The sequence below is a fragment of the Hemitrygon akajei genome, chromosome 27, assembly GCF_048418815.1.
Source record: "Hemitrygon akajei chromosome 27, sHemAka1.3, whole genome shotgun sequence".
In the NCBI taxonomy this organism is placed as follows: Eukaryota; Metazoa; Chordata; class Chondrichthyes; order Myliobatiformes; family Dasyatidae; genus Hemitrygon; species Hemitrygon akajei.
In genome coordinates, this window is record NC_133150.1 from 53193478 (window position 1) to 53337656 (window position 144179).

The window sequence follows — 144179 nt, forward strand, 5'->3', positions numbered from 1 at the left end:
GTGAAAACTGAAGAATCACTTACTTTTGATTTTATTTATTAATTGGAGTACAATGAAATGCAGTACAACAAAGGAAATCTTTCACATTTTATAAACTTTTTCTCTGTCTTTATTATAAATACATTGTACATAAGCACTTTCCAGATTAATTTTGTATCCAGATGAATGATACATCTTAATCCTCATTAGATCCTCCAAGTGTTCCACTTCGGGTCTGTTTCTGGATTTCTATTTAATTGAATTCATAAGACTGAATGCACATTTGCAATCAGCACTAGAAACTTGAAATGTTCCAATGATGTCAACAAGAATTGATCATTCTTCAAATTCTTCATTTCTACACACGTAGGTTAACATTCTGGTCACTGAATTATAGGAAAGATGTCAACAAAATAGAGAGAGTACAGAAAAGATTTACTTGAACGTTACCTGGGTTTCAGCACCTAAGTTACAGGAAAAGGTTGAACAAGTTAGGTCTTTATTCTTTGGAGCATAGAAAGTTGAGGGGGGACTTGATAGAGGTATTTAAAATTATGAGAGGGATAGATAGATAGAGTTGATGTGGATAGGCTTTTTCCATGGAGAGTAGGGGAGATTCAAACAAGAGGACATGAGTTGAGAGTTAGACAGACAGACAGACATACTTTATTGATCCTGAGGGAAATTGAGTTTCGTTACAGCCGCACCACCAAGAATAGTGAAGAAATATTGAAATATAAAACCATAAATAATTAAATAATAATAAATTAATCATGCCAAGTGGAAAAATAAGTCCAGGACCAGCCTATTGGCTCAGGGTGTCTGACACTCTGAGGGAGGAGTTGTAAAGTTTGATGGCCACAGGTAGGAATGACTTCCTATGACACTTAGTGTTACATCTCAGTGGAATGAGTCTCTGGCTGAACGAACTCCTGTGCCTAACCAATACATTATGGAGTGGATGGGAGTCGTTGTCCAAGATGGCATGCAACTTGGACAACATCCTCTTTTCAGACACCACTGTCAGAGAGTCCAGTTCCACCCCAACATCACTGGCCTTATGAATGAGTTTGTTGATTCTGTTGGTGTCTGCTACCCTCAGCCTGCTGCCCCAGCACACAATAGCAAACATGATAGCACTGGCCACCACAGACTCATAGAACATCCTTAGCATTATCCGACAGATGTTAAAGGACCTCAGTCTCCTCAGGAAATAGAAATGGCTCTGACTCTTCTTGTATACAGCCTCAGTGTTCTTTGACCAGTCCAGTTTATTGTCAATTCCTATCCCCAGGTATTTGTAATCCTCCACCATGTCCACACTGACCCCTTGGATGGAAACAGGGGTCACCAGTGCCTTAGCCCTCCTCAGGTCCACCACCACTCCTTAGGGGGCAAAAGTTTAAGGGTAATACGAGGGGGAATTTCTTTACTCAGAGAGTAGTAGCTGTGTGGAATGAGCTTCCAGTAGAAGTGGTAGAGACAGGTTCAGTATTGTCATTTAAAGTAAAATTGGATAGGTATATGGACAGGAAAGGAATGGAGGGTTATGGGCTGAGTGCGGGTCAGTGAGACTAGGTGAGAGTAAGCATTCGGCACGGACTAGAAGGGCTGAGATGGCCTGTTTCTGTGCTGCAATTGTTATATGGTTATATATCAGTGAACATTTTAATTACATAGTTAAATCAGCCTTAACTTTCTCAGAAACAACAATTTGAAATCACAATATTGCTGAAATATTTATGAGGCAACACTTTCATTGTATATTAAAAGAAAATTATAGCTGTGTGGTAACAAATGCTATGTGTGTGGCGGTATTTCAGTTACTGCATAGCCGCCCACCAGTACTACTTAGATGGAACATTGGTTCAAGCAACTACCATCCTTGGTGTGATAAACTTGCCTCACAGAGCTCCTTTAACTGTTTTCCCCTCTCACTTTAAAAATCTGTGTCCTCCAGTACTTGAGATTTGACTTCCTGCAATACATTACCTCATACCTGACTGGATTAAATTGCAGCTGCCACTGCTCTGCCCAACCTTCCAGCTGATGTAATCCTACTTTATTCTTAGGTAACCATCATCACTGTCTATGGTCTACCAATTTTTGTGCCATCTTCTCAGACCGCTCCTACACTCTCACCCAAATTATTTATCTACATATTACAGCCAGCATAGTGGTTAATGTGATGCTGTTACAGCTCGGGGCATTTTGGAATTTGAAGTTCAATTCTGATGGAGTTCTGTAAGGAGTCTCTGTACGTCCTCCCTGTGGTATGAGTGTGTTCTCTCTGGGTGCTCCAGTTTCATCCCACAATCCAAAGATGTACTGGGTAGGTGAATTGGTCATTGTAACTTATCCCATAGTTATGTTAGGGTTAATTGGGGGTTGTGAGGTGGTGTGGCTTGAGGGGCCGGAAAGGCCTACTCTGTGCTGTTATGCTAAATAAACAAGGATCCCAGTACCCATCTCTTGAATACAGAAATTGTTATAGACTTCCAGGACTACCCTATTGATCTGCAAGCGATTGCAGATGCTGAAACCTGGAATAAATCTTTTATGATGTTGGACAAAGTCATAAGGTTAGGCACCATCTATGGAGGGAAATGGTTATTTGATGTTTCAGGTCAAGACTGTCCACCCAGACTCCGGTGCTGAGTTCCCCCAGTGCTTTGTGGGATGTGAAACACCTGCCACGATTAGTCAGGGCATAGAGTAGAAGAGGATAGGTTTTGATTTGACTCTGTAGAAGATTGGTTCAGCCACCCACAGAGTCCTGCACACAGTTCTGGTCACCACACTGGAGAGATTGCAGAGAAATTTCACCAGGATGTTGATTGAATCCAATCATTTCCATGCTGAGGAGATTGGGCTTATTATCCCTGGAGGGGACTGACTGGGGACCTGATACCGAATTATGAATGACATACAGAGTGGACAGTGAAACACTTTCCCCATGACAGATTTCCAGAATCTGAGTGCAAAGGTTAAAGGTGAGGAGCATGAGTGTTCTTGTAATCTAAGTGTTATTGTTGATACAACTCTCACAGCATTTAAGATGAGCACTTGAATCACCAAGGTATGAGGCAAGTGTCCATCAATTGGCTTTGACTGGAAGGATTAGCATGAACATGGTGGGCCTTTTTCTGTGCAGTATGATTCTTGATGTCTGTTCACGTACAATAAAAGTAAAATACCAGAACAGGGGTTTAGGCGCAGAGAGAAGCTCCCTCCATGCCGTCCATCACCATGGACTGATATAGTCATTGTTTTCCTGGGTTAGACCAACGAGGGAGCACAACTCTTGTCAGCTTTGTCCAGGAACTTATCTCCTGTTGATGTCTCAGATGTTCTTCATTTTCTGTTCTCTAGCCTCCAGGATTCCCATGTTCTTGATCATGATACTGTGCCTCATCTGTGTGATTCTCTGCATAACTACTGTCATCTGTAAATTCTGCAGAAAATGCCAGAGCGTTGCCCTTTCAGGTATGATGTACCCTTTGTCACAAATAATGTGTGTCCTACTTCATGCAACACTCCCTCAATGCTCCCACATTCCCTCTTCCCATGTGCTCCCAACCAGCTGCCTGAAATTCCTATCAGAATGCTGCTCCTACGAGGGACCGCTTCCATTCTTTCACCGCCCTCTGAATCCACACAGACCTTACCACCTTACACTGACTGCCTCTGGTTCTCCTCACGAACAGAACCTCCCCACTACATCCCACTCTTTACTCAGGTTATTTCTCCACTGGAGCGCTCCCTCCCCTTCAGCCACCTCATCTCTCTTACCGTTTTTCCCCCCCCAAGATACAACCTGGGTGCTCTTAGGCCCAGTCATTCCCTCCTTTCCAGCTCTATCCCCCTTCTCTACAGCCTTGTGGGGTGACTTCCAGCGATGTCAGAGTCCACCTTTGATACCGATAATTTCTCAACTCCACTTCAACTCATCTCCTCTCAGGAAAAAATGGCCTCCCTATTCCTGCTTCCAAGATGAACTGTGTTCAATGCAACTGTGTATGGGTAGCCCTGCACTGGCACCAGTGTAATATAAAAGCCAGAACTTCAAGGTTGCTCCTAATGTGGTTTATCCCGAGGGGAGATGAAGCAGACTGGGATTGTCCTCCTTGGAGTTTATAAGAACTAGAGGTGTTCTCCCTGAAAAGTCCATACTCCTTACAGAATGGGTGTGAGGTGGTGTTTTCCTTGGCTGGGTGTCTCAAACCAGGGGGCAGTCGCAAAATGTTCTGGGGTCAGTAACTGGTATAGCACTGGGCAAACATAGTTTTAAATTCTGCCGATTGCAGTTGTTCACATTCTCAGACCACTATCTCTGATTTTTTGCTGACAATTCTCATTCCAGACAGGAGTCAGGAGAGCAGACGTGATGGATCAAAGGTCTTCAATGACTACGTGAGTCTCACCATATAGTTCCAAGAATTGTGGAGGGGCACAGGGGACAAAGAGGGTTTTGGAGATGTCATGGTATGTACAGAAATAGGGATGTAGGGGCCAGGGGGTGTGACATATGCAAAAAGGCATTGCGGGGTAGGGGGAGAAGATCAGGGGCCGGGGGCAGGGCAGATGCCAAAAGGCACTGCAGGGTGTGGGGGGAGTAAGATCTAATGTTGGAGTTCAATGGACCTTGGGAACAGGATGACTGTTAGCTGGGACGGGATCTGGTAATGAGCCATGGGGGAGAGCAAATCAGACTGAATGTGAGAAGATGGATGGTAATGGTGAATTTGGGCAGGGATCAGAGATCACGTGGTGAAGGTGCTGTGGATGGGGGGGCAACACAACTGACAAGCTGGGGTTCACAGTGAGGAGTTGGTGGGGGTTACAACAGTACCAGAAATAGGGTATGTATCTTCATTGACAGGTGAACATTGGCCTGGAGGACAAGGTTAACACAGTCTACTCCACCGTTCAGAATAGCAGTTCATGAGCAGATCCCAGCATCCTTGGAGCACATTACACCCTCTCCAAACAACTCCTCAGCTTATTCCCTTCCCACACCCCACACCTGCAGCAGTGAGCAGGATTCATCACTCCCGAAGGAGAAGAGGAACCACACTTCCCACATCACCTCCATAGGGACAAAGGGAAGGCACAAACCCTGCATCAGGGTTGAAAATACTTGGCTTTCAAGCTGCCATGCCACTGATTCAGCATGGTGCACGCGGAACTGATCAAGCATCTGCTTTGTCCTGAACGGTGCTGATCTTCAAAAGTTGTTGGACAATACAGACAAGTGGAGAGTGTTCTATCATACTCCTGACTTGGAAATAGTGGAAAGGAAAGGCCTTGAATGTCAGGAGGTGAGTCACTCCCCACATGATCCCCAATCTCTGGTGGAAAAAGAGATTGCCAGCTCTCACTGATGAACATATGGACTGAAGCTTTCCCGATGTCCTGTATTTTCATCCCTGCTGAGCCATCCATCAATAACTCAAACCCTGGAGACATTCCCACTCAGCATATGCAAGTTTTCCCTAAATAAAATCAGTTAGAATTTGAGAATCATGGTAAACCTCTGAACTGGAAAAGGTCTGTAGATGAAGTCATCTTAGGGGGAATATGATAAACGGTCTTCAGTTTTTTTGTGATCTGGATGTCATCAGCTGAGAAGGTGGTCAGCTGCCTTCCTGGCCCACCGCAGTCTTTCTGGTGAGGAAGCTTCCAGTGCTATTGGTGAGGAGTTTCAGGAATTAGATCCAGTGTTGCTCAAGGACCTGTGCTAGGATGGTGAGGAGTATGAAGGGGAACCCACAAGTGGTGGTGCACCCCTGCTCTTGCTGCCCTTGTCCTTGGAAGTAAAGTTGGGATTAACCTGGGCAAGTAACTGCACTGCTTTTGCTAAGATGATGGATTTGGCAAGCAGTGAGACAGAATATACACATGGTGGTGTGGGGTGGGAAGGAATGTGTGAGAGGGTGGCTGGGGGAGGACCACCATGAGTGGAAATCAAGAGTGGGAAGTGAGTGAGGAAGGCAGTGAAGGATAGAGGGAATAAGTGGGAGAGTAAGGTTGGGTGAGGGTTAAGAACTTAGGAGAGGAAAAGAGCCAATGTAAAGATTAGGGAGTGCCCAGAAGAGGGCAAGAGAGACTAAGTAATAAGAGAGCAACAAAACCTGCTGGAAGAACCCAGTAGGTTGAGCAGCATCTGTGGTAGGGGAAGTAACTGTTATGTTTCAGGTTAAAACCTGATGCAGGATCTCCATCCAAAACATTAGCATTTCATTCCCACCCACCGAATGCTGTTTGACCTGTTGAGTTCCTCCAGTGGATTGCTTGTTACACAGTTTCTTACGTCCACAGACTCATCTCGAGAAATGAGGGATGCAGTGTGCTGCTGCCATCAGTCCCACCATCTCCACATCCCCTGGTCTCATGTGTTTACATCCCTGCAGATGATCTGATTTCCATTCAACATCAGCCAGCTTCCCTTCCACCTCCCTCTTAGGGACAGGTTCCACATGTTAACAAAACCCATCCTCACTCCCTCCTCCAATTGACCCAAATCAGCCACCCCACTTCAATGTGTTCCCTGCTCCGGGCAGGAAATGCCCCAGCTCTTCCAGTGCTAGCCTGGGGCTGAAGCACCCTACCTAGGGCACCCCCTTTAGCATACCCTGCCTTTCCTGAAGTCCGGCCAGCATGAGAAGACTGGGGCTGAGGGTCAGACCAGAGGTGAGTCTGAGCTCAGCCCACCTTCTGCAGCTTTTCTCACTGCTTCAAGTAGCATCCACTATTTCCCTGTCCAACCTCCCAGTACCTCTGCGGTCTGCTTATGAATCCTCTCGCTACTTACATGGCCATTAGACTTTCCAAAGGATGCTGAAGTCATTGCAAGCATTACAGTGGAGAGCAAGACTGTGAGCTGCAGAAAGACTGTAAAATATTTTACCCAATATGGTATTCAAGAGGGCCATCACCCTGACTACTCTCTCAATATTGTGGGCAGCTTGCTAGACACACCACCAAGCTGTTTATTCAGAAATAAGCAACGAGGCTAGGCCACATGTGGGGGCAGGGTTATGTAGACCCACTGCACAGTGCAGTTGGTAGTTGGCACAGACACAAGTCCCAGTTTACCAGGTTAGTACAAACAGAGGCAATATGAAGCTCCCCAAAGAGGGGCAAGGAAAAAGAGTGAGCACATATGACAAGGGAGAGTTGAAGGTGCAAGTGGAGGCTGACGGACAAACACCCTTTCCGCACCCACTCTGTCAAGTTCTGTAAGAGGTTTCAATGATACCATCTCACGTTCTTCTAAATCCTAGACAGGACCGTCCCAGTCTGCTTCATGAGATAGCCCCCACCCCTAACCACGAAATCAATCTGGGGAAGGTTTGCTGTGCTCCCTCTATAACACAAAGATCTTTTCTTAGCTGAGGAGCCAGACCTGTAAACAATTTTCGAATCTTGGTCTTCCTAAGAACCTGAAAAATTTGAAAAAAACTCAGATCATGTTTGAGTAAAAGGTCATCTCCCTCCTGTCAGGTTCCTCTCATCACCAATGCTCTCTAGTTCTGTTCCAACCTGCCAGTCTTGCTCTGTCTAAATAGCTGAGTGCCTATCACCTTTAGTAATCAAACATTGTGGAGCATTCTAAAGGTGCAAATCTAGGTAAACTGTGCCCATTCCCTCCTCCCCGGTGAAATGCAGGAGACCAAATTAAGACATGGCCTCCATTTTCAATGTCCTTGCTGTTCTTTCCAGTAATTCCTTGAGCCGCTGTTGCTGGTGGCTGGAATTCTGGGTGCTTCTGGCGATCTCTCCAATCTTTCCTGAGAGATGGTGCTATCCTTCAGATACTCAGTTGGGAAGCCATTCAAAGGCCAGAGCCTGTTACTCAGGCACAGGTCACAGTACTGATGACGGTCACAGCCTGTCAGCCTTGAGACAATTACAGAATAGGAGGTCACTCAGACTCTCTCAAGCCTCATGGGCAGGAGTTAATTCAGCCCCTTGAAAACCAATTACAAAGCAGCAAGCGGCCATGCAACAAGGGGACAGGGGACAGGGGAGCTCAGAAACAGAGAGAAAGCCATACAAGGAATCCAGAAACAAATTCCCAGTCTAGAGTGGATCTGATAATTGATGAATTCCTCACACACCTTCACACTGATAGTGTACTCAGATCAGCAACTTACCCAGCCCTAACAGGTCACTTGTGGCTCCAAATAGTCAACATTACTCATCTTCAATTCACTTCCTTTTTTAAAAGTTTACACTTAAATTGGAGATAAATTCTGAATAAAAATGAGTTGCAAGCAATCTGTCTAGTATTGACAGGTGGGAGGGAGCTGCACTTTGTGTCTGACCCGTACCCTGGGAGAGTGTGATGTGACAGTGCAGAGGGAGCTTCACTCTGTGTCTGAACCCAGGAGTGTGTGGTGGAACAGTGTAGAGGGAACTTTACTCTGTGTCTGACCTGTGTCCTGGGAGTGTGATGGGACAGTGTCAAGGGAGCTTCACTCTGTGTCTGACTGATTCCCTGGGGGTGTGTAATGGGACAGTGTGGAGGGAGCTTCACTCTGTGTCTAACCCGTGTCCTGGGAGTGTGTGATGGGACAGTGTAGAGGGAACTTTACTCTGTGTCTGACCGGTATCCCAGCAATGTGTGTGATGGACAGAGGCTGTTATTCCTTCTTCTGCCCTTTGCCTATACAGACCACAAGAAGAATGGAAGAGATTTTCACAGAGTAGAACAGTTCACAGCTCTGATTATTTCCTTAATACCACAATTGAGTTGAGCAAGTGACCACGGTGCAGCGTGTGTGTGAGGGGGAGGGAAGCAGTCTCTCAGCTGAGCAGTACATGTCGTGTCATTTGTCCGTTCTCACATGCCAGTGTTCACTGCGCTGTGCCAACATGGCAGGACGGCTGCCTTCTCATGGAGTTTAGAGTTCCCTGCTCCACTCTCCAAACTCATCTCAGATGGCAGCCACTGAGCAATCAGGCTGCACATCCCTGGGGCACGGCAGAGTGAAGGGGCAGGGGAGGGAGGGCAGGTGATAGACCAAGAACTGGGACCCCAGTGGGCAGGAGAGCTGGAGAAAGAATTAGGAGGGCTGTGGTGGCAAGGAGGGGAGGAGAGGTGATAGAGAGAATGGAAAGAGGGGGAATGAGAGTTCTGAACCCCTCCCCAGCCTCCCTCAGCTGGTGTGGTGGGGGACAGCTGCCCTTTGCCCTGCACTCTCAGGGCCCGTGCTGCAGCATGAGATTGCGCAGCAGCCGTTGCCGACCCGCTGTGTAGTCATCTTCGTCCACATTGACCAGGAGCTTGATGGCCTCGTGGCCCACGGCCTGTTTGAGCGAGTCGGTGATGAAGACACCCTTCAAGGCTTCTAGTAGTGAGCCGTTGATGTAGTCCCTCCAGAAGGCATCCAGGTAAGTAAGCTCGGAGAACTTGATGTCACAAATGATGGAGCCTAGGTCCCGGGACTTGAGGATGGTGTTGGCCTGTGCAAACCGCTCGAACTGGCGCTCCAGCCGCCCAGGCTTGTTGGAGAACACATTGCCCTCCAGCGCCGTCTGGTGCTGACAGTACTCGGCCCTCACACGCAGCCGGATGTCTGAAGAGAAAAAGCACAGGATGAATGGAGGAGATGGAAAGGGAGATAGATAACCATAACCACATAACAATTACAGCACGGAAACGGGCCATCTCAGCCCTTCTAGTCCATGCCAAACGCTTACACTCACCTAGTCCCACTGGCTCGCACTCAGCCCATAACCCTCCATTCCTTTCCTGTCCATATGCCTATCCAATTTTACTTTAAATGACAATATCGAACCTGCCTCTACCACTTCTACTGGAAGCTCGTTCCACATAGCCATCACTCTGGGTAGAGAAATTCCCCCTTGTGTTACCCTTAAACTTATGCTCCTTAACTCTCAAATCATATCCTCTTGTTTGAATCTCCCCTACTCTCAATGGAAAAAGCCTATCCACGTCAACTCGATCTATCCCCCTCATTATTTTAAAAACCTCTCAAGTCCCCCTCAACCTTCTACGCTCCAAAGAATAAAGACCTAACTTGTTTAGTCTTTCCCTGTAACTTAGGTGCTGAAACCCAGGTAACATTCCAGTAAATCTTCTCTGTACTCTCTCTATTTTGTTGACATCTTTCCTATAACTCGGTGACCAGAACTGTACACAATACTCCAAATTCGGCCTTACCAATGCCTTGTACAATTCTAACATTACATCCCAACTCCTATACTCAATGCTCTGATTTATAAAGGCCAACATACCAAAAGCTTTCTTCACCACCCTATCTACATGAGATTCCACCTTCAGGGAACTATGCACCATTATTCCTAGATCACTCTGTTCTACTGCATTCTTCAATGCACTACCATTTACCATGTATGTCCTATTTGGATTATTCCTACCAAAATGTAGCACCTCACACTTATCAGCATTAAACTCCATCTGCCTCCTCTCCCCTTCAGATGAAGGGGAGGGGAGGCAGAGGACAGATTACATAGAGTAGGGTGGGATTGAGTTAGTAAAGTGGGTCCATGGAAAATTTGGCTGTGTGGAATTGGAATTGACTGGCTCACAGAAGGCAGAGGGCAGTCCAAAAATCAATACACATTACAAATCAATACAATTCACAATATATTGAAAGGATATGCAGGTCAGCAGCTGAGGTGGGGTTGTTCTGTATGTTAAAAAAAAAACAATATCCTTAGAAAAAGGAGACATAGGATTGAAAGATGTAGAATCCTTGTGAGTACCGTAGATTCCGGACTACAGAGCGCACCTGATTAAAAGCCGCTGGCTCTAATTTTAGAAATAAAATCAATTTTTTAATTGTAAAGGCCGCACCGGATTTTAGGCCGCACCGCTACTTTTAAATATACATACGTATCGGTAACACAAATTACGTTGCATATACTTTTTTACTGAACAGCACGAACAACATTCCAATATCTCCTAGCGACTGGTAAAAATATATATACAGCGAGCCTTTAACTTAAAAGCAGCGTTTTCGTTCGGGTCTGACGCGCTTGCGTAACGCGATTGGGTCTGACGCGCTTGCGTAACGCGATCGGGTCTGACGCGCTTGCGTAATGCGATCGGGTCTAATCGGGTCTGACGCGCTTGCGTAACGCGATCGGGTCTAATCGGGTCTGACGCGCTTGCGTAACGCGATCGGGTCTAATCGGGTCTGACGCGCTTGCGTAACGCGATCGGGTCTAATCGGGTCTGACGCACTCGGGTCTTGCTTTTCTTCGAGTATTTTCCATGTTGATGAGGGTGAGTACAAATGACTGATTTACAATAATTTAATTGTGAAAGTGCGCTTGATTTATCGTACAATTTCATTGGACCTCTGTGAACTACTCATCAATTTTATTGGTCTACTGTTACGAGGCAAAATGTTTACGAGGCGGCATGAAAAAAAAACCATGTATTAGCCGCTTCGGATTAAAGGCTGCAGAGTTCAAAGCTGTTCAAAATGTGGGAAAAAAGTAGCGGCTTATAATCCGGAATCTACGGTAGTTAAGAAATTGCAAGGGTAAAAGGACCCTGATACAAGTTAAAACAGAAAGATGCCATTTGGCCCACAATATTGTACTGAACCAGCTAGAAAGCAAATCAAAAATACCCAGACAGTAATCCCTAATCACTAGAAGTTCGAGAGTGTCAGGGGACAGGAGTGAGCGTAGTTGTTATTACTAGGGAGAAGGTGCTTGGGAAGCTGAAAGGTCCGAGGTAGATAAGTCACCTGGACTAGATGGACTACACCCCAGGGTTCAAGAGACTGTGGAAGCATTAGTAGCAATCTTTCAAGAATTGCTAGATTCTGGAATGGTTCCAGAGGATTGGAAAATTGCAAGTATCACTTCACTCTTTAAGGGAGCGAGGCAAAGGAAAGGAAATTATAGGCTAGTTAACCTTAGTGGTTGGGAAGATGCTGGAGTCTGACAGGAGGCAAAGAGTGGGGCTAGAGGGGGTACGTTTCTGGCTGCCTGCTGGTGACCAGTTGTGTTCCACAGGGGTGTTGGGACTGCTTCTTTTCATGTTACATGGCAATGATCTGGATGGTGGAATTGATGGCTTTGTGGCCAAGTTGCGGACGATTCAAAGATAAGTGGAGGGGCAGGTAGTATTGAGAAACCAGGAGACTGCAGAAGGACCCAAGCAGATCGGGAGAATGGGCAAAGTAGCAGCAGATGGAATATTGTGGAGGAAAGTGTACTGCTATGCACTTTGGTAGAAGGATTAAAGGCGAAGACCATTTTCTAATTGGGGCGAAAATTCAAAAATCACAGGTGCAAGTGACTTGGGAGCCTCTGTGCAGGTTTCACTAAAGGTCAACTTGCAGGTGAGCTGGTGGCAAGCAAGTCAAATGCAATGTTAACTTTCATTTGCAGAGGACTAGAATACAAAAGCAGGATGTACACGCTGAGGCTTAATAAGGCATTGGTCAGAATGCACTTGGAGTATTGTGAGCAGTTTTGGGCCCCTTATCCAAGAAAAGATGTGCTGGCCACATAGATGGTCCAAAGGAGGTTCACGACAATGATTCCGGAAAAGAGATAATTAAAATATGAGGAGTGTTTCATGGCTCTGGGCCTGTACTCAGTGGAGTTTAGAACAATGGGTGAAATGCATCGTATATTGAAAGGTTTAGATAGCGTGGATACGGGGAAGATAGTGCCTATTCGAGTGCCTCTAGGACTAGAGGGCACAGCCTCAGAACACAAGAACATCCCTCAAGAACAGAGATGAGGAGGAATTTGTTTAGCCAGAGTACAGTAAATCATTGGAATTCATTGCCACAAATGGCTGGAGACAAGTCATTGCGTACATTTAAAGCAGAGGCTGATATGTTCACAATTAGTCAGTGTGTTGTCAGGAGAATTGGGTTGAGAGGGATAATAAATCAGCCATGATGGAAAGGCACAGCAGACTCAATGGACTGTTTCTGCGAAAGCACAAGTCAGGAACATCAGTATCGCAGTGGAATAAAAGAAACTACAGGGGCACGAACGAGGACCTTGCCCAGGTGGCTTGGAGGAGGTTACTGGCAGGCATGACGGCAGAGAAGAGGTGGCTGAAGTTTCTGCGAATAGTTCATAAAAAGCAGGATAGATATGTCCCACAGAAGCAGCTGTTGTTAAATGCAGGACTAGGCAACTGTGGCTGACAAGGGAAATTAACAACCGCATAAAAGCCAAGGAAAGGGCATAAGGTAGTAAAAGTGAGTGGGGAGTTAGATGACTGAGAAGAATTTAAAATCCAACAAAAGGCAACAAAAAAAGCTACAAGAGAAATGGTAAAATATGAGGGCAAACTAGCCAAAAATATAAAGCAGGATACTAAAATTCTTTTCAGTTTTTTTATATAAAGAGTAAAAGGGAGTTGAGAGTTGATATTGTGCACAACTTTAAACTGTATCAATGAATGTTTAGCACATAGAGGATAAATGAACTAATTGAAGAATTTTATCCCAATTCTCAATAGAGATAGTAAAGTTAAGTTCTCTTTCTCAATCATTTTTAATCTTATAAAAGGCCTCTGAACGTATTTTCATAATTATATTGTAAACATTTGACTTTACACCTTTCTGAAAAGGATTTAGTTCTAACAATTTCTCCAAAATACCCAAAAAATCAAGATTTGGAAAGGTAGGAAGTACAGTGTTTAAGAAATTCCTGATCTGTAAATATCTAAAAAAAATGAGATCTGGGCAAATTATATTTATTAGATAATTATTCCCATATAAATCCTATATGTGACAGATGTCATTCTGAGATAGCTTTAACTAATATGTTTTGGTCATGTCCACTTTTGAAGAAATATTGGAAAGACATTTTCGATATTATTTCCATGGTATTGAACATTGATTTACAACCTCATCCTATTACTGCAATCTTTGGTTTACCAACGATGGAGTCAATCCATTTATCTTCTTCTGCTTGTCGGATGATTGCATTTCTTACATTAATGGCTAGAAGATCTATTTTGTTGAATTGGAAAGAAATTAATCCCCCTACCGTATTTCATTGGTTTTCTCAAACTATGTTATGTCTAAATTTGGAGAAAATTAGAAGTGTCGTATATGACCCTTCTATTAAATTTGAAAAGATTTGGAGGCCATTTATTCAATATTTTCACATGATGTAATTTGACCCTGTTCCAATCCTATTTGTTTTTCTGGTTTTGATTATATATATATGTTGAGAGGATCAGAGTTGGGGACACTGATGATTTTGTAATTTTTTTTATAGATACTATAAACAGCCCATTTTTTTTTCTTCTTTCCTTTTTTTTCTTAATAGTTAGTGGTTAGTTTGTTAGTTTAGTTTTTCTTAGGGTATTAATATTTTTTTTCTTTTTCTCTTTTCTTTTTTTTCCAACATGAATTACTTGGTTTTTTTTTGTTTCGTTTATATGACATTTGTATCATTCATGATTTGGGAAGACTTAACTATATTGTACTTATTGCTTGTGTATCCTTTTATGTTCATTTTAATTTTGTAAGTTTGTAATCCCATTATCTATGTACTAATCTTATCATGTTGATATTAATAAAAAGATTGAAAAAGAAAGAGAGTTGATATTGGACCACTGGAAAATGATGCTGCTGAGGTAGTAATGGGGGACTAAAGAGATGAACTTAATAGGTACCTTGCACCTGTCTTCAGATTAGCAGTATGTCAGAGGTCCCTGAGTGCCAGGGAGCAGGAGTGAGTGCCATTGCCATTACAAAAGAAAAAGTGTTAGGCAAACACAAAGGAATTAAGGTGGTTAAGACACCTGGACAGATGGACTGCATCCCAGAATCCTGAGAGGTTGCTAAAGAGATAACGGATGCATTGGTCATATCTTTCAAGAATCACTTGCCTGTTCCCACAGGACTGGAAGATTGCAAACACCACTCCACTCTTTAAGGGAGAAAGGCAAAATAAATTATAGGCCATTTAGCTAAGCCTCAGTAGTTGGAAAAGTGTTGGAGTCTATTATTAAGGATGAGGTTTTGGGGTACTTGGAGACTAATGATAAAATAAGTCAAAGTCAGCATGCTTTCTGTGAAGGGAAGTATTGCCTGACCAATCTGTTAGTTCTTCGAGGAAGTAACAAGCAAGATGGACAAAGGAGAGGCAGTGAATGTCATTGACTTAGATTTTCAGAAGGCATTTGATAAGGTGCCACACATGAGGCTGCTTAACAAGATAAAATCCCAAGGTGTTGCAGGAAAGATACTGGCACAGGTAGAGGAACAGCTGACAGACAGGAGGCAGCCAAGTGGGAATAAAGGGGGCCTTTCTGGTTGGCTGTCAGTGACTAGTGGTATTCTTCAGGGGTCAGTATAGGAACCATTACTTTTCACATTGTTTGTCAATGATTTAGATAATGGAATTGATGTCTTTGTGGCAATTGCATTAGTACTTAGACAAATTGGAAGAATGGGCAAAATAGTGACAGAAGGATTAGTGTTGGGAGATGTAAAATCATGCATTTCGGTAAAAAGGAACAATAGTTGTGACTATTATATGAATGGGGAGAAAGTTCAAACAGAGGTGCAGAGAGCCTCGGGAGTCATCGTGCAAGACCCCCAGATGGCTAATTTACAGGTTGAGTCTGTTGTATTTATTTCAAGTGGAATAGAATATAAGCAAGGAGATAATGCTGAGGCTTTATAAGACACCAGTCAGGCTGCACTTGGAGCATTGTCAACAGTTTTGGGCCCCATATTCCAGAAAGGATGTGTTGTCATTGGAGAGAGTCCAAAGGAGGTTCATGAGGATGATTCCAGAAATTAAGGGGGGGGGGGGGGTTAACACATGAGGAGTATTTGGCAGTTTTGGGCCTGTACACTCTGGAAATTAGAAAATGGCATGGGGGGGGGGGGCGGGAAATCTCAATGAAATCTACTGAATGTTGAAAGGACTAGATAGGGTAGATGTGGAGAGGATGTTTCCTATGGTTGGGGTATCCAGAACTAGAGGGTATGGCCTCAAAATTGAGGGGCGACTTTTCAGAACAGAGGTAAGGAGGAATTTTTTTTTAAGCCAGAGAGTAGTGAATCCGTCAAATGTTCTGCCACAGATTGCAGTGGAGGCCAAGTCTGTAGCTACGTTTTAAGCGGAAGTTGACAGTTTCCTGACCAGTCAGGGCATCAAAGGATATGGCAAGAACACAAGTGCATGGGTTGAGTGGATTCCGGGATCAGCCATGATGGAATGGCGCAGGAGACTTGATTAACTGAATGGCCTAATTCTGCTCCTATGTCATGATCCAAAATGCAGTGTATTCTGTCTGGAGGTTGGTGAGCAGTGGTGTTCTACAGGCAGCTCTTCTGGGACCTCTTTTTTGTGATGTTTACAATTAACTTTGATGAAGAAGCCAAGGGGATGGTAAGTTAGTTTCAGTGACAGGTTACTATCGATGCAATGCTCCTCAGACAGGATGAAGAGGTCAATACTCCCCAATGCCATTAGGCTTTACAATTCTACCTCCAGGACTTAAGAACTTTTTAAAAGCTATTAATGCTTTTTGAGACGGTGATTTAGATGCATATCATTTTTTTTTACTGAGTTAAGTATTGTATGTAATTAGTTTTGCTACAGCAAGTGTATGGGACATTGGAAAAAAAGTTGAATTTCCCCATGGGGATGAATAAAGTATCTATCTATCTATATACAGAGAGGATGCTGGTGTTGTGGATAGTGGTAAACTCAGATCAGGCAGCATCTGAGAGCTATAAACAGTGTATATTTTAAGCCAAGACCCTTCATCAGGACCAGAAAAGAAAGGAAAGAAGCCCGAATAAGAATGTGGGAGGAGTGCAATCCGGCAAGTGACAGGTGAGTCTTGGTCCTGGTCATAAGGGCGGGGCAGAGTGAGAGAAGGAATGAGATGGCTACTGAATGAGAGAACACAGGGGTGGGCAGTAAAAGAGAACATAGAAATCTACAGCACATTACAGACCCTTTGGCCCACTATGTTGTACCAACCATGTAACTTACTCTAGAAACTGCCTAGAATTTCCCTAGCACATAGCCTCTATTTTTCTAAGCTCCATGTACCTATCCAAGAGGCTCTTAAAAGACCCTATCGTATCACCTTCCACCACCACCGCTGGCAGTGCATTCCACACACCAACGACTATGTGTGGAAAAACTTACCCCTGACATCCCTTTGGTACCCATTTCCAGGCACCTTAAAACTATGACCCCTTGTGTTAGCCATTTCAGCCCTGGGAAAAGCCTCTGACTATCCACACAATCAATGCCTCTTATCTTCTTATACACCTCTATCAGGTCACTTCTCATCCTCAGTCGCTCCAAGGGGAAAAGGCCAAGTACACTCGACCTATTCTCATAAGGTATGTCCTCCAATTCAGTCAACATCCTTGTAAATATCCTCTGTACTCTCTCTATAGTATCCACATCCTTCCTGTAGTGAGATGAGGGGGGAATGATTACCGGAATTAGGCTGGAAACTGCCAAGACGTCCTGAGTTTGGACATAGGTTTTAGTGGGGGAATGGGAAGTGGAACTAAAATGGGTGGCCAACAGCAGATTCCAGCTGTTGCAATGGACAGAACAAATATGCTCAGTAAAGTTTCCCATTCCCCCAAACTCCATCAGGACTCAATGGGGAACACCAGATGCAACAAATGACATTGACAGACTTGCAGCAAGTGAAATGTTGCTTCACCTGAGGGACTGTTTGGGGCCCTGAATGGTGGTGAGGGAGGAGATGAAGGGGCAGGTATAGCACTTGTACCACTTGCAGGGATAGTGCCAGGAGGGAGATCAGTGGTGCAGGACAAGTGAACAAGGGACAGAGTGATCCCTGCAGAAATGAGGGGCAGGGGAAAGACATGCCTAGTGCTGGGATCCTTCTGTGATGGTGGAGAACGTTGAGGCCAGCATCGAGAGTAGAGGAAGGGAATTCCCATTCTTTGAAGGAGGACATCTCATATCCAGGAATGGAAAGCCTCATACTGGGAACAGATCCAGCAGAGGTGGAAAAACGGTGAGAAGGGAATAACATTTTTATAAATGATAGTGCAGGAAGATATATACTCAGGATACATAGCTGTGAGAGTCAGTGGGTTTGTAAAAGATGTTAGTAGATAGTCTGTCTCCAGAGATCAAGAAAGGGGAGAGGTGTCAGAGATAGACCAAGTAAGTTTGAAGGCAGGGTAGGAGCTGGAGACAAAGTTGATGAAATTGATGAGTTCAGCATGGGGGCATGAAGCAACAATAGTCATCAAAGTAGTGGAGAAAGAGTTGTGGAGAATTACTAGTGTAGGCTTGGAACACACAGCTGACAAAAAAATCAGGCATATCTGGGGGTCTACGCGAGTAATCATGGCTGCGCATTGGGTTTGGAGGAGCTGAAAGAGAAATCATTGAGAATCTTATCAGTTCCAACAGATGGAGGAGTGTGGTGGTGGAGGGGAAATGGTGGAGTCTGTTGTCAAGAAAGAAGTGGGGAGCCTGAGGCCTTCCTGATAAGGGACAGAAGCATACAGGGACTGCATCCATGGTGAGAATTCCCAATTTTATTCTGGCTTCTTTCCCCTTCTTTTGCAGTCCTGATGAAAAGTCACTTGTAATTCCCTCCACAGATACTGCCTGACCTACCAAGTTCTACCAGCACTTTGTGTGAGCTAGTCAAGACTTGCAGCTTCTGCAGAATCTCATGTCTCCATTGTGGATAGTGTGAAAGGTTGTAGGTTACAACAGGATACAGACAGGATGCAGAGCTGGGTGGAGAAATAGCAGATGAGTTCAATTTGGGAAAGTGTGAAGCGAACTTAAAGGTGGAATAGAAGTTTGTTAGCAGTGTGGAGGAACGGGCTCCTTCAGAGTTGCCACATAAGTTGACAGGGTGGTTACGGCGACCGATGGCGTGCTGGCCTTCATCTGGCAAGAGAGAAGAGATAATGGTGCAGCTCTACAAAACTGGTTAGACTAGAGAATTGTATTGATTGCTGGCTGTCTCATTATAGGAACAATATGCAAGCTTGAGGTGCACAGGTGATATACCAAGATGCTGCTTGGATTAGAGAGCACGTCTTTGAGGATAGGCTTAGCTAGCTGGGGCTTTTCTCTTTGTGGAGCAATGGAGGATAAGAGAAGACATGACAGAGGTGTGTAAGATTGTGGAAAGCATAAGAGTAAACAGCTAGCACTTTCTTTCCCAGGACAGCAATGGCTGTACCAGAGGATATTGGTTTAAGGTGAGCAAAAAGTTTAGGGGAGATGTCAGAGGTAGGTTTTATACAGAGTGGTGGGTGCCTGGAATACACTGCTGTAGGTGCTGGTAGTGACTGATAGAAGAGGAGCATTTAATGCACGAAAAATGGAGAGTTGCAGGCTGTGTGGGAGGCAAGGGTTAGATTTAATGTGGAGTATGTTAACATAGGCTGGCACAATCCTATGGATACTGTGCTGTGTTCTACACAGGGCTAGTAGGGGTAGGGGTGCAACAGTAAGCAGAGAGTGATCCTAGGAGGTGAAGTCCAAAGGAAAGAAGGGCCAGGTGAAGGAGCAATAACATCGGGAAGGAGACACGAGTTGGTGAGAAGTACTGTGGCCAGTGGAAATGTGGGAGGCTGTCCCACTGGTGAGGGGGGATCAATTTGCTGAGTTCCTGAGCACCAACGAAAGTGATGGCTGTGGGAAGCAGAGGGAGGTGATCATAGGTGGCACAGGGAAACTGACAGAAGAACTCACCGCAGGTTTGCTTCTCCTTGCTGTCCAGCACAGCAGTCTTCTGCTTTCCCCGCCGGCTCCCCACAGCACGGCCACGGTGCACTCTCTGTCGTAGGGGGTGAGGAGCCACAGGGGCACAACACAGTAAACGGCCTAAAGGGAAAATAAGGAGAGAATGGAGATGGACCTTCACCATGTCTTGGGAGTCTGTAGGGACAGTATGAATGAGCTTCACTCTGTCTGACCCATGCCCTGGGAGCGCGCGGCGGGACAGTGCAGGGCGGGGCGCATGGTGGGACAGTGCAGAGGGAGCCTTACTCAATCTGAACTGTGCCCTGGGAGTGTACTGTATGACGGGACAGTGTACCGTGTACCTGTCCTGTGCTTCTTCCCACCTGTTTTGTTGTGCTCTGTCGCTCCCTCAGCAGCCAGGCTTCGAGGTACAACATAGGTGACAGAACTCTGCTCCAGATACTTGTCCACAGGATCCGGCGACACTGGAAGGAGGGAGAGGAGGGGAAGTGAGCTGAGCTGGCACGTCTTCCCTTGTTGCCCAATCTCTCTCTCCCACCTCCTTTTGCTCCTCAGTCACCATCTGTCAGCGAACCCACACCTGTTGCTCTAGCATCGGTATGAATTGTAAACGCAAAATACTCTGCAGATGCTGGGGTCAAAGTAACACGCACAACACGCTGGAGGAACTCAGCCGGTCGGGCAGCATCCATGGAAACGAGCAGTCAACGTTTCGGGCCGAGACCCTTCGTCAGGACTGAGGAGAGAGGGGGCAGGGGCCCTATAAAGAAGGTGGGGGGAGGGTGGGAAGGAGAAGGCTGGTAGGTGCCAGGTGAAAAGCCAGTAAGGGGAAAGATCAAGGGGTGGGGGAAGGGAAGCAGGGAGGGGATAGGCAGGAAAGGTGATGGAGGAATGCAAGGGGAAAGCACTATGGGTAGTAGAAGGCAGAATCATGAGAGGAGTGATAGGCAGCTGGAGGAGGAGGCAGAGTGAAAGTGGGATGGGGGGAAGGGAGAGGGAGGGAATTACCAGAAGTTGGAGAATTCAATGTTCATGCCAAGGGGCTAGAGACTACCCAGACAGTATATGAGGAGTTGTTCCTCCAACCTGAGTTTGGCCTCATCATAGCAGTAGAGGTGGCGTGTATGGACATATCCGAATGGGAATGTGAAGCAGAGTTAAAATGGGTGGTTGCTTCACATTCCCATTCAGATATGTCCATACGTGGCCTCCTCTACTGCCATGAAGAGGCCAAACTCAGGCTGGAGGAGCAACACCTCATATACCATAGTGCTTTCCCCTTACATTCCTCCATCACCTTTCCTGCCTATCCCCTCCCTGCTTCCCTCCCCCACCCCTTGATCTTTCCCCTTACTGGTTTTTCACCTGACACCTACCAGCCTTCTCCTTTCCACCCTCCCCCCACCTCCTTTTATAGGGCCCCTGCCCCCTCCCTCTTCAGCCCTGACGAAGGGTCTCAGCCTGAAACATTGACTGCTCGTATCCACGGATGCTGCCCGACCTGCTGAGTTCCTCCAGCGTGTTGGTATGAATTGTAATCCCTGTGTCTCACCCTGAGCCTGCTGGTATGTGGTTCCAGGTTCTTATACATCTTCCCACAAGGGAGAGGGAAAAGAGAAACAGCCCAGGATGGTTACAGTCATTGCTTACTCTGGTTGTGAGAAGTATATATGATAAACAGGCTCTTTGGCCCACTGTGTCTGTCCTGACCACCCATTTACACTAACTACACCCTGCTCTGGCCAGCAGTCATCCAGCCTCTCTCCACCTGCACAACTTCCAGTTGCTGCATCACCACCTCAGAACCCTGCTCGCCACAGAACTCCCAGTCTCAGGAATGTACCGAGGTCACATCAGCTGTCACTCAAGCTCGGCATGCCAGCTTCCACAACAGAGCACTCGTCCTGAATGTGGGGTGAAGATGCCAGAAAAGACATAGGTGAATCGGTCATTGTAAACTGTCCCGTGATTAGGCGAGGCTTAAACTGGGGATTGCTGGGCGGCATGGCTCAAAGGGCTGGAAGCCCTTATTCTGCACTGCATCTCAGTAAAATTAAAACTCCCACATGGCACAGGATGTACGTTGAGAGAAACTGCCCCAGTTCTTTAAACTCACCCAACAGCTGCAGAGAAAATACTTCCTCAATAGGTGTATCGAGAGCGACTTCACCCACTGGGAAGGAAGAGTCTGGGTCTGCAGGTGTTTGGTCCGATTTATTGAGACGCTACTTCCACTCAGTTTGAACTTACCAGGGCCATTTCTCTGTCTCAGCGGTCTAATTAATGAGCCAGGCCAGGTGGGGAAAGCATCAAGAGAGAATTTCCAGCTAACAGCGATCACAGCATTACAAGGATTAGAGTGTAGCTACTGACGAGGTGTAGGGGGTAGAGGGCTCTGGACAGACGCAGTACTGATGACCCTTGATGTCCGGCAGTTGCACGCTACCTCATAGGGTGGACAGACATCACTGGTCCCCATCCATCTCCTGAATCTCTCACGTCTGCCTCCAAGCGGCACATGGCTTCAGCTGGTGGGTTAACTGAAACGAGGGGGGTGGTGTTGACATGGCATCACTGGCTAGAGCGAATAAGCTCCCGAAGAACTACAACAGCCATGTGTCCGAGACCAGAGCAAGCCACCGAGTTGGAGGACATGGGTTGTGGTCTGGCCTGGAGAGCAGTGGGCACCGCCAGGACTCACTAGCCCAAGACATGCGAAGGCACCCCTACAACCCATAGGGCGTCACAGGATCTAAACCAAACTGAACAGATGAGGACGTAGGCCTCTCCAAGAGTAAAATCAGTGGATTGGAGCAGAACCAGTTTCCAGGGTTGGGGAACAGACTGGATCCAGGTGAAATGGGGTTGCAGCTTCACAAGAAGAACTGTAATTAAACGAAGATGGTCTTTACAGATCTCAACAGGAGGACTGTTTGCAAGTTAAAGGCAGAGCTCTCTGGACAGAGCAGAACGGAGAACAGAGACCAGTACAGCACAGGAACACGCTTCTGCAAACAGGAACATCCTTCCTGTAATGAGGTGACCAGAACCGTTTGCAATTCTTCAGATGTGGCTTTAACAGTTTTTTTTTAAAGTTGCAACATAACATCCTGACTTAATCAATGCCTCACCTAATAAAGGCAAGCATTCTACACATCTTATTATCCCCAGAAAGGCAGCAGATATAGAAAATGGCTGATAGTGGAAAGCTCAGGCGATACAGGAGACCGGACACGAAAAGGACTCCATATATCCTTACAGGCACGTGATTCAGAAGAGACAGCAGTGTGGTGGTGCTGCTGCCACACGACTCCAACAGTCCGGGTTCCACCCCCATCTGAGTCTTGTCCGTGTGCACTTTGCACGTCTCCCCTGTGAGCACATGGGTTTCCCGGGGTGCTCCAGTTTCCCCCCCACAGGCTGTCTGCAGCAAATTTCTCATTCAGTTCACTGGTGTTCACAGAATTAATGGGCAGATTGAGAATGTGCAGAAACTGCAGGGGCCTAGCAGAGATATTTAAATCATCCTTGGCAACAGGTGAGGTGCCAGAGGGTTGAAGGATAGCTAATATTCACTGATTAATAAAGGCTCTAAATTTATCCAGGAATTATAGGCCAGTGAGCCCAAGATCAGTGGTGGGCAATTTATTAGAAGGTCTTCTTAAGGGGCCAGATATACTATGAGTATTTGGATAGACAGGGACTGATCAGGCATAGTCAGCATGGCTGTGTGCATGGTGGATCATGTCTAACTAATCCTGTTGAGTATTTCAAGGAGGTTACCAGGAAAGTTGATGAAGGCAAGGCAGTGGATGTTGTCTACAGAAACTTTAGCAAGGCATTTAACAAGGTCCCACATGGGAGGCTGGTTAAGAAGGTTTAGGCTACGTCCACACTAGACCGGATAATTTTGAAAACGCCGGTTTCGCATAAAAACGATAGGTGTCCACACCAGGCATTTTTAAAAATATCTGGGTCCACATTAAAATGGATATTTTGGCGAATCTCCTCCTACTGCGCATGTGCAGGACACATCTACTGAAAACAAGCGACATGCTTGGTGTCGAATCTCGCCGTGAAAGACCTAGTGCGCGTTTGTTCAGTTACAGACTAGAAAAACTTAAATGACAGACAGCTGTTGCCCCTCACGCAGGAGGACTTAAAAGTAAAAAAAACAAATACTTAAGTATATGGAGGCAACCGACAGGGAGTTCACGGACAGATTGACCCGGCTGACAACGAACACTGAAAAATTGATCAACTCTGTTGCACTAATAAAGCCCCTTGTTAAATGTGTAAAACATGTCTGCATCAGTGTTATCCTGTATTTCCATACAATGTTACATTAGGCTGTTACACATCTATTTGAGAAGTACTTACATAAATAGGTAAACCACCTTCATACAAGCAAGGACAGAAAACAGGGCAAAGTGAGTATACTTATTTATTCAGTAAGTTATGGGTTTTTATGGGTATTTGGTGGATGCACTTCTAACTCTTCTGGCTTCAGTCTTGTTGCCATCTGTTCTGAAATTGTTAAGATTGCGTTCAAGAAAACAATGAAACTCCGCGCTACCGCCACCATCTGTTCCGGCACGGCATGACAGCGTTTTTAGATTTCTCCCGTTACCCCCGTCCACACTGCTCCGGCCAAGTGGCATTTTCAAAATTACATGCTCCGGAGAGCGTTTCTGAAAATCTCCATTTTCGGGGGATGAAAATGCCGTTTTAGTGTGGACGGAGGGTAAAAATTAAGAGAAAAAGCTTCGGTTACAGATTTATCTGGTGTAGTGTGGATGTAGCCTTAGTTGCTATTCAGGATGAGGTAGCAAATTGGACTAGAGGTTGACTTAGTGGGAGAAGCCAGAGAGTGTAGTAGACGTGTACCTCTCTGACTGGAGGCCTGTGGCCGGTGATGTGCCAGAGGGATCGGTGCAGAGTCCGTTGTTGTTTGTCATCTATATCAACGATCTGGATGATAATGTGGTTAACCGGATTTACAAATGACACCAAAATTGAGGGTGAAGTGGACAGTGAGGAAGGCTATCATGATTTGCAGAGGGATTTGGACCAGCTGGAAAAATGGGCTGGAAAATGGCAGATGGAATTTAATGCAGACAAGTGTGAGGTGTTGCTCTTTGACAATACCATCTGGGGTAGGTCTTACACAGTAAGCGGTGGAGCAATGAGCAGCGCAGTAGAACAAACAGACCTGGAAATACATGTCCATAGTTAACTAAGCGTGGTGCCACAGGTAGAAAAGTAACTCAGTAGGCGAGGGAGCATCAATAGAAGAGTACAGTCGACATTTTGGGCCAAGACCTTTCATTAGGACTGTATATATACACATTATAGTATTTGTCATATACATTAATGATCTGGATGATGGGGTGGTAAATTGGATTAGTAAGTATGTAGATGATACTAAGATAGGTGGCATTGTGGATAATGAAGTAGGTTTTCAAAGTTTGCAGAGAGATTTAGGCCAGTTAGAAGAGTGGGCTGAGCAATGGCAGATGGAGTTTAATGCTGATAAGTGTGAGGTGCTACATTTTGGTAGGAATAATCCAAATAGGACATACATGGTTAATGGTAGGGCATTGAAGAATGCAGTAGAACAAAGTGATCTAGGAATAATGGTGCATAGTTCCCTGAAGGTGGAATCTCATGTGGATAGGGTGGTGAAGAAAGCTTTTGGTATGTTGGCCTTTATAAATCAGAGCATTGAGTATAGGAGTTGGGATGTAATGTTAAAATTGTACAAGGCATTGGTAAGACCGAATTTGGAGTATTGTGTACAGTTCTGGTCACCGAATTATAGGAAAGATGTCAACAAAATAGAGAGAGTACAGAGAAGATTTACTAGAATGTTACCTGGATTGCAACACCTCAGTTACAGGGAAAGGTTGAATAAGTTAGGTCTTTATTCTTTGGAGCGTAGAAGGTTGAGGGGGGACTTGATAGAGGTATTTAAAATTATGAGGTGGATAGATAGAGTTGACGTGGATAGGCTTTTCCATTGAGAGTAGGAGAGATTCAAACAAGAGGACATGATTTGAGAGTTAGGGGGCAGAAGTTTAAGGGTAACACGAGGGGGAATTTCTTTACTCAAGAGAGTGGTAGCTGTGTGGAATGAGCTTCCAGTAGAAGTGGTAGAGGCAGGGTCAGTATTGTCATTTAAAGTAAAATTGGATAGGTATATGGACAGGAAAGGAGGGTTATGGGCTGAGTGTGGGTCAGAGGGACTAGGTGAGAGTAAGCGTTCGGCACAGACTAGAAGGGCCGAGATGGGCCTGTTTCCGTGCTGTAATTGTTATATGGTTATATGGAATCATCAGCTGTCGAACCAGCTGCCAGTGCAAGTGATGCATGTGAGCTCGATTTCAGTGTTTAGGAGAAATTTGGATCGGTACATGGATGTTAGGGTTATGGAGAGGTATGGTCCAGGTACAGGTCGATGGAAGTAGGCGGTTTAAATGCTTCGGCAGACTAGATGGGCTGAAGGGCCTGTTCTGTGCTGTATTTTTCTACCACTATTAAGTCAGGAAATGCTTTGACATTTGGCTTTGAGCCCATAGGCCTCACGATCTCCATGATAGCAGAGCATGAGACTGTACAACTCAAGGTGCAGGACTGTGAGGAGGGGAATGTGCAGAGCCATGGCGAGGGAAGTGCATGAACAGGGGTGCATGGTGTCCCAATTCTCACAAAGCCCCAATGAGATAACTATGGCAGCTCATTACATAACTCTTTAAGATAGCAACTGCAGGAGGCTGCATCTCAGCCGGAGGGCACAGGTAGTGGCTTCGTTTAGTGCTCCCTCCCCAAAGCGGCTACTTACCAGTCTTGCGCCTCTTGAGCGTGACGTAGGGCAGCAGGTCGTGCCGGGTGATGATGCGCAGGAGCTGGAGCACATGCTGGAAGTTGGTCTCGTCGCAGCGGCCCTGCCGCTCCAAGGCGAGGAAGAAGTCGCGGCCGCTCCGGATCAGTCCCCGCTCGTAGTCGGCGATGACATCCACAAAGAGGAAGGAGAGCACCCGCACGTCCCGGTGGGTGAGCTGGGCCCCCACGATCTGGAACATGCGGTGCAACGAGTGGAGCCCATGCTGCTGGATCAGCTGCTCTTCCGGCCACTGTTGGCCACTCCGCTTCCCTTTGGCTGCCATGGTAGGTGAGGGGCACTGGGTCCTCAAAGAGAAACAACCCTTCTGTCCAAAAGTCCTGTCCTCTCTTTGAAGAGGTGGGTCTGAATCTCAGAAAAGGACCTGCAAACCTCTGCCACTGGGACAGTCAGATTCTTCTGCGTTCCATTACCACCTGCCCACCACCCAGCTATATGCAGAAAGTGGGCTCCCCCCTTCCTCCTCCTCTGCGTGGCCTGCACAGAGACACTGGAGGAGATATTGAAGCCCTTGCTAGCTACTGGATGTGGCGTGGCACTGAGCCTTGCTAAGTAGCTTCTCAGAAAAAGAGGTGGGGGAAGGAGCCAATATTGGAGGCCAGGGAGTCCTCAGATAAAATCAGGGCTTCCAGATCCAGGGAAACAATCCTACCCTGCACTGGAAACCGAACTTTCAGAGCACCTGGTTATTAAAGTAAAAATCCCCTCAGAATTACAAATAGAACTTTGTTCCTACCAAGAAAATTTAATAAATAGGATCGATATTTTGATTTAGACGGATAGGCAAACTACTGATAGTGACTCACAGGTCAGGGCAGTCACAAAGTGAAGTCTTTGGGAAAAGAGGGACAGGTAAATAGACTCAGGGCAAAACGAGTAAAAAAGGTTGCCAAGGGAAGACAGCTCGAGCCAAACTTTTGAGCTGAGGATTTATAGCAAAAGCAGGGAACGGGTGGAAAGAGGTGAAATGGAACCGACCAAACAACATCAAAGCGTTGTTCCAAAAAGGTGGACCACGGGAAGGGGGGTTTCGGGGAAAGCGGCACCGTTACCTGCCCCTTTTCTCGCAGTTCAGGGTAAGGGTTCGGGATAACAACCAGCCCAAAGTTTTGTATTGGGAGGGAGCAAGAAAACGAGAAGAAACCAATAAGCAACTCCAGCCGATTGGAAAGGGGCTTCAACTCAATGGACAGCCATTTTTGCTGCTTTAACCAATGGGACGGGGGCTTGGGGAGGGGTGGAGCTTCACGCAATCACTTCTGCTGGTTGTAATTTTCTCTTTTTGCTAAACGCCTCCCTCGACCGTCTGAAGCACGTCTCCTTTGCTTTCAGCGCCGTGGCTGCCGCCTCCTCTGCTTCTTCAGCGCCACCGCCATCTTCCTCGGGTATAAATTGGTAGAGCCGCGATGCCAGCCGGGAGTTGCAGTACAAATTAATGGTCCGCCCATAAATGTTACCACAGGCTTCTGTAACAAAACTACAACACCCGTCAGGCTGCTGGGTACACGGCGGAAAGGATGCGGATGGAGACACTGACGTAAGAGAGAGGCTAAGAAAGGTGTTTTCGCGCTGCCCACTGGGATATGTAGTCTATGATTTGGAACAGCGGTAATCATCCAATTAAGGATGTGGATTACCGAACTAACAATCCCATCGCACAATTCGGCGTCTCCAAATCACATGGACAGAATTTCCTCCAGGGAGTTATAGTCCTAGAATTGGCTACTTTGGAATTTTTAACTGTTAGGTCTACAAATCCCAAAATGCAAGTGAGACTGAGAGGAATGTCTGAGCGCGTAACATACCTTGTGATAGAGGGAGCAACGGGAATTATTTTGTGATGGGCATGGTGCTTTACATTATCCATGAGGCTGATGATAAAAAAAAGTATTAAAACTTGTATCTATTTTGAGGTGCAGTAATTAGACTCATTTCATTTTAAGATGAGTACACTAATAACCACCTAATGCGGAACATGCTTGTGTTTATCCGCTGACGAATATAGGATCCAAGTAGACCTGTTATTTCGGTGGGCGGATTGTGATCTCCGTTTCACAGACAGGCTCTGGGAATTTGATTCCTCAACAGCATAGCGGTGGCACTAGCCCTAGGTGGAGAACCTGCAGCTGACCTCAACAAGATGGGCCCGTACCTCTCAGTTGGCGCTTTGTTCCTTTTGCCCCTCAGTAACACGGATATGACGTCAACGCACATCCGCCGAACGGTGAAGGTCGCGGAGCAATGGCGGCGGCGACGCGGTTATTACTCCGGGGATGCCGGCTCCCTAGTCCTTGTCTTCCTTCATTGGTTCCCAGCAGGTCAGGCCTGGGTTTTGCTTCGGGATTCTAGGGGAGGGAGTCAAAGATGGACTAGGGATAGGTGAGGTCAGAGAGCACCATGTAAAACCAAGGATGGAATGGTAAGGGGTTAGAGGTTACAGAGACAGGTAGAGATTTAGGGACTGGAGGGGCTTACAGAGACAGGGAGGGGTGTAGGGACTGGATGAGGTTACAGAAACGGGGAGGGATACGGGCTGGATGGGGTTACAGAGATGGGGAGGGATACAGGGGCTGGTTGAGGTTACAGAGACGGGGAGGGAGTTGTAGTGTAGAAACATGGAAAGGTGTAGCAACTAGAGGGGTGAGTTGTAGGGGATGAGGAGTGCTGCAAGGTGGGGTGGGGTGGGGGGGGGGTGGGTTCGGTGTTGCAGAGTTCACAAGCGTCCAAGCCAGTAATGTTACAGAGATGGGAGGGATGCAGGAACTGTTGGTGTTTACAGTGATAGGTCGGGTTTGTGTTGGGAATAGATAGTGGGGGTGGGGGGGGAGTATGGCGTAGGGGCTGGAGGATGGGTGGGGTTATTATATGGTTGGGGAAGGACGTGAGGGTTGCCGTAGATTGTAGAGAGTGAACTGAGTTGTGAGCTGTTGTGTTATTAACCTTTGCACTCTGCCCCTTCCCCTCTTCAGAGGAGCCAAGCAATGGCAGCCAGACGCAGCCTGGATGGAGCAGTACGCCGGTGCCGTCATGTACCCAACAGAGGTCACAGCCAAGTGGAAACCCCCTCCCTGGAACGGTAGGGCTGTGGAGAGGTGGTTGTTGACTGTGTGTGTGGACATCATTGTGAATGGGAATCTGACATTTGATTCCACTGTTGAGCCTGGGTAGTTGCCTCCCTTGATGCAGCTGGGCCTCACAGTGGGTCTGTGTGCAAAGCCTGAGTACGTTCAGTAAAGGGGAAGCTGTAGATGTAACGTGTTTTGAATTCCAGAGGCAGTTTAAAAGGTTCCACATTGAAGGTTGGTGTGCAGGATGAGAGCTGTTAGTATTGTGAGACGTGTGTTAAGATAAATTGTTGACTGGTTCTTGCATAGAAGACAGCTAGTCAAAAATGATGGGACTTCTTCGAGCCTCGTGGATTATTCCTTGGCCTTCATTGATTTGTAGATTCTATTACTGATTGGCTGGAGGTGGGAGAGGACAAGGGCTCCACTAAGTTAGGTAGCAGGGAACGTTAAAGATAGGTAATTGGGTAGTGGTAGTCTTTGTCATGCAGCAGAGAAACTGACCCATACTGACCAAGATTCCCATCTGAGTTAGAGTGATTTGTCTGTCCATTACATGTAACTGTCCACGTGTCTGTTATATGTAGTAATGCATCTGTCTCAACCACTGCTATATACTGACTGCACTCTGGGTGAAAAAGGTTCCTGTTAAATCTCCCGCCTCTCACCTACAACCAATGCCCATTGGTTTTCGATTCCCCCAATCCTGAGGAAAAGATTGAGTGCATTCTCTACACCTCTATAAAATCATTCCTCGTTATCCTATGCTCCAATGAGAGAAGTCCCAACCTGATAAACCTTTCTGTGTAACTCAGCCCCTCGAGTCCTGGCAACATTCTTGTAAATCTCCTCTGCACTCAATGACATCTTTCCCTCACCCTCTACTCCCACCCCCCTGGCTCCTGCCCACTGTGCCTCATTTGGAGTACAGCCAGTGCCTCTGACTCATCCAGTGGTGTGCTGACACACAGGGTCGTGCCGTGATGAAGGGGTATGGTATTAGAACCATCCAGATCTTTGGGGGGAGGGTGTGCAGTTTAAGGCAGTGTACAGAAATAATTCAGGTTTACCCTTCCTATTTGCAATGAAAGTTGCTTTGCCCTGTTCCAAATGCAGAACAGGATAAGGGGTGTTGATGTGCATCGTGGTTGCTCGAAAATACAAGAGGTAGAATGTAGGTCAGCTGGAACTCAAGTGTGCTGTACGCCGTGATGGGAGGTAGGAATCAGAGTAAAAGAATGAGTTTACTGAGGAGGAAGGTGCAACGCTGCTGAGATGTGGCCAAGTGGTCATGGCGTTAGGAAGAAAGTCACCTTGCACCCATAGTGGCTGTTCGTACACTGATTCTGCCGTGGATGACCACAGGTCCTCTTTTGGAGCCGTTGTGAGCCCCAGTAGGATCCACAGGAAATGATTATGCCGACACGAGTCCATTAGGGAAGCCCTCAGAGCAGTGAAACTGCTCACAAAGGTTACTGGACAGAGGGTGATATGCCGTGGTGTGATGCAATTTAATATCAGTGTTCTGGGCCATTGTGGCCTCAAGTGCTGACGTGATTTGTATAAAGAGTTCTTTGAAAATAAAACAAGGATCGTAAGTATTAGCATGTGGTCCATTATTTCTGAAGGCCTAGCATCACCCAGGCCGGGCAAGGAGAACAACTGCTGGGCGCGCTCAGATTCAGACAGTCCAGAAATCTGTAAGAGGTGAGTTTTCAGGGTGACGTTTATCACGTTCAGGTGGGTCTCCTCGTGGACTCGCCACTCTGGCTGTAGCACACTACTTAGTGATACTATGACATAAAATTTGGTATTGTCCGCTGTGATTTCTCACAACGCGAACTGGCCTTCTGTCTGTGCAAACCATGTGGTCAACATGTCGTTGAGTGACTGGAATGGTCTAGGAGCTTCCAGGTCACCGGTGTAGGATTTTGTGAATAAAACATGGCAAGAGTCGTTCTATGTGCTTGACAAAAGCCACAGCCCTTTACTTCCATTAAGAACAAACCCAAAGCAGTCACCTTAGTGTTTGTGAATTATGTAGAACAACTTGTTATGAACAATGTGTCGTCAGTCATCCATTACATTACCTGACACTAATATCTTTCCTGTAATACCATGGGCTGTTACCTTGTTTAGCAGCCTCACCTGTGGTGCCTTGTCAAAGGCCTTCTGAAAATCCAAGTAAACAACATCCACTGACTCTCCTTTCTCAATCTTGCCTTTTCCTCAGACAATTTCAACAGATTTGTGTTCAACTGTTGGCTGCTGCAACATTCATGGACTCGGACTTGGACCATATTTTTTTGTGTGACTATATTTTACTGGTATTTTGTATGTACTTGACTGTTGGTACTGTGTTTTGCACCTTGGCCCAGAGAAACGCTGTTTTGTTTGGCTTTATTCATGGGCATTCATGTGTGATTGAATGACAGTTGGACTTGAACATTAATAGTAATCTTTCAAGAATTACTGGAGTCAAGGAGGGTCCCAGAGAAATAGGAAAGCACAATTTAACACCCCTGCTTAAGGAGGGAAGGAGGCTAAAGACTGGAAATTATTGGACTGTTAGCCATTGTTAGTCAGATTTTAAGAGTCCATAATTAAGGATGAAATTTTGGAGAATGGCTTGAAAGTACATGATAAAATGTTATAAAATTGCATTGTTTCTTAACAGAAAATCCTGCCTGACTAATCTGTTAGAATTGTTTGAGGAGTTAACAAGCTGGTTAGACAAATGAGTCAGTGGTTGTTATTTGGGTTTCAGAAGGCCTTTGACAAGGTGCTACACATGAGACATTTAAAGAAGAAGACCCCTTGGTATTAGTGACAAGGTACTAGCATCTTGAGAGGATTAGAATATAAGTGCATGGAGGTACTGCTGAGAATTTATTAGACCACGCTTGAAAGTCTGAGCCCTATATCTAAGGAAAGATATGCTAACCCTTGAGACAGTTCACATGAGACTCACAAAAATAATCCCAAGAATGAAAGTCTCAATAAGGGTGTTGGTTCGTTTTCTTGAGGTTGTTACACACTTGATGCCAACATCTGTGGATAGCTACGATTCTTTATTTAAGCAAGTACAAGTTTTTTGAAGGACCTCTTAACAAACTTTGCAGTACTTGTGGAGCCCTGTCAAGTGTTGCTCTCCGAACAAGAGAACAGTCCTCCCTTTTTATAGAGTTTTATGCCACAGTCAGTCACGTCTGTAAGATACACTACCCGCGGCGTAGCTTAGCATCTAATTTCCTGCATGTCAGCAGGGCAAATTAATCTTTTAACATCTCACGGGGAGGGATTTAGAAGGATGAGGGAGGATTTCATTTAAACCTACCAGATACTCAAAGACTTGGGTCGGGTGAGTGTGGAAAGGACCTTTAAATTACTATGAGCATCTGGGATCCAAAGGTACTGCCTCAGAATAAAGCAATGTCCTTTTGGATCTGAGAAGAGGGGACAAGGTTGAGAGGGATAGGACTGGATGGTAGTGTTCCAGGACTTGTGTTTTCAGTGTGGGGTAGAGTTGCACTATTAAACATGGGGCAATATCACAGCTGCTATCAGAGGGCACATAATGGAGGACTCATCCACCCTCTGTGGGCAGAACTCAAAAATGCAAAGGGTGCAATCACCATGGTGATTATGCTATCCATATTCACCACCCCCACCCCAACAGGCACCGGGGTACTGAGGAACAGATAACGCAGGAAGATCAGGGAAATGTGTAAAACCACTCGGATTGTTGATGTGGGGACTTCAGCTTCTCCAATATAGACTGGGACCTCCAGAGACAGAGAAGCAGTTTCAGCGACAGGTTACTATCGATGCAATGCTCCTCAGACAGGATGAAGAGGTCAATACTCCCCAATGCCATTAGGCTTTACAATTCTACCGCCAGGACTTAAGAACTTTTTAAAAGCTATTATTAATGCTTTTTGAGATAGTGATTTAGATGCATATCATATTTTTTTACTGAGTTAAGTATTGTATGTAATTAGTTTTGCTACAACAAGTGTATGGGACATTGGAAAAAAGTTGAATTTCCCCATGGGGATGAATAAAGTATCTATCTATCTATCTATCTATCTAGTGCAAGAGGTTTAGATGGGCAAGGTTTGTTAGCTTCTGTCAGGAGGAAGTCAATCTGTAGATAGTCTCATGAGAGGAGGACTCATGCTGAACTGGTGTGAAATTTAGGGAACTGTGACCATAACTTACGTTTTAAGATGGTTACAGATGAGGATAGATGTAGACTTTGTGGGAGCGATCATATTAAATTGGAACAGGAAAAATTACAAGTGTATTAGGCAGTAACTAGGAAGAGTTAATGGGAACAACTGTTTGGGCAAGTCCACATCTAACATTTGAAGGGTGTTTAAAGTCCAGCAGAAGGAAGGACAAGGATTGCAGGTGAGAGAACCTTGGATGTTGAGAGAGGTGTGAATTTAGCCAAGAAAAAAGAAACTCAAGCAGGGTTTAGGAAGCTAAAATCAAATGGGGAACTTGATTATTTAAAAAAAAGCTAGAAGAAAAACTCAGTGGATATTTGGAGAGTCAGGAGAGGCTATGAGTATGCTTGGCAAGACAGAATCAAAGCCGCTTTATATTGGGTGAGATCCTAAGTGAGTACTTTGTGTTGGATGTGGAGGATAGTGAGATTGGTGTGGAGTGTAATAATATGCTAGAGTCTTTTGAGGTAAGGAGGTAGTGTTGTGTCTCTTAAAGAACATTCAGGTGAGTTTCGGTTGAAGAATGTAGACTAGTGGTCACCAACTTTTTTAAGCCCAAGATCCCCTACCTCGGCCTTAGTAAAAGGCAAGATCGACCCCACATCAATTAGTTACACGCATGTGCACCGGAGCAGAAAAGACCGGAAGTAAAACCCCACAACCCGGAAGTAGAAAAATTGTATAAACAGCGGGGGTACCCACCCTTTTTTGCACCACGGACCAGTTTAATATTGATAATATTCTTGCGGACCGGACGACGGGGGCGGGGGGGTGTTAAACACGACGGGAATACGGCGATACTCGAAGCAGGTTCCTTATGTCCAGTCTATTCCCCAATTTAGTTTTCGCAGCTCTTGGCTTCTGTCCCACTTGCTCACGTTTTTTCTGCTGAAAAACCTCAGCGGGTTTGTCTTTAAGTGCTGGGTGCTTGGACTCAAGGTACCGAAGCAGTTTTGAGGGCTTCATTGCCTTATTGGACAGTCTCCGGGCCTGAGCTCCAGCCTTCCGCCACCAGACACCTTGGCCAGGTGCGGCTGGTCGTGGGTGGTGTGAGAGGACAAGGTCAGGGCTGGAGGTCCCTGTACCGGGGCCGCAGTGGTCACAGTCCAGAGCGAGCAGCCAACCGAGCAAGAAGAGCGACAGGCCCGTGCCCACCCCCCCGTAGGATCTATCAGCCGACAAAAGTTTGTTTCAGTAGATCGCAGCGTGGTAGCTGCTCTGCTACTTACGAAACAGAGTCCAAATTAGGTAATCTGCGAATATTTTAGCACCAAGTTCCCCACGAACATTCGGTGTGGTAAACAGGTTCAGAGGCAGTGCTCAGGGCCAGTAGCAACGGCACTTCCTGCCGGCCGCGCAAGGCCAACTAGCGAACCCTGGCGCGAGGGTGTCACTGCGTTTAGGTGACTGATGACCTCGCGTGTATTCAAGTTCAACAGTGGGCGTGACAGGGAATGAGGAAAGGTGCAACTGACTCGGGGACCACTGAAGTACACTGTGTAGTGCGGGAGAGCTACACGCATGCGCACTGGACAGAAAGAACGGAACTAAAACCCTGCAACCCGGAAACAATCTCTCAACAGTATTTGTGCATTTATTTTTCCTTTTTTTTCGGGATCAACTGGGAAAGTCTCAAAAATCGACAGGTTGTCGACCACTACTGTAGACAGTAAGTCCAGGCCAGGGACTGGAGGCGAGAGGCCTGGTGAATGCAAGAGAGTATGGGGTCAAGGAATGGAGGCCCAGAGGGTTGCAGGCCTGTGGGAAAGGGACCTTTTTGCTGCTGTTTTTGTTGTGTTGAGTGTTGCGGGCATGCTGTGGTGCCAGTAGAATGTGTGGCGACACTTGGGGACTGCCCACAGCACATCATTGGGTGTGTTAGTGCAAGTAACACATTTCACCAAATGTTTTGATGTACATCTGATAAATCCAAATCTAAGTAAGTTTCCAGCTCCTAAAGGGATATGCTGCAGGTTATTGAGAGAGGCAAGAGATGAGATTGCTGGGGCACTGACTAAACTCTTCCTATCCTCTCAAGCCACAGGCGAGGTCCTACAGGGCTAAAAGTGGTTAATGTTCCATTATTCAATTAATCCTGAAAATTGATTGGAAATAAAATTAATCCTGAAAACTACGGACTGGTGAGTCTCACACCAGTAATAGGAAGCTATCGGAAAACCATGATCTAATTAGTGACAGTAAGCATAGTATTGTGTAAAGCTAGTCATTTCATACTAATTTGATAGATTTCTTTCCCAGGAGATGATCAAGCTAGAGATGTGTGTGTTATCTATGTAGATTTTAGGAAGAGGTTTGTCAAGGACCCTCGTGGTTGATGCATTCAGAAGATTATAATGCATGGGATCCACAAGAACTTGGCTACTGGCATTCAGAATTGGCTTGTCCTTAGAAGGGAGAGGGTAGTAGTGAGTGGAACTTATGATGGCTGGAGGTCAGTGATTAATGGTCTTCCTCAGAGATCCGTACTGAAAATGTAGATCGGTAGTTAGTAGGTTTGTAGATAATAGATTTGGTTGTGTTGTGGATCATGTGGAAGATTGCCAAATGATACAATAGCACTCTGATCAGTTGCAAATGTGGTAGAGAAATGGCAGATGTAATTTAATCTGGCCACTTGTAAGATGTTAAACTTTGGGCGATCAAATGTGAAAGAACAGTGCGCTGTTGTGATGGCAAGGCATATGTCAGAACTATTGGCAAAATTTCAAATGGTGACAAAGTATACAGGAGTGAGATAGATCAGCTGGTTGAGTGGTCTGAACAACAGACTTGCACTCAACGTCACTGAGACCAGGAAATTGCTTGTGGACTTCAGGAATGGTTAGACAAGGGAAAACACACCGTTCTGATGGAGGGATCGGAAGCGGAAGTGGGTGAGCAGATTCTTGTTCCTGAGTGTCAGCATCTGAGGATCTATCCTGGGCCCAACATATTGGTGCAATTGCAAATTAGGCATGGCAGTAGCGAAAATTCCATTAGGAGTTTAAGGAGAATTTGATATGTCACCAAAGACCCTTACAGATTTCTGCAGATGTATGGTGGAGAGCATTCTAACTGGTTACATCACCCTCTGGTAATCCATTGCTCAGGATTAGAAAAAAACTGCCAAAAGTTGTAAACTCAGCCAGCTCCATGAGCACTAGCCTTTCTAGCATCCAGGATACCCTCAAAAGGCAATCCCCTTATCACCCAGGAGATGCCCCTTTCTCATTTCTGTACAAGAGACTGAAGGCACACACAACGTCTCAGGAACAGCTTCTTCCCCTCCGCCATCAGATTTCTGAATGGGTGATGAACCATGAACACTTTTCATTATTTTCTTCCTTTTCTTTTTGCACTACTTATTTAATTTATCTTTTATATATAATTATATAATCCTATGTATTACAATGAACGGCTGCTGAAAAATAACATTTCACGACGTATGCCATGATATTAGATCTGATTCTGATAAGGCATACTTGCCTTTATTAGTTGAGACATTAAGTTCAAGGGTAAGGAAGTAATGTTGCAGCTTTATAAAGCAATAGTAAGCTGCATCTGCAATCAGTTCAGTTTGTCTCATTATAGGAAGGATGTGGAGATTTTGAAGAGAATATATATATTTTACACAGAATGGTGGATGCCTAGACTATGCTACCAGAGATAACATTAGAGGCATTAAGAGGCTGTTACATAGGCACATGGATGTGCAGATAATGGAAGGATATGGACATTATGCAGAAAGGATGAGTTTAGTTTGGCATTTAATTAATTTAATTTAGCTCAGTATCATGGGCCAGAAGCCCTGTTCCTTTCCCAGAGGGTAGCGAATCTCTGGACTCCATTGCACAGAGGACTATGATAGAGATAGATACATGATGTTGCCAGGACTTGAGGGACTCAGTTATAGGAAGAAGTTGGGCAAGGTAGCCCTCAACTCCTTGGAGTGCAAGACATGGAAGTGTGTCTCACAGGTATATAAAGCACATGAGTGTGTATGTTCTCCCCATGATCGTATGGGTTTTGTCCAGGTGCTCCAGTTTCCTCCCATAGTCCCAAGATGTATCAGTTGGTAGGTTAATTGGTTATTGTGAATTGTCCTGTGATTAGGCTGGGATTAAGTGGGGGACTGCTGGGCGGTGTGGCTCAAAGAGTCAGAAGGGCCAGCTCCACACTGTTTCTCAATAAATAAATAACCACATGGAAAGCTACAACATCATTACTGCCAGAAAGGCCTCATTCCCTGATGAGCTCAATGCTTTTTCTGCCCACTCTGAAAGGGAGAATAAAACTACATCTGTGTGAATCTGCACAGTGGAGATTCTGTGACCTCTCACAGAGCTGAAAGTTAGAACATCCTTAGAGGGTGAACCCTCCCAAGTATAAGGCTCCAGTGGTATCTGGCAGGGTTGAAAACCTGTGCCTACCAACTACCGTAGATTCCGTACTACAGAGCGCACCTGATTAAAAGCCGCAGGCTCTAATTTTAGAAAGAAAATCAATTTTGTACTTGTACAAGCCGCACCGGATTTTAAGCCGCAGGTGTCCCACGTTGTAATATGAGATATTTACACAGAAAGATATTACACGTGAGGATTTTTTAACTTTTAATTAAATCCGTATGGTAACATAAACAAATACATATTGCAAATGCTTTTTTTCGAACCGTGCCTGTAACACGGCTACTTTTAAATATACATACGTATCGGTAACACACAAATTACGTTGCGTATACTTTTTTACTGAACAGTACACAAACAACATTCCAATATCTCCTAACGACTGGTAAAAAAATATATATACTGCAGCCTACCAGGAAAAGTTATTGATCGCCTTTAACTTAAAAGCAGCGTTCTCGTGCGGGTCTAATGCCGCTCGCCCCCACCTTCCCGTTTATCGCAAACCGGTATTTCCCACAAGACGCGGCGAAATCGGATGTGACGTCATAGCATCCCGGGATGTAGTACAGAAAACAAATATAGTTAAAACACTTCTAACTTTAACTAGAAAATACTAACAAATGAATTACTAAGCGAAAATATTATAAACTAAATAACTGCCATAAAGGCAGCACAATGCTTTTCTTCGAGTGTTTTCCATGTTGATGAGGGTGAGTACAAATGACTGATTTACAATAATTTAATTGTGAAAGTGCGCTTGATTTATCGTACAATTTCATTGGACCTCTGTGAACTACTCATCAATTTTATTGGTCTACTGTTACGAGGCAAAATGTTTTTGGCGGCATGAAAAAAAACCATGCATTAGTCGCACCGTAGTAAAAGCCGCAGTGTTCAAAGCTGTTCAAAGCGTGGGAAAAAAGTAGTGGCTTATAATCCGGCATCTACGGTAAGTGTTTGAGGACTGCTCCAATCTCTCACTACTACAATTGAAGGTTCTCACCTTCAAAGGGACATCATTCATTACCAGTGTCCAAGGTGAGCAGAGTGCCCAATGACCATCACCCACACCACTCACATCAACTATGATGAAGTGCTGTGAGAAGTTGGTGATGGCCAGAATCAGCTCCTGCCTAAGCAACAATCTGGCCCTGCTGCAATTTGCTACCACCTCAGCTAGTCTACAGTGGAAGCAATCTCACTTGATTCTCCACTTGTCCTTGGACCACCGGGAATACGGTAATACATATGTCAGGCTGCTGTATATCAAATACAGCATGGTGAGCAACATCATCCTCTCAGTAAAGATCCACAAGCTCCAAAATCTGAGCTTTTGTACCTCCTGTAAATGGATCCTTAACTTCTTCATTGGGAGACTACAGTCAGTGCAGATCGGTAATGACATCTCCTCGCTGACGATCAACACAGGCACAGGATGCGTGCTTAGCCTACTGTATTCTCCCTATACTTGTGACTGTGGTTAGCACAGGTCAAACCCCATCTATAAATTCACCAAATACATCATTGGTTAGCAGAATCTCAGATAAAGATGAGGAAGCATACTGGAGTGAGAGATTAGTTGGTTGAGTAGTGTTGCAACGGCAACTTCACACTTAACATCAGTGAGACCAAGGAATTATTTGGGCCTTCAGAAAGAGGAAGTTAGGAGAACACAGACCTATCTTTGAGTCAGCAGTGGAAAGGGTGAACAGCTTCAAATTCCTGGGCATCTTCTCAGGGGGTCTATCCCAGGCCATGCAGAATCATGAAGAAGGCATACCTGCAGATATACTTCATTAGGAGTTTGAGGAGATTTCATACGTCACCAATGACTAACAAATTTCTACAGGTGTGTGGTGTGTGATTTCTACAGATTCATGGTTCTGAAAGATATGGGCAAGTGCTGCGAAATGGGATTAGCTTGAATATACAGTGCCTATGAAAAGTATTCACATCCCTGCCCCCTGAAACTTTTCATGTTTTATTGTCTTACAACATTCATTCACAGTGGATTTAATTCTGCTTTTTGACACTGATCAGCAGAAAAATACTCTTGTGTTAAAGTGGAAACAGCTCTCTACAAAGTGATCTAAAATAATTACATATATAAAACAAATTGATTGCATAAGTATTCATCCTCCTTTAATATGACACACCAAATCATCACTGCTGCAGCCGATTGGTTTTAGAAGTTATATAATCAGTTAAATAGAGATAGCCTGTGTGCAGTCAAGGTGTTTCAATTGATTGTAGTAAAAATAAACCTGAATCTGGAAGGTGTAGCTACTGATGAGTCAGTATTCTGGCAAAAACTACACTGTGAAGACAAAAGAATGCTTCAAGCACTCCATGAAAAGGTTATTGAAAAGTGCAAGTCAGGAGATGGATCCAAGAAAATATCTTTGGAGTACAGTTAAATCAATCATTAAGAAATGGAAAGAATATGGCACAACTGTAATCTGCCTAGAGCAGGCTGTCCTCAAAAACTGAGTGACTGGGCAAGAAGGGAATTAGTGAAGGAGGCCACAAAGAGAGCTGTGACAAATCTGGAGGAGGTCAGGCTTCAGTGGGTGAGATGGGAGAGACTGCTCATACAACAACTGTTGCTCAGATGTTTCAGCAGTTGCAGCTTTAAGGGTGAGTGGCAAAGAGAAAGCCACTGTTGGGGAAAAAACTCACGTGAAAGGTTTGCCAGAGGGCATGTGGGAGACTTTGAAGTCAGCTTGAATAAGGTTCTATAGTCTGATGAAACCAAAATTGAGCTTTTTTGCCATCAGACTAAAGGGTTTGTTTGATGTAAGCCAAACACTACACATCATCAAAAACATACCATCCCTACTGTGAAGCATGATGATGGCTGCATCATGCTGTGGGGATGCTTCACTGCAGCAGGCCCTGGAAGGCTTGTAAAGGTAGAGGGTAAAATGAATGTAGCAAAATACCGGGAAATCCTGGAGGAAAACCTGATGCAGTCTGCAAGAGAACTGCAATTTGGGAGAAGATTTGTTTTCTAGCAAGACAATGAACCCAAGCATAAAGTCAAAGCTACACAGGAATGGCTTAAAACAACAAAGTTAATGTCCTGAAGTGGACAAATCAGAGTCCAGACCTCAATCCAACTGAGAATATGTGGCTGGATTTGAAAAGGACTGGTCACTGATGATCCTCATGCAATCTGACAGAGCTTGAGCAGTTTTGTAAAGAAGAATGGGGGAAAATTGCAGTGTACAGATGTGCAAAGCTGATAGAGACCTGTCCACACAGACTCAGGGCTGTAATTGCTGCCAAAGATGCATCTACTAAATACTGACCTGAAGGGGTGAATGCGAGTCAGCATACAGAGAGGAGGTGCAGCGGCTAACGGACTGGTGTAGAGCCAATGACCTGTCTCTGAATGTGAACAAAATAAAAGAGATGGTTGCTGACTTCAGGAGGGCATGGAGTGACCACTCTCCACTGAACATCGACAGCTCCTTGGTAGAGATCGTTAAGAGGATCAAATATCTTGGTGTTCGCCTTGCGGAGAATCTCACCTGGTCCCTCAACCTCCATAGCAAAGAAAGCCCAGCAGTGTCTCTACTTTCTGCGAAGGCTGAGGAAAGTCCATCTTCCACCCCCCCCCCCCCCCCCCCATCCTCATCATATTCTACAGGGGTTGTATTGAGAGCATCCTGAGCAGCTGCATCACTGCCTGGTTCAGAAATTGCACCATCTCGGATCGCAAGACCCTGCAGCGGATAGTGAGGTCAGCTGAGATCATTAGGGTCTCTCTCCCCGCCATTACAGACATTTGCACTGCACACTGCATCCACAAAGCAATCAGCATTATGAGGACCCCACGCACCCCTCATACAAACTCTTCTCTCTCCTGCCATTTGGGGAAAGGCACCGAAGCATTTGGGCTCTCACGACCAGACTATGTAACAGTTTCTTCCCCCAAGCCATCCGACTCGTCAATGCCCAGAGCCTGGACCGACACCAACTTACTGCCCTCTACTGTGCCTATTGTTTTGTTTATTATTTATTGTAATGCCTGCACTGTTGTGCACTTTATCCAGTCCTGGGTAGGCCTGTATTCTAGTGTAGTTTTTTCTGTGTTGTTTTTACGTAGTTCAGTGTAGTTTTTGTACTGTTTCATGTAACACCATGGTCCTGAAAAACATTGTCTCATTTTTACTGTGTACTATACCAGCAGTTATGGTCGAAATGACAATAAAAAGTGACTTGACTCAGACAATCAATTATTTTGTGTTTTATATTTGTAAGTAACTTGTATCACTTTGTAGAGATCTGTTTTCACTGACACAAGAGTCTTTTTCTCTTGATAAGTGTCAAAAAAAAACAAATTAAATCTACTGTAATTTAATGTTGTAAAACAATAGCACATGAAAACTTCCAAGGTGAATACTTTTTATAGACACTATATTTCAGGGGTGGACAAACTTAATGTAAGAGCCACATACGATTAACTTCAGATGTTTGAAAGCCTCAAGACATGAACAAAATTTACATACGTTTTTATTGTTACATACACATTTTGTTATAAAAATTTTATATAAATGTTAAATACATGTTCGCAATAATATTTATTCATGCATGTAGTTTTTTAAACTGTTAATTTGTATTAGTTTCAGTAATCATAATGTACATATTTACCAAATGTTTTCAAAATCTTGATGATTGTTTTAACTATATTGAGCGTATTTAATACGGTAATGAACTACGGGAACATCTAAGAAAAATATGCAAATTTGCATTTCTGTAACATAAGGTTAAATTGCCAAAAATAAAAATAAAAGGGAAAAAAACTGAGATATTTTTAATGATATTTATTTGTCTAAGACAAATAAGAAGAGCTTAGCTCATCAAGAGCTAAGCTGAATGCAAGGGAATTCGTTACATCATTTTGCCTGCAATATCAGCACTGATCTGGGAGATAGGCCTCTCTGTAGTGTGGCGTGTAACTGGTGTTTGTGCTATTAGTTGCTGCAGTTTTGTGTTGTTTGGATCTAACACTGCAACAACTTTAGCTATAGTCTTAACAAGTTCACCATCAGAATATGGGCGTTTAGCATGAGCAATATTCCATGACATAACGAAACTAGCTTCGGTCGTTGTATTGGCTTCCTTACTGAACGTTGTCAACGGTGTCTGCTGGCTATTTAGAGATGATTTTAACACAGTTAATTTGCTTTTTCGTAATTCGGATTTTCGTGGATAATCAGCCGAAATGTTTTTGTGATTTATTTCATAATGGCGCTTCAAATTACTGGCTTTGTAATGACTGAGTGACACATTGCAGATAAGACACAAAGGTTTACCTCTAACAGTGAATGCAAAATCTTCCTCCCACTGTGGCTTAAAATGTCTGTTTTCATCTTCATATTTTGGTTTCTTACAACTTGATGACACCATCTTCCTTCGCAAAATTTTCACAGGCACTTGTAAACAAAACTTGTATCCACAGTGTACCAACTAGGTCTGCACAATTCAGCATCCTATGTTACACTGCGTTAATGTGGGGCAGGAATTCAGGTTTCTGGATCATTGGGACATCTTTTGGGGCAGGTGTGACCTGTACAAAAAGGACGGGTTACACTTGAATCCTAGGGGGACCAATATCCTGGTGGGGAGATTTGCTAAGGCTACTGGGAGACTTTAAACTAGAATGGTTGGGGGGGTGGGAATCAATTTGAAGAGACTAGGGGAGAGGAGGTAAGTTCACAAACAGAAAGCTAGTAGACAGTGTGTGAGGAGGATAGGCGGGTGATAGAGAAGGGGAGCGCTCAGACCGAAGATGTAGGGGAGAAGGAAGAAAAAGATAAAGTTGATCGCATCGTTAGGGATAAACAGAGGAAGAGGTGGAGAGTTTCTTAAATGCATCTATTTTAATGGTAGGAGCATTGTAAGAAAGGTGGATGAGCTTAGAGCATGGATTGATACCTGGAAATATGATGTTGTAGCTATTAGTGAAACATGGTTGCAGGAGGGGTGTGATTGGCAACTAAATACTCCTGGATTTCGTTGATTCAGGTGTGATAGAAACGGAGGGGCAAGAGGAGGAGGTGTTGCATTGCTTGTCGGAGAAAATATTACTGCGGTGCTTTGGCAGGATAGATTAGAGGGCTCATCTAGGGCGGCTATTTGGGTGGAATTGAGGAATGGGAAAGGTGTAGTAATACTTATAGGGTGTATTATAGACCACCTAATGGGGAGCGAGAATTGGAGGAGCAAATTTGTAAGGAGATAGCAGGTATTTGTAGTAAGCACAAGGTTGTGATTGTGGGAGATATTAATTTTCCACACATAGACTGGGAAGCCCATTCTGTAAAAGGGCTGGATGGTTTGGAGTTTGTAAAATGTGTGCAGGATAGTTTTTTGCAACAATACATAGAGGTACCGACTAGAGAAGGGGCAGTGTTGGATCTCCTGTTAGGGAATGAGATAGGTCAGGTGACGGACGTATGTGTTGGGGAGCACTTCGGGTCCCGTGATCACAATACCATTAGTTTCAATATAATTATGGAGATGGATAGGACTGGACCCAGGGTTGAGATTTTTGATTGGAGAAAGGCTAACTTTGAGGAGATGCGAAAAGATTTAGAAGGAGTGGATTGGGACAATTTGTTTTAAGAGAAGGATGTAATAGAGGAATGGAGGTCATTTAAAGATGAAATTTTGAAAGTACGGAATCTTTATATTCCTGTTAGGTTGAAAGGAAAGGTTAAAAGTTTGAGAGAGCCATAGTTTTCAAGGGATATTGGAAACTTGGTTTGGAAAAAGAGGGAGATCTACAATAAATATAGGCAGCATGGAGTAAATGAGATGCTCGAGGAATGTAAAAAGAATCTTAAGAAAGAAATTAGAAAAGCTAAAAGAAGATAAGAGGTTGCTTTGGCAAGTAAGGTGAAAAGAAATCCGAAGGGTTTCTACAGTTATATTAATAGCAAAAGGATAGTGAGGGATAAAATTGGCCCCTTAGAGAATCAGAGTGGACAGCTATGTGTGGAGCTGAAAGAGATGGGGGAGATTTTGAACAATTTCTTTGGTATTCACTAAGGAGAAGGATATTGAATTGTGTAAGTTAAGGGAAACAAGTGGGAAGTTATGGAAACTATGACAATTAAAGAGGAGGAAGTACTGGTGCTTTTTAAAGAATATAAAAGGGGATAAATCTCAGGGTCCTGACAGGATATCCCTAGGACCTTGAGGGAAGTTGGTGTAGAAACAGCAGGGGCTCTGACAGAAATATTTCAAATGTCATTAGAAACGGGGATGGTGCCGGAGGATTGGCGTATTGGTCATGTGGTTCCATTGTTTAAAAAGGGTTCTAAGAGTAAACCTAGCAACTATAGGCCTGTCAGTTTGACGTCAGTGGTGGATAAATTAATGGAAATTATTCTTAGAGATGGTATATATAATTATCCAGATAGACAGGGTCTGATTAGGAATAGTCAGCATGGATTTGTGCATGGAAGATCATGTTTGACAAATCTTATTGAATTTTTTGAAGAGGTTATGAGGAAGGTCGACAAGGTTAAAGCAGTGGATGTTGTCTATATAGACTTCAGTAAGGCCTTTGACAAGGTTCCGCACGGAAGGTTAGTTAGGAAGGTTCAATCGTTAGGTATTAATATTGAAGTAGTAAAATGGATTCAACAGTGGCTAGATGGGAGATGCCAGAGAGTAGTGGTGGATAACTGTTTGTCAGGTTGGAGGCTGGTGACTAGTGGTGTGCCTCAGGGATCTGTATTGGGTCCATTGTTGTTTGTCGTATACATTAATGATCTGGATGATGGGGTGGTAAATTGGATTAGTAAGTATGCAGATGATACTAAGGTAGGTGGCGTTGTGGATAATGAAGTAGGTTTTCAAAGCTTGCCGACAGATTTAGGCCAGTTAGAGGAGTGGGCTGAAAGATGGCAGATGGAGTTTAAGACTGATAATTGTGAGGTGCTACATTTTGGTAGGAATAATCCAAATAGGACATACATGGTTAATGGTAGGGCATTGAAGAATGCAGTAGAACAGAGTGATCTGGGAATAATGGTGCATAGTTCCCTGAAGGTGGAATCTCATGTGGACAGGGTGATGAAGAAAGCTTTTGGTATGCTGGCCTTTATAAATCAGAACATTGAGTATAGGAGTTGGGATGTAATGTTAAAATTGTACAAGGCATTGGTAAGGCCAAATTTGGAGTATTGTGTATAGTTCTGGTCACCGAATTATAGGAAAGATATCAACAAAATAGAGTAGAGAAGATTTACTAGAATGTTACCTGGGTTTCAGCACCTAAGTTACAGGGAAAGGTTGAACAAGTTAGGTCTTTATTCTTTGGAGCATAGAAGGTTGAGGGGGGACTTGATAGAGGTATTTAAAATTATGAGGGGGATAGATAGAGTTGACGTGGATAGGCTTTTTCCATTGAGAGTAGGGGAGATTCAACCAAGAGGACATGATTTGAGAGTTAGGAGACAAAAGTTTAAGGGTAACACAAGGGGGAATTTCTTTACTCAGAGAGTGGTTGCTGTGTGGAATGAGCTTCCAGTAGAAGTGGTAGAGGCAGGTTCGGTATTGTCATTTAAAGTAAAATTGGATAGGTATATGGACAGGAAAGGAATGGAAGGTTATGGGCTGAGTGTGAGCCAGTGGGACTAGGTGAGTGTAAGCGTCGGCACAGACTAGAAGGGCCGAGATGGCCTGTTTCCGTGCTGTAATTGTTATATGGTTATATGTACATGACATGAGTGAGGTCGGGCCTAGACTCACTAACACTTTGAGCGTCAAACGATGTAGATCTGCGTTGTGTATTTTGAAACTCGCGCCTCTGTCTTCAAGCTGTTTTCAGTGCCACATAGCGATTCTCACCAACTCTTGAGCGGTGGAATTAAGTCTCAAGGGATTTCCCACAGTTCTATTTATCGCCAAAATGCTTTCCCATTCATTTCTATGCAGTGGCAGCACGTGGTAAAAAGGAGGTCAACCAGCATATTTCCATGAGCCGCACGTTGAATGCCAAAGAGCCGCATGTGGCTTGCGAGCCGCGGTTTGGCCACCCCTGGTATATAATCATGAGGATAGTCTTCGGCTACAGAACAATACTGAACAGATGCTCAGAGTGGTGGCGAATGGAATTTGTTGAGCACGTGGTGTTAGGCTTTTTGAAGGATTAATAAGGGTGCACAATGAATGGCAGGGCCTTGGGGGCATTGACAAAGGGATCTTGGTATCCAGGTCCATAGATGCCTGAAGGTGGCAGCACAGATGAATGAGATGGTGAAGAAAACATATGGGACAGTAGCCTTAGCTGGAGCGTAGAATGAAAGACAGGGAGGTTGCACATTGCCAGTTGTGTTTTTGCTCAAAGTAACATGCTTCAGCCAAGGCAGTGCTTCTTTTTTCAAAGTTGTCACTGTTTTCACTACCTTTGTGTAATCTACTTGGCTACACACCCCTTGTTCTGTTATTTCCCAAGACTTCTGTTGGGAATCCATGGTGAATTGACGATTTGCATTCAGAATTCTTTCTGTAGAAACAAGGCGATGGTTGATGGGATGTATTCTGGCTGGAGATCTGTAGCTTGTGATCTTCTACCCAGATCCATATTGGGACCTCTGCTGTTGGTGATACCTGAATGAAACTGCAGATGGGTGGGCTAGTAAGTTTGTAGATGATATGAAGATTGTGGACACCCCAGAAAGACTTGCAAAGGATACAGTGGGATCCAGAACAATTGCAAATATGAGCAGAGTCATGGCAGATGGAGTTTAACTCTGCCAAATGTGAAGTATTGTATTTTGGGAGGTCAAATGTAAAGAGACAGTACTTTGTTGATATACAGAAGGATCTTGGGGTCCAAGTTCATTGCTCTCTGAAAGTAGCTACACAGGTTGATAGGCTGGTTTTTAAGAAAAGGCATATGCCATGTTTACCTTTATTAGTTGAGGCACTGAGTTCAGAGCCGTGAAGTTATGTTGCAGCTTTATAAATCTCTAGTTAGGCTGAAGTATGACATTAAGTTTTAGTCACCCCCCTTATAGGAAAGATGTCGAGGCGGGTGTGTACAAGGCTTACCGGGATGGTGCCTGAATTAGAGGGCATGGGCTAAAAGGAAAGGTTAGACAAATTTGGGAGTGGTGGAGGCTGTGGGGAGACGTGATAAGATTGAGAAGCATTGGTAGGGTAGGCAGTAGACAAGTCGACTTCCCAGTGTGAAATGTCTAATACCTGAGGGCATACATTTAAGGTGAAGGGGGGTAAGTTCAAAGGTAATGTATGGAGCAAGTATTTTTTTACACAGGGTGGTGGTGCCTGGAAAACGCTGCCTGTGGTGGTGGTGGAGTCACATACTGCGTAATTAAAGTGTCCCAGAGGCTCTGAGATGGGCACATGAACCACAATATGCACAACATTATAGGCTGAAAGGCATGTTTCTCTGCTGTACTATGTTTTCATGCTATTTGTAAGCTTAAACATTTCTCTATATTCAGTGTCTTAAATGGGGTAGTGGGTAGTGCAGCTGTGTTCCAGCTCCACTGACCTTGGTTGCTCTTTGTGGGCTGTGGCTGTGGGGAATTTCCCCCGGGCCTTCCACTTTCCTCCCATTTTCTACTGTGTGGGCTGGCTGGCAGGGTAATTGACTGCTGTAAATTGCCAATTGCCCTTGAGTGTAGATGACTGAAAGAATCTGGTGTGAGACAGCTGCTCGGAACAATGAGAGAAGGATTAATTCAAGTCGGCAGATTATTGAACGATGCAGACCTGTTGGGCTGAGGAGCCTGTATAACAGCTGTGATTGCACTAGATGTCCACCAGCATTTCAGGTCTGAGGAAAGAATGGAGAAGCTGGGTCTGCTTTATTTAGAATGGAGGTGGTTGAGAGTGGTTGTGAGAGAGGCATACTAAATTTAGGGGGGGGGGGCATAGACAGCGTCAGCACTGAGTAATGTTACCCCATGACTCATGATAAGATTTTTAGAGGGGATATGAGGAATTTTTTTCACCTTGTGGGAGCTTAGAATCTCGAGCTAAAACTGTCTGCAAAGATGATGGAGGCAGATTTTCACAGCATTTACCTATCCAGAGGAGCATTTGAATAACATGGAATATGAAGGCTATGGGCCAAGTGGAATAGGAATTGGTCTATTGGTGTCACATGTACTAAGATGCATAAAAGTTTGCATACTGTTCATGCAGATTAGATCAGTGCTTTGAGGTAGAACAAGGTAAAGCAATAACAATGCAGAATAAAATGTAGCAGTTACAGAGTGAGAGCAAGATACTCATGAAATAGATTTTGAGGTCCATAGTCTATCGTATCATACTGGCAAAACATTTAATAGTCTTACAACAGCAGTTGGAAGTTGGCCTGGAGCCTGAAGGTATCTGCTTTCAGACTTTTGTAGCTTCTGGCTGATGGGAGAGGAGAGAATGTCTGGGTTAGGTGGAGTCTTTAATTATGCTGGCTGCTTTACTTGGGCAGCAAGAAGTGTTGACAGTATCTATGGAGGGGAGATTGGTTTCTCTGATGTGCTGAGCTGCCACAATTCTCTGCAGTTTCTTGTGTGGATCAGTTGTTGTGAGGTGCATTATTAAAAATTGGTAAGGGTTAGAGCAGAGATGCCAAATTTCTTTAGCCTCCTGAGGAAGTAGAGGCATTGAAGAGTTTCCTTGGCTGTGTCATCAACATGGTTGGACCCAAATGGGCTATTGGTAATGTTCACTTATTGGAACTTGAAGCTCTCAAACTTCTCGATCTCAAAACCGTTGGTGTAGAAAGGAGCCTGTGCACCACCTCCCTGTCTGAAATTAGTGACCAGCTCTTTTGTTACAATGAAGGAAAGGTTGCTTCATAATACTAGTTGCACAACTCCCTATTTCCTTCTTGTGTTCCAAGTCATTGTTATCTGACATTTGGCCAACTACCCTTATGTCATCTGTAAACTTACAGATAGTTAGATCAGAATCTGGCCACACGAGGAGTGCGCAGGGAGTAGAGTAGGGGATTGAGGATGCAACTAATGGAGCACCAGTGTTTAGAATCATCGTGGCAGAGGTGTTGTCCCTAGAGATTGTGGTGTGTTTAAAAGGAAGTCAAGGATCCATTTGGAGAGAGAGAGGAGAGATGTTGACTTCTTGGGTCTGGAGTTTGGTGAGGTTTGCTTCCAGTTGTAGCATTGAAGGTGATGCTGTGGTGCTGGCAGATGGATAGCTGGTGGTCAGAATGGGCTGAAAGGCCTAATTTCGTGCTGTACACCTCTATAAATTCTGCTAGTGTGTCCACCCATTCCCTTTGTCCACAGCTGAGGTTCTTCTGAGAAACAAGTCTGACTTCCTCTTGAGAAAAACAAGCTGACACTGCGTGAGACTAGAAAATCTGCAGATGCTGGAAATAGAAGCGATGCACATGAAATGCTGGAGGAATTCAGTAGCCCAGGCTGCAGCTAGGAAAAGAATAAACAGTCGACATTTTGGGCCGAGACCCTTCTCCAGGACACTTGGCCCAAAACGTTAACTGTTCACTTTTTTCCATCGATGCTGTCTGTCCTGAGTTCCTCCAGCATTTTGTGTGTGTTGCTGACATTGCCTGATGGCTTTTATTTTTTTCGAAGTGTCCTGCCATAGCTTTAATAATAGCCTTTGAATGTTTCCCAGAACTGAACTTAAGCTAACAGACTTGTAATTTCCTGTCTACTCTCTCGCTTCCTTTATTTTTGTACGTGAGATAAATTTTCAAATGAAATTTCTCCGAATCTGGTGAATTTTGGAAAATACAAACCCACCCATCAATTGGCCACTTTATGTCAGAATCAGGTTTAATATCACCAGCATATGTTGTGAAATTTGTAAACTTTGTGGCAGCAGTACAATGTAATACATGATTATATAGCAAAATTGCAGTAAATATGTATATTAAATAGTTAAGGTAAGTAAAGCAAACAAAGTAAAAATCTTAAGGCAGTGTTCATGGGTTCAATATCCATTTAGAAATCAGTTGGCAACTGGGAAGAAGCTGTTCCTGAATTGCTGTGTTACATTCAGGGTTCTGTACCTCTTCCTGATGGTAACAATGAGAAGAGGACATGTCCTTCATCTCCTTGGCTGAAGACCCTTGTGACATGGAGACATGTTAGCTGGCAGGCTGAGCCGTTTACTCTGCACCACTTTATTTCTCCCTCCCTCCCAGTTCGCAAGGAACTTCCAGCAAGATGGTGGTGTGCTCAGATGCAGCGATTTCTATGGTGTCAATCAAAGGTGTTTTTTTTTTTAATACATTTTTTTTTACAATTTCACCTTGCATTGTAGCTATGTAGGCCCTGGAGTAAAGCTGTTTTGTGTGGCTGTATTCGTGACTGACAATTGAATTTGAATATACAAAGGCAGAGGAGATGAGCAATGTGGAAATTTGCAGCTCATCCACTTGATAGAAAAATAAAGCAGTGTATATTTGAGATGGTGAGTGATGGGACAGTGCTGGTGTTGGGAGAGAGTTGGGTGTCCTGGATGTGAACCACTAGAAATGAACTTGCAGGAGCAACAGTGTCTAGAGGGAAATGTCACGAGGGTCTTTATTGTGAGAGGGTTCGACACCAAGAGAAGGGTCACCTTGTTCCAATTATCCCTGGCCCAGGAGAGACCTCACCTGGAATATTACGGACAGCTCTGTGCTCCCCACCTATGGAGAGGGCGACGGTCTGTGTGACAGAGGGAGTGCAGTGAAGGTTCCCGGGATGGAGGGTGGGTGAGGTTTGCCCCATGAGGAGAGATGAAGCAGACTGTGACTGTCCTCTCTGGAGTTTAGAAGAATGAGAGGTGATCTCACTGAAATGTTCAAACTCTTTACAGGCTTGATGGGGTAGGTGTGGAGAGGATGTTTCCCCTGGTTGGGTGTCTAGAACAAGGAAACAGTCTCAGAATAAGGGGTTGGCTGTTTAGAAGAGAAATGGGGAGAAATCCCTCCCACGTGCAGGGGCAGTCTGGAATTCTTTCCCCCAGAGGCTGTGGGGAGGTGGGATCTGTCTCTGAGGACATTTGGGGCCAAGATTGCTGTTTTGTTGGAAACTGAGGGATAAGGGGATTAGTGGGCCCGTGATAACAGATCAGCCATGAATCGTGAATGGGGAAGTAGGGACAATGGGCTGAACAGCCTACTTAATGTTGCTTCTCACCTTCCCTTTCTCTTGCTTCCTCCCTTGGCAATAGACAAGGACCCGCCGAAGGATCGCAATGTCTCCAACTACGTGATTAACTTTGGGCCGCAGCACCCAGCAGCCCACGGGGTTCTGCGGCTGGTGATGGAGCTGAGTGGCGAGTCGGTGAAGAAGTGTGACCCCCACATTGGCCTCCTTCACCGGGGCACCGAGAAACTAATCGAGCACAAGACCTACCTGCAGGTAATTCCACTCCTGTTTGTGCAGTGTCAGCTGTGTGTGGTGTGCGTATTAGACTATGCACACACTGTTAGGCCTGTGTGTGTTGCTCTGATGTTGGCAGAGGTCTGTGTGCCAGTGAATTTCTTTACATTTTGATTTTGATGTTCGGTCTGTTCTCTGCTCTCACACTGTCCCCCCACCTCTCTATGCAGGCACTCCCTTACTTTGACCGTCTGGATTACGTGTCTATGATGTGCAATGAGCAGTGTTATTCCCTGGCTGTGGAGAAACTGCTGAACATCCGGCCTCCCATCCGAGCCCAGTGGATCAGAGGTGAACCCGCCCTTTGGGAATTGGAAATGGGTTTGGGGCAGGGGCAGTGCTAGGCATTCTGCGCCTGCATCCTGTCAGCAGGGCTGTTGACCCTGGATTCACTGTCAGTGTGGTGGGAGCCCATTCATTCACAAGACTCATCCCTGTAACTGTGGGTCAAGGGGGGCTCAGCAGGCAATGAATCTGTGTAACCAGGCAATAGTTGTGTTGAATTCAATTGCTAGAGACAGAACACTATCTTCAACCCAGTCACTGAGGCTACTGTGGGGAATGGTTTGAGATAGCGAACGGTGGGAGACAGTTTACTATTCTGCACATATAATCTGTATGGTGTGGAGGTAGCACTGTTTGCCAATCACAGTTACAATACGATTCAAGGGTGCTAAGGAGGACACAATTCCAAATCGAATTATCGAAGCCACGTGGCAGTGCTGTTGCAGTTAAACTATATGAAGCAGCACACTATTCCGTCCACTGACAAAGTATTCAGATGTTGGCGACCTTGTACAAACACCTAATTTCCAGCCACACCCTCCCCCAAGCTCATGCTGTGATGGATGACAGCAGCCATGACATATTGCTGCCTTGATCAGAGGCAGAACATTAATTTCAAGTCCACCTTGGCACAGTTGCGTTGTGGTTAACACAACACTATTACAGATCGGGACTTCGGAGTCAGAGTTCATTTCCAGCACCGTCTGTAAGGAGTCTCTGTACGTGGGATGTGTGAGCTGTCTCCAGGTGCTCTGTTTCCATTTGCAGTCCTAAGGCACATGGGGTATGTTGATTGCACATTATAAATTGTCCCATGACTGGGTTAGGGTTAAATCGGGGTTGTTGGGCTTGCTGGAGAGGCGCGGCTCAAGGGAACAGAAGGGCCAATTCTGCTTAATAAATGGACGAAGCAGTCATGTGAGGCGAGGGAAGTTGATGAGTTTTGTGGTGAGCTGCGTAGGATATTTTACTTGGGTGGGGTTGTGATCAGGCATGCTTGCCCAATGCTAGAATGTTCATCCATTTTACTGCCTAAACCCAACCACCTGTCTTCCATTTCACCCCCACCCCCTCCATCTCACCAGTTCTCTTTTGTGAATTGACGCGACTTCTGAACCACATTATGGCGATCACTACCCATGCCCTGGACATCGGCGCCATGACACCATTCTTCTGGATGTTTGAGGAAAGAGAAAAGGTGAGTGCAAGGGCAGGGTGGTCTCCTTCTCAGGGGGCAGTCTTGAAGACAAATTTCTACCTTGGCAAAAACACGATGGCCCGGTAGATGAATTAGTTGCCCCTGTTGTGTTTCTTCACTCTGTGGCTCTCTACAGTATTTATTCTGCCAACCCAGTGATCTCTTAAGATGAACTGGAGAACAGTGTTACAGGAGTCCGGTGTTGGGCTGGGGAATGACATGATCTGTCCAATAGACAGGGTGTTACAGGGACTTCAGTCTGTAAGAGGTCACTGACATTGGTCCTTCCAGTACATTGGGAGGGGTTTGTGGGGCAGTGTAGTGGGATCCCTTCAGTACCTTGAAGAGCCTGCGGTAGATGGTCTAGGCCTCTCAGGAGAGCAGAGTTAACTATTGCCTAGTAGATCATGTCTTGTCTAAAGGGCTCTTCACCCTTTTCTATGATCTACCAAAGGCTGTGCTGGTGCTTTGAACATGGTGATGGATGTCTCCTTTAACAAGATACAGCTTCCAAATTATGAGAGGCAGTCCATTTCCCAGGGTCTCACTGGGCCTGCTGAACAGTGGGAGCAAGTTGCTGAATGTTGGATGTTGCATGAGGAAGAATACAATACATGCACTTTTTCAACCTCTGTGATGGGGGAAGGTTACCCAGTAGATGGGGAATGACTGAGGAATGTTCTTACAATCTCTGAAGAGGCACAGCATTTACACAACCTCTATGGCTCACAATTTATCCAAGTGTCAAGGGAACATTCAGAATGGGATTGGGAGTCTGGAGCAGTGAGAACATTCACCATCTCAAAAACTTCCCACCTCTCCCATCTGTGGAAGTCTTTGGGTCCCGAAGTGACCTCCGGACCCACAGAACCTGAGCTTGGAAGAACAGCTTTGATTCCCAAGGGATGACTTGAAATAAGTGGCTAGTAGACTAATGGCCAGCAGGACTGATTCTGATCATTGTCTCACTTCTTGATCAGCTTAGTTAGAAAATAATTACTTAACAATTAACCCACCAGTTTAGCATAACAAGTCTGTTATGGTATATTTATCAGGTTAGTGAACAGACTAACAGTTGCTATGGCAAAGTAATTCATTTCATAACTAGTTCATCAATTCACTAACATTGGAGCCTCTACTAAATAACATGATTAATTAATCTATTCAGTTAATTAAATTGTTGATTGGGTATTACCCAATAGCTAGTAGTGTCATTTATTGCCTGAATGTGATTATAAATGATTAACTGGCCACTCTTTAATAAAATAATGATTTTAATTGATTCTCCAATTGAATGCCAGGGTCTGGGATGTTTCTGATCATGTCCATGATATCCTGAAGTGGGAAGGTGTACAGCCAGAGGTCATGGTACATATTGGTACAAACAACATAGGTAGGAAAAGGGAGGAGGTCCTGAAAACAGACTAGAAGGAGTTAGGAAGGAAGTTGAGAAGCAGGACCTCAAAGGTAGTGATCTCGGGATTACCGCTTGTACCACATGACAGTGAGTATAGGAATAGAGTGAGGCGGAGGATAAATGCGTGGCTGAGGGGTTGGAGCAGGGAGCAGGGATTCAGATTTTTGATCATTAGGACCTCTTTTGGGAAAGGTGTGACCAAAAAGGACAAGTTGCACTTGAATCTGAGGGGGACCAATATCTTGGCAAGTAGGTTTGCTAAGGCAATTGGGAAGAGTTTAAACTAGAATTGTTGGGGGGAGGGAACCGAACTGAAGAGACGGAGGAAGGGGCAGTTGGCTCACAAATAGAGAAAGCTTGGAGACAGTGCAAGAGGCAGGTGATAGAGAAGGGACGGACTCAGACCTATGTTTTGAGATGTGTTTATTTTAATGCAAGAAGTATCATGAACAAAGCAGATGAGCTTAGAGCGTGGATCAGTACTTGGAGCTATGATGTTGTGGCCATTACAGAGACTTGGATGACTCGGGCAGGAATGGTTACTTCGAGTGTCAGGCTTTAGGTGTTTCAGAAAGGACAGGGAGGGAGGGAAAAGAGGTGGGTGTATGACACTGCTGATCAGAGATAGTGTCGGGGCTGCAGAAAAGGAGGAAGTCATGGAGGGATTGTCTACTGAGTCTCCGTGGGTGGAAGTTAGAAACAGGAAGGGGTCAATAACTCTACTGGGTGTTTTTTTTTATATATAGATCACCCAATAGTTACAGGGACACCAAGGAGCAGATAGGGAGACATTCTGGAACTGTGCAATAATAACGGGTGTCGTGATGGGAGATTTTAATTTCCCCAATATTGATTGGCATCTCCCTAGAGCAAAGGGTTTAGATGGGGTGGAGTTTGTTAGGTGTGTTCAGGAAGGTTTTCTGACAGAATATGTAGATAAGCCTACAAGAGGAGAGGCTGTACTTGATTTGGTATTGGGAAATGAACCTGGCCAGGTGTTAGGTCTCTCAGTGGGAGAGCATTTTGGAGATAGTGATCACAGTTCTATCTCCTTTACCATAGCATTGGAGAGGGACAGGAACAGACAAGTTAGGGAAACATTTAATTGGAATAAGGGGAAATATGAGGCTATCAGGCAGGAACTTGGAAACATAAATTGGGAACAGATGTTCTCAGGGAAATGTACTGCAGAAATGTGGCAAATGTTCAGGGGATATTTGCGTGGCGTTCTGCATAGGTACATTCCAATGAGACGGGGAGAGGATGGTGGTGTACAAAGGCTGTTGTAAATCTAGTCAAGAAGTAAGGAAGAGCCAATGAAAGGTTAAAAAAAAACACTAGGTAATGATAGAGATCTAGAAGATTATAAGGCTAGCAGGAAGGAGCTTAAAAATAAAATTAGTAGAGCCAGAAGGGGCCATGGGAAGACCTTGATGAGCAGGATTTAAAAAAACCCCAAAGCATTCTACAAGTATGTGAAGAGCAAGAGGATATGATGTGAGAGAATAGGACCAATCAAGTGTGACAGTGGAAAAGTGTGTATGGAAACAGAAGAGATAGCAGAGGTACTTAATGAATACTTTGCTTGAGTATTCACTACGAAAAAGGATCTTGGCGATTATAGGGATGACTTACAGCGATTGAAAAGCTTGACCGTATAGACATTAAGAAAGAGGATGTGCTGGAACTTTTGGAAAGTATCAAGTTGCATAACTCTCCGGGAACAGATGAGTTGTACCCCGGGCTACTGTGGGAGGCGGAGGAGATTACTGAGCCTCTGGCGATGATCTTTGCATCATCAATGGGAACGGGAGAGGTCCTGGAGGATTGGAGGGTTGCAGATGTTGTTCCCTATTCAAGAAAGGGAGTAGAGATGGCCCAGGAAATTACAGACCAGTGAGTCTTATTTCAGTGGTTGGTAAGTTGATGGAAAAGATCCTGAAAGGCATGATTTATGAACATTTGGAGAGGCATAATATGATTAGGAATAGTCAGCGTGGCTTTGTCAAAGGCAGGTCGTGCCATATGAGTCTGATTGAATTTTTTGAGGATGTGACTAAACACATTGATGAAGGTAGAGCAGTAGATGTAGTGTATATGGATTTCAGCAAGGCATTTGATAAGGTACCCCATGTGAGGCTTATTGAGAAAGTAAGGAGTCATGGGATCCAAGAGGACATTGCTTTGTGGATTCAGAATTGGCCTGCCCACAGAAGGTAAAGAGTGGTTGTAGATGGGTCATATTCTGCATGGAGGTCGGTGACCAGTGGTGTGCCTTACAGATCTGTTCTGGGACCCCTTAGAAACATACAAAACCTACAGCACAATACAGGCCCTTCAGTCCACAAAGCTGTACCGAACACGTCTTTACCTTAGAACTACCTCGGCTTACCTATAGCCCTCTATTTTTCCCTTCTCTTCATGATTTTTATAAGTGACCTGGATGAAGAAATGGAGGGATGGTTTAGTAAGTTGGCTGATGACACAAAGTTTGAGGGTGTTGTGGATAGTATGGAGGGCTGTCAGAGTTTACAGTGGGACATTGATAGGGTACAAAACTGGGCTGAGAAGTGGCAGATGGAGTTCAACACAAATAAGTGTGAAGTGGTAAGATTCTTTTTAGTGTGGAGGTTCGGAAGGATCTTGGGATCTGAGTCCGTAGGATACTCAAAGCTGCTGCGCAGGCTGACTCTGTGGTTAAGGCATACTGTACATTGTCCTTCATCAACCGTGGGATTGAGTTTAAGAGCTGAGAGGTAATGTTACTGCTAAATCAGACCCTGGTCAGACTCTACTTGGGAGTACTGTGCTCAGTTCCGGTCAGCTTACTACAGGAAGGATGTGGAATCTATAGAAAGGGTGCAGAAGAGATTTACAAGGATGTTGCCTGGATTGGGGAGCATGCCTTATGAGAATAGGTTGAGTGACTCGGCCTTTTCTCTTTGGAGCGATGGAGGATGAGAGGTGACCTGATAGAGGGGTACAAGATGATGAGAGGCATTGATCAAGTGGATAGTCAGGGACTTTTTCCCAGGGCTGAAATGGCTAACATGAGGGAGCATGGTTTTAAGGTGCTTGGAAGTAGGTACAGAGGAGATGCCAGGGGTAATTTTTTTACGCAGAGAGTGGTGAGTGCATGGAATGGATTGCCTGCGACGGTGGTGGAAGCAGATACAATCGGTCTTTTAAGAGACTCCTGGAAAGTTACATGGAACTTGAGGAAAATAGAGGGCTATGGGTAACCTTAGGTAACTTCTAAAGTAAGTACATGTTCAGCACAGCGTTGTGGGCCAAAGTGCTGTATATACTGTAGGTTTTTTATGTCTCCATTTAATCAGATAATCATTGACTGAGAACCAGCTAGTTGCTGCAATAATCTGGTATTTAACAGAATAACTATGCGTTAACTGGTACTAATTTACTTGAATTGTTGTTGTACCATTTGGTTAAGTGACTTGCCTTCTGACTGGCTGATTAACATCTCCTCTCTGTCCAGATGTTTGAGTTCTATGAACGTGCATCAGGAGCCCGCATGCATGCAGCCTACATCAGACCAGGTGGTGTCCATCAGGTGAGCAGTCTGGGGGCGAGGTGGGCGTACTGGGGTTCTGGGGTCAGGTGAAGGGGTCTGTCTCTGGGGTCCTCCTGAATTGAGAGTTTGGGGAGGGTCAAGAGTGCAAGCCCATCTGTCTGTTTCTCGTTCATTCTTCTGTAGGACCTGCCCTTGGGTCTCATGGACGATATCTACGAGTTCATCAAGAACTTCTCTATCCGCATCGACGAGGTGGAGGAGGTGAGATCACGGAGTGTGGTTGGGGTTGTGTTGGTGGGCAAGGGGAGCTGGGAATGTAGGGAAAAGGGTGTGTGCACAGAGGTGGCAGGAGAACAGAAGGGAGTTAGAGGATAGGTAGTAGTTAGTGAGATGAGGGAGTGTGTTCAGTAAATGGTTGGATTGTGAGTGGGGATGTGATGCTAACAGGTGGGCCCAGTACCCATGACCCTGTGATGAAGCCCATGTCTGTTGCAGATGTTCACTGCCAACAGGATATGGAAGAAGAGGACAGTGGACATCGGGGTGATCAGTGCCGAGGAGGCACTCAACTATGGCTTCAGGTAGGGGGCAGGAACGCTGGGATGGGTGGCATGTTACTCTGCTGGTGCTAGAGGGCTAACAGTGCTGTCTCTCATCTTGTCTTGCCCTCTCCCTCTTCCTCGCAGTGGAGTGATGCTTCGTGGTTCTGGGATTAAGTGGGACCTCCGGAAGACTCAGCCTTATGATGTGTATGACCAGGTGGAGTTTGACATTCCCATCGGAAGCAATGGGGACTGTTACGACCGGTGAGTTACTGGATGGGAATGTCGCTGGCTCAGGGTTGCGTGGGTGGAGAGCACTGTGACATGACCAAGAATTCTTTGCCTTGCCCCCTGCTGTACGATGAGGGATCTTCACTCTGTGTTGGATGCATGCCCTGGGAGTGTGTGATGGGACAGTGTCGCGGGAGATTCACTCTGTGTCTGACCCATGGCCTGGTGGTGTGTGATGGGATAGTCTAGAGCAGGGATGGCCAAACTTACTTAATGTAAGAGCCACATACGATTAACTTCAGATGTTTGAGAGCCGCAAGACATGAACAAAATTTACACACACATTTTTATTGTTACATACACATTTTGTTATTAAAATTTTATATAAATGTTAAGAAATACATGTACACAATATTTATTCATGCACGTAGTTCTATAAACTGTTAATTTGTATTAGTTTCAGTAATCATAATGTACATATATACCAAATATTTTCAAAATCTTGACTGATGATTGTTTTAACTATATTGAGTGTATTTAATACGGTAATGAACTACGGGAACATCTAACAAAAAATATGTGAATTTGCATTTCAGTAACATAAGATTAGACTGCCAAAAATAAAAGCGAAAAAAGCTGAGATTTTTAATGATATTTATTTGTCTAAGTAAATATCAGGTCAAAACATGGAGGAAAATATGTAAAAAAAAAAGCAAACCAATAAAATTAGAGATTTTAATCAGATACCACCTTACAAAATTACAGTCTTATCATAATTTTATGACATAACAGACAGTGCTACAATTACAATGCTGAATGCAAGGGAATTCTTTACATTGTAGCGGTGTGCTTCACGCAGCGCTAAAATAACGACACGGAGTCAGTAAACTGCAATCAAAGATAATTTTATTCGAACTTCACAGCCTTGCTTTAAAGCCTCCCTCATCCCCCCCTCCCCGGGCGCGGATGCTCTAAAGGACACGTACTCACAAACCCCCACAGGCTTTTCCCCTTTGTTGCGGACCTGGCCTTTGTGCCTGCACGCTGGCTATTTGTGAGCCGGTTCGAGTGCGCTAGGAAGTGGGTCGCCACAACATCATCTTGCAATTTGCCTGCAACATCAGCACTGATCTGGGAGATAGACCTCTCTGTAGTGTGATGTGAAACTGGTGTTTGTGCTATTAATCACTGCAGTTTTGTGTTGTTTGGATCTAACACTGCAACAACTTTAGCTATATTCTTAACAAATTCGCCATGAATGGGCGTTTAGCACGAGCAATATTCCATGACATAACGAAACTAGCTTCAGTCGTTGTATCGGCTTCCTTACTGAACATTGTCAACAGTGTGTGCTGGCTATTTAGAGATGATTTTAACACAGTTAATTTGTTTTTCCGTAATTTGGATTTACATGGATAATCAGCCGAGAAGTTTTTGTATGTTTCATAGTGGCGCTTCAAATTACCGGCTTTGTAATGACTGAGTGACACATTGCAGATAAAACACAAGGTTACTTCCTTTAACAGTGGATGCAAGATCTTCCTCCCACTGTGGCTTAAAGTGTTTGTTTTCATCTTCATATTTTCGTTTCTTACAATTTGATGACACCATCTTCCTTCACAAAATTTTCAGACACTTGTAAACAAAACGTATCCGCGGTGTAACTCACACCTCTGTCTTCATCGCCACGTAGCAATTCTCACCAACTCTTGAGCAATGGAATTAAGTCTCAAGGGATTTCCCACGGTTCTATTTATCGCCAAAATGCTTTCCCATTCATTTCTATGCAGTGGCAGCACGTGGTAAAAAGGAGGTCAACCAGCATATTTCCATGAGCCGCACGTTGAATGCCAAAGAGCCGCATGTGGCCACCCCTGGTATAGAGGGAATTTCACTCTGGGTCTGACCTATGACCTGGGAGTGTATGACAGGACGGTGTAGAGGGAGTTTCACTCTGGATCTGACCTATGACCTGGGAGTGTATGACAGGGCGGTGTAAAGGGAGTTTCACTGTGTGGCTGTAATGGTCGATGGCGAAGGTTCAGTGTTTGTGAAGCTGTGTTCACTATTGCTGTGTAGGTACCTGTGTCGAGTCGAAGAGATGAGGCAGAGTCTGCGCATTATCCTGCAGTGTTTGAACAAGATGCCTGAAGGAGAAATCAAAGTGGACGATGCCAAGATCTCACCTCCCAAACGAAGCGAGATGAAGGTATTGAGGGGTGGAGGGTGCATTCTTCAGGAGGTGGATTAACTTGCTGTAACAAATCTGGGGTAGTGTGGAAGGTGGGTGGTGCTGTGAAAGCTGTCAAATTCAGACAGCCTCACTCTGTGAGGTGGGGTGTGGATCCTTCTGCACGCTGTCACTCCTGTCTGTTGTAAATCAGTGACACTCATCTTCGCTCTGTTAACCCTAGACTTCAATGGAAGCTCTGATACACCACTTCAAGCTGTACACAGAGGGCTACCAAGTGCCTCCTGGGGCTACCTACACTGCTATTGAGGCTCCGAAGGTGAGTGCAGATAGAGCATGGTCATGGCATTGAGGGGCTTCTGCGGGGGCAGGCAGGTGATGTGGGTTCCTGACAGCCTGATTATGGGCAGATGGAGCAATGTGGGGCTCATTGCTCAATTCAGTCACAGGCACAGATGAAGCAACCGAATCGGATGACAGGCTGCTCCGCCCATCAGTATTGTACAGGATCCCCCCCACCTCCCGCCTTCTCACTACCCTGAGCTGTCATTTGGCCCATTCACTTTCAGACAACATGATGGAGCTGTTGTTGAAACTACTACAGGGTTCAGTTGGACTTCGGGAGCCAACTGCAGAGTTTGTGCATTCTCCCTGTGAATTATTGGGTGTCTCCTGCATTTCCTCTCTCATCCCAATGATGTTGGATGGCAGATCAATCAGCTGTTGTGAATTGCACCAAAGCTATGTGTGTTTGTGTATGTAGGTGGGATAGAGGGGTGGGAGACATGAAATGGGTCCATCTCCAGTGTGCTTTGGTGGTCAGTGTGGACTGAACAGGCTGAAGGGCCTGGGTGATTCACCCTTTTTGGACAGTCTGTCCTCTTGCTCTTCATACTGATCAGTTCCTAATCTGATGTCCTGCACTAATTCCCCTCTCTATCTCTCTCAGGGGGAGTTTGGTGTATATCTGGTTTCCGATGGCAGCAGTCGGCCCTATCGCTGCAAGATTAAAGCTCCGGGCTTTGCCCATCTGGTATGTTTTATTGCATGCTGGCACGGGATGAGAGACCATAAGACATTGCAGCAGAAGTAGGCCATTCAGCCCATCGAGTCTGCTCCTCCATTTCATCATGGCTGATAATTTCTCTTTAAACTTCATTCTCCCCATAACTTCTCACGCCCTGACTGATCAAGCTCTGCCTTAACTGCACCCAATGACCTGTCCACTACCACTGCCAGTGGCAACAAATTCCGCATATTCACCATTCTCTGGCTGAAGCAATTCCTCCTTATCTCTGTTCTAAATGGGCACCCCTCTATTTTGAGGCTGTGCCATCTGGTCCTGAACTCCCCCACCAAAGGAATCATAGGACCATGAGCAGAATTAGGCCATTCAGCCCATCAAGTATGCTCTACCATTCCATCATGGCTGATCCTGGATCCCACTCCATCCCATCCACCTGCCTTCTCATTATATCCTTTGATGCCCTGACTGGTCAGGAAACGATCAACTTCCACCTTAAATATACCCATGGACTTGGCCTCCACCACAGTCAGTGGCAGAGCATTCCACAGATTCACTACTCTATGGCTAAAAAAATTCCTCCCTACCTCCGTTCTAAAGGGTCACCCTTCAGCTTGAGGCTGTGCCTTCTAGTTCTGGGTACCCCCACCATAGGAAACAACCTCTCCACATCCTTATTACTTCTAAATGCCCATAGTGTTCAATCACTGCTAATATGATAACCCTTTCATTCCCAGAATCATTCTCATGAACCTCTCCTGAATCCTCTCCAATGTCAGCACATCCTTTTTTTAGATAAGGGGCTCAGAACTGCTCACAATACTTCAAGTGAGACCTCACCAGTGCCTTATACAGTCTTGCATTACATCCTTGCTTTTATGTTCTTGTCCTCTTGCAATGAATGCTAACATTGCATTTGCCTTGCTCACCACCGATTCAACCTTTAGAGAATCCTGCACAATGACTCCCAAATCCCTTTGCACTTAAGATTTTTGAATTTCTCCTGTTTTAGAAAATAATCTACCCTTTCTTTCCTTGTACCAAACTGCATGACCATAGACTTCCTGAAACTGTATTCCATCTGCCATCTCTTTACCCATTCACCTACTCTGTCTGAGTCCTTCTGCCACCGCCCTGCTTTCTCAACATGATCAGCCCCTCCACCTGAGTTCATATTGTTCACAGTATCATTAGCCAAATCATTGACATACAACGTAAAAAGAAGCAAAGCCAACACAGACCCCTGTGGAACACTACTATTGACAGCTAGCCAATCCAAAAAATCCCTTTATTCCCATTCTTTGCCTCCTGCCAGTCAGCCAATGCTCTAACCATTCTAGTATCTTTCCTGTTATGCCATGGGCTGTTATTTTCTTTCACAACCTTGTGTATGACACAAAGTCTTCTGGAAATCCAAGTACTCAACATTCACTAATTCCTCTTTGTCTATTCTGCTTGTTACTTCTTTAAAGAATTCTAACAAATTTGTCAGGGAAGATTTTTCCTTAAGGAAAGCATTCTGCTTTGGCCTATTTTGTCATGTGCCTCCAAGCACCCAAAACTACATCCTTAATAATCGACTCCAACATCTTCCCAACCACTGAGGTCGGGCTAACTGTCCTATGATTTTGTTTGTTCTGCCTCTCTCCCTGAAGAGTGGAGTGACATTTGCAATTTTCCAGTCCTCTGGAGCCATGCCAGAATTAATCGATTCTTGAAAGATCATTAATGCTTCCACAATCTCTTCAGCCACCTCTTTCAGAACCCTGGGACATAGTCCACAAGATCCAGGTGGCATCTACCTTCAGACCTGTCAACTTCCTAAGTACCATCTCCATAATAGCAACTGCACTGACTTCTGCCCCCGACACTCTCAAATTTCTGGCATACTAGTAATGTCTTCCACAGCAATGACTTGATACAAAATACTTCAGTTCTTCCACTATTTCCATTTCTCCCCCCACCCCCCCCCCCCCCCAGACTCAAGCTCAATGCACACTTGTCTCCTGCCTCAGCTCAGCTTCCCTGTCTGTGCAGAGCCCTGTTCTGGGTGTGCTAAATGTGTGCTGTTTCCTGCTCGTCGGCAAGGTCACTGTGACTGAGGCTTGATGCCAACCACTGACAGGAAGCGAGCAGAGCAGCGTTTAGCTCTGCACGGTGGAGGTTTCTGGAGAGCTGTCCAGCTGGTCAGCTGCACTAGCTGCACTTTCACGTTTTCATAAGGCCTTGCTGACACTCGGTCAGCCAAACCCTACAGTCAGGCTCACTCTCTCTCATCACCAACATAATGCACACACCCCTGTTTCCCCCTCCCCACTGGCACATCCACACACACCCACCCCGTTCCACTTGCTCTCTGGTTTCAACCTTCACCACCCCTCAAAAGCCCTATCTTAGTTTTGTTGCAGAATTGATTTCTTCTTTATTCTTAACCTTTGTGTTTCAGGCTGGCCTTAACAGAATGGCGGATGGACATATGCTTGCGGATGTAGTGGCAATTATTGGTGTGTATCTCAATTTGGACGATGTAGAGGCTGCATCATTCTGTCCTGGGAGTGTGTGATGGGACAGTATCGAGGGAACTTCACTCTGTGTCTGACCTGTACCCTGGGAGTGTGTGATGGGACAGTGTAGAGGGAGCTTCATTCTGTGTCTGACCCGTACCCTGGGAGTGTGTGATGGGACAGTGTAGAGGGAGCTTCACTCTGTGTCTGACCCGTACCCTGGGAGTGTGTGATGGGACAGTGTAGAGGGAGCTTCATTCTGTGTCTGACCCGTACCCTGGGAGTGTGTGATGGGACAGTGTAGAGGGAGCTTCACTCTGTGTCTGACCCGTACCCTGGGAGTGTGTGATGGGACAGTGTAGAGGGAGCAGCTTCACTCTGTGTCTGACCCGTGCCCTGTGAGTGTGTGATGGGACAGTGTAGAGGGAGCTTCACTCTGTGTCTGACCCGTACCCTGGGGGTGTGTGATGGGACAGTGTAGAGGGAGCTTCACTCTGTGTCTGACCGGTACCCTGGAAGTGTGTGATGGGACAGTGTAGAGGGAGCTTCACTCTGTGTCTGACCCGTACCCTGGGGGTGTGTGATGGGACAGTGTAGAGGGAGCTTCACTCTGTGTCTGACCCGTACCCTGGGGGTGTGTGATGGGACAGTGTAGAGGGAGCTTCACTCTGTGTCTGACCCGTACCCTGGGAGTGTGTGATGGGACAGTGTAGAGGGAGCTTCACTCTGTGTCTGACCCGTACCCTGGGAGTGTGTGATGGGACAGTGTAGAGGGAGCTTCACTCTGTGTCTGACCGGTACCCTGGGGGTGTGTGATGGGACAGTGTAGAGGGAGCTTCACTCTGTGTCTGACCCGTACCCTGGGAGTGTGTGATGGGACAGTGTAGAGGGAGCAGCTTCACTCTGTGTCTGACCCGTGACCTGTGAGTGTGTGATGGGACAGTGTAGAGGGAGCAGCTTCACTCTGTGTCTGACCCGTACCCTGGGAGTGTGTGATGGGACAGTGTAGAGGGAGCTTCACTCTGTGTCTGACCGGTACCCTGGGGGTGTGTGATGGGACAGTGTAGAGGGAGTTTCACTCTGTGTCTGACCCATACCCTGGGAGTGTGTGATGGGACAGTGTAGAGGGAGCTTCACTCTGTGTCTGACCCGTGCCCTGTGAGTGTGTGATGGGACAGTGTAGAGGGAGCAGCTTCACTCTGTGTCTGACCCGTACCCTGGGAGTGTGTGATGGGACAGTGTAGAGGGAGCTTCACTCTGTGTCTGACCGGTACCCTGGGGGTGTGTGATGGGACAGTGTAGAGGGAGTTTCACTCTGTGTCTGACCCATACCCTGGGAGTGTGTGATGGGACAGTGTAGAGGGAGCTTCACTCTGTGTCTGACCCGTACCCTGGGAGTGTGTGATGGGACAGTGTAGAGGGAGCTTCACTCTGTGTCTGACCCGTACCCTGGGAGTGTGTGATGGGACAGTGTAGAGGGAGCAGCTTCACTCTGTGTCTGACCTGTGCCCTGTGAGTGTGTGATGGGACAGTGTAGAGGGAGCAGCTTCACTCTGTGTCTGACCTGTGCCCTGTGAGTGTGTGATGGGACAGTGTAGAGGGAGCAGCTTCACTCTGTGTCTGACTTGTGCCCTGTGAGTGTGTGATGGGACAGTATCGAGGAACTTCACTCTGAGTCTGACTCTACATTCCTGAGAGTGTAGAACTGGTGTTCCTAACCTTTTTTTTTACCATTAGCTGAGAGGTCTGAATCCCAGCTTGGGAACTTCACTCTGTGTCTGATCTGAGCTCTGGGTCTGTATGATAGGATATTGCAAAGGGAAGTTCACTCTATGTCTGACCTGAACCCTGGGCATGTGAGATGGGACAGTGTGATGAATCAGGGTGAAACCTGTTTGGGGAAATGGTTGAGTTTGAGTTTGCACCCAGTGGCCTGGGCTGTGAGTCATGTAAATAAATAGTGAACTTTTAACAAAGAGAAGGAAAAAGAATCCTCCTTCTGGATTTCCTTCCTACTGCACTCCCAACTGAAATCTCTGGTTCTGGTTCCAGTTCCCATGTACGGAGGGTTCTGGTTTCTGGACCTCCCCTCCCCCTAACTCGCCGTCTGCAAGTTGTGTTCCTGCCCGGCCGTGTTCCATGTTCTTCCCCTTTCCGTGCACTGTCAGCTATTTGTTTCTCATGCAGTGTGTCCAGAATTAGAAGCAGGCAGAATGTGTTGTAACACATTAATCAACTTCCTTTTTCTTATTTCATGCTGATCACCAACCCTCTTGGAGTTTATATCAGACCAACGTCCCTGGGTTGTTTACAGAGGGAGTTTCATTCCTTGTCTCACCTGTGCCCTGGCAAAACAGTGTTTTCTATGTTTGGGTGTGTAATGACCAGTGGTGTGCTATGGGAGGGTCAGCATTGAGCTGGGTAAATTGCTTTAGAGACAAGGTGGAGTCTTATGACGCTCTCCCCATGAGCCTGAACCAGCTCAGTCAGTGACCCATCATCTTTTGGCCAGGGCAGGGGGGATGGTATTGCAGGGATGAACAATGTCATTAATGTTTGTCTCCCACCCTCTTTTACAGGCACCCAGGACATAGTTTTTGGAGAAGTGGATCGCTAGAAACTCTTCAGGAAGACGAGCAGTTGGCTGATGTATTGCCGCCCACTTCCTGTGGCGAGAACAGAGCTAGAGCTTTCCCACATCGTTCCCAGCTTCCACTCACTAACCGTGTGTTCTGTCTGTGCCTGAATGTAAAGTTAATAAATGGAATGTCTGAGCCTTTGGCCCACTCCATTGCTGACTACATCCTCTTGCGAGTCCCCTCTGTCAAAGGCCTCTGCATTGTTAAGGGTGGGGCTGCAGTGCGAGGGAACTGTTTGGCTGCAGAAGATCACGGGCACCCAGCACTGTGGCTGGGAGATGTATGCTTGGTTTGTGATCCTCACAAGACAAAGGAGCAGAAGTAGACCATTCGGCCCATCGAGTCTGCTCCGCCACTCCACCATGAGCTATATTATTCTCCCATCTAGTTCCAATTTCCAGCTTTTTCCCCAAATCCCTTGATACCCTGACTAATTAGATACCTATCAATCTCTTCCTTGAACACCCTCAATGTTTGGGCCTCCACAGCTGGATGTGGCAACTCAGTGAGGGGAGGCTCTGGCTGGGGTCTGTTCCACAACGCTGGACTGATCCTAATGCTTTTACATACATCTCATCCCCTCAAACCCAAACCCTTCGCCCCTACACTGTCCACTTAACTTTATCCCTCCGTCACCTTTGTCTATTTCTTTTCTCTATTGCCATTTCCCCATGTTGCACCCCTCCCCACCCTGCCCTGGACCCACTCCCTCTCCTATGCCTTGTTTCTCAACCACTCTAATATTCTTCCCTCTCTCTACACTCCTTCCATCCACTCCTGTCTTTCAACCAGCTGCATTCCCTCTCTCAACACCTCTTCCCCCTCCCAAATTTTCAAACTGCTTCCATCCCTCTCCTGTCTCTCTCTTGCATGCTCGCTCTCTCACATGCTCTTCACCCCACCCCTGTCCATCTATTTGACCCCTCCCACCCAGCTCCACTTCCTGTGCTCTCGGAAATCAGTGACACTCTGACCACACATCACTGGCTAAGCTCTCCAGTTTGTTCACTTCCTCCCCGAGCACAGAAGTAACGAGCCCAGCAGGCGGGACGCACTGACTTTTCCAGTGCACTCGGCCTCTCACTTGCTCCGCCATGAAGGCTATTCTTGCCCTCATCTTCCTCTTCCACTCCTCCAGAGCTGGTAAGTCGAGAATTACCTAGGTACTGTGATAACCCTCTTACCTGATCCCCTTCTACTCCTTCCCACATTTAAAGGCTGCAGCCCTGTAACATCAAGTACTGTAATTCTAGGCATCTAAGGAACTCCCCACGTCACCAGTCCCATCAAATCCTTAGCCAGGACAGCCACACCATCTCCACTGTCCCTGAAACATATTTCACCCTCCTCTTCAATTTCCCTTTATTCCATAAACCCTTCCTGTCTCTGTGACTGCTATGTCATCCCTTTCTGTAGCTCCTCCAGGTCCTATATCCTCCTTTGTCCCTGAACCAACCCTATCCCCTACATTACTCCTGTTACTCGCACTCCCACACCCGTCTTTGTCCGCACCCTGCACCCTTTACCACCTCAATAAGACCTCTGGAGGCTTTCTCTGAAACCCCCTCTGACCCTGACACCCCTCCCTGGGAAGAATGCAACAAGGTGATTTTTCAGTAGTATGTGTCATACAATGCTGTGTGCAGGGTGTTTCTCTTACAAAGTACTAGTAGAGTCTGTAAATGAGAGAACTGGCCTTGTGTTTTATCAGTTTTATAATTTTATGGAGTGAATATGAAGCTTTGGCAAGGGCTCTGGTAAACAATTGATAGGGTTGGAGTGTGATCTGTTTACTGAACTCTGAAAATCAAAACAGTGCTGGTTAGATCTTGTAAATGTGCCTCAGTGATGCTCTTGAGGGAAATGGTGAACGAGCAGCTCTGATTAAAATGGCGGCTTGAATTTATTTTGGTTCTAGTCTGTCTTCCTGTTGTGAAATAGAACAATGGGGCCCAGCCTCTCCCCTGCCTGAGGAGATCATGGAACCTGGAACCCAGACCGCAGTGGACTGAGACCCAGTTACAAGTTTCCCCAAGGAGAAGGGCTGATCTCACATTGAGCCAGCTGCCTCTGTCTGGGGCTGCCTTCTGGTCTCAGGACACTGAGTCTATGTCTCTGCACTTTGTAATGTGTTCACCACCATTATGAGGCGCAGAAAAATGGAATCCATTTCTTGAGGTAGAAATATCACAGATGATGAGCAATTCTGTTGAGAAGAGACAAGTTAAAAGGGAAGAGTGGGGCAGGTTTTTTTTTAGTGGTAGGTACCACTAGATCCCTCTTTCCTAGATCAAAACTCTAGCAAGTACTGGCCTAGATCAGCAAACTGCTCATACATTAACCATCATCCCTGGGATCATTCTCATAAATGTCCTCTCGGCTCTCTTCAAAGCCACCATTTTTTTTAGATTAGATTAGAATTTTATTTCTTACATCCATCTCACAATCTCAAAAATCTTCGTTACACCTCCGTCGCTGTGTACAAGCAATAAGGAAGGGAAACTTGGGAGGATATTGCCCAAACACTAAGACTCCATACTTAATTGTTTATGTACAGTCAGATATGCAATCAGATGGCCTGGTGAAAGAAGCTGTCCCAGAGCCTGTTAGTCTTGGCCTTAATGCTGCAGTACTATTTTCCAGATGGAAGCCGCTGAAATAGTTTGTAGCTGGGGTGACTGGAGTCCTGATGATCCTCCAGGAACTTTTTATTCACCTGCTGCTATAAATGTTCTGAATAGAGGAAGGTTCACATCCGCAGATGTGCTGGGCTGTCTGCACCACTCTCTGCAGTGTCGTGTGATTGGGGGTAGTAGAGTTCCCATTCGAGCCGATGACACAGCCAGTCAGGATGTTCTCGATGTAGAAAGTCCTGAGGATCTGGGGACTCGCGCCAAACTTCAGCCGTCTGAGGTGAAAGAGGCACTGTTGTGCTTTTTTTCATCACACAGCTGGTATGTATTGTCCAGGTGAGAACCTTGGTGACGTGAATATTGCAGAAGTTGAAACTACTCGTCCTCTCAACTACAGTCACATTGATGTGTCTCCATTCCTCCTGTAATCCATGATCAACTCCTTCATTTTTTTGATATTGAGGGAGAAGTTGCTTTCGTGGCATCACTATGTCAGGACATTGACTTCTCATCATTGGATGGAAATAAGGCCTATCACTATAATGTCAGCTCCAAATTTGATCAGGCAGATTAGAGCTGTGCATGGCAACATAGTCATAGATGTATAGGGAGCAGTGGAGGGAGCTTAGGCACATCCCTGGGGGGCTCCCGTGTTGAGGGGCAGAGGTGAGGGTGCCAATTCTTACCACCTGCAAGTGATCCAACAGGAAGCCCAAGATGCACAAGGCGGCGTGCAGGTTGAGGTTTCTGAGCTTCTTGTCGAGGCTTTGGGTAGGTCCTAAATGGATTCACAATACTCCAAATATAGTTGGACCAATGCCTTAGAAAGTGTCAGCGTGGCATCCTTCCTTTTATTTTCAAGTCCTCAAAATGAATGCTAATGTTGCAGTTTCCTTCCTTACCACTGACTCGTTGCGCAATTTAACCTTTAGAGAATCCTACTCAAGGGCTGCCATGTCCTTTTGCAACTCCAATTTCTGAATTTTCTTTCGGTTTAGAAAATAGAATCAAGTTTAATATCACCAGCATGTTTTGTAACAGTGCATTCCAATACGGAGTAAAACTATAAATTACATTAAGTATATATTTTCTTAAAAATTTAAGTAGTGCAAAAAGGGGGAGAAAGTACTGAAGAGGTGTTCGTGGGTTCATTGTCCATTCAGAAATCTGATGGTGGAGGGAGAAAAAGCTCTTCCTGCAAGGTTGAATGTGTGTCTTCAAGCTTGTGTACCACCACCTCGATAGTAGCAATGAGAAAAGGGCATGTCCTGGGTAATGGGAGTCATTAATGATGGATGCCTTGTTTTAGAGGCATCACCTTTTGGAGATGTCCTGGATGCTGGAGCTCATGATGGATCTGGGAGAATTTACAACTTACTGCAGCTTTTTTCTGATCCTGTACAGTTGCCTCTCTGTACCAGATGGTGATGCAATCAGAATGCCCTCCACAGTACATCTGTAGAAATATGGGAGTGTCTGGTAGTGTGGCATACCAATCTCCTGAAACTCCTAATTAAATATAGCCACTGTAGTTCCTAGTTTATAACTGCATCAATATGTTGAGCACAGGAAACTGAAACTGCTCATCCCTTCCATTTCTGAACCCTAATGAGAACTGGTGTATGTTCCCTTGACTTACCCTTCCTGAGGTCCACAATCAGTGGACTTACCAATGTTGAGTGCAAGGTCATTGCTGTAGCACCACTTAACCAGCTGATCTATCTCACTCCTGCACACGTTCTCGCCACCAACTGAAATTCTGCAAACAATAGTTGTCACTAACATCCACTGAATCTCCTTTTCTCTCCTGCCTGTTAATTCCTCAAAGAATTCCAACAGATTTGTGAGGCAAGATTTGTTCCCTTTAAGGAAACAATGTGGATTTCAGCCTATTTTATTGTGTGTTCCCCAACGCTTCATCCTCATAAATGGGCTCTAAACCTCAATGATCAGTTAAGTCAGGCTAACTGATTTATAATTTCTTGTATTTTGCCTCAATCCTTTCTTTAAGAGTGGAATTATATTTGCAATTTTCTAGTCCCCTGGAACCATTCCTGACTCTAGCAATTCTTGAATGATTACCATGAATGCCACCACAATCTCTTCTGCCACCTTTCAGAACTTTGGGGTGCAGTCCATCTGGTCCAGGTGACTTATCTACCTTCAGACCTTTCAGCTTCCCAAGCACCTTCTCCTTAGTAATAGCAACCACACTCACTTTTGCTTCCCTTTCCCCCACCGACTCAAATTTATCACATATAGCTGGTGACTTTAACAGTGAAGACTGATGCATAGTAGGGATTTGTGAGCCCTTGTGCAGAGCTCCCAGAAGGTTAATTCACAGGTTGAGTCTGTGGTAAAGGCCAATACAATGTTGGCATTTATTTCAAGGGGAGTAGAATGTAAAAACAAGGAGATAATGCTGAAGCTTTAAGACAGTCACCAGGCCATTCTTGGAGTATTGTCAACAGTTTTGGGCTCCTTAACTCTGAAAAGATTGTGTTGTCATTGGAGAGAGTTCACAAGGATGATTCTGGGAATGAAGGGATTAACATATGAGGAGAATCTGGCATCTTTGGGCCTGTACTCACTGGAATTTAGAAGAATGCATAGGGACCTCATCGAAAACTGCTGAATATTGAAAGAATTAGATAAGGTGAATGTGGAGAGGATGTTTCCTCTGGTGCGGTTATCCTGTACTAAAGGACACAGCTTCAAAATTGAGGAGTGATCTTTTAGAACAGAAGTAAGGAGGAATTTTTGTAGCCGAAGAGTGGTGAATCTGTGGAATGCTCTGTCACAGACAACGGTTGAGGCCAAGTCTGTGGGTATATTCAAAGCGAAGTTGATAGATTACTGATTAAAGGACATCAAAGGATATGGTTAGATGGCAGGTGTGAGGGGTTGAATGAGATCTGGGATCCCATGATGGAGTGGAGTGGATGGGCTAAATGGCCTAATTCTGCCCCCATGTCTTATGATCCTATAGTATTTATTCAGTTTTTCACCATTTCTTTGTTCCTCTTTACATCTTCTGCAGCATCATTTTCCTTGGCTCTCTATATATCTTTTTAAAAAAACCTTGGGTATCCTCTAGTATACTATTTGGCTAATTTGCCTTTTGACTTGATCTTTTCCCTTTTTGCTTTGATTACTTCTGTCACTTTTTTAAAAATCTTTAATCCTCTGCCTTCATGTTAATTTTTGTAAAATTCTATGCCCTCTTGCTTTTATGCTTACTTTGACTTACCTGGTTAGCCATGCTTGCCTCATCCTCTATTTGGAATGCTGCTTATACATTGAGATCAATGTAGGGTTCTAAATTGCTCTCAGAAACTCTAACCATTGCTGTTCTACTGTTATACCTGTTACTGTCCTCTTCCATCTTGGCTGACTTCAGTCTCACAAGACTGGCCAGGATCTGTACATTGGCACCTCTTGGATAGTGAGTTCCATAATCTGGCTCTTTGGTGGGCAACAGCCTTCACCTCCACTCACCCTCACGAGGGTGGTAGAAGCAGCCGGAAGCCATTTAGCCCTCAAGCTTTTTTCCTGTTCCTGTTCAATAAATAGGCTGTTCTTTCCACCCTGAGGTCAGAAGTGGGAATACTCGCTAGTGATTGCAAAATATTCAGTCCCATTCCCACATCAGGTGAAGCAGCCCATTCCTGCATGCAGGAAGTCCCAGACAACAGTCAGACACAGGGTGAGAAATGACAGGTAACATTCACACCACACAAGTACCAGGCAGTGACCATTGCTGCCAAGACAGAGTCTGACCACCTCTCCCTGACATTCTCATCGCCCAGTGCCCACCATCAGCATTCTGTGGTCTTCAGCGACCAGAAACTCAACCAGATCAGACAGCGTGGCTACAGGAGCATGTCAGAGACTGGGGACCTGTGGAGAGTGAATTGCCTCCTGATAACGCAGGTCGTTTCACTCACTCATAAAGCACAAATCAGAAGTATGGTGGAACACTCTCCACTTGCCTGGCTGACTGCAGCATTAACAACTCTGCCGAAGGTCAACATTATCCAGGATAAAGCAGCTTTTCAATTGCAAACTCGTCCACCGTCCGAAACACTGCCTCCCACCATGCCAAACATTTCCCTGTCCTGAAACCTGAATACTCATTTTTTCCACCACCTGCTGCAGTGTGTACTGTTCAATAAAATGTCCCGAGTTTGTCAAACAGAGTGGGGAACAAGATAGAGGAATTCAAAGGCCAAATGCAGACTGGGCCCTGGGTTTTATAAACGGGAGGGAGGATGAACAGCCACCTAGTTGTGAGAGGAGGGTTGGTGTAGCTGACCATTTTGTTCAGTGGTTCAGAAACAATCACTTACTAAACTGCCATGTTGGTCACAGCTTGTTCTGATGGGAACAGTCAAGGGGCCTCGGGAAAGGGGAGTAGAGGTGTTATCGCAGTCACATCTCCTCATCTCACATACTCCACCAGAACTCATATGTGCTGTTTGAGCTGATAATAGGAACACACACAGTGGGAAGGTGCGCTGGCAGTCTCTTCCAGGATATGGTATAAACACAGTGAAGCTCCCTCTGCACCAGTGGTTCCCAAACCTTTTTGGGTTACCGTCTCCTGGGCTCTAGACCACATCCCAGCACACCCTTCTCCCTCTTCTGCTGCAATTGACTTTCGATGCACTGTGAAAGCAAATAGGAACTAGAAATTCAAAGTGGTTATAGATAATTGCAAAAAATATTCATATCTATAGCTAAAAGTAATTTTAATTACAGTAAAACAATTTTCAGCAACTATTTTAGAGTGTATACGTGCAGTCCAACTATTCACTATTTCATTGCCTTTTTGCCTTTTCACTTACAATGAGACGGATGGGCTTGGTGCAGTAATCTCAGTTTCAGTCTGAACGTCACCCAGGAGTCTTAAATCCCTACTTACAGTAATTCACTGTTTTAATTGCTTTGAAAGAAGTTGGGCGACTGCACTAAATATGATGTTGGAAAAGCAATAAAGAAAATCTTGACGTTTTTTCCACAATGCAGGATAGCATTCAGAGATTTCTTTCTGCAACCAAAAGACTTGATATGATTTTGAACTTTGACTTCAGCTCAAAGATCAGTTTTTTCTCCATCCTTCCTGTTAATTCCTCAATACAAGTATTTCTGGAGTGGATTTGTTACCGAATTTGGATCAAGAGAAGATCCTGAAATCTCACTGACATGTCTATGCAGTTCACCCAAGTGGGCACAGTATACATGAAAATCATCTGATATCCTTTCTTTCTCTTTCAACTCAGAGAGGCTCAGAAATTGGAAAAGGTTGTGATGGCCAATGTTGCACTTAAATAGGATTAACTTACACAGAAAGGTGGAGACAACTCATTTGACTTTGATAAGATTCACATCATTTTCTTGCAATTGAAGACTGTTTTAATTAAACTTTGCCAATAATTCTGACAAATAAGCAATGGTATACCTCGTTCTCCAGTTGACTACTCAATTAAGTATTTGTGTCTTCAAAGAATGTATCACTGTTTTAAAATACACACAAGTGTCTCGGGCAGTTTCCTTTTCAGAGCCATTGGACTTCTGTATGCAAGAGCAGGCGTTTGAGCTGTTCATCATTCTCTTGAAAGCTCTTGAAAAGTTAGTGAATTGAGAGCATGAGTTTTGATTTTATTTACAGCCTTAATAATTTGTGCAGCTGATCATCTAGGTATTTTTACGATGAGATGTTATCTGTGAATTATGCAGTGAATGGTAAATATGTTATGTAGAGTTTTCTGCAAGATGGTATCAACCCCTCAGTGGCATCCTGCCATTGATGGTGTCCCATTTGTTGCATTAGCAACAATGTTGGTGAACAGAATATCCTTCTCTTTTAATAACAATTGCTCAATAACCCAAAATATTGACTCCCCCTTTGTATCTGTTTCTAGTTCCCTTGCAAATAACAACTCTTGATACAATAGTCTTTTAAGAGACTCTTGGATAGGTACACGGAGCTTAGAAAAATAAAGGGCTATGGGTAACCCAAGGTAATTTCTAAAGTAAGTACATGTTCGGCACAGCATTGTGGGCCGAAGGGCCTGTATTGAGCTGTAGGTTTTCTATGTTTCAGGTTTTCATCCTTTATGAAACGAGAAAACAAAGAAGCAAAGATTCATTGCCTGGCAAAGCTGATTCACTGAACTGCAGAGCAAATTCTGTATATTGCACAGCACAATTTGCCTTCCACATTCTCAAACATTTCATCTGTTTGTCTTTGGAGACTTGTCACTGAGCATACTTGTTTGGTCTGGTGATTTATGGAAAACGGTACTCTGAACTTTCTACATCAGTTTGTCTCGAATTGTATGGGGCTTTCCAGATTTAGCAATGAGCAATGGAATTTTGTATGGTTGTCAAGTGCTGGCAAATATGTTTTCAAGCGTTTTGTTTCTGAAAGGTTTCATGAAGTGACCAAAAATAAGCCAAGTTCTTGTTTGCTTTATCAGAGTCCATCCTCTTCAAATGTTCGAAGTGCCTGGATGGTTTCATTGCCTCATTTGAATACACTTTTTCACACACAGACATTTTGGTTGCTTGGTGCTTGTATAAAACCACATTTCAGACACTCCACTATACCGTTGATGATGTGGTGTTCACCGAGCTTTGCAATCAGCTTACAGAAGTTTCATCAGCAGTTGAGGTGACTTCTGCAATGCACAGTTGTTGTTGTTTCTCTCTGGGGGTGCTAGTATTTATATACCCCCCCCCAGTGGTCTTGGTCCTGATTGGTTACCCCTTTGAACCCTTTTGGCTCTTGGGGGTTTGTAGATGGCATTTATTTTGAGCTCTAGGCTTCACAACCCCATTCTAACAATTTTCATTGGGAGCAATTTGTCCAGCTGCACTATCGTGTAGTGCGGAGTACAGATTTTGTAGCAAGGCAGCAGATCGCAAGACCCTATAGAGGATAGTTAAAACTGCCCAGAGGATTGCAGGGGTCTTTTCCCCACCCCTTCCCCATTTGTGACATTCCCCAGGAGTATTGCAGATAAAGGGCCCAAAGCATTGTTGAGGATCCCTACTATCCACCCCAGAATCTCTTTGACCCACTACCACCAGGAAAAAGGCAGGACTAGGATTGCTAAACGGGGTAACAGCCTTTTCTCTTAGGCTGTGAGATTAGTGAATACCCTCCCCTGCCCCCACCAGGGTCTTGTCTCTAGGACAGGGAGCCATTTACTGTTTACAGTACTGTCTACTGTTTACCTGCGCTGCATGAATTGAGTTATAATTTATTAACTTATGGTAATATTTTGATTTATGTGCTCTGTGTGTTATATCTTCTGTGAGTGTACCTTCGTCCAGAGGAATGTTGTTTCATTTGGTTGTATATATGTACAGTGATGACAATAAACTTGAACCTTTGTTCCAGAAAACATTGTAAGTTGACCACACATTAGACAATCCATTGTCCTACATCAGAGGAGGCTTAGTGATCTATGACTTATGACCAACTGTTCTAGATCAGAGTGACCAATGGTACCTGTTCAGGATAGGTGAGCCAGTGACCCATTGTTCTAGATCATTAACCTGTGACCATTAGCTCAGAGTTACTGCTATTGGCCAGAGTTTATCTTTAATATTCCAGGACACCCTTCAACATTGTCGGCTAATCCTGAAACTCGATGGAAGGCTGTGTGAAGCTCACTGAATAACAGCACACTCACCCTGGTCAGTATCTCTCTCACCTGGCCTACATAGTAAAAATAGTAGTAATGTGGGAGTGCAGGAGAGAGTAGAAGTCAGATGGAATTTGTGGCTCTGGTGGACTTGCACTCCGCAGAATATTGTTGGAAGCACGGAGGCTCTCACAGTGGTGGTAAGATTCTAACTTCCATTAGCTGGTCTCACTATTGGCCCATAGATTTTGGGAAAGGTGGTAGTGGTTTTTAAGGTTGTGAATGGGTGAGAGACAAGAGAGGGATGAAAGGGGTGAAGTGTGAGGGATTTGGAGAAGAAGAGGGAAGAGAGCAGAGAGAGAGGTATAGAAGTTGAAGACAGGAAAGGGAAGAAGGCAGGGAGAGGGTGTGTAAGAGAGGGACAGAAAGAGATGGAGAAAGTTAGCAGAGGAGGAGGGAGGAAGTCAGAGGAACTGTGGCTGTGGAAAGAGACAGAATAGTGAAACAGGAAGAAGAGAGAAAAATGCAAAATGATAGCAACACAAAACAAACGAAAATGAGAAATAATACGGGTAGCATAGCCATTAGTGTAATGGTATAATGGCGCAGAAATTGGGGTTCAATCCTCTTGTTATCTGTGAGGAGTTTGAATATTCTCCCTGTGTCTTTGCAGGTTTCTTCCCACATTCCAAATACAAAATTCACCTCTTTTTTTTTTGGCAAGCTGCTTGAAACAACTTTTGTTCTGAGCAGGAATGTTTTGCATGGCCTGAAAACTACATGGCACTTTAAATGTTTTGTTTCTGTAATATGCATACCATGAATATTTAGAATGAAAATGGAAAAATCACATACCTTTGACTTTATTTATTAATTGAAGGGTATAATGAAATACAGTTCAACAAAAAAAATCTTTCATGATTCATAAATTTTTTTAATCATCTGCCTTTATTGCAAATCCATGGTCCAGTTCTTGTAAATCTCTGGACTTCATCTCAGGGAAATTCGCTCCTTTCTATTTATTCTGCCCAGACCCTTCACCGTCTTCCCTCAGACTCTTCTGTTCCAGGGAAAACAGCCCTTGCCTCTCTGAGCTCTCCTCACAGTGACAGTGTTCCAGTCCCGGCAATGTCTTTGTAAAACAGTCCCACCCCCCCCCCCCCCCACACTATCTCCAGTATGTCCCCGTCTCTCCTGGGATGTGGTGACTACAGCTGTCCCGAATGTCAGACTGAGGTTTAACTGGTACTGGACGTGGACACCGTTCTATCATCCCCTTCTTGATCTTAGCCTCTGTGTCTCGAATGCAGAAAAGAACCCTATCACCTTTTTTACCCCAGTAACCAGACCAGCTCCTTTTCCCTGCAAGTCTCAAGCCTCCCACTTCACTGTCAATCACGGACAGATTTTCACCTGCAAACATCTTCACCCTGCCCTTTACATAGATAGGTGCAGGAGTAGGCCATTCAGCCCTTCTAGCCTGCACCGCCATTCAGTATAATCATGGCTGATCATCCAACTCAGAACCCTTGTACCTGCCTTCTCTCCATACCCCCAATCCCTTTAGCCACAAGGGCCATATCTAACTTCCTCTTAAATATAGCCAATGAACTGGCCTCAACTGTTTCCTGTGGCAGGGAATTCCACAGATTCACCACTCTCTGTGTGAAGAAGTTTTTCCTCATCTCGCTCCTAAAAGGCTTCCCCTTTATCTTTAAACTGTGACCCCTCGTTCTGGACTTCCCCAACATCGGAAACAATCTTCCTGCATCCAGCCTGTCCAATCCCTTTAGAATTTTATACGTTTCAATAAGATCCCCCCTCAATCTTCTAAATTCCAGTAAGTATAAGCCTAATCTATCCAGTCTTTCTTCATATGAAAGTCCTGCCATCCCAGGAATCAATCTGGTGAACCTTCTTTGTACTCCCTCTATGGCAAGAATGTCTTTCCTCAGATTAGGGGACCAAAACTGCACACAATACTCTAGGTGTGGTCTCACCAAGGCCTTGTACAACTGCAGTAGAACCTCTCTGCTCCTGTACTCAAATCCTTTTGCTATGAATGCCAACATACCATTTGCCTTTTTCACCACCTGCTGTACCTGCATGCCCACTTTCAATGACTGGTGTACAATGACATCCAGCTCTCATTGCACTTCCCCTTTTCCTAATTGGCCACCGTTCAGATAATAATTTGTTTTCCTGTTATTGCAACCAAAGTGGATAACCTCACATTTATCCACATTAAATTGCATCTGCCATGAATTTGCCCACTCACCTAACCTATCCAAATCACCCTGCATCCTTTTAGCATCCTCCTCACAGCTAACACCGCCGCCCAGCTTCGTGTCATCCACAAACTTGGCGATGCTGCATTTAATTCCCTCGTCTAAATCATTAATATGTATTGTAAACAACTGGGGTCCCAGCACTGAGCCTTGCAGTACTACACTAGTCACTGCCTGCCATTCTGAAAAGGTCCCGTTTACTCCCACTCTTTGCTTCCTGTCTGCCAACCAATTCTCTATCCACATCAATGCCAAATCCCCAATGCCATGTGCTTTAAGTTTGCACACTAATCTCCTGTGTGGGACCTTGTCAAAAGACTTTTGAAAATCTAAATGTACCACATCCATTGGCTCTCCCCTATCCACTCTAATAGTTACATCTTCAAAAAATTCTATAAGATTCTTCAGACATGATTTTCCTTTCACAAATCCATGCTGACTTTGTCTGATGATTTCACCGCTTTCCAAATGTGCTGTCATCACATCTTGGATAACCAACTCTAGCATTTTCCCCACCACCGATGTCAGACTAACCGGTCTATAATTCCTCAGTTTTTCTCTCCCTCCTTTTTTAAAAAGTGGGGTTACATTAGCCACCCTCCAATCCTCAGGAACTAATCCAGAATCTAAGGAGTTTTGAAAAATTATCACTAATGCATCCACTATTTCCTGGACTGCTTCCTTAAGCACTCTGGGATGCAGACCATCTGGTCTATTTACATTTAAATATAAACCATTATTATCTTCAACACAGCATGAGAAATGAGGGACTGACTCTCGTCACAGTAATGCCCTTTGCTTTCTCCCACTTAGGCCAAATATTTTTACTCGGATCCCATGGGACTGCATCTAGGACTGGGTCAAAAGCCTTGTTCGAATCTATGTAGATCACATCAAGTAATTTGCCCTACATTTCCCCCCTCAGTAAACATGAAGTCAAGGGTAATTGTCCTTTGTTGACAGTCTGCGATGGCTGTGCCGTCTCTTGGAATGAACAGTAATCACCTGACCAGCAGCAAGGACCCGGTAACTGTCCACTGATTATTGTCTTGTCCCTTACTCTAGAATAGTTCGCAATGTTTGCACATTGAGGTCCTCTCCTGTAGCTGGCTGGGGTGGGGAAGCTGTAGTCGGACTCACTGGAGTCCACCTTTTTGCCACCTTTTAGAGGCCGGGCAGAGATCTCATGTGGACAATCATTTCACTAGCCAACAACTTGGAATAGGAGGACTGTGTATGAGGGGCGGATTACAGGCATCGTGTAAATCCATTCCAGTTTAGAATCATGAGAGAGACCGACTGAAGCTTGTCTGATTTGTATGGAGAGGGTGTTTCAGTTTGTGGGGGTTTCTGGCACCAGTAATCAGTGGCTGAAAATATGGAGTGGTTGGTTAAGTAGGAACGAGGCAATTTTGTCTCTCTCTTTGAGGGTCGTGAGCGTTTGCAACCCTCTTCCACGAAGAGGGCGGCATGGTAGTGTAGTGATTCGCACAACGCTTTCCAGTATCAGCCAACTGCTTTCAATTCCTGCCGCTGTCAGTATGTTCTCCCCGTGACCGCGCAGGTTTCCTCCAGGTGCTCCGGTGTCCTCTCGCAGTCCAAAGACGTACCGGTTGGTAGGTGAATCGGTCATTGTAAATTGTTTTGTGATTAGGCTAGCATGGAATCGGGAGTTAATGGTTGGTTGGCTCCGCTCGAAGGGCCAGAAAGGTTTATTCCGCGCTGCTTCTCAGTAAATAAATAAAAATGGCTGTGAAGCAGAGACTATTTTGAAGGTGGAGGTTGAGAGATTACCGGTGAGAGGTGGAAATGTAGAGTTGAGGTTACAGTCTGATCAGTTAGAGCATCGCGAAGCGCTGAGACCGAGCAGCCTCCTCCAGCTCCCACCGCACGCGTTTCTACATCATCCCTTCTCGCAGGATGAATGGTCTGTTAACTAATCTTTGCCCACCTTCCTTTCCCATCCCACCCAAGTGTTCTGTCATTGGGAACGTTCAGCACACGGCCCTGAAGTTTCATTTCCTTTACAGCCACAGCGCCGAGCCTCAGTGTGTGCCATTGCCTCTCGCACGGTTTCCTGCCAGTACGTTTTCCATCATTTCTGTCTCTGCCCTCCAAGAACATTCCTAGTTTCCATATCCCAGTCCTGCTTCTCTCCCTTCTCGGTCTTTGCTCAGTTTCCCACCTCCCTGTCTTGAGTTTAAGTTCTGCCCTGGGACCCATTCATAAGGTTAGAACGGGGCTTGCTGGTAACTGCACTGTCTCCGGAACGACCCCCTTTGCTGCCTTTCCTTGCACCAGAATCATCCTCACAATTTTCTCTCTCTGGCAGCTGGACTACGTGAGCCTGAGATTTGTTACGTGCTCGATGCGATTCTCTTTGTCTACGGGACGGTGTTAACGGCTCTGTACTGCCGTCTGAAGGTGAGGAAGACAGAGTTACAGTCCCGTCAGTAGGGACACAGTCAGTGACACGGAGTGCTGGGGTTGAGGGTATACTGAAGGATAGTGTGAGCAAACTGGATTAATACCAATGGGACACTGGGTGCTGGAGGAGACGGGTTACTGGGGGATAGTATGAGGGAACTGGATTAATATCAGTGGGACACTGGGTGCTGGGGGATAGTGTGAGGGAGGATCTTGCAATCTGTGCGTTGTATCCAATCAATAATGAGTATGAAGATGAGTTTCTCACTTGACAAGCCTAATAACGGTTTTCGGGACACATCAGCCCAGACACAAAGTGTAAGCTCGGGGAGGGGTCGCTGGAACAAGATATTGGGAACAGTTCTGGACACCACATTAGTGGAGTGACGGGGTCATTGGGAGAGGGTGGGGGCCGTGGGGAGGGGGGAGGTGTTATTTCTGGTACTGGAATACTGTCACTGAGGAGAGATGGGAGAAGGTGGGGTTGTTTCCTCTGGAATATAGGAGTCGGGGGGAACCGTGGAGGGGCGTAAAATAGTGAGCGGCTAGTTGGGAAAGAAGATAAGGACACAGACACACAAACTCACTGATACGCAGATACAGACACAGTCACACACACAGATACAAAAACATACGCAATCACTCACACGCGCGCGCGCGGTGTGTGTGGGAAAAGTGTTTCCTCAGACTGGGGTGTCTAAAAAGGGAAGTAGAATGAGGGGTGGGCCCGTTGTGGACAGATGGGGAGAAATGCAGAGGGGGCATTCTCTCCCCCGGAGGCTGTGGGGCTGCATCACTGAGGAGATTCAGGACAGATATCTCTGGGCTGCTGTATATTGAGGAAACTGGGGGATGGGGAGTGGGATTTGTGCAAGGAGTAGTGCCGAGGTTATGGATCATTCGTGGCCTTTGTGAATCGGGCGGGGCACACGTCCTTCCCACAAATTTGTCTAAAGGGCCGGGGGTGGTGGGGAAGATGCAATGATGTTATACTTGAAAGATAATTGAAACATTTCTCAATCATTCACCGCAGATCTTGGATCGGAGGAAGGAGAAAGCAGCGACCGGGCAGTCGGAGTACGAGGTTAGGCGGGAGCTGGGGTGACGGGGAACGGGAAGGGAGAGCATCACCCGTGGGCAGGTGCTGGGGACGGAGCCCACGGTCCAACACCGACGCGAAATGGGTGGGAGGGTTAATCACCTGAAACGGAGAACGGGCTGTCCGGTGTGTGTAGATGGGGAGAGGCTTTAAACCCTGCATGCGTAGTATTTTCCTTTGTGTTTGTCGCCGTAGCACCTGCGGATTGGAACTACTGATGTCTATGAGGAGCTGAAAGGAGAGAAAGCTGGTCCTGCTGGGAAAAAAGTGAGTACTGCTATGCCCTTGGAGGGTGATAGGATAGTGCAGAGGGATCTGCACTCTGTGTCCGACCCGTGTCCTGGGAGGGTGATAGGATAGTGCAGAGGGATCTGCACTCTGTGTCCGACCCGTGTCCTGGGAGTGTGTGATGGGACAGTGTAGAGGGAGCTTCACTCTGTGTCTGATCCGTGTCCTGGGAGTGTGTGATGGGACAGTGTAGAGGGAGCTTCACTCTATGTCTGACCCGTGTCCTGGGAGTGTGTGATGGGACAGTGTAGAGGGAGCTTCACTCTATGTCTGACCCGTACCCTGGGAGTGTGTGATGGGACAGTGTAGAGGGAGCTTCACTCTATGTCTGACCCGTGTCCTGGGAGTGTGTGATGGGTCAGTGTAGAGGGAGCTTCACTCTGTGTCTGATCCGTACCCTGGGAGTGTGTGATGGGACAGTGTAGAGGGAGCTTCACTCTATGTCTGACCCGTACCCTGGGAGTGTGTGATGGGACAGTGTAGAGGGAGCTTCACTCTATGTCTGACCCGTGTCCTGGGAGTGTGTGATGGGTCAGTGTAGAGGGAGCTTCACTCTGTGTCTGATCCGTACCCTGGGAGTGTGTGATGGGACAGTGTAGAGGGAGCTTCACTCTATGTCTGACCCGTGTCCTGGGAGTGTGTGATGGGACAGTGTAGAGGGAGCTTCACTCTGTGTCTGACCCGTGCCCTGGGAGTGTGTGATGGGACAGTGTAGAGGGAGTTTCACTCTGTGTCTGACACATGTCCTGGGCGTGTGTGATGGGACAGTGTAGAGGGATCTGCACTCTGTGTCTGACCAGTACCCTGGGAGTTTGTGATGGGACAGTGTAGAGGGAGTTTAACTCTGTATCTGACCCATGTCCTGGGAGTGTGATGGCACAGTGTAGAGGGAGCTTCACTCTGTGTCTGACCCGTGTCCTGGGAGTGTGTGATGGGACAGTGTAGAGGGAGCTTCACTCTGTGTCTGACCTGTGCCCTGGGAGTGTGTGATGGGACAGTGTAGAGGGAGCTTCACTCTATGTCTGACCCGTACCCTGGGAGTGTGTGATGGGACAGTGTAGAGGGAGCTTCACTCTATGTCTGACCCGTGTCCTGGGAGTGTGTGATGGGTCAGTGTAGAGGGAGCTTCACTCTGTGTCTGATCCGTACCCTGGGAGTGTGTGATGGGACAGTGTAGAGGGAGCTTCACTCTATGTCTGACCCGTGTCCTGGGAGTGTGTGATGGGACAGTGTAGAGGGAGCTTCACTCTGTGTCTGACCTGTGCCCTGGGAGTGTGTGATGGGACAGTGTAGAGGGAGCTTCACTCTATGTCTGACCCGTACCCTGGGAGTGTGTGATGAGACAGTGTAGAGGGAGCTTCACTCTGTGTCTGACCCGTGCCCTGGGAGTGTGTGATGGGACAGTGTAGAGGGAGCTTCACTCTGTGTCTGACCCGTGCCCTGGGAGTGTGTGATGGGACAGTGTAGAGGGAGTTTCACTCTGTGTCTGACACATGTCCTGGGCGTGTGTGATGGGACAGTGTAGAGGGATCTGCACTCTGTGTCTGACCAGTACCCTGGGAGTTTGTGATGGGACAGTGTAGAGGGAGTTTAACTCTGTATCTGACCCATGTCCTGGGAGTGTGATGGCACAGTGTAGAGGAAGCTTCACTCTGTGTCTGACCTGTACCCTGGCAGTTTGTGATGGGACAGTGTAGAGGGGGTTTCACTTTGTATCTGACCCATGTCCTGGGAGTGTGTGATGGGACAGTGTAAAGCAGGATTTTTAACTTTAATGCCATGAACCCCTTTGCTAGTCCGGTGAACCCTATGGTTCCCTTTTCAGAATAATGTATTTAAATATATAAAATAAAATTGGATTACAAAAGAAACCGATTGTATTATCAAAATATTTAAAAACATATCTGTGATATAGTAATATATGTCCTTTATTAACGCATTAAATAACAATACTATGCATTTAAAATATAGGCAAGTTAAAATTAAATTTTATTTTTAAAGACATATCAGTGTGAAGGCTGTTGCTTACTGGAAAACAGCACGAACATTAAACTGTGGGGTGATCTTTGACAGAGTAACATGCTTGACATTTTGCATTTCCAACCGACTTAGATTTTTTTTTGTTTTAATGGTTACAAGTGTTGAAAATCCTGATTCACAAAGCTATCTCGTTGCAAATGAAATTAAAGCTTCCATGGCTCACTTTACAAGCCAAGAATAGGCTTCTCTCAAGGAACACCTGAATTCTGCAAGGCCTTTTGAGTTAAACTCCAATTGGAGTAAACTTTTTGTTCGTAGATCCATTAGTTCATCTTTGGCTAGATCAACATCTTCGATACAGTTTATATCAGGAAGAAAAGAACTGCAGATCTATGATTAGACTTTAATGCCAACAGGATGGAAATAATTTCTGAAAGAATTCTGAAGTGTTTTCAGTGTCCTCAGATGTCTCTTCAAGGGCGTTGACCACTCCATCTTGGTAAAACACTTCCTCCAGCATGATGTTGGCAAAGATCATGCAAAGATGCAAAGTTGCAAAGATGTTGGCGTCTACTCTCTTCTTCCATATCAGCAGCATTGCCCAGAAAGCTGGTAATTTTTGAGTACCATTCATAATGGTGGCTTCAGGACCTTGAACTGAAAGATTTATTTCATTCTGGATACAATTCTTTGTGTTTCAAACTATTCCAAGAGTGGGGTTTTTTTCCAGAAAAGGTGAAGCTTTTGTTCTTAGTACGAACAAACGCTTCAATACTTGTTCTTTGGAGAGCCAGAGAACTTCTGTGTGGTGGAGAAGCATTTTATATTCTACACCCATTTCTTGACATAGTCTTTTTTAAAATGCGACTACTGTATTCGGAGACCTGCTTCTAATTAAGTTGATGATGTTTGTGGTCGCTTTACAAAATTTCTTGCAGGGTTATCTTTATTGCCGGCGTATGTCTGTGTAAAAACAATAAACAATGAGTAACGTGTGTGAGGAGCTTTCTTTTTCACTAAAGTAGCAAAACCATTAGTAGTACCAAGCATCACAGGAGCTCCATCTGTGCAAAGAGTATGAAGTTTTTCTTTCCAGTCAAAGTTTTGTTTGGTAGATACTTTTTACAATTTCCAAAACGCTGAAGGCCTTTGTAGTTTCCAAAAGGAACTCACAAAATAAGAATTCTTCTTTGATGCATTCAGCATGCGCTTGACGAACAGAAACAAGGGACTGACTGCATTGAGATATGTCTGTACTTTCATCCAGTTTCATACTGAATGGAACTTCCTCGACGTCCTGCTTCAAACGTTGAAATAAAGGTGAACTATTCTAGAAAGTATTGCATTATTCGATAAGGGAACCACCTCTATTTCTCTCCATCTTTTCTATCCGCTGTTCCAGTCCACAGACGAGCTACATCATTTCCAGTGCACATGGCTTTACCACAGTCTATGCAATAGTGTTGGGGCTTCTTTTGTTTGGCAACCCGGTAGCAATGTTATAGGACAGATCAAGAAAAAAGTTTTGGTGAAATGGTAAATCCAGTTTTGGAAGTGTCTCAACTTTATCGAATCGAGTTTCCTTCGTCGGAAAAAACCCTCCGCATCTTTAGAGGCATATTCAGGACACTGTGGCTTTTGTGTCCCGTCTCGTCCATTAAATCAAGTGAAACCATATAATACATAGTTTTCCTCATATTACCCTTTTTTCGACATTTCAACTTAAATTGGGTTTGCAATGGTATACAATGAAGTTAAAATAAGATATTTGTATGCCAAATGTTAAAAAAGGTAAGTTTTAGAATTTATCCAGATTTGTAATACTTTTCATGGATTTTAGATGCTCAGAATGACACAGAACCACAGCAGTAGTTCAGGCGTCGTGTTCTTCCTAGAATTGGGCTATTATTGTGCACGGTTCTCATTCTTATGTCGTTCGCAGTATTCTTGCGGTTATTTTAAGAAGTGCAGTACTTTCATGGAATAATAATACACGAAAACCACTTGCAACACACACTGTGCGTGGACGTCTTTACTTCATAACACAGTGGAAAAAAAAGGAAGTACGAGGAGAAAACAAAAGATCCTCTGCTGCCGACAAAATTTAGAACACTGTGCATGACCTGTAATACTTTGCAATCTGTTAGCAATAACAAGCCGTTACTTTAAATAACACACTTCAACAGTTATCTCAACCATCAGTCGTGTTTGAACTTGCCTGAGCGACAGTCGTAGCCCACGCGCCTATTCGGATGACAAAAGGCTGCGCGAACTTTCGGAGAGTTAAAGAATCTCATTTGTACTGTACAGTTTTGCAAAAGTAACAAACAATTTTAAAAAAAACGACTCGCCTCCTTCCATGCATTGATCAACAAGCAATTGTAGATGGGGAATAACAGAAAGCAATGTAGATATCTAGGACACAAATGTGAGAACACGTGATTCACCGTCTGGTGGCTGAAGGACTACCAGCAGATAGTTGGTCAGCGACGACTGTTATCAGGTAGACTGCCATCACGTTCGATCTAGCGGCGGTCTAAAAATTAACGTAATGTCGAAGTAGCGATGAGAGTGCAGTGAACGGTATTTTGCGAAATCTGTAACGACGGTAATAGTATATAAAAATACCTGTGATTTCTGTTGGTCACTGGTACGGTTAACTACAGTGGTTTGTTACCTACATTTGTAATTATAGGAAATGCTGAATTTCAGTTAGAGGTTAGTTAAAGTAAATATGTATTTTTCCATCCAATTTGAGGTACCTCTGGAATCTATCACGAACAAATAGTTTCTATCTATCTGATAGAATAGATCAGGGGTTTTATCTAACCCGTGATCTGGAAGTGTGTGATGGGACACTGTAGAGGGAGTTTCACTTTGTGTCTGACCCATGCCCTGGAAGTGTGTGATGGGTCAGTGTAGAGGGAGCTTCACTCTGTGTCTGACCCATGCCCTGGGAGTGTGTGATGGGACAGTGTAGAGGGAGCTTCACTCTGTGTCTGACCCGTGTCCTGGGAGTGTGTGATGGGACAGTGTAGAGGGAGCTTCACTCTGTGTCTGACCCGTGTCCTGGGAGTGTGTGATGGGACAGTGTAGAGGGAGCTTCACTCTGTGTCTGACCCGTGCCCTGGGAGTGTGTGATGGGACAGTGTAGAAGGAGTTTCACTCTGTGTCTGACCCGTGCCCTGTGAGTGTGAGATGGGACACTGTAGAGGGAGTTTCACTCTGTGTCAGACTCATGCCCAGGGAGTGTGTGATGGGGCAGTGTAGAGGGAGTTTCACTCTGTGTCTGACCTGTGCCCTGTGCGTGTGAGATGGGACATGGTTTGTTATTACAATAATATTTCTAACCTTTACTCTCCATCTCTTTTCTCTACAGAAAGAAGAGGGTGTTTACACGGTATGGGCACCTGTTTCTCTGCACTCTCTGTCTTTCCCTCACTCTTTGTTTCTTTCTGTTACTATTTTGCTTTTCCTCTCACTCTTTATTTTTAATTTTGGAAGTCTCGTTCTGTGTTTCCCACTCTCTTTCACTCCGTTTAGTCTCTTTCTGCCCGTGTCTCTGAATTTATCTCTAATTCACGATTATTTCTCAGAGTTCCCCCTCCCAATCTCTCTCCCTGTCTACCTTTCTTCCCTTTTTCTTTTCTTTTCTATTTCTTCCTGGTTCCCCCATTCTCTCCCCTGTCCCCATGAACTCTCACTCCTCCCTGTTCCTCCCTCACTTTATTTCTTTATTTTTATCTCTCATTGTTTCTTTCTCCTTTCCTCCTCTCCTGCCCGGTTTATCTATCTCTTGTCTTTTTTCTCACTCCATCTTCCTCACACTCCTCGTTATGTCTCTCCCTCTCTTCCTCTTCACCATCTCTCTCCCTTGCTCTCCTTCCTCATTCAGAATCTCCTTTCCTCTCAATTTATTTGTAACCTCTCTCTCTCTGTCTCCTCACAGGGCCTGGGTGAACACCGCATTGATACCTACGAATCTTTGCAGCACCAAGCTCCCAGGAAGATGTAGTGATGATGCTGATCTCCTGGATTCGGGGGCAGGGGGGTAGGGAGGTTTGGCTGTGGGAGGGTGAGGGTGGGGTAACAGAGCCACTCAGTCTTTGTCACTGTCAAGCTTGTGATGTCCACAGAATGTCACTATGGCAATCCTTTGTCCTCCTCGTGTCTCTGAGTCATTCAGCTCCTTGAGCCTGGGGTGAGGACAGCAGGAGGTAATGCAGTCCCTCCATATTTGGGAGGGGGTGGTCAGGTTGAGGTGAAGGGAAACATGGGACTGGGAGGTCTGGGTGGGGTGTTTAAGATCTGCATGGGTGGGTGAGGAACGCTTTGAATTGTTGAAGCTGCAGGTGAGCCATATGTGGTCCAACAGCTCAACGAACAACTTGCCGCTTCACTTATTCGTTGCTTTATTCTAAGTGAATTTCATTATGTGCAATAAATTTGGCTAAAGTGAGGTCTGGTGTCAATATTTTCATGGCTTCAGTCAGACTGGGAGGTACACACACAAAATGATGGAGGAACTGAGCAGGCCAGACAGCATCTATGGAAAAGAGTAAACAGTCAACATTTCAGGCCAAGACCCTTCACCTACAGGACAGCTTTGGGTTAAATCAGATTCAAATAAAGGTATGAGGCCTGTGGCCTCAATCTAATCAACAGACCCAGTTGTTCATCCCAGATCTAACTTCCAGGCCCAGGCTGTGCAGTTTATCTCTGAACTGTCTGGCCTAGCTCAAGATTCCAGGCCCACTGCACCAAGGCCGATGTTTTGCAGCCTGGCCCTAAACAACCAGCCCAGGATTTCACCCTGGGAGAAAGGCCTCAGTCTACACCCTGTGCCAATACCGTCCTCAGCTGCAGAGCTTCACTCTGATCACAGTACAAACAGTGACAGAACAATGTAGAAGGGATCAGGAAGAAAATGACTTTTATTGGGAATGTTTCAGGGAGACACTGTCACTCAGATCCTGCCCTGAAGGAATCCCAGTTATACAACACAGAACAGAACATTTGGCCCACCAGCTCAACACTGACAAGGGGACACCCATCCATAGCTATTCATCTCCTAGCTCATGTCACCCCTTTCACATCTTTGTCTTTTTTTTTGGGGGGGGGGAGTGTCAAATGTTCATCTGGATGCTTGTTAAATACTGTCAGTGACTTTTGTGCTGTCCCAGAGTAATGTCCTACCTCATTATTGTCTCCTCCTAATGTCCTTCAGACCCACCTCTCCGTCTCTTGTCTCCTGTCTCTCCTCATAACTGAGACATCCCGGTGACTCTCCTCAGCACTGTCTCTGGTGATATCACATCCTTCCTGACCAAGGTGTATGAAGTTGGAACATAACTCTCCTGCTCTTGGACTCAGTGCTCCCCACCACCCGAATAATAATGGCAGGTGTCCCATACACCTTCCTGATCACATTATCTACCCACACTATGACATACAGAGATCTTTGGGCTTCTATACTGATGTCCATCTATCTGTTCCTCAGTCCTTCCTCAGCCCCTTTGTTCTCCCTAATAGATCATCTCATGTTTATCTGGATTTAACTTCCTTTGTTATTTCTCAGCCCCTTTCACCAGCACATTGATATTACCTGTCTACCTTCTGCATTTTCCCCCTCAGATCCCCTGTACATCCTTTTCCCTGACCCTAACTCGACGTTCTCTCAATTTGACTGATGTTATAAAGTATCGTAGCCTCTCGGAGTATGACTGTAGGAGTCTGATTGGGTGTTGGTGAGAGGGAAGATTGTGGGTCGTCTGATTAGCACTTGGGAATGTGACATTATTGTTATCACTGAGGTATGGCAGAAGGAAGGCCAGGTTCAGCAACTCAACTCTGCAGTCGAACATCTCAGGGGCAAAGGAGGAGGGACTTTGCACAATGAATCCATTTCCGCAGTGATGAGGGAGCAGGTCCTGGAAGGTTCTTCAAATTCAGCCAGATCGGTTGAGTTAAGGAATGAAAATAGATGCTCTCTCCCACCGGGGGTCTACGCCAGGACTCTCAACAGTCAACGGGAGACAGAGGAGCAGAGGTGTCGACAAAGCTGTACTCCTGTATGAGTACAGTTGTGGGGGGGGCAACCTACCTGGGGAAGAACAGTGATTGCACCTCTGGCATAGAGTCTGGCCATGTGGCTCAGAAGGGTAGGGAAAGGAAGAGGATGGCAGCAGTGATTGGGGACTCTATAGTCAGGGGGTCAGATAGGCGATTCTGTGGACTCAGGAAAGAAATGCGGCTGGTAGTTTGCCTCCAAGGTGCCAGGGTCTGGGATGTTTCTGATCACGTCCACGATATCCTGAAGTGAGAAGGTGAACAGCCAGAGGTTGTGGTACATATTGGTACCAATGACATAGGTAGAAAAAGGGAAGAGGTCCTGAAAGCAGTCTACAGGGAGTTAGGAAAGAAGTTGAGAATCAGGACCTCAAAGGTAGTAATCTCGGGATTACTGCCTGTGCCATGTGATAGTGAGTATAGGAATGGAATGAGGTGGAGGATAAATGCGTGGCTGAGGAATTGGAGTAGGGGACAGGGATTCAGATTTCTGGATCATTGGGAACTCTTCTGAGGCAGGTATGACCTGTACAAAAAGGACGGGTTGCACTTGAATCCGAGGGGGACCAATACCCTGGCAGAGAGGTTTGCTAAGGCTATTGAGGAAAGTTTAAACTAGAATGGCTGGGGGGTGGGAACCGAACTGAAGTGATGGAGGAAAGGGAAGTTGGCTCACAAATAGAGAAATCTTGGAGGCAGTGCGAAAGGGAGGATAGGCAGGTGATAGAGAAGGAACAAGCTCAGACCGATGGTTTAGGATGTGTCTATTTTAATGCAAGGAGTGTTTTGAATAAAGTGGATGAGATTTGAGCATGGATCAGTATGATGTTGTGGCCATTACAGAGACTTGGATGGTGTAGGGGCAGGAATGGCTAATTCAACTGCCAGGCTTTAGATGTTTCAGAAAAGATAGGGAGGGAGACAAAAGAGGTGGAGGCGTGACACTGTTAATCAGAGATAATGTCACGGCTGCAGAAAAGGAGGAAATCATGGAGGGGTTGCCTACGGAGTCTCTGTGGGTAGAAGTTAGGAATAGGAAGGGGTCAATAACTCTACTGGTTGTTTTTTTATAGACCATCCAATAGTAACAGGGACATAGAGGAGCAGATAGGGAGACTGATTCTGGAAAGGAGTAATAATAACAGGGTTGTTGTGGTGGGAGATTTTAATTTCCCAAATATCGATTGGCATCTCCCTAGAGTGAGGGGTTTAGATGGGGTGGAGTTTGTTAGGTGTGTTCAGGAAGGTTTCTCGACACAATATGTAGATAAGCCTACAAGAGGAGAGACTTTACTTGATCTGGTATTGGGAAATGAACCTGGTCAGGTAGCACGTCTCTCAGTGGGAGAGCATTTTGGAGATAGTGATCACAGTTCTATCTCCTTTACCATAGTATTCGAGAGGGATAGGAACAGACAAATTAGGGAAACATTTAATTGGAATAAGGGGAAATATGAGGCTATCAGGCAGGAACTTGGAAGCATAAATTATAAACAGATGTTCTCAGAGAAACATATGGAAGAAATGTGGCAAATGTTCAGGGGATACTTGCGTGTGGTTCTGAGTAGGTACGTTCCAATGAGACATGGAAAGGATGGTAGGGTACAGGAACCATAGTGTACGGTGACTGTTGAAAATCCAGTCAATAAGAAAAGAAAAGCTTAAGAAAGGTTCAAAAAAAGGTAATGATAGGAATTTAGAAGATTATAGGGATAGCAGGAAGAAAGTTAAAAATGAAATTAGGAGAGCCAGGAGGGGCCATGAGAAGACTTTGGCGGACAGGATAAGGTAAACCCAAAGGCATTCTATAAGTATGTGAAGAGCAAGAGGATAAGGCATAAGAGAATAGACAATAGACAATAGGTGCAGAAGTAGACCATTCGGCCCTCCGAGCCTTCACCGCCATTTTGAGATCATGGCTGATCATCTACTATCAATACCCGGTTCCTGCCTTGTCCCCATATCCCTTGATTCCCCTATCCATAAGATACCTATCTAGCTCCTTCTTGAAAGCATCCAGAGAAATGGCCTCCACTGCCTTCCGAAGCAGTGCATTCCAGACCCCCACAAATCTCTGGGAGAAGAAGTTTTTCCTTAACTCTGTCCTAAATGACCTACCCCTTATTCTCAAACCATGCCCTCTGGTACTGGACTCTCCCAGCATCTGGAACATATTTCCTGCCTCTATCTTGTCCAATCCCTTAATAATCTTATATGTTGCAATCAGATCCCCTCTCAATCTCAATAGGACCAATCAAGTGTGCCAGTGGAAAAGTGTGTGTGGAACCGGAGGAAATAGCAGAGATACTTAATGAATACTTTGCTTCAGTATTCACTACAGAAAAGGATCTAGGTGATTGTAGGGATAGCTTGCAGCAGACTGAAAAGTTTGAGCATGTAGATATTAAGGTAGAGGATGTGCTGGAGATTTTGGAAAGCATCAAGTTGGATAAGTCACCGGGACTGGATGGGATTTACAATCAGGCTACTGTGGGAAGTGAAGGAGGAGATTGCTGAGCCTCTGGCAATGATCTTTGCATCATCAATGAGAACGGGAGAGTTTCCAGAGGATTGGAGGGTTGCAGATGTTGTTTCCCTTTTCAAGAAAGGGAGTAGAGATAGCTCAGGAAGTTATAGGTCAGTAAGTCTTACTTCAGTGGTTTGTAAGTTGTTGGAGAAGATCCTGAGAGGCAGGATTTATAAACATTTGGAGAGGCAAAATATGATTAGGAATGGTCAGCATGGCTTTGTCAAAGGCAGGTCGTGCTTTATGAGTCTGATTGAATTTTCTGAGGATGTGACTAAACACATTGATGAAGGTAGAGCAGTAGATATAGTGTATATGGATTTCAGCAAGGCATTTGACAAGGTACCCCATGCAAGGCTTTGGAGAGAAGGAGGATAAGAGGAGACATGATAGAGGTGTACAAGATATTAAGAGGAATAGACAGAGTGGATAGCCAGCGCCTCTTCCCCAGGGCACCACTGCTCAGTACAAGAGGACACGGCTTTAAGATAAGGGGAGGGAAGTTCAAGGGGGATATTAGAGGAAAGTTTTTCACTCAGAGAGTGGTTGGTGCATGGAATGCATTGCCTGAGTCAGTGGTGGAGGCAGATACACTAGTGAAGTTTAAGAGACTACTAGGAATGGCGGCAGGGTATATGTACTAGTACTACTGGGTACTAGTATATAGTACTACTAGGTATATGGAGGAATTTAAGGTGGGGGGTTATATGGGAGGCAGGGTTTGAGGGTCGGCACAACATTGTGGGCCGAAGGGCCTGTAATGTGCTGTACTATTCTATGTAAGGCTTATTTAGAAAGTAAGTAGGGATGTGATCCAAGGGGACATTGCTTTGTGGATCCAGAACTGGCTTGCCCACAGAAGGCAAAGAGTGGTTGTAGACGGGTCATATTCTGCATGGAGGTTGGACACTAGTGGAGTACCTTAGGGATCTGTTCTGGGACCACTACACTTCGTGATTTTTATAAATGACCTAGATGAGAAAGTGGAGGGATGGGTTAGTAAATTTGCTGCTGCCACAAAGGTTGGAGGTGTTGTGGATAGTGTGGAGGGCTGTCAGAGGTTACAGCGGGACATTGAAAGGATGCAAAACTGGGCTGAGAAGTGGCAGATGGAGTTCAACGCAGATAAGTGTGAAGTGGTTCATTTTGGTAGGTCAAATATGATGGCAGAATATCATATTAATGGTAAGACTCTTGGCAGTATGGAGGATCAGAGGGATCTCGGGATCCGAGTCCATAAGACACTCAAAGCAGCTGCACAGGTTGACTCTGTGGTTAAGAAGGCGTATGGTGTATTGGCCATCATCAATTGTGAAATTGAATTCAGGAGCCGAGAGGTAATGTTGCAGCTATATAGGACTCTGGTCTGACCCCTCTTGGAGTACTGTGCTCAGTTCTGGTTGCCTCCCTACAGGAAGGATGTGGAAGCCATAGAAAGGGCACAGAGGAGATTTACAAGGATGTTGCCTGGATTGGGGAGTATGCCTTATGATAATAGGCTGAGTGAACTCGGCCTTTTCTCCTTAGAGTGAAGGAGGATAACAGGTGACCTGATAGAGGTGTATAAGATGATGAGAGGCATTGATCGTGTGGATAGTCAGAGGCTTTTACCAGGATTGAAATGGTTGCTGATAGGCTTGCCAGTCCCCAGTCTTGGAGCGCCTCCCTACAAGTTAGAGCGATACAATGGAAAAGCAGATATTTCTGGTGCCCAGAGGTTGGCCGTCAGAGCCTTGATATCAATGTTCTCTCTCAGTTGTTGAGAATGAACTCCCCATTTTTGAACCTGAGAGATATCAAAAAGATTGCAGGGCTCTCCAGAGTCAACAAATGCCAGAATCTCATGGAGCCAAGACCCCCACCTCAGGGAAACTGGACATATCACTCAATTAGGGGAAGATACTTGCAGGGAGAATCGGCCCGTCAGGATTCCCCCTCTTACAGACAGGTCTTCTCTTTTACTGTGCGCTTGGGAACATGATACCCGGGTGTCCTTGAGAGCAACGGTATAGCAAAAACCTGTTCTTCTATGTCATGCTTCTTCCTTCTGCGATAGATCCAGGCCCTGCCCCTGTGGACTCTGTCCTGGGTGATGAGAGAGAGGGTGAAGGTGGGCAGTGATCTGATAAGTAGGTAGCACGAGACATCCTCTCCCCACTCCATTCAGCTGCCCGCTTGTCGATTATCAGGTCATCCAGGATGTCTTGTTCATCACCCACTGAATCTCATGCCGGACCTCTGGGCTTTGTCCACGCTGGAAGCATGGATGTCCGCTCTCTACCAGAAGGTTGTGGAATTCACTGACCCTCTGCCTTGGCGCAGGTCCAAGGGGCAGTGGGTGGTATCCTGATCGCGTTCTGGAAGGTCAACCGCTGTCTTGAACTCGACTATAATTTGTTTTTTTTAAAGACTGGGCTGCAGAGGAACCTGTTCTCGAAGAGCGTTGAAGAGACTGCCTGGGGTCGGTCTGTTAAATTCACCATGCAATTTCTGAACCGATCTGGCTGGGCTTGGAACGTCAGCTCACATTGGGAAACAAAGCTTCAGCGGAGTATCTGCAAGGTGGAAGAATGCTCGGTTCGGGTCCGGAAACAGCCAAGGGAATCGGGGCAATAGTGGCCGATGCCAATGAGACTGCAACAGATGAGGATAGGAAGCCGCCAGTGCCGGAATTGAGGCAATCCTGGCAGAGAGCTGCTGAATAGCGGCAGTGAGAGCAGTAATGGCGGCTGTCTGATTCTGGCTCTCTCTTCTGAGTTGCTGACCCGTCGTTGCGGGTACCAAACCCGTTCGTCCACCTTGTCGCACTGCGGGAGCTATTCCTGCCAACCCAGCTCCCAATGACTTATCTTCTCCTTCATCTAACCAATGAAACTCAGGGCCGATTTCAGCTGAGTCCAGTTTGAAGGTTAAACTTTGCTTATAGGAGTTCGAGCGCAGAGGGAGAGACACAGACACGGAATGAATAATTCACTGTGTTTTAATAAGAATTGTGCACATCAAAGGGAAATACTAAACGTTAGGCCAACAGGCCCGCTAACTGAAAGCTAACGCAGCTCAAAAGCAGTAACCGAGAACTAAATTAATACTGTTCCTTAACAGTATCTAATTAAATCACTAACCATCTTTCCCGGACCGTGGTCTAGGGTAAGCAGGGAGCGTTGTCATCGCTGTGCTTCGATATAAGAACTGACAAGACTGGAACAAAAGGAAGGGAGCTAAATATAATTACAAGGAAACCCTAATGATCTGGTTTGTGTGCGTTCTCAGGTATGTGATTACCGTCCTCTTTCAGCTGTCCTGTTGTGAGCGCGCCCAGACTCGGTGCCAGTGACCCCAGTTGTGACAGTATGTCCAGAGGGAGTTTGAACCAGTCTGCTGCACTGAATGTAACCTCAGGGAATCGGACGGCACGGTAGGGTGGTGGTTAGCACAACACTTTACAATACCAACGACACAGGTTCCATTCGCGGCTGCCTGTAAGGAGATCGTATTCCCCCCGTGACTGCGAGGGTTTCCTCCGGGTTCTCTGATTTAATCCCACAGTCCAAAGACGTAGCGGTTGAAAGGTCAATTGGTCAGTGTAAATTGTCCCGTGATTAGGCTCGGATTAAATGCCTAATTTAATCTGGGTATTTGGGCAGCGCGGCTCGATCGGCTGGAAGGACCAATTCGATGCTGTATCTGAATGAACGAATGAACAAATGAATGAACGAACGAATAAACGAAGAAATGAACGAACCGAACGAACAAATAAACAAGCCGGGCAAACGGTTGAAGAGTTTGTGGGTGAGCATTTTGGGGACATTGGTCGCCTAAATTTCAGAAAGGGGTAAGAATCGTCTAGATATTCTCGTCTCTAAATGGGAGAAGGCCGATTTCAATATCATAAGACAGGACCTGCTCTGTGTGATGCTTTTCCTCCTGGTGCAATCCTGTTTCACTGATCCTGGTCTGCTTGTTCCCTACGTGGTCCGTCTTGTTGTTTTCCTTTCAAGTCTGCTTCTGCTCCCCTTCTCCGGTCTGCATTGGGGTGGCCAAGCAATCAAACATGACTAGAACTATTCTGATGGCCGATGTCGATTCTGCATTTGTTTCAAAATAGTCACAGGATATTCGAAAATTTATTAATACCGTGACATCAAGATATGTTACCATTAGTTTATAAAACTGAGGTGTTTGTGAGGATTTAACGCCGTTTGAAGTTCCAAGACGCGGGGTTGCGAGGGCTCCTCTGTACCTGACGGTAAAATGGTGCCATGAAGTGGCGACTTTGAAGTTCAAATTCAACTTCAAATTTATTGTCATCTGACTTGTACATATATGCAACCGAGCACAACGTTCCCCTGGACTAAGGGGTACCCACACAGCGCACTTACCACACTCATCACATAAACCAAACTATTATACTCTAAATAACAATAAAATATAGTTCAAAATGCATGTAGTAAAGCGCAGCGTAAGTAAACAGTAATCAGCTCGCTGTGCGGTGAGGAGACCTCGGTGGTGGCAGTGTATCCATTAATCTCACAGCCTGAGGAAAGAAGCTGTTACTCAGTCGGACAGTCCTAGTCCTGATGCTCCTGTACCTCCTCCCTGACAGTAGTGAGTCGAAGAGATTGTGGGATGGGTTGTGCTCTCCTCTGTATTTTTAACAGTTTACTAACTCTGGGTACAGCCCCGCCCAGAATCATCAAGTACGACGAGAATTGCTGCAGCTGACCTCCAAAGTCACAGCCAAGGAGACTCCAGTAAGCAGCATCGTCTTGAGTCTTAAAACAAATCCATCGATACTCAAAAGCGTCGAACCTCTGACGGCATGCCTGAGTCACGACTGCAGTTCCCCTTTAAGAAAACGGACTTTGCGCTGGTCTACAGGAGCGATTGAAACGCAGAAACTTTAGATTTCCACTCCGACTATCCTGCTGGCGAAAGTACAATCTCTGGAGAACAAAATTGAAGGTCTCAGAGCAAGATTACGGTAGTCTGTATCCTTCGGAAGGATATCAGTGTAGTCTGTGTGCTCTGCTTTATGGAAATATGGCTCACATCAGTGATTTTGGACGTAGCGCTGCAGCCCGATGGCTTCACCGTTCTTCGCTGACAGGACATCTCAGTCTTTTAAGAGCAGAGGACACAGAGTATGCTTTACGATTAACTTAACGTAATGCACAAACATGGCGGCTCCATATTGGTCCTGCTCACCCAACATGGAACATCTAGTGGTAAATGCAGTCCATGTTATTTGTTCAAGGAGTCTCCCGTCATCATCCTGGTGGTTGACATCCGTCTGTCTCTAAGGACAATGCGTGATCATCATCATCACAAGCCTGGGCGGAAGCAATGGAGATCCTGAGATGCCCAGTTGTAAAGATCCCCTTCTCGGCCTCACTAGTGTAGTCCAAAGGAAAGCTTATGAAGCAATACATTTGGCACCAGCTTGGCGGCAGGAGCTGCCGGAAGGATATTCAATGACGTCCAGCTGCCTTAAGGGGCTCCACTCCGGATTTGCTGTCTGGGTTTACTCCCGTAGCCTTCATCTCTCCTGAGACTGCCCACAAAGCAGTGGGGGCTGTTCACCCACAGCTGGGGATCTGGTTCATACACCGGTATGCATGACTCTGTAGTTCAGCCTGAGTCTGAAAGCAGTTCCGTTTCCGTGTGTCACCATCGAGGAAGCACCACACGAGGCTTCCTGTCGGAGAGGCTATGCACCGGCAGCAAGAGATTTACGCGTTCAGCTCTCCTTTTCGCAAGACTGCTAGCCGGCGGTAGAAGCTGAAAGTGTAGGTGACAAGCACTACCAACTACACTACCACACTGGACGCGACACTTCAACCATTTTGACACCTGGTAGCGGTGTACATTCCACCTCAGGCCAACGTCAGACAGGCGCCGGAGGAATTGAGCACCATAATTAGTAGGCAGTCTAATGCCTTCCCTATCATTGCGGGAGATTTCAACAGGGCCAGCTTGAAGAAGTTTCTGACAACTACTACCCCTGGAGCAAGAGAAATGCCGCCGTGCACATAGCCATTGTTGCTGGACGCTGGGATTTTCTTTTATATAATGTTAATACAATTTTGAAATCTATATTGATTTAATTGTGAAATACCTTGTAATTAACTATGGATTAATGAATATAATCCATAAATTTTCTAAATAATAAACGTACCACAATCTTTCCTTTGAAATATTTCAGAGCTTCAACGAATTTACATTGTCATCGTCACTCCTCGTCGAATGCGGTTGGTTTTCCCCGCGTGTGACGGTTTCCTACCACTGTCCAAAGACGTAGCGGGTTTGTTAATTAGTCATTGTAAATTGTCCCGTGATCAGTTTAGGGTTAAATCGGGGTTGTTGAGGCGGTGTGGCCCATTCCACCTTGTACCTCTAAACAAACAAAAGGTAAGATGAGGCAAATTGAAAGGCAATCTATGACCAGGGCTGAGGTGAATGAAAGGGTGAGCAAATCAATTGACAACAAAGGCATAGGGAACAGTTCAGAACGGCCCAGCTGCCCCCAAAACTCCGCGTAGGGGTGCGGACAGGGACTGCGGGCAGTCAGAATAATAAAGCCTCCCTACCAGCAGGACCCTAGACCATATATAACAATCATTTACCACCTACTAGCCTCCACGTCCACCGCATAATTCTCCGAAACTTCAACGTGATCCCTCACCTTTCCCTCCCCTCCGCCGCACTTTCTACTTCCCACAGGGATCGCCCCCCTACGCGGCTCCCTTGTCCATTCGCCCCTCCCCGCCGATCTCCCTCCTGGCACTTATCCTTGTAAGTGGAACAAGTGCTACACCTGCCCCTACAACTCCTCCCTCATTACCATTCAGGGCCCCAAACTGTCTTTCCAGATAAGGCGACACTTCAGCTGTGAGTTTGTTGTGGTCATATCAAGTTAAGTCAAATCAAGTCGCTTTTATTGTCATTTTCAACAATAAATGCGGGTACAGTACACAGTGAAAACGAGACAACGTTCCTCCAGGACCATGGTACTACATGAAACAACATAAAACTACACCAGACTACCCGAAACAACACAGAGCTACATTAGACTTCAGACCTACACAGGACTACATAAAGTGCACAAAACAGTGCAAGGCAGTACAATAATTAATAAACAAGACAATTAACACAGTAAATTACAATATAATAATAAATGATGTAGTGTAAATGTAAACAATATAAGCAATGTTTTAGCAGGAATTGAGGAAAGAATGAGCAAAAATTGCGAACGGAGTGGAGCGGGTGTGTGTGTGTGTGTGTGTGTGTGTAAGTAAATTGGCGTCAAACTAGACTCTGGGTATTGAGGAGTCTGATGGCTTGGGGGAAGAAACTGTTACACAGTCGGGTGGTGGGAACCCGAATGCTTCGGTGCCTTTTCCCAGATGGCAGGAGGGAGAAGAGTTTGTATGAGGGGTGCGTGGGGTCCTCCACAATGCTGTTTGCTTTGCGGATGCACCGTATGGTGTAAATGTCTGAAATAGCGGGAAGAGAGACCCCGATAATCTTCTCAGCTGACCTCACTCTTCGCTGCAGGGTCTTGCGATTCGAGATAGTGCAACTTCCGAACCAGACAGTGATGCAGCTGCTCAGATAGATAGATAGATAGATAGATAGATAGATAGATAGATAGATAGATAGATAGATACTTTATTCATCCCCATGGGGAAATTCAACTTTTTTTCCAATGTCCCATACACTTGTTGTAGCAAAACTAATTACATACAATACTTAACTCAGTAAAGAATATGATATGCATCTAAATCACTATCTCAAAAAGCATTAATAATAGCTTTTAAAAAGTTCTTAAGTCCTGGCGGTAGAATTGTAAAGCCTAATGGCATTGGGGAGTATTGACCTCTTCATCCTGTCTGAGGAGCATTGCATCGATAGTAACCTGTCGCTGAAACTGCTTCTCTGTCTCTGGATGGTGCTATGTAGAGGATGTTCAGAGTTATCCATAATTGACGCTCTTGATACAACCCCTGTAGAATGTGATGAGAATGGGGGGGGGGGGGAGATGGACTTTCCTCAGCCTTTGCAGAAAGTAGAGATGCTGCTGGGCTTTCTTTGCTATGGAGCTGGTGTTGAGAGACCAGGTGAAATTCTCAGCCAGGTGAATACCAAGAAATTTAACGATCTTAACGATCTCTACCAAGGAGCCGTCGATGTTCAGCGGAGAGTGGTCGCTCTGTGCCCTCATGAAGTCAACAACCATCTCTTTTGTTTTGTTCACATTCAGAGACAGGTTGTTGGTTCTGCACCAGTCCGATAGCCGCTGTACCTCCTCTCTGTAAGCTGACTCGTCGTTCTTGCTGATGAGACCCACCACGGTCGTGTCATCTGCGAACTTGATGATGTGGTTCGAGCTGTGTGTGGCGGCACAGTCGTGGGTCAGCAGAGTGAACAGCACTGGACTGAGCACGCAACCCTGGGGCGGGGGGGGGGGGCATGCTCAGTGTGATGGTGTTGGAGATGCTGCTCCCGATCCGGACTGACTGAGGTCCCCCAGTCAGGAAGTCTAGGATCCAGTTGCAGAGGGAGGTGTTCTGGCCCAGTAGGCTCAGCTTTCCAATCAGTTTCTGAGGGATGATTGTGTTGAATACTGAACTGAAGTCTATGAACAGCATTCGAACTTACGTGTCTTTTTTGTCCGGCTGGGTGAGGGCCAGGTGGAAGGTGGTGGCGATGGCATCGTCTGTTGAACGGTTGGGATGGTACGCAAACTGCAGGGGGTCCAGTGAAGAGGACAGCGGGGTCTTGATGTGCTTCATGACGAGCCTCTGGAAGCACTTCATGATGATGGATGTGAGAGCCACGGGACGGTATGCGTTGAGGCAGGACACTGAAAACTTCTTCGGCACGGGGACGATGGTGGCGGCCTTGAAGCACGTTGGAACGACGGCGCTGCTCAGGGAGATGTTGAAGATAATACTGTGTCCTGTTCTCCTGTATATCGGCGAGACCCGACGTAGATTGGGAGACTGCTTCGCCGAAAATCTGCGCTCCGCCCGCCAAAACAAGCAGGATCAGTGGCCATCCATTTTAATTTCACTTCCTATTCCCATTCCGATATGTCCATCCATAGCCTCCTCCACTGTCGTGAAGCACTTAGGTTGGAGGAACAGCACCTTATATTCCGTTTGGGTAGCCTCCAGCCTGATAGCATGAACATCGATTTCTAGAACATCCGATAATGACCCCCACCCCCTCTCCTTCACCATTTCCATTGCCCTTTTCCCTGTCTCACCTATTCTCCTTGCCCGCCTGTCGCCTCCCTCTGGTGCTCCTCCCCCTTTTTTCTTCCTTTCCATGGCCTTCTGTCTCTTTCACTAATTAACTTCCCAGCTCTTTACGACATCCCTCCCCCTCCAGGCTTCACCTATCATCTTGTGTTTCTCTCTCACCCCCCACCACCTTTTAAATCTATTCCTCAGCTTTTTTTTCTCCAGTCCTGCCGTAGGGTTTCGGCCGACTGTACTCTTCTGCTAGATGCTGCCTGGCCTGTTGAATTCCTCCAGCATGTTGTGTACGTTGCTCGGATTTCCAGCACCTGCAGATTTTCTCTTGTTTTTAATAATTTTAAAATGATGGGGTGGGAAAAAGCGAAAGATTAACAGTCCGTTAGACAGGGGCGGTGAACAACCGGTTATCAATGGAAACCCCTACCGGCATCCCTTGATGCGGGTTATGAGGGTCATGAAGGCATGAGACTCAGCGGTGCCTAGGGAGGGGTCGCCGACGGAAGCCGAACATTGTTAGCCGCATTACTTGGAACAAACGGTGCAGAGTAAACTGGCAAAATGCACAGTTGTCATTCTAAAGGAAACCGTTTTAGCGGGATTAGCAAATGTGAGCCCCTCGTCATGTCCCTTCCCACTCCGCCCCTGCACAGTGGAACACGGAGGATACCGGAACGTCTCTGGCACCACAGTGCAGACAGTAAAATAAGATGTGATCAGTTTATAACCTCAGTGCATAACCATCTTGTCTGGCCACCGAGGAAATCAGACTGAAACTCAGGAATGGGAGCTAATTATCACAAAAGAATAAACGCGCCCTTTCGTTGTCTGGGCCGCCCCGGATATAGCGGCTTCGGTGGAAAGGATTTCACAGGGAGACAGTGGGTGACATGCCGTGATAGATCTGGACAGCGCATGCTTCTCCGTCTCCCCTGTCCACAGAGTTACAGAACCAACTTCTCTTTACTTGGGAGGAGAGGCAGTACACCTTCGCCACATTGTCTCTGGTGCATGTGGGCAGCCCTATTCGGTGTCAACGACTGAAAGCGTGCGGCCTTTATGTATGTACTCTCTCACCTGATGTACTGGTAGCCCACTTTATCGATGACATCCCACTGAAGAGGGGGAATTGGAACAGCTGTAAGTCACATGAAGGGCGGAGGATGGATGGGCAAGGGCCAAGTCAGACCATCTGAGTTTCTGGGGACATCAAGCGATCCCGGATAAAGTACGAAACAAGATAGCTGAACTCGATACCGCCACCAATAAGCAAGAAACACAAAGGTTTGTGAGGTTATTGGGCTACTGGAAGATGCAGATGCCACAGAGAACTTCCCTGCTGCAACCTCTATACAAAGCGACTGGAAAAATGGCGGCCTTTGAATGGAGCCCAGACATGGAACAAACATTTGTAGTTGCTAACCTATATATTTCATTTAAGGTTGAATTTCATTTGAAAAAAAATAATTTCATTTGCAGTACATTGCAAAAAATACCGAGAGAACAAGATACTGTCGTCAAAGTGTCTACCAGTTCTATAAAGGCAGTCACTCGATAAAGTCCATACTGCCACGTTTCTTCCCGGTCCGCCTCAACTTCATTCTGCAGATGCCGCACCATTGCCCATTGTTGAGTATGGCCACTGTCCGCGACCGCTGCCCTCTAATCAATGTTTCTCGTGCTGCTTCTGTCTTCACCGTCAATTCCTGCCTCACGTTCCCAGATGCAACACATCCGGCCGTCTGCCTTCACCACGCACGGCTCTCACTTCCCCGCACCGGGGGTCCGATTTACTCGTTGTTCATGTTTCACCCCGGGGGCCATTTTTACCGGCGAACATCCTTGTGTTGCTGCAACTTGCCCCGACCAGGGCGTTGCACATGTAGCAGCAGGGGATGGGCAAGGTGAGGCTGAGGGGGCAGCGCAGCAATCGCGGGCGGCAGGGCCACTCGGCAGAGGACAGTGCTGCAGTGGCTGCGGTGTCGCAACGTTGAAGTTGAAGCGGAACGGCAAGGAATGATACAGGGCTCGTCCTGTACGGTCCGCCCAGTCTGCGCCGACAAGAGCCTTTCATGATTAATATGCACATCGATTTTAATTTCAAATTTTAATTTATTAGTATTATATTACAACAATACTGAGACATCAAGGCACTTTGTTAATTACAGCCAGCACTGGATATTTGGTGGTATTTTAACACAACTGGCACTAATTCGTGAGGCCTTGCTGCCGGCCATTGATTCCTTAGTTCTGTCATTTCGCTCAGCCCAAGATGTCTATTTCACTACGATGTGCTACCAGATCCCTTCTCAAATTATCTTATTAGAGCCGATTCCGGTGCAACGTCTGGCTCCGCGTGCTCTTCATGTCAAGATTGCCACTTCCCTGCTCTCTTGGCACCTTTAATCACCTCGCTCTCTCGGTGCTGTCCCTGCTCGCCTTTTCGCGCAGTATAACACTGAGTCGATCAGTTTTGTTCTCCGCTCGCGTTGCTGCCAATTCGATAAACCCAGACCTGCTCTTAACTACACAGTCCGCACTCCCGTGTTCCCCCCAGGACCGCTTCAGCCTATGCCTTCTATGGAGAAGCCGATTATGAATCTAATCTGGCAGGTCAGAGTCAAAATTGACTTTATTGTAATTTACAGAAGTGAATTTATGCACAGAGGCAATATAAAACGTTTGTAGCAGCATCACTGGGACATATACAGCTTCATATTCACAAGATTTACAAGAAAAACATCAAAATATGAAAATAACATATTTAGACAAAGCAAAACAACTAAACGAAGCCCATTCTGGCACAAAGTAATTATTGCGTTGCTTTTGTGAGGTTGTGCAGGTTGGTTCAAGAACCAAGTGGCTGAAGGGAAGTGGCTCTTCTTGAACCCAATAGTGGGGTTCTTCCATGATAAATGTTGCCTTCTTGAGGCAGTACCTTACGTAGATGCTACCGGTGGTGGGGAGGGAAGGATGAGCCCATGATCTCTTGGGTAGAGTTCACCACTATCTGCAACTTGTTCCATTCCTGGGCACTCTGCTATTTCAGACTATGGCACAATCAGTTAAGAAACTTTCAAAAATACCCCCAAAGAGGTTTATTTGGGTGTCCACTGACCAGCTGAACCTCCTTAACCTTTTGAGAAAATAAAGGGGAAGGTGCTCCTTTTTGGTGATTGCATTTCCCTGACGACCCAGGACAGTTCATCCAATGAACTGAACCGAGAATTTAAAGCTGCTCACTCTATTCACAACTGACCCGCCAATGTAGTCTGGCACATGTTCAGCCTCCTTCCAGTTTGTGAATCAGTTCTTTAGTTTTATTGATGTTAAATGAGAGGTTGCTATGGCACCACTGTATCGGGTATCCTATCTCACTCTGGTAAACTGTCTTATCTGCCCCTGTGAATTTTGAAACAATGGTGTCATCGGTCAATTTCTGTAGGCCATTGGAGTTATGCTTCAACACACTGTCATGTGTGTACTGAGAGTAGAGCAGAGGGCCCAGCATGCAGCCTTGAGGTAATAAATCGAAGCAAGAGGCGGAGAGGGAAGAGGTAAAAGAAGCTCGGAGCTATTTTTTTTAACTGATCGGGGCAAAGAGGCTAGACTGCGCGGGCGCGTGACGTAGCGCGCCAAAGATTTAAAAGAAAGACCGCCATATCCAGCGGCCATTGTCGGAGGGGACTGAGTCAGAGTGGGACGGCTTTGGCTCAACAGGCAGAGGCGACGTTGAACGGGGCACGACTGCGCAAGCGCGTGAAAGTCGGCCTCTGAGATCAGCGGGGGAATTTAAATAGCGAGCAGAGGCCGAGTACGAGCTTCATTCCAGGTGAGGTAAGGCCGGATAAGCTCCTTTAATTAATCTAATTAGTTTAGGAGTAGGTAATGGAGGCAGCAGTTAGGGTAGTTGAGTGCTCTGTTTGCAGTATGTGGGAAGTCAGGGCAAGCACAATTGTCCCTGACGACTACACGGGCAAAAGGTGCATCCAGCTGCAGCTCTTGACAAGCCCAGTTAGGGAGCTGGAGCTGGAGCTGGATGAACTTCGGATCATTCGGGAGGCAGAGGCAGAAATAGACAGGAGTTTCAGGGAGATAGTCACCCTTAGGAGTCAGGAGACAGGTAGCTGGGTGACTGTCAGGAGAGGGGAGACAGAACGATCAGAGCACCCCTGTGGCCGTTCCCATCAACAATAATTATACCGTTTTGGATACTGTTGCTGGGAAAAGGAGGGAAAAGAGGAGAGCAGTAGTGATAGGGGATTTGATAGTTAGGGGGGCAGATAGGAGGTTCTGTGGAAGAGAGCAAGAACCCCAGATGGTCTGTTGCCTCCCTGGTACCAGAGTCCGCGATATCTCGAATTGAGTTCTTAGTATTCTCCAGAGGGAGGGTGAGCAGCCGGATGTTGTGGTCCATGTAGGGACCAATGACGTGAGTAGAAAGAGTGAGGAGGTCCTGAAAGGTGAGTTTAGGGAGTTAGACACCAAGTTAAAGGACAGGACCTCCAGGATAGCAATCTCAGGATTGCTACCAGTGCCACATGCAGATGGGTTTAGAAATAGTAAGATAATGCAGATCAACATGTGGCTGAAGACATGGTGCAGGAGGGAGGGCTTCAGATTTATAGATAATTGGGCAGTTTTCCAGGGAAGATGGGACCTGTTCTGGTGGGATGGTTTACATCTGAACTGAAGGGGGACAAATATTCTTGCAGGTAGGTTTGCTAGAGAGGCTCCAGTGGATTTATACTAGATACGAGAGGGGAGGGGAACCAGAGTGTAGGAACGAATGTATGGGAGAAGGAAGAAAAAGAAGACAGTAAAGTTCATTGCACTGTTAGAGATAAACAGAGAGGAAGAGGTGGAGAATTTCTTAAATGCATTTATTTTAGCGCTAGGAGAATTGTAAGAAAGGTGGATGAGCTTAGAGCATAGATTGATACCTGGAAATATGATGCTGTAGCTATTAGTGAAACATGGTTGCAGGAGGTGTGTGATTGGCAACTAAATATTCCTCTGGCAGGATAGATTAGAGGGCTTATCTAGGGAGGCTATTTGGGTGGAATTGAGGAATGGGAAAGGTGTAGTAACACTTATAGGGGTGTATTATAGACCACGTAATGGGGAGTGAGATTTGGAGGAGCAAATTTGCAAGGAGATAGCAGATATTTGAAGTAAGCACAGGGTTGTGATTGTGGGAGATGTTAATTTTCCACAAATAGACTGGGAAGCCCATACTGTGTAAGGGATGGATGGTTTGGAGTTTGTAAAATGTGTGCAGGATAGTTTTTTTGCAACAATACATAGTGGTACCGACTAGAGAAGGGGCAGTGTTGGATCTTCTGTTAGGGAATGAAATAGGTCAGGTGACGGAGGTATGTGTTGGGGAGCACTTCGGGTCCAGTGATCACAATGCCATTAGTTTCAATATAATCAATATAGGATTCGACCCAGGGTTGAGATTTTTGATTGGAGAAAGGCTAACTTTGAGGAGATGCAAAAGGATTTAGAAGGAGTGGATTGGGACAATTTGTTTTATGGGAAGGATGTAATAGAGAAATGGAGGTCATTTAAAGGTGAAATTTTGAGGGTACAGAATCTTTATATTCCTGTTAGGTTGAAAGGAAAGGTTAAAAGTTTGAGGGAGCCATGGTTTTCAAAGGATATTGGAAATTTGGTTAGGAAAAAGAGATATATCTACAATAAATATATGCAGCATGGAGTAAATGAGGTACTCAAGGAATATAAAGAATGTTAGAAGAATCTTAAGAAAGAAATTAGAAAAGCTAAAAGAAGATACGAGGTTGCTTTGGCAAGTAAGGTGAGAATAAATCCGAAGGGTTTCTACAGTTATATTAATAGCAAAAGGATAGTGAGGGATAAAATTGGTCCCTTAGAGAATCAGAGTGGACAGCTATGTGTGGAGCCGAAAAAAATGGGGGAGATTTTGAACAATTTCTTTTCTTCGGTATTCACTAAGGAGAAGGATATTGAATTGTGTAAGATAAGGGAAACAAGTAGGGAAGTTATGGAAACTATGACAATTAAAGACGAGGAAGTACTGGCACTTCTAAGGAATATAAAAGTGGATAAATCTCCAGATCCTGACAGGATATTCCCTAAGACCTTGAGGGAAGTTAGTGTAGAAATAGCAGGAGCTCTGACAGAAATATTTCAAATGTCATTAGAAACGGGGATGGTGCCCGAGGATTGGCGTATTGGTCATGTAGTTCCATTATTTAAAAAGGGTTCTAAGAGTAAACCTAGCAATTATAAGCCTGTCAGTTTGACATCAGTGGTGGGTAAATTAATGGAAAGTATTCTTAGAGATGGTGTATATAATTATCTGGATAGACAGGGTCTGATGAGGAACAGTCAGCATGGATTTGTGCGTGGAAGGTCATGTTTGACAAATCTTATTGAGTTTTTTGAAGAGGTTACAAGGAAAGTTGACGAGGGTAAAGCAGTGGATGTTGTCTATATGGACTTCAGTAAGGCCTTTGACAAGTTTCTGCACAGAAGGCTAGTTAGGAAGGTTCAATTGTTAGGTATTAATATTGAAGTAGTAAAATAGATTTAACAGTGGCTTGATGGGAGATGCCAGAGAGTAGTGGTGAATAACTGTTTGTCAGGTTGGAGGCCGGTGACTAGTGGTGTGCCTCAGGGATCTGTACCAGGTCCAATGTTTTTTGTCATATACATTAATGATCTGGATGATGGGGTGGTAAATTGGATTAGTAAGTATGCAAATGATACTAAGGTAGGTGGCATTGTGGGTAATGAAGTAGCTTTTCAAAGCTTGCAGAGAGATTTAGGCCAGTTAGAAGAGTGGGATGAAAGATGGCAGATGGAGTTTAATGCTGATAAGTGGGAGGTGCTACATTTTGGTAGGAATAATCCAAATAGGACATACATGGTAACTGGTAGGGCATTGAAGAATGCAGTAGAACAGAGTGATCTAGGAATAATGGTGCATAGTTCCCTGAAGGTGGAATCTCATGTGGATAGGGTGGTGAAGAAAGCTTTTGCAATGCTGGCCTTTATAAATCAGAGCATTAAGTATAGGAGTTGAGATGGAATGTTAAAATTGTACAAGGCATTGGTAAGGCTGAATTTGGAGTATTGTGTACAGTTCTGGTCACCGAATTATAGGAAAGATGTCAACAAAATAGAGAGAGTACAGAGAAGATTTACTAGAATGTTACCTGGGTTTCAGCACCTAAGTTACAGGGAAAGGTTGAACAAGTTAGGTCTTTATTCTTTGGAGCATAGAAGGTTGAGGGGGGACTTGATAGAGGTATTTAAAATTATGAGAGGGATAGATAGAGTTAAAGTGGATGGGCTTTTTCCATTGAGAGTAGGGGAGATTCAAACAAGAGGACATGAGTTGAGAGTTAAGGGGCAAACATTTAAGGGTAACATGAAGGGGAAAATTCTTTACTCAGAAAATGGTAGCTGTGTGGAACGAGCTTCCAGTAGAAGTGGTAGAGGCAGGTTCGGTATTGTCATTTAAAGTAAAATTGGATAGGTATATGGACAGGAAAGGAATGGAAGGTTATGGGCTGAGTGCAGTCCAGTGGGACTAGGTGAGAGTAAGTGTTTGACATGGACTAGAAGGGCTGAGATGGCCTGTTTCTGTGTTGTAATTGTTATATGGTTATCAATGATCACTTTGTCAGTACTTACCAAGGAGAAGCATGTGGAGGACAGGGAGAGGAGAGTGGAGAGGTGTTAATGTATCAGGGCCTTTATTTCACAAAGAAAGTACACTTTGTAGTACTGAGGCTCCTGAAGAACATTAAGGCACTTCCTTAGTTCCCCAGAGCATGATGAGATATATCCCAAATTATGGAATGGGGTGAAGATTTTGTGGGGCTGTTATGAAGATCATTTTATCCCCAACAGCAAAATTCAAGTAACTGAAGAATAAAGATTAACCAATATTGTCCTTTGTTTAATAAGAGAGATAATACATTAAATTATAAGCCAGCAGCCCTCACGTCAGTGGTAAGGAATTAAAAAAAAGGATAATGGCATTAAATTATAGGCCACCAGACAGTATTGACAAAAGCATTTTTGTAGAAAGACCTTTTGACCAAAAGATATTGGAGCAGAATTAGGCCATTTGGCCAATTGAGCCTGCTCTGCCATTTCATCATCTCTGTTCCAATTCTCTCTTAGCACGGCCTCCTGCCTTCTTCCTGTAAGCCTTTATGCACTGACTAATCAACAATCTATTAACTGCTACCTTTAATATACCCAGTGATGTGGCCTCATTTCGGTTCTAAGTGGAGATCACTCTATTCTGAGGCAAGCATTGCAAAACACGTAAGGTTGTTACAGAAGGCACATATAGGCACAACTTTCCACATATTGACTATGACTCCCATATTGTAAAATTGCTGCATACAACAGAGTCTCTTAAATATTTTCAGTAATGTTTCCTTAATCAATATATGTCTCAGCCTGGAAAGAGTCCTAACTGTGTTGAAAACGTCATGCGTGGTCCCAGTACCCAAGAAGGGCCGACAGAAAGTCTCGAATGACTACCGTCCAGTGGCCTGACTTCACACATTATGAAGATCCCAGAGAAGCTGGTCCTGACTCACCTCTGACCTCTGGTCAGATCAATCTTCGATCCCTTAAAGTTTGCTTACCGGGAGCACATTGGAGTCGATGATGCTGAACAGAGTCTACTCTCATTTGGATAAGCAGGGCAGCACTGTGAGGATCAGGTTTTCAAGTGCCTTCAATACCAGTGTTGGGGGGAAAGCTCCATTCAGTGCAGGTTGGCCCTTCCATTGTATCCTGGATAATGGGCTACCTGACTGGACCACAGTTTGTGTGACTTCAGAGCTGTGTCAGACATGGGACTGTATTGGCTGTCTTTGTGTTTACCCTCATGTCATGTCATCTGCAGGAATTCACTGATGACTCAGCAATAGTGGGGTGTATAAAGGGAGGACAGGAGAATGAATACAGAGCCCAAAGAGGGCTTTGTCAAATGGTGCAAGCAAAATCATTTGCAGCTCAACATCAGTCAGACAAAGGAGATGGTGATGGACTTTAGGAAAACTGAGCCTGCACTGCTCCCTGTTACTATTGATGATGAGGATGTGGATGTGGTGAAGACCTATTAAAACCTGGAGATGCAACTAGATGACAGACTTGAGTGGAGCAGAGACCGTGTACAAGAAGGGCTAGAGTCACCTCTACTTCCTGAGGAGACGGAGGTCCTTTGGCATATGCAGGCCTCTTTTTCACATGTTCCACCAATCTGTTGTCACCAGTACAATCTTCTATGCAGTGGTGTGCTGGGGCAATGGCATCAAAAGGGGTGATGACAACAGGCTCAATAAACTGATTAGAAAGGCTGGCTCTGTTATAGGAGTCAAACTGGACACACTGGAGGCTGTGGCAGAACAAAAGACCCTTCAGAAAATCCCAGCAATTCTGGACATTGTTTCTCACCTTGGCTGAACAGAGGAATACTTCCAGTAATAGACTAAGACAACTGCACTGCACCAGAGAGCGCTATATGAAGTCATTCTTACCCTTGGCCATTAAGCTCTATAATAAGTGTCACGTACCCTGTGACCGGGTTAAAGAACTGGCAGAAATAGAAAACACTTTGGAGTCTGGTATTACTATAAGCTAATAGTGTTTATTAGTAAACTAAGCAATACAGTAATATAAATGCAAATATATCAAACAGGTTAGCAATGACGTGTGTGTGTGTGTGTGTGTGTGTGTGTGTGTGTGTGTGTGTGTGTGTGTGTGTGTGTGTGTGTGTGTGTGTGTGTGTGTGTGTGTGTGTGTGTGTGTGTGTGTGTGTGTGTGTGTGTGTGTGTGTGGGAAATAGGATCAAAACTAGGCTCTTTCAAACCTAGGGGTAAATAGGCACGGTCTTTCAATATAGTGAAAAGAGTTCAGTTCAGTTCGTGGTATTTAGTTGAATAATGCTGGAGAGGGAGAGGGAGAGAGAGAGAGAGAGATTATGGTGGAACTATCACCCAGGCACGGGTGGACACACAAATAATTCCCCACCGGTCGCACTATTTTCACACTGTGAGCCACTGATCGATTTCCCGAATCGATCCTCCAAAACCCCACCTTCACGTGGGTGCACAAAGCTCATGCAGTGTCCGACTCTGTGTGTTTCTCATGGTGTGTCTGTCTGTGTAACAGCGAATCTGCGTTTTTATCTCCACATGTTGGACACCAGCTGTCCATCAACCTGCTCCGCCCACCGCTTTCTGCAGAAACCGTACAAGCAGGCACGTAACCTTGTGAAAGGTAAACAATCAGCAGAGGACCCATAACATCATTCTTTCAAGCAGTTTCTGTCTGTCTCTCTCTCATTGCTCTGATCGTCTCCCTCTCTCTCTCTTAATAGCAGCACAGTTCATAGGGTCTCTTCTGGACCCCTTTCCAAACTAGGGTGACCCCCTAACATAAGTCAATCTATAACTGTGGAAATGATGACTCTCTCCTATTAGACTGTTATTAACCTCTGTTTCCCAGAGCTCTGCTTAAGTTCTTTTTAGTGCTGTTTACCACATTCTGCTATCACAGACACCCTGTGCAATACTGTGTAGTATAGACCATCAGTCCTTAACTGGATATTGTGAATGCACACCATTACTGTATAATATTACAGTAATTTTTGCACTGCCATCTTATCAGCGTGAAATTGGAAAACTTGTAAATCTTGTAATCTTTGATTTGTAAATCTTCTACATCTTATTTTTAAGGTGACTTATTTTATTATTCTTTCTTCTGTGCACATATAATGCTACTATGACACTGTAATTTCCTTTGGGATCAATAATGCATCTATCTATCTAAAGGTCTCAACTAGAGAGAGTTTGATACCAGATCTCCAATGAGGGAATGAGACAAGGGAGGTCATAAGGCAAGGAAACACATTTGGATCTTGAGATCACAATTCCATCAGCTTCAAGTTAATGATGGAAAAGGTTAGGTGGCATCCCCAAGTTGAGGCTATAAGTTGGAGAAAGGCCAGTTTTATTGCTATCAGAATGGATGTGGAAAGTGTAGATTGGGCAGGTTGTTTTTGGGCAAAGGCAAGCACGGTTAGTGGGAGGGTTTCTGAAGTGAAAATTGGAGAATAAAGTTTGTATGTTCTTGTCAGAATAAAAGACAAAGCTGACCATTTTAGGGAACCACATTTTTGGAAGGCTATTAAGGCCCTGATTAAGCAAGAAGAAAGTGCATAGCTGGTCTGGTAACAAGGACTAAATGAGGTCTGTACCAGAAAACCAGGTATGACTTGCAAAGGGCAATTTCAAGGGCGAAGAGACAATTTTGAACCAGGTTGGAGGTGACATCAGATGCACAACACCTCAGGCAGGGTTTTCCAAGACTTCACTTCCTACAAAATGAAACTCAATAGCATGTATAAATAGAACATATAGAACAAAGAACGGTACAGCACATTACAGGCCCTTCGGCCCACAGTGTTGTGCCGACCCTCAAACCCTGCCTCCCATATAACCCCCCACCTTAAATTCCTCCATATACCTGTCTAGTAGTCTCTTAAATTTCACTATGTATCTGCCTCCACCACTGACTCAGGCAGTGCATTCCATGCACCAACCACCCTCTGAGTGAAAAACCTTCCTCTAATATCCCCCTTGAACTTCCCTCCGCTTACCTTAAAGCCATGTCCTCTTGTATTGAGCAGTGGTGCCCTGGGGAAGAGGCGCTGGCTATCCACTCTATCTATTCCTCTTAATATCTTGTACACCTCTATCATATCTCCTCTCATCCTCCTTCTCTCCAAAGAGTAAAGCCCTAGTTCCCTTAATCTCTGATCATAATCCATACTCTCTAAACCAGGCAGCATCCTGGTAAATCTCCTCTGTACCCTTTCCAATGCTTCCACATCCTTCCTATAGTGAGGTGACTAGAACTGGACACAGTACTCCAAGTGTGGACTAACCAGAGTTTTATAGAGCTGCATCATTACATCGCGTTTCTTAAACTCCATCCCTCGACTTATGAAAGCTAACACCCCATAAGCTTTCTTAACTACCCTATCTACCTGTGAGGCAACTTTCAGGGATCTGTGGACATGTACCCCCAGATCCCTCTGCTCCTTCACACTACCAAGTATCCTGCCATTTACTTTGGCAGCATGAATGAATGGCAGCAATTCTTCACTACCAAATGAACTCAATGCCTTCTATCCCTGCTTTGAAAGGGAGAATATAACTACAGCTGTGAAGATCCCTGCTGCACCTGGTGACCCTGTCATCTCTGTCTCAGAGGCCAATGTTAGGCTGTCTTTAAAGAGGGTGAACCCTCGCAAGGCGGAAGGTCCCAATAGAGTACCTGGTAAGGCCAGAAAATCTGTGCCAACCAACTGGCAGGAGTATTCAAGGACTTTTTCAACCTCTCACTGCTACAGGCGGGTGTTCCCATGCTTCAAAAAGGCAACAATTATACCAGTGCTTAAGAAGAATAATGTGAGCTGCCTTAATGACTATTGCCCGGTAGCACTCACATCTACAGTGATGAAATGCTTTGAGAGGTTGGTCATGACTGGACTGAACTCCTGCCTCAGCAAGGACCTAAACCCATTGCAATTTGCCTATAGCCACTAGGTCAATGGCAGATGCAATCTCAGTGGCTCTCCACATGGCTTTAGACCACTTGGACAAAATAAACACCTATGTTAGGATGCTAATCTTTGACTATGGCTCAGCATTTAATACCATCATTCCCACAATCCTGATTGATAAGTTACAGAACCCGGGCCTCTGTATCTCCCTCTACAGTTGGATCCCTGACCTCCTAACTGGAAGACCATGATCTGTGTGGATTGGTAATAATATCTCCTCCTCACTGACAATCAACACTGGTGCACCTCAGGGGTGTGTGCTTAGCCCACTGCTCTACTCTCTCTATACCCATGACTGTGTGGCTAGGCATAGCTCAAATACAATCTATAAATTTGCTGATGATACGATCATTGTTAGTAGATTCTCAGATGGAGAAGAGAGGATGTACAAGAGCGAGATATACAAACTAGTGGAGTGGTGTCACAACAACAGTCTGGCACTCAATGTCAGTAAGACAAAAGAGCTGATTGTGAACTTCAGGAAGGGTAATGCAAAGGAACACATACCAATCCTCAAAGAGGAATCAGAAGTGGAGAGAGTGAGCAGTTTCAAGTTCCTGGCTGTCAAGACCTCTGAGGACCTAAACTGGTCCCAAGACATCAATCAGCTATAAAGAATGCAAGACAGTTAATATACTTCATTAGGAGTTTGAAGAGATTTGGTATGTCATCAAAAATACATAAAACCTTCTATAAATGTACTGTTGAGAGCATTCTGATAGGCGGCATCACTATCTAGTATGGGGAGGGGGTGGGGGGCTACTGCACAGGACCGAAAAAAGCTGCAGAGGGTCGTAAATTTGGTTGGCTCCATCTTGGCTAGTAGCCTACAAAGTACCCAGGACGTCTTCAAGGAGTGGTGTCTCAGAAAGGCAGCATCCGTTATTAAGGACCCCCAGCACCCAGGGCATGCCCTTTTCTCACTGTTACCATCAGGTAGGAGGTACAGAAACCTGAAGGCACACATTCAATGATTCAGAAACAGCTTCTTCCTCTGCCATCTGATTCCTAAATGAACATTGAACCCCTGAACACTACCTCAGTCCTTATTCCATGAAGTGTTGGAGAATGAGAGGAGATTTGATAAAGGTAGACAAAATTATAAGGCATATAGTAGGCTTTTCCTACTGAGGTTAGGCAAGACTAGAACTAGGTGTCATGGGTTAAGTGTGAAATTTGGAAACATAGAGGGAACCTTTTTATTCAGAGTACGGTGAGCAGGTAGAAAGGGCTGTCAATGGTAATCCTCTCGGTAATCCTTCCGACTATGGCAAGTTGGTCAACCTGGAGATAATGGTGTCCATACTGTTCTTTGGAAGTCAAGACTGAGGTGGAAATCTTTCGTTAGTCACTTTACACTTTATTAGATGATGATCATAGTACATGTCAGAAACACACAGCCTGTAGCAGCAAGCAAGGCAAAGATCCAAAGAAATGAGAATATGTCCTCATGACCTGAAATTTGGTCTCACAGGTTCGAAAAGGGAACCTTCTCATAACAACCTGTGAACAGGTGCTCTCTGTGTTACACTTCAAGTTTATAGACCAGGTACTACAGGAAAAGCTAAATATAATACAAGTTACTAAAAATTTACAAACCAACAAGAGATTTTAAAAAATGGAAGCAAATACAAAGAAAGCTGAACAACAAAATTAAAGACAAAAAAAATTACCCAACAGTCATGAGCTCTTTCCTAATCAGTCCCTATCTAAATCCTCCTTCCATTCCCCAATGTCACCATCCTCCCAGTCCTACCCTGCCCACCCCTCCCCCCTCCACCAACCAGCTGCCACACAGACTGTGTGTTAGATCTAGTCATCTTCAGTGCCTGAAGACAGTTCCCTTCCTACAACTCTTCTTTCCTCTGCAGGTCAAAGTGAATCACAGCGAGAGGGAAATCAGGAGGGTTACCATCACCGCCAGTCTGACCAGTAGACTCATTCTCTGAGGCACCAGTGCTGTTGCTGTATTCCGCTTTCCTTTCTTTGAACTGTGTTGTGAAGCATTATTTGTTTCCTTATTTGTTTTTGTTATACTGTATGTTGTTGTGTGTGATGTTGTTATTTTATCAGGCGCTGTATCTGGAAAATACCATCCTCACACTCCCCAAGACATGGAATTAACCATCCCACCTCAGGCTGGAGAAATCTCCCTGTCACACCAACACAGTGCCTCAGTCCCCTCAAATCACACCTCATCACTCTCCTCCATCGTTTTCCTTCCACTACCACTGAGACCCCTCTAGTCACCCCTCACAAACTCCACTCTGTCCTTTGCAACTCTGCTGCACAAGAGAGACAGAACTTTGGTGAGACCAGTGGAGATCTTCGTCTACACCACACATGGAACAGTACAGCACTGGGCCAAACCCTTCAGATCACAATATCTGTGCCAAACACAATGCTGAATTAATTAACCCATCGCAGACTTCCCATTCCCACACCGGCAAGATATTCCATGGCCTCCACTGGCACAATGAGGTGAAACCCTTGATGGAGAAGCAACATCTCATATTCCACCTGTTCCATTTATTCTTCAGCCCTGTCCCTCTTACAGCTCTCATGCCACAGCTCCTTAGATCATTCCCCCCCCTTCCCTACCAACCTATTGTCCCTCTCAGCTAGTCTCACCAATCACTTGCCAGCTTGTACTCCTTTTCCTTTCCCAATCTTCTGATCAGATTTCTGACTCCCTCATTTCCAGTCCTAATTAAGAGTCTTTGCTTAAACTGTCGAGTGTTTATTCCCCTGCCTGACCTGCTGAGTTCCTCCAGCAGTTTGTATCTGTCACTCAAAATATCCAATATCTCCATAATCTCCAGTGACTCTGAATTAAATTAAATTCGTTCTCCAGAAGACCATAAGACATAGGAGCCGAATTAGGCCTTTCAACCCATCAAGTCTGCTTCGCCATTCCATCATGGCTGATCCAGGATCACCAACCCCAAACTCCTGCCTTATCGCCATATCCTTTAAGCACCATATCACCTGACCAATCAGGAAACTATCAACTTCTGCATTAAATATACCCATGGACTTGGCTGCAGTCATTCAACAGATTTACTACTCTCTGACTAAAAAATTCCTCCTTACCTGTGTTATAAGGGTCACCCCTCAATCTGAGGCTGCATACTCTAGTTCTGGACACCCTCACCTTAGGAAACATCCTCTCTACATCCATCTTATCTAGTCCTTTCAACATTCAGTAGGTTTCAATGAGATCCTCACGCATTCTTCTAAATTCCAGTGAGTACAGACCCAAAGCTGCCAAACTCTCCTTATATGTTAACCCCTTCCTTCTCGGAATTATCCTTGTGAACCTCCTCTGGACTCTCTCCAATGACAATACATCCTTTCTGAGATATGGGGCCCAAAACTGTTGACAATATTCCAAGTGCGGCCTGACTAGTGTCTTATAAAGTCTCAACATTATCTCCTTGCTTTTATCTTCTATTTCCCTTGAAACAAATGCCAACATTGCATTTGCCTTCTTTATCACAGACTCAACCTATAAATTAACCTTATGGGAGTCTTGCATGAGGACCCCTTATTCACTTTTCATCTCTGATGTTTGAATTTTCTCCCCATTTAAATAGTAGCTGCACCTTTGTTCCTTTAACCAAAATGTATTATCATACATTTCCCAACACTGTTTCCATCTGCCACTTTCTTGCACATTCTCCCAATGTGTCTAAGTTCTGCTGCAATCGCATTGCTTCCTCAGCACTACCTAACCCTCCACCTATCTTTGTATCATCTGAAAACTTTGTCTCAAAGTCATCAATTCCTTTATCTAAATCATTGGCAAACAATCTGAAAAGTAGCAGTCCCAATACTGACCCCAGAGGAACACCACTAGTCACTGGCAGCCAACCAGAAAAGACCTCACTTGCTGCCTCCTGCCTGTCAACCATTCCTCTATCCATGCCAGTATCTTTCCTGTAATGCCATGGGATTTTATCTTGTTAAGCAGCCTCATGTGTGGCACCTTATCAAATGCTTCCTGAAAATCCAAGTAAATGACATCCACTTCTTCTCCTTTGACCACCCTGCTTGTTACTTCCTTGGAGAACTCTAACAGATTTGTCAGGCAAGATTTCTCCTTACAGAAACCATGCTGACTTTGACATATTTTATCATTGGTCTCCAAGTACCCTGAAACCTCATCCTCAACAATAGACTCCAGTACTTTTCCAACCACTGAGGTTAGGCTAACTGGCCTATAATTTCCTTCTTTTTTTTACCTTCCTCCCTTTTTAAAGAGTGGAGTGAAATTTGCAATCATCCAATCCTCCAGGACTATAGTGGAATCAAATGATTCTTGAAAGAACATGAACATGTGGTTAAGAAGGCATACGGTGCACTGGCCTTCATCAATTGTGGGATTGAGTTTTTAGCTGAGTGGTAATGGGACCCTGGTCAGATCCCACTTGGAGTACTGTGCTCAATTCTGGTCACCTCACTATAGGAAGGATGTGGAAACCACAGAAAGGGTGCAGAGGAGATTTTCAAGGATGTTGCCTGGATTGGGGATCATGTCTTATGAGAACAGGTTGAGTGAACTTGGCATTTCCTCCTTGGAGTGATGGAGGATGAGAGGTGACTTGATAGAGGTGTACAAGATAATGAGAGGTATTGATCCTGTGGATAGTCAAAGGGCATAGTTTTAAGGTGCTTGGAAGTAGGTACAGAGGAGATGTCAGGGGTAAGTTTTTACACAGAAAGTGGTGAGTGTGTGAAATGGGCGGTGGAGGCGGAGTCTTTTAAGAGACTCCTGGATGGTTACATGGAGCTTAGAAAAATATAGGGCTATGGGTAAAGCCTAGGTAGTTCTAAGATAGGGACATGTTCAGCACAACTTTGTGGACCAATGAGACTGTATTTTGCTGCATGTTTTTATGCTTCATGTTTCTATTCATTATCTCTTCAGCAACATTTCTCAGGATGTCAGGATGTAGTCCAACTGTTCTAGGTGACTTATCCACTTTAAGACTTTTGAGTTTGCCTTGCACTTTTTCCTTTGTAATAGCAATGGCACTCACTCCTGCTCCTTGATACTCAATGACCAAATATCAACTCTCATGTCACTTTTATTCTTTATATAACCATAAAAGATTTTAGTTCCGGCTTTATATTATTGGCTTGTTTGTCCTCAAATTTAATCTTTTCCTCTGTTATAGCTTTTTAGGTGCCTTTTGTTAGATTTTAAAAGTGATTACCCAACTTCCTACTCACTTTTTCAACCTTAGGTGCCCTTTCCTTGGCTTTTATTGCAGTCCTTAAGTTCCCTTGTCAGCCTACCCCTGCCATTTGAGAACTTCTACTGTGGCATATATCTATCCTGTGCCTTGTGAACTATTCCCAGAAACTTCATCCACCTTTTCTCTTCCATCATCCCCCCTAGTATCCTCCTCCAATCAGCCTAGGCAAGCTCCTCTCTCATGCCTCAACAGCTCTAGTAAACCTGCCTGCAAGAATATTTGTTTCCCTGCACCCCGCCCCCCAACATTTCAAGTGCAACCTGTTCCTTTTGTAGAGGTCACACCGGTCCCAGAAGAGGTTCCAATGATCCAGAAATCTGAATCCCTGACTCCTGCTCCAATTCTTCAGCCATGCATTAATCTGCCACCTCATTCTATTCCTATCCTTACTGCTGTATGGCACAGGCAGCAATCCCAAGATTACTACTCTTGAGGTCCTGCTTCCTTCCTTCCTAACTCCCTCTATTCTGTTTTCAGGACATCTTCCCTTTTTCTACCTATGTCGTTGGTACCAATATGTACCACTACTTCTGGCTGTTCAAAATATGATGGATGCATTCAGAAACATTGTGGACCCTGGCACCTGGGAGGCAAACGACCATCTGTGTTTCTTTTTTGCATCCACGAATTGCCTATCTGTTCCCATAACAATAGAGTCCTCTATTGCTGCTATCCTGTTGAGCTTCCTACCCTTCTGAGCCACAGGGCCAGACCCAGTGCCAGAGGCATGGCTGCTGTTGCTTCCCCCAGATATGTTGTTCCTACCTGATACAAGATCTATTTTCTTCCATACCCTGTGTATTCATATGTCTTACAGTCTTTTAAACAGCTGTTGACCACCTTATGGCACTGGAGAGTCACAATCCCAGAGGGCTAATTTCTCAGTTCATTTTCCATCTCTGAGGGAAGGTATTTGAAAGGACGGATCTTCAATATCTTTTCGGGGCTCTGCACCATTTGGACTTAGACTGTGGTTGTGGCCCATGTTCAACTTACGTCTGCTATGGAGTGCCTAGTAAAAGTAAAAATGTCCTGTACCATGATGTGTGTTCCTCACATGGACTTTGAGCTTGGGCATTGAGGAAGAAAGGTGAGCGGAGAGATGAGCAAAGTGCAAAGTGAGTCAAATATGGGGAATGGTGAAGCCATGCACCACTTAGAGGAATGAAGAGGCAGGTTATCTTTGAATGGGGCGAGACTGCAAGTGAGTGAATTGCAGATGGACTGAGTGATTCAAGTGCAGGAATCCTAAAAAAAAATGACAGCAGACAGGTCCAACAAACAGTTAAGAAAGAAAACTGTATTTTGGTGAATGTGAATGGACTGAAGTTCAAAAATTAGGAATTTTATTGCAATTGTACACCGTGTTGGTGAGGTCGCACTTGTGTCAGAGTGGCAGTGGACCATTAGAAATTCACTTGGGTAATTCCTGCAGAGGTTCATCCTACCAAAAGAGGTTACGTAGTTTGTTTCTGAATTCCAGAGAGTTTAGGAGGAGGTGGTGTATTCATTGATGTGTCTCCAGTGGGCTGTGACAGAATCGATATTGTGCTGTTTACACCAGTGACAGACTCTAGAACAATGGGACACAACTGTAAACTAAGGGGCTGGTCATTTAACATTGTGGTATGTCGGAATTTATTCTGGCATTAGGTAGTGAATATCTGGTTTTCCCAGACACAGTGGGTGGTGGAAATGTTTGAAGTGGATCTGGAGAAATGCTTGACCTATTAAGTGGTGGAGCTGTGATTTGTACAGATGAGCCATGATCTATACCGGAATGCTGGGACTGGCCATCTCCTGCTGCTGTTGTATTTCTTGCATGTTCCCAGAGAGAGAGCATGCACTGTTCACTGACTTACTGGGAGCCTGGGATGAGTGGGACCTAATGCAGATATCGTTGTAAGGATCATTTGAATAATATTATTCTGAAACATTATGAGCTATACTCACATAGTGAGGTTCAGATATAAAGGCCAGAACAGGCTAAACTGGAGGCCACACGTCCCCACTCTGGAAGGGGAGCTGAGTCTGTTGTCACCTGTAGATGGTGCTGCTGAGAGTGGGGCAGGAAGACTCTGGGTGAGCCCTCGCCCTTCTGACTAACATTTTCCCTTTAAGCTCATCGTGGTCTTACTCCTACTTCAACACACTCTGAGGATACAGATTCGACGCAGAGTCTGGAATTAATCGCTCCTGTGACAAGGGTTCTGGGCTCCATATCCACGAAGTTCTCTCAGTTTCCACGTCTTTTGTTACTCCCATGAATCATCATTGTTTCTCTTATACACCTGAGAGTGACCTAGCACAGACCGGTCCTCATTATGGACCACAGATGACAGAGCCCATTCTGCAGTGAAATCACAGCAGAGTGAAGGCCATTCAGCCCATCATCTAGATTAGCTCCATGGAGGAGTAATCCAGCCCAGTACAGCACAGTACTGCAACTTTTATTTTTTCAAACAGAATGCAACTCTTCCTTTTTCTTCTTGGTTAATCTGCCAACAATCCCAAGAAGAACTCTATAACAAGCGAGTTCTCCTCTAGGACCCCCAAAATGAAACATTGACCTATTTAAATCTGCTGCCTCGCCTGCTGAGTCCATTATACCACAATGCTCATTTCAAGATGCTGTGTTCCCGGCTTGTTTGAAAGTCACCAGAACCTTATTTCTCTCTCCCAATAAATTCCTCTTTGATTTGTGCTCAATTTCACCTTAGTAAGATCCATATTTGAACTGCATCCCATTGATGCTAGAGAAACAGTGGAAGAGCCGCATGGGGTTCCTTCAGTCCCACGAGTTCTTCTAGGGAACAGCCTTCGTAATTTCTTCCTCTATCACTGAGCTATGCAGCCCTCTCCAACGCCTCCAACCTGCCCTCCATTCTCCCCTCCTCATGTGCTCATCTCCCCCTGTTTTGAAGCCCTGAGTTTCCTCATTAAACCTTCAAGGCTCTGGGCCAGTCTCTGTGAATATGGTGAGCATGTCCCCCAACCTGGCACTGCCGCAGCCCCACTACACTGGGGGGGGGGGGGTGAGCCTAGCACTGGCCTTGCAAATTGATTTGTTTTTCTCAATAAATTCTACAGCAGAGATCTCTAGTGGAATTTTGTGGGATACTTTTAAGGCATATATTCGTGGACAGATTATTTCATATTCTGCTGGAGTTAGGAAATGAACTAATTCTAAAATATTAACATTAGTTGATAAAATTAAGGCAATTGACAAGATCTACTCATTGACCCCTAGTAAAGAACTTTATAAAGAAAGAGTGGAACTTCAAATGGAGCATAGTTTATTATTAACCTCCTCGATTGAAAGTCAGTTAATTAAATTGAAAGCTCAATTCTATACATATGGAGATAAGTCTGGTAAACTACTAGCTAACCAATTGAAAATTGCTTCGGATAAGCGACAGATTACTAGGATTCGCAAACAAGATGGTACTTTGACGATTGATCATAAAGAGATAAATAAAGCCTTTCAAGATTTTTATAATTCCTTATATCAATCAGAATGTACTAAGGACTCTTCTATAATGAATGAATTCTTAAGGAAATTGAATATTCCAAAAGTAACTGTTGAGGATAGTGTATTTTTGGATACACCTATTACGGAGTCTGAAATAGAAAAGGCTATTTTTTCAATGAACTCGGGTAAAGCTTCGGGTCCAGATGGTTTCTCTGCAGAATTTTTTAAATCCTTTTCTTCCATACTTTCTCCTTGGCTTTGTAAAATTTTTAAAGATGCATTAAGTATAGGTAAACTACCACAATCTTTTTATGAAGCTTCTATTTCTTTAATTCTTAAAAAAGATAAAGACCCTACTGAATGTGCATCCTATCGGCCTATATCTTTGCTGAATACGGATTTTAAGATTTTTAGTAAAATTTTGGCTATTAGATTAGAAAATATATTGCCTCGGATTATTTCTGAGGATCAGACTGGATTTATTAAAAATCGCTATTCATCTTTTAACATTAGAAAATTAATTAATATTGTTTATACCTCTTCATCTAAAATCCCAGAATGTGTCATTTCTTTAGATGCCGAAAAAGCATTTGATAGAGTCGAATGGTCATATTTATTTAATACATTGCAACATTTTAATTTTAGTTCAAAATTTATATCATGGATTAAATTAATATATCATAAACCTTTAGCTTCGGTCTTTACCAATAATCAAAGATCCCCTTTTTTTCAGTTATTTCGGGGTACAAGGCAAGGTTGTCCTTTAAGCCCTTTATTATTTGACATTGCTTTAGAACCCTTGGCTATAGCCATTCGTGAATCACCCAATATTTTAGGTATTACCCGTGGGGAGACGATGTATAAGGTATCATTATATGCGGATGATTTGTTATTATATATATCTGACCCTGAAAGATCTATTCCTGCTATTTCTTCTTTGCTTGCTCAATTTAGTAATTTTTCTGGATATAAATTGAATTTTAATAAGAGTGAACTTTTTCCATTAAATATGCATATTTCAATTTATAATCATGAACCATATAGAATTGTTACAGATTATTTTACTTATTTAGGTATTAAAATTACTAAAAAACATAAAGATTTATTTAAAACTAATTTTTTACCTTTAATAGATCAAATTAAGCAACTTGCTAATAGGTGGTCCCCACTATCTTTGACTTTGGTAGGCAGAATTAATGCCATTAAGATGATGATACTACCTAAATTTCTATATCTATTTCAAGCATTACCAATTTTTATTCCTAAATCTTTTTTTGATATGGTTGACTCTAAAATATCTTCATATTTGTGGCAGAACAAAAATCCTAGGCTAGGTAAAAAATATTTACAGAAGCCTAAGAAGGAGGGCGGCTTGGCTCTACCAAATTTAAGATTTTACTATTGGGCAGTTAATATACGGTATTTGATATTTTGGACACAAGAATCGACTACAGTTGCTGGCCCACAATGGGTAAATTTGGAATGTAAATCTGTGCAAGATTTCTCATTGATCTCAATCTTAGGATCTTCACTTCCTTTTTCATTACTCAAAATGAATAAACAGATAACTAATCCCATAGTCAAGTATGCATTACGAATCTGGTTTCAATTTCGTAAATTTTTTGGTTTGAATAAGTTTATGCTGTCAAGTCCTATAATATCTAACTACTTCTTCCGACCATCATCTATAGATCAAGCTTTTCTTTTATGGAAAACAAAAGGTATAACATGTTTTCGTGATCTGTTTTTGGATGATAACATTATGTCCTTTGAACTGTTATCTAATAAATATAATTTATCTAAAACCCATTTTTTTAGATATTTACAAGTTAGAAATTTTCTATATAATGAACTAAAGTCTTTTTCGAAAGAATGTCCATTGGACATTACAGAAAGAATTTTAGCTCTCAATCCTTGTCAAAAGGGTTTAGTAGCTATCATTTATAATATGATTATGAATGTACAGCCAGATATATCAGGAAAAATTAAGAAGGAATGGCAGGAAGAATTGCATTGCCCTATATCTACTGAGCAATGGGAAAAAAATTTATCATTGGTAAACTCATCCTCTATCTGTGCTAAACATGCTCTAATACAATTTAAGGTTGTACATAGAGCTCACATGTCTAAAGATAAACTTGCTCGATTTTATTCTTATGTTAATCCAACCTGTGATAGATGTCATTCTGATGTTGCTTCATTGACCCATGTGTTTTGGTCTTGTCCTTGTTTACAAAACTATTGGAAAGATATTTTTAATATTATTTCAAGAGTTTTAAATATTAATCTCCAACCACATCCTTTTACTGCAATTTTTGGTCTACCAATGATAGATAATAAGCGTTTATCCGCTTCATCCCAATGAATGATTGCATTTGTTACCCTAATGGCTAGAAGATCTATTTTACTGAATTGGAAAGAAATTAACCCTCCAACTGTATTTCAGTGGTTTTCTCAAACTATTTCCTGTTTGAGTTTAGAAAAAATTAGAAGTGTGGTTTTTGATTCTTCAGTTAAATTTGAGGAAACTTGGAGACCATTTATTCAACATTTTCATATGAATTAAATGGTCTGATCCTGAACCTTATTGTTACTATCCTGAATTGTGTGGATGGAGGTTCGGAGTCATCGGCACTACTGTATGTATTTAACATTATGCAATTGCCCATGTTGGTTAGTATTTTTTTATTAGTTGTTTTTTTTAATTCTTTTAGTTTTTGGGGGGGGTGTTCTTTTTCTCCTTTTTCTTTTTTTCTTAATTCCTTTACATTAATACTATGAGTTTGGGAGACTTTATGTATTGATTAATACATATCTGATTGTTAATTAATCTATTAATTATGTATTCTCAAATGTTTTGTACTTATATTTTACTTATGTTTTTCTTAAAAATTAATAAAAAGATTTGAAAAGAAAGAAAAAGCACTGGCCACTGGCAGTCAATGGGATGCCGTAAACACAAGGATATATGGGATCTCCCCTCACCCATTAATTAGGGCTCTTTCAGGATTTGGTGACACCTCAGCTCCTTCACTCACCGTTCACCTCTGGCCTGATTATATTTGCAAATTCAGCTCCTGAATTTCCTCTTCTAAAAGTCACCTCATAATCACCAGCATCCTCACTCTGTAGACCACAGATCTCCAGAGAGAAGTTCCCAGGATCAAAATTGACCCATTACTTGTAAATAGAATTGGGATAGTTGGGCTGTCTTTTCAGGTCCTGCACTATTCTGGTACTGTTTGATTTCTGATTCCACTGGACCTCAGTAATGTCTTGTGTGACTGCAATCCCAGATGACAAGGTAACCGACTGACCAGTAACTCCATTCACAGTGAGATGGGAAGTCGTAGTCTCGGCTGTGAGACAAGAGGAGGCAGTCAGCCAGTGAGCTCAGTGAATAAATATGGAATCAGAGATGGGAAAATCACAGACACAGGAACAGGCCATGCGACCCATTGTCCACCTGCCACCTCAGTGTGAGACCCAGCCCCCTGTTCTACATATCAGAGGGAACATTTGGTACGTGCACCTACGCTGTCCCTCCATATAAATTTAACACACAGTGAAGCTGTTCCACACTATGCCCTGGGAGAGTGATGGGACAGTGTAGAGGGAACTTCATTCTATGTCTGACCCATGCCCTGGGAGTGTGTGATAGAACAGTGTAGAGGAAGCTTCACTCTGTCTGACCCGTGTCCTGGGATTGGGAGATGGAACGGTGTAGAGGGAGCTTCACTCTGTCTGACCCGTGTCCTGGGAGTGTGTGATAGGCAGTGTAGAGGGAGCTTCACTCTGTCTGACCCATGTCCTGGGAGTGTGAGATAGATGGTGGAGAGGGAGTTCAGTCTGTGTCTGACCCATGCTCTGGGGATGTGTAATGGGACCTTGCAGAGGGAGCTGCATTCTGTGTTGTCTGGGAGTGCATGATGTGACAGTGTATAAGGATCTGACACCTTTCCCTTGTTTTTCAGGGTTGTTGAGGTTTTGTGGTTCATAGATGCTGCACACACTTGTTAAATCGCACCAACCAGAAAATGAATCCTTTACTCTTCCTTCTCTGTCTCCTGTTAGCCTTTCTCATATTGATCCACACCAAAATGTTACTTGCAATTTTATTATCAACATAACTCTTTGTGATGCACCTCATCAAACTCCCTCTTGAAATTTAAACATTTCTGCTTCTGTCCCAACTTATTCCTACAAATAACTCCCTATAAGTTCTTCCTCCCTCATCCACACATGCTGTTTTTATACATTTTGTATGTGTAATTTTATACTTAAACCCCAAACAAGGGTGTGGTAAGGGAGAGGGCAGAACCAACTGACAGGCAGGAGAGGGAATTAATGCCAAGAGTCAGCTGATGACAGTGATGTTCCTGACTGAATGGTTTACATGTGGACGTCAATGAGATCAATGTGGGGAATGCTAATATACTGGGGCATGTTGCTATCAAGAAGGTGGAAGGGTAGGGTGAACTGAACAGCTCTGAGTTATGCACATCTGCAGTGTTTGGTGGGTTCTGTCACAGGTTGTTGATAAAGGCAGGAAAGGAGATTAATGGTACATTCACAAAGGTCCACATATCCTCTCTAGCTAGAAGTGAGGTTCGCAGAACATTGGACAGTAACCAATATGTTTCATTTGTTCAAGAAGAGCAATCAAGGTATCCATACAAATATGCAAAGAAATGGAGTGATGCAGTCAGATAGGTTTAGTTAAATGGGGATGACACTGAAAATTTATGCCCCTTTTAATTCCTTAACACTGCGGCAATTCCAAAGAAAATTAAGAATATGAAATCACCCAGCATTACTGGTTTAACAGTTCCCTGGGCCACACCTAGCCGCTCACTGCCATCCACACAGACAACCTCTGAGCTAACATCTTTGCCTTCAGCTCTAAACCATTGCTGTCTACAACAGAGTGACGAGCAGGGCACTGACACTGTGGGCCCCACTCCAGTCATACAAATGCCCACCCACCAAACTCAGTTTGGTCCAATCTCCCACCCTCCCTTGGATCCCAGGGGGTTTTCTTCACCGGCCTGACATAGGAACTTGTCAATTGACTCACTGTAATCCACATGGACTATCAAACTGTGCCCCAAAGACTGCGTTGAGTGTTCTACTGTCTGTATTTGAGGTCTCGGCCTCACCCTGAGTGTGTAGAGGATTTGCAGTCTGTTAATATTATCCCTTAGAGAGGTGATGATCTGAATACCCATCATGATGGGGAGCTGGTGTCAGGATGGAGTGATGTTCTCACAGGGAGACAGTTGGGTGAAATGCTGTCAAATACCAACAAGGAGAGAGATGGACTGGACTCCAGGCATAGAGTAAGATATAGAGAGAGGGATTGAGGAGCAGAGGCAGAGATGGAGAAAGAAAGTTAAGAAATGGAGAGGGGTGGATGGAAAGGTTCTGAATTCAGAAAGTATGGGAAAGGAGAGAATGAGTCCAGAGTTCATCAAAGACAGTGGGAAAAAAGAGAGAGACAGTGAGAGGCTGAGGTTGGAACAGAAGGCTGAAGAAGGGAGAGAAGTGAGGGAGAGGGATGGGAGTGTGTGAGGAGGGAGGGAGTGCATTTATTGGGATGTGTGGGAGGAAGAGGGAGACTGGATAACAGGGAGGGAATTACTGGTGAGAGATAGGGAGAAGTGGGAAGGAGAGGCAGGGTGGTGGAAGGAAGTAGGAGGAACTGGGGTGGGGGGGAGCAAGAGTGGGATTGGGGGAGAAGGATAGGTGAGGGAATGAGAGGACAGTGATTCCTCAATGAGAGTATTGGAGGGCAGAGTCACAAAGTGACAACAGTCGGTTAGAAGACATTTGTGTTGTGTGGACCAAACCCCAGGGTGACCTCACTTATCTCCTTGTCAATTCCCACAGTCTGAACTTACCCACATAGATGGTACAGACCACAACACAAAACGGGAAAGGGACCATCCTCATAGAGAACTTCCACATCTTGAAGCTCTTCTGGCTGGTTGGAGTCTTGAAGATTTCCAGAGGTAGTGGGGAAAAGAGCTGGAAGAGACATCCAGTTACACCCACTCAGCTCCCATTCCCTCACCTCTCCATCCACTCCCTCCTCCTTTATAACTCCCACTCTCTCACCTCCCCAGACCACTCTCTCCCACTCTCTAACCTCCCTACCCCACACTGCTCCACTTCATCTTCTGCTTTCTCACCCCAGCTCACTCTCCTCCTCTCCTCCTGCTCTCTCACCTCCCCAGCTCACTCTTCTCCTCTCCTCCTGCTCTCTCACCTCCCCAGCTCACTCTCTTCACCTCTCTATCTCCCACTCTCTCACCTCCCTACCCCACACTGCTCCACTTCATCTTCTGCTCTCTCACCCCAGCTCACTCTCCTCCTCTCCTCCTGCTCTCTCACCTCCCCAGCTCACTAACTTCACCTCTCTATCTCCCACTCTCTTACCTCCCTACCCCATGCTGCTCCTCTTCATCTCCTTCTCTCTTGGCTCCCTAGTTTACACTCTGTGGTGGACTTCACTGCCAGCTTCACATTTTCCATCTTCCACACTATTCCGTCTCCTCTCTGCCACTCTCTATCCCGTGTTTTGCCTCTGATTTCTTCTATTCTTTCCACTCCTCCCTAGATCTGTCTCTTCCCACTCCCATCCAAATCTCCCTGCTTCTCCTTCTGTTCCTCCCACTACCTTTCTTTCCTTCTCTCCAAATTTTCTCAACCCACCTGCCCCCACTCCTCAGTGTCCTCCTTCCCCTTTCTTTTTCCGTCAGCCTATGTCTCTATCCCTGCATCCACTCCCATCTCACTTCCCCATCCCTTCTCCTTCCATTGCCACTGTTCATGCTCTCCCTTCCCAAATCCCTTTCTATCCACTCACCATCCATACTCGCTTCATCTCTTACTGTCTCCCTCTCCACACTTTGTCTCATCATCCCTCTCACTGCATCTCCCTCACCATACCATCCAGCCCTCCTTCACCAACCCCTCCAGTCCTTCCTCTCTACCCCTTGCAGCCCTCACTCAGCTCCCTCTCTAGCTCTCTCTCGCCACCCCTTCAAACCCTCCCCATTCTCCTCTATACTTCTCCCACTCCACACCATCACTGCTCCCTTCCCTTCCTCACTAGTTCACTCAGACTCCCCACATGACTAGGGCTGAGTGCACTGACTCTTTCACCTTTTCTGTTGCCCTGTTCTGTGTACACCGAACCATTCACCCACTCACTATCCTGTGCTCTGTACACCGACCCCATTCACCCTCTCACTGTCCTGTGCTGTGTACACTGACCCCATTCACCCTCTCACTGTCCTGTGCTGTGTACACCGACCCCATTCACCCTCTTACTATCCTGTGCTCTGTACACCGACCCCATTCACCCTCCCACTATCCTGTGCTCTGTACACCGACCCCATTCACCCTCTCACTATCCTGTGCTGTGTACACTGACCCTTCACCCTCTCACTATCCTGTGCTGTGTACACCGACCCCATTCACCCTCCCACTATCCTGTGCTCTATACACCGACCCCATTCACCCTCTCACTGTCCTGTGCTGTGTACACTGACCCCATTCACCCTCTCACTATCCTGTGCTCTGTACACCGACTCCATTCACCCTCTCACTATCCTGTGCTGTGTACACCGACCCCATTCACCCTCCCACTATCCTGTGCTGTGTACACTGACCCCATTCACCCTCTCACTATCCTGTGCTCTGTACACCGACCCCATTCACCCTCTCACTATCCTGTGCTGTGTACACCGACCCCATTCACCCTCCCACTATCCTGTGCTGTGTACACTGACCCCATTCACCCTCTCACTATCCTGTGCTGTGTACACCGACCCCATTCACCCTCCCACTATCCTGTGCTGTGTACACTGACCCCATTCACCCTCTCACTATCCTGTGCTGTGTACACTGACCCCATTCACCCTCCCACTATCCTGTGCTGTGTACACTGACCCCATTCACCCTCTCACTATCCTGTGCTGTGTACACCAACCTCATTCACCCTCTCTCTATCCTGTGCTCTGTACATCGACCCCATTCACCCTCTCACTATCCTGTGCTGTGTACACCGACCCCATTCACCCTCTCACTATCCTGTGCTGTGTACACCGACCCCATTCACCCTCTCACTATCCTGTGCTGTGTACACTGACCCCATTCACCCTCCCACTATCCTGTGCTGTGTACACCGACCCCATTCACCCTCCCACTATCCTGTGCTGTGTACACCGACCCCATTCACCCTCCCACTATCCTGTGCTGTGTACACCAACCTCATTCACCCTCTCACTATCCTGTGCTCTGTACATCGACCCCATTCACCCTCTCTCTATCCTGTGCTCTGTACATCGACCCCATTCACCCTCCCACTATCCTGTGCTGTGTACATCGACCCCATTCACCCTCTCACTATCCTGTGCTGTGTACACCGACCCCATTCACCCTCCCACTATCCTGTGCTGTGTACACTGACCCCATTCACCCTCTCACTATCCTGTGCTGTGTACACTGACCCCATTCACCCTCTCACTATCCTGTGCTGTGTACACTGACCCCATTCACCCTCTCACTATCCTGTGCTGTGTACACTGACCCCATTCACCCTCTCACTATCCTGTGCTGTGTACACTGACCCCATTCACCCTCTCTCTATCCTGTGCTCTGTACATCGACCCCATTCACCCTCCCACTATCCTGTGCTGTGTACATCGACCCCATTCACCCTCTCACTATCCTGTGCTGTGTACACTGACCCCATTCACCCTCTCACTATCCTGTGCTGTGTACACTGACCCCATTCACCCTCTCACTATCCTGTGCACACTCCTACTTTGGACATATCCTCGATCACGAGTGACTGATTCTGAAGGGGGAAACACCAAAAGTGTGCTGCAAGTAAGATTGAAGCACACAGGCTTTAGGCCCCCACTCCCGAATATCCTTCTGGCAAATTTACAGTCTCTGAAAGATAAAACTGAAGTCCTTAGAGTAACAGTGTTGTACCAGAGGGACATCAGGAACTGCTGAGTACTTTGCTTCGCGGAAACATGGCTATCCCCCCGTTATTGCAGACGCAGCACTGCTGCTTGATGGCTTCAGCATTTACTTTACAGAGAGGGCAGATCATTCTTTTAAAGCAAGTGGAGGTGGGGTATGCTTACAATTAACTCAGTCTGATGACGGTTCTGTCTCAGTCCTGCTCATCCAACTTGGAACATCTAGTGATCAAATGCCAACTATTTTATCTGCTGAAGGAATGTTCCACCATCATCCCAGTAGCGGTGTACATTCCACCTCAAGTCAGCGTTAGGCAGGCACTAGAGGAGCTACATGCCATAGTCAGCAAGCACGAAACAGCGCACCCTAAGACTTTCCCTATCATTGTAGGAGATTTCAACCAGGCCAACTTAAAGAACTTTCTGAGCAATGACCACCAACGTATTACCTGTGGACCCAGAGGAGCCAACACACTTGACCGCTGTTGTACCACCACCAAGAACCTTAATATGTCATTTCATGCCCACACTTTGGAAACTCCGATCACCTGGTTGTACTTCTACTCGCAGCATATAGGTAGAGACTAAAGACCTCAGCACCAGTGGTGAGGAACTAGAAGATATGATTGGGGGCGGGGGGCGAAGGAGTGCTTACAGGACTGTTTTGAGTCATTGGACTGGATAATATTCAGGGATTTATCTTTGAATCTGATTGAATATATCACCATTGTCATTAACTTCAGCAAGACAAGTGTGGATGATGTACAGAGAAACCTTCAGGTTCAAGACCATGGCTCCCGAAAAGTGGCAATACAAGTAGATTACAGCAGAAGACATCAGGAATAGTTGCCTTCACCAGTCGCTTGTTGAGTATAGAGGTTGCAAGCCAGCTGCAGCTGTTGAATACTGGTTAGACCATGTTTGGAGTAAAGTGTGCAGTTCTGCTCACCGCAGTATAGGAAAGAGGTGAATGTTGTGCAAAAAATTACCAGGATTAAAAATGATTTAAAAAACAGGCGTACTATCTTCTGTGAGATGTCGAACACTGAGAGGGGCACGTGGATTCCGGATAATTGGGTGATCTGTTGATCGAGACAGACAGGTAATTGGGCCAGCTTTTAAAGAACAGAAAGAAATCGAGAAAATAGAATGATTCCAAAAGTGAAAGGGTTACTGTATGAGGAACGTCTGGCAGCTCTTGGGCTGTATTCCCTGGAGTTCAGGAGAATGATGTGGGGGGGTGGGGGGGGGGGGGGTTGGTGGGATCTCATAGAAACATTAAAAGGCCTGAACAGATTAGATATAGCAAAGTTATTTCCTATGGTAAGGGATTCTAGGACAAGAGGGAACGACTTTAGGATTGAAGGACATCCTTTTAGAACGGAGATGCTGAGAATTTACTTTAGTCAGAGGGTAGTAAATCTGAGGAATTTGTTCCCAAGAGCAGCTGTGGAGGCCAAGTCATTGGGTGTATTTAAGGTAGAGATATATAGGTTCTTGATTAGCCAGGTGGGGTGGTGAGGCAGGGGAGTGGGGATGACTGGACGAATTGGATCAGCTCCTTATTAAATAGTGGAGAAGACTCGATGAGCCGAATGACATACCTCTGCTCCTATATCTTATGGACTTATGGTCCAAAAGAACCCAGCAGCTGGCAGTGGATGAGTTCCTTTGTCAATAACTATTAAGAACTAATACACATTTTTAAGTACTGTAGTAGATTTGGTAGTGTTCTAATTGGTTCTGTATTTCATTTAAATACATGATTTGTTCCTCAGTTAAATGCTATTTTGTCTATTTTATACCCTTTTAACTATTTCCACTATATTTTGGCTAATTGGGGCAGACACTTATTGTGAAAGACACTGGATTGTAAAATCTACTGGTCCCAATGCACCTCAACGAACCAGAATCCACTGTATTTAAAATACTGCGAGACTTTGGGTAGGTGGGTAATCAATTATTTCCAAGATGGAAATGTCAAGTAGTAGAGAAATTGCTTTAAGGTGAATGGGGAACATTTATAAAGGAAGTTCTAAGTTTTACACAGTGGCAGGTGCCTGCAACGTGCTGCCATGGAGGCAGGTGTGACAGCAGTCGCAATCCTTCCATCTAATACTTTTTACAACTGAGCAGACCAACCATTCCTCTGAGCAGAAATGCACACAAAATGCTGGATGAACTCAGCAGGCCTGCCAATACGTCGACTGTACTTTTTTTTCCATAGATGCTGCCTGGCCTGCTGAATTTCTCCAGCATTTTGCGTGTGTTCGGATTTCCAGCATCTGCAGATTTTCTCTTCTCTGTGATTGCTCTGAGCAGGAATTTTTCACACGGTTTGAAAACTGTGCTACACTTTAATTGTTTATTTTTTATAATATACACCGTATGGATGTTTAGAATGAAAATGGAAAAATCACATACTTCTGATTTTATTTATTAATTGAAAGCACCTTTCAATGAAAGGAATAAAGGAAATCTTTCATGTTTGTAAACTTTTTCTGGTCAGCTGCGATTCATCAAAGGTTTTGTGTGCGGAAGCATTTCACTAACAGCTTAGAAAGAACAGTGAATTAGACAGACAGGTCAACAAGCAGGGAATAGAGGGGTACAGACCACGTGCAGGTAAATGGGATTAGATTACGTGGGCATAATAGTGAGCACAGACATGTCTGTTCCTGTGCTCTACTGCTCCATGTTTTGGGCAAACAAGGTATGATTAAAGCTCCATTTGCCCTGTAGCCTTGTCAATTGAGAGTTTCAGCTGATGGGCAGCCTGTTTGAGTGAGTAACAGGCGGGGCAGAGATGACAGTGTACTTTTTTGAAATCCGGGCTGCAGCAGCCTTAGCCTGGGGTGTTTGATGTGAAAGGACTTGTTTTGCCAATGAAGGGATTTAACCAATAACTGCTGGTATTTCTACCTCTCTGTGTTCTTTAAATTCTAAGGAAGAGTTAGGACATGAACTCGAGATTCTAGAGACCAGTGGGTTAATTAATGGTGGGGTGAGACTCTGAATAAATTCAAATCATGACAGCGATAGCTCTATGATCGAGAGAATGAGGGTTGCTCTGTGATTGGGTGGGTCTATAGCTGGAAGGGGTTGCGATTGGGTGGGAATGTGACAGGGCGGGGCAAAATCTGCGCGGGCTGTGTCATGGTGTGTCTATGACATTGAGTGGGTCAGTAACCGGGCAGGGGCTGTGACGTGGCTGGAACTGTGACAGGGAGTGGCGTCTGTGATGGGGCATGGGTCTGTGACATGGTGTGGGTCTGTGATGGGTGTGGATCTGTGACGGGTGTAGATCTGTGACAGGGTGTGGGTCTGTGACAGGGCGTGGGTCGGTCATGGATATGGGTCTGTAACAGGGACGGGTCAGTGACAGGTGTGGGTCTGTGATGGGAGACGGGTCTGTGACAGGATGTGGGTCTATGACGGGTATGGGGCTGTGACGAGGGATGGTTCTGTTGCAAGTGGAGAACCTGTACGGGGGCTGGGGTAGGGCGTTGGGTCTCTCATGGGGTTGCCCACCGTACTGTTCTGTTGTTCCGTGCTGTTGGGGACCAGGGGTGGAACGTATTGTTTTGGGCAGTCCCAGACAACGGGTTCCTGAGCATGTTTACTGACAGCCCTTCCAAGTGTCCATTCTGTGGATGGGAGGAGTCAGTGTACCACTCGTACACCAAATGTGAGAGGTTGTAGCCGCTCTTTGAGTTTCTCAGGAGGTTCTGGCTACACTTTAGACCTGCACTTCTCATCTACAGGAGCCCATTTTGGAAGGGGGAGAGGCGAGAAGAGGATCTCCTGGTTGCCTTGCTCCTCGGCCTGGGCAAGATCTGGTGTCGGCAGCAGAAGGTGGAGGGGGCGGCCCGTGCCGACCACCTGCCCCTTCTCCGAGGATATGTCCGTGCAAAGCTTTCCTTGGAGCGGGAACTCGCGTTTACAATGGGCACAGTGGGGGATTTCTGGGAGCGATGCCCCCCCCCCATGGTTCTGTCTGTTTTATAGATGGTAATAATCATATTTTGAATATACCTACTGTCTTGTAAATATTGACTGCCTGTACCTTTGTGTATATGTATTGTAAATAAACTTTTATAGTTTTGTTTAAAAAAGTGGGTCAGGGATGGGGGAAGGGCCTGTGATATGTGAATCTGTGATGGGGGGGATTTCTGACAGGGTGTGGGTCTGTGACAGGGGACCAGTCTGTGACATGTGATGAGCAAACCAAGCTAAGATGGCGTCCAGAGTTGACCCCCCTGTGAACTATGCTGCTAATGAGAGAGAGAGAGAGGGAGAGAAGAAGAGGGGGGAGGCATCCTGCAGCAGATGACAGAGAGAGAGACATGATTTAAAATTATGGCTCCTTAGCTGATTGTTTACCTTTGCTCTAAGGACACTTTCTTTGCCTGCTTGTAAGATTCTTGCAGAGACAGCAAGGCGGGGTCGGCCTGATGGACAGCCGGTGCCCCAAAAGGAGAGATGAAAAGCAGGTCTGCAAAGACACAAGCATACACACCACGTGACACTGAAAGAGCGTTGTGCACGCATGTGAAGGTGGGCGTTTGGAGGATCGATTTGGGGGGATCGATCAGAGGCTCACAGTGTGTGAAGGTGCGACCGGTAGGGGCTTGTTTGTGTGTCCACCCATGCCTGGGTGACAGGCCTACCACTGAAGAACGGTCATGCCTGGCATGGTCACAGTCGGTGACTGCAACAGGAAGACAATGGGAAGATCGACGGCAATGGCATCACCTCTCTCTCTCTCTCTCTCTCTCTCTCTCTCTCTCTCTCTCTCTCTCTCTCTCTCTCTCTCTCTTTCTCTGTCTGTCTCTCTCTCCCTCCAGCCGTACACCAGCAACTACCTCGATCTAAACTAAACTAAACTGAACTTAACTGAACTCTGCACCATTGTAAGACTATTCATTTACCCCTAGGCTTTGAAAGAGCTCGGTTTTGATTCCTATTTCCATGTTTCTATATATATCATTGTTAACCTGTTTTATATATTTGCATTTTATAGTACTGTATTACTTAGTTTACTAATAAACACTATTAGTTACAGTAATAGCAGATTCCAACGTGTATTCCATTTCTGCTGGTTCGGTAACCCGGTCATGGGGTATATAACAAATTGGGGGCTCGTCCGGGATCTGAATATTAAATCGGGGGCTGTTGAATTGACCAGGGTAAGTTCCCTTATCCAATTCCCTTGGGTGTGTGGAAAGCAGAAGGAAAACAGTAGAAATGGATGTTGAGGATTTTCTGTCGAGACCAGACCCTGCGGGCTTAAGGAAAGCTATAAAAAGGATGAGCTGTGGGAAGTTGTTAATGCATTGAAACTTAAGGCACCGAAGAGTATGACGAAGGTGGAACTCCGAGTGATAATAGTGGAGCACTATATTTCTATGAAGCACTTTAGTGAGGAGGAGATAGAAATGTTTCCTCTAGAGGTCCAGATACGTCTGGAAAAGAAGAGGTTAGAGAGACTTAAGTTAGAGGCAGAAGAAGCAAAGTGACAGAGAGAGGAAGCAGAAAGGCAGAGAGAAGAAGTACGGAGACAGAGAGAGGGAAAGAAAAGACAGAAACAATTCAAGAGGAAAATGTGGCAGCTGGTAGATCCATTGTTGGACCCTAGTGATTTTTATAGCTTGAAAGAGCTGGTTGTTATTGAAGATTTTAAGAAGTGCGTTCCTGATGATGTAAGGGCACTCAGAGATTAAATGGATGCCACTACCTTGAGGAGGTCTGCTGGGTTGGCAGACGAGGTTGTTTTAACCCACAAGGTTGAGTTTACTCCAGATGGGAGTTTCCCAGAGAGTAGCTGGGAGGATCAGGCGAACTTGGATTTTGAAATTGGGGCTGGTATTGAAAGCCTAGAAGAGGCAGCTGTCCCGTTTGCCTGTGTTCAGGTTGTTGAAGTACCTGTCGATTCACGGGGTACTGAACCTTGTATTGAGACTCAGGTAAGGTCTGAGGTGTCTGACTTGGTTAAAAAGAAATGCAGTCCTTTTGCGTCAGATAAACTTGGTTCAGTGAGTAAGGGGTTAACCCTGGTGCCAGTGGAAATTGAGGATTCTCAGTCATTTGTGTTAGACGGTGTACTAAAAGTTGGTGGTGTGAATTTTATGGACAATAGTGAAAAAGGGGCTGTTGGTCAAGATTACAATGTAGAGAAAAAGGATTGTTTTGGTTCTGAGAGACCACCTGTCTGGGTTACTATGGGGACGAATCGAAGTAAAGGTCGAAAAAACTGAATTGATGGATTGTTTGGGAACTTTCAGAATGTAAACATGGTCTTCCTAAGTTTAATGATGGTGCAGAGTTTGGTAAACATTAAATTGGCACCTATCTAGGGTGAAGTTAATTTGGCAGGACAGCTCACAAGCAAGCTTGTGGCTATTGAGGACCCGCCCATAGATTCTGAAGTTTATCCCGCCTGTGCAGTAACCAAAAGCATGGAGAAAAAGGCTGCTGAGACAAACCTTGATTTAGCTGAGACATTTTTACCGTCCCTGTATCAGCAGGGGTTAGAGGATAATGAGGCTGAGGAGAGTAAGGGGAACGAGGTGGATTTACCATTATCAAGGAATGAATTTGTGAGGGAACAGAGAAAAAATGAGTAACTTGTGGCTTTGAAGGAGACAGCTCTCTCTGAGGAGGGAATTAAAAAGGAACCAATGGGATACTACATTTAAGATGGAGTGTTAATGAGAAAGTGGAGACCAGCTACAGTGCCCGCAGACGAGGATTGGGCGATTGTCCACCAGGTGGTAGTTCCAAAGGTTTATCGGGATGAAATTTTGTACCTGACCCACAAGATACCCCTAGGTGGACATTTTGGAATAAAGAAAATGGTACATAGGGTTAAGAGGGACACGATTCAGGAGTCCCTGGGGTTTAGCCCATTTGAGATTGTTTTCGGTCATAGGCCCAAGGGACCTCTGACCTTACTTAAAGAGCAATGGTCTAATCCGACAGTGCATGTCAATGTGATTGACTATTTTTTAAAATTCCACGAGAGGCTTAGTAAGATATGCGACCTTGCAAAGAAAAACCTACGAGACTCCCAAGTCAAAATGAAGCAGTGGTATGATAAACAAGCACGAGAACAGGTGTTTAAAGTGGGTGAGAAGGTCCTAGTTTTATTTCCCTTGGTGACCAACCCCCAAGGCGAGCTTCCAAGGTCCATACAATGTAATTAAGAAGACAGACTCTTTGAACTATGTTATTGAAATCCCTGATTGACACAAGCCTAATCAGTTAGTTCATGTCAATATGATAAAAGCTTATCATGACCCTAAGGCAGCACCAGTCAGTGCTGTCACAAAAACAAATGAGGCTGTGGAAACTGCTAATGAGGGACAAGAGCATTTAAAAAAGATAAATATAGTGCCCATCAGACTGGAGAATTATGTTGTTTTGACCAACTTTGCTGATAAAGTCTGTCATTTGGAGTCTACACAGAGGGAGCAGCTGACAAAACTAACTAACCAGCATGCAGATTTATGTCCAGATGTTCCAAGGAGATGTACGGTCGCAGTACATGATGTTATTGTTAATGCAGCCCAGCTTATTAAGCAACACCCCTATAGGATGCATTTAGAAAAGAGCAAATTAGTGGAAAGAGAAATTGAACATTAGCTACAGGTATTAATAGGCGATCTACCTTGGACTGGGCATCTCTGTGTGTGGTTGTCCCGAAGCCTGATGGTAGTGTAAGATTCTGTACAGATTACAGGAAAGTAAATGCCATCACAAAGACTGATGCTTATCCTATCCCAAGGGTAGATGATTGCATTGATAGAGTCAATCTTTCACGAAGATTGACTTGCTGAAAGGGTACTGGTGTGTTCCTTTAACTGACAGGGCTAGAGAAATTTCAGCATTTGTCACACCATCAGGGTTGTATGAGTATAATGTTTTGCCTTTTGGAATGAAAAACGTTCCAGGGACATTTCAAAGGATGATTGACTCAGTGATTAGAGGGTTAGAGAACACAGGGGCTTGATATTGACGACTTAGTGGTCTGGAGTGATACGTGGGACGAGCACATTGTGGCTGTGAAGGAACTGTTTAAACGGCTGTCTGAAGCCAATCTCACAGTGAACCTCGCCAAAAGTGAGTTTGGCCATGCTACGGTCATATGTCTGGGGTATGTGGTAGGTCAGGGGCAGCTGGCTCCGGTGCAGGCTAAGGTATAGGCTATTTCTGAAGTTCCCATCCCGACTGATAAGAGAGCTCTGAGAAGGTTTTTGGGAATGGTGGGGTACTATTGGAAGTTTTGTAAAAACTTTGCGGATATCGCCCTCCCTCTTACCAAGCTCTTGCAAAAGAATGAAAAATTTGTGTGGAGTGACCCTTGCCAAAAAGCCTTTGAGAGGCTGAAAACTATTGTGTTACCATCCTGAGTTAAAAATGCTTGATTTTTCGAAACCCTTCTCCCTAGCAATGGATGCTAGTGACAAAGCTGGAGGGGCAGTGTTGCTGCAGAAAGATGAGAATGAAATTGAACACCCAGTGGCTTATTTCTCTAGTAAGTTAATGTGCACCACAGAAGTTATTCCACTGTAGGAAAAGAATTACTGTCACTTATTCTGGCATTACAGCATTTTGAGGTTTACATTTGTCTGGCACAGAAGCCACTAATACTTTATACTGACCACAATCCATTGGTATTTTTGACTAACATGAAGGATAAGAATAGACGGTTGCTGAGTTGGATTCTGATGTTACAAGAATATGATGTGAAGATACAACATGTAAAAGGAACTGACAATGTAATTGCTGATTGCTTATCTAGATGTTAGAGTTGAAATTATATCTGTTACTCTGTTGGTTAACGAATACCTATGTATTATATTAGACTCTGTAATGTGCATTAGTGCTTGAATTTTTACCCCCTCTCCGTAAAAATACCTAAAAGGGTGGGAGAGTGATGAGCAAACCAAGCTAAGATGGGGTCCAGAGTTGACACCCCCTCCGTGAACTATACTGCTAATGAGAGAGAGAGAAGAAGAGGGGGGAGGCATCCTGTAACAGATGAGAGAGAGAGAGAGACATGATTTAATATTATGGTCCTTAGTTGATTGTTTACCTTCGCTCCAAGGACACTTTCTTTGCCTGCTTGTAAGGTTCTTGCAGAGAGAGAAAGGCAGGGTCAGCCTGATGGACGGCCTGGTGGACAGCCGGTGCCCCAAAAGGAGAGATAAAAAGCAGGTCTGCGAAGACACAAGCAGACACACCACGGGACACTGAAAGAGATGTGTGTACCCATGTGA

The 144179-nt window shown here is 45.1% G+C and overlaps 4 protein-coding genes across 5 annotated transcripts in view; 3 read left to right on the forward strand and 1 right to left on the reverse strand.

Annotated features, from left to right (window-relative positions):
* LOC140716994 (signaling lymphocytic activation molecule-like) overlaps positions 1–4410 on the forward strand; it is a 14058-nt gene extending 9648 nt beyond the window's left edge. The window contains exons 4-5 of the mRNA XM_073030190.1: positions 3352–3465; positions 4343–4410. Of these exons, the coding sequence (XP_072886291.1) occupies positions 3352–3465; positions 4343–4410 (182 nt within the window). The remainder of the gene's footprint in view (positions 1–3351; positions 3466–4342) is intronic.
* A 4284-nt stretch (positions 4411–8694) lies between these two features.
* On the reverse strand, positions 8695–28041 carry dedd (death effector domain containing). 2 transcript variants are annotated; one of them, XM_073030954.1, is made up of 4 exons: positions 26558–28039; positions 20079–20180; positions 19705–19836; positions 8695–9563 (listed from the first exon to the last, which is right to left on the reverse strand). In XM_073030954.1, exons 1-4 carry the CDS (start codon positions 26880–26882, stop codon positions 9187–9189), a joined length of 936 nt encoding a protein of 311 aa, XP_072887055.1. In that variant the 5' UTR covers positions 26883–28039; the 3' UTR covers positions 8695–9186. The 2 variants fall into 2 exon arrangements, with proteins under 2 accessions (XP_072887055.1, XP_072887056.1); XM_073030955.1 differs by lacking the exon at positions 20079–20180 and having other exon boundaries at positions 26558–28041.
* A 748-nt stretch (positions 28042–28789) lies between these two features.
* On the forward strand, positions 28790–68456 carry ndufs2 (NADH:ubiquinone oxidoreductase core subunit S2). The gene is made up of 14 exons (XM_073030956.1): positions 28790–28935; positions 29587–29693; positions 52520–52710; positions 52902–53022; positions 54102–54214; positions 59128–59202; positions 59347–59424; positions 59659–59744; positions 59850–59969; positions 62016–62145; positions 62351–62446; positions 63077–63160; positions 65598–65655; positions 68235–68456. The coding sequence occupies exons 1-14, from the start codon at positions 28859–28861 to the stop codon at positions 68270–68272; spliced, it is 1374 nt and encodes a 457-aa protein (XP_072887057.1). The 5' UTR covers positions 28790–28858; the 3' UTR covers positions 68273–68456.
* A 144-nt stretch (positions 68457–68600) lies between these two features.
* fcer1g (Fc epsilon receptor IgFc epsilon receptor Ig) lies at positions 68601–91123 on the forward strand. Its single transcript, XM_073030957.1, has 6 exons — positions 68601–69437; positions 83203–83294; positions 84331–84381; positions 84592–84663; positions 90044–90064; positions 90614–91123. Exons 1-6 carry the CDS (start codon positions 69389–69391, stop codon positions 90677–90679), a joined length of 351 nt encoding a protein of 116 aa, XP_072887058.1. The 5' UTR covers positions 68601–69388; the 3' UTR covers positions 90680–91123.
* Positions 91124–144179: the final 53056 nt, after the last annotated feature.

Coding starts and splice junctions, on each gene's coding strand:
- dedd (XM_073030954.1), bottom strand. CDS start 26,882: ATGGCAGCCAAAGGGAAGCGGAGTGGCCAACAGTGGCCGGAAGAGCAG. Junction 20,181..26,557: donor GCTCAAGAGGCGCAAGACTG/GTAAGTAGCCGC, acceptor CCCTCCTTCCAG/TGTCGCCGGATCCTGTGGAC. Junction 9,564..19,704: donor CAAGGAGAAGCAAACCTGCG/GTGAGTTCTTCT, acceptor TTTTCTCTTCAG/ACATCCGGCTGCGTGTGAGG.
- ndufs2 (XM_073030956.1), top strand. CDS start 28,859: ATGGCGGCGGCGACGCGGTTATTACTCCGGGGATGCCGGCTCCCTAGT. Junction 29,694..52,519: donor GAAACCCCCTCCCTGGAACG/GTAGGGCTGTGG, acceptor CCTTGGCAATAG/ACAAGGACCCGCCGAAGGAT. Junction 59,203..59,346: donor GACCAGGTGGTGTCCATCAG/GTGAGCAGTCTG, acceptor ATTCTTCTGTAG/GACCTGCCCTTGGGTCTCAT.
- fcer1g (XM_073030957.1), top strand. CDS start 69,389: ATGAAGGCTATTCTTGCCCTCATCTTCCTCTTCCACTCCTCCAGAGCT. Junction 69,438..83,202: donor CTTCCACTCCTCCAGAGCTG/GTAAGTCGAGAA, acceptor TCTCTCTGGCAG/CTGGACTACGTGAGCCTGAG. Junction 90,065..90,613: donor AAGAAGAGGGTGTTTACACG/GTATGGGCACCT, acceptor GTCTCCTCACAG/GGCCTGGGTGAACACCGCAT.